The following is a 117374-nucleotide window of genomic DNA, read 5'->3' as shown; positions in this document are numbered from 1 at the left end:
TCTGATGTAAACTGTAGTGTTTTTTAAGTCTTGATGTTCAATTCAATTCATTGCAATTTATTTGTATAGCGCTTTTAACAATGTGTCTCAAAGCAGCCGTGCATGAGTATAGAAACAGAATAAAAATGTTAACATTTAAAATGAAGTTACTATATATCTATAAAATGTGTCCCTAATGAGCAAGCCAGAGGTGACTGTGCTAAGGAAAAACTCCATGTGATGATGTGAAGAAGAAACCTTGAGAGGAACCAGACTCAGAAGGGAACCTCGTCATCGTTTGGGTGACAGGAAATAATGTCAATGTAAATAATGTCCTTTCTATAACCTTTTGTAGTCGAGTGGAATTAAACAACTGAGGAACTAACAGGTTGGTACAATTTCTGAGTTCACATCAGACCCGATATAACTAATTTCCATTTAGAATAAAACATGCAGCTATTAAACAGATAAATGGTTAGAACAAATTAATTTGTTTGCAATTATCGTGGATTCCATGGTAAAGATTTGCAAGTGCCATACATGGTGATTAAGTGTGTGTGTGTGTGTGTGTGTGTGTGTGTGTGTGTGTGTGTGTGTGTGTGTGTGTGTGTGTGTGTGTGTGTGTGTGGATATAATCTAGAAATTACCTTGTAAGGCAAAAGAGAGAAGAAATAGTGGTTCTGGAAGGACTTGTCATGAGTATTATGTTGTTGCATTGGTAGTTTCACAACTAAGGTTTATACAGTACGCAGTTTTACTGTCTTTCTTAGAAGGGAGATCATTTTATGGTTGTGTCTTCTTTCTGAAGCAGTTTGGGGTTTTAGAAAAAAAAAATGACCAAATTAGTTTTATAGCATTGGAAAATTTGCAGAAAAAACTGTTGGAACTTTACAGCTTTTGGCATAGCGAATTATCCAAAACTGACTGCAGTCATAACTTAAAAACATTATGAGCAAAATATGTCAAGCACATGTTTCTGAGCTCCCACAATTCTGAAAGTTGTCACATTACCATCAGTTTAATTTACAGTCTTTGTAAATGAACTAAATTGCAGTTTAACTTTATACAATCGAAACCACCTACAATTATTTTGCCTTCTAATCCTCCACAGTGCTGTGGAATAAGGAGGTCAGTAGTGTGTGCTTTGAGGATTTGGCCTTTTTGGGTCTTTCTGTGTTTTGTACACAAAGTGGCCTTTGATGGATTTGTATGTGCATGTCTTGTAGGCAGGGTGTCTGTCATCAGAGCTGATTAAAAACAGGAAGCAGATAGGTTAGCGATGCTTATTGGAGCATGCAGGAAGTCCACAGTTATAGAATCTTCATTCGCATGACCGCCGATGGTTGATGAAAGCTGGCACGACAACAGACACTTTTTTTTTTTTGTATTATATCCAGCAAGAGGATAGTTTGTGTGAATGGGAGTTAACTGAACTGTATGGTAATGACTGCCTTCATGTGAGCGCCCCAGTGTTTTGGAAAAATCTATTTAGAATCTTTAACATTTAAAAATGTTTTAGTGATTAAAAAAGTATTCTAAAAAAATACAATTAAAGTAATAAATATTTAGTCACAGTAGGGCTAAAGTCGAGATCAGGTGAAGATCGAGTCCAAATGAAAAGGATATTGAAACCCCAGAGTGAAGATTGAGACAAAAGATCATCTCATCCTTTTTTTTTTTTTTTTTTTTTTTAATAAGGCTAGGCCTTTGCTTCTAGTTGGCTTCATTTGTGCATTGTGACCAATGAGTCAGCTGTTTTCTAGAAGAAGGGATTACTTTTGGATATGCAAAAAGAAAAGACAAACACAAATGCTATTTTTACAAAAGGTGGCCAAGAGACCAATGTCCAAGTCACTACATAAAGCCTACATCATGTTGGTCTTTATATACAGTGACTGTGAAGTCAAATAAAAATGTAAAGACAAATAAAAAAAATAAATAAATCATCAGACAGAAGACAGATATAAAAGTTTTTAACAAAAGAGACCTTTCCTATCATTTTACACTAATTGCAATTAGTTTCTATTTAAACTTTATTAAACCCTGATCTATTTAAATCCTGTTTTCTTATAAGAGCACTCAGTGGTAATGCAAAGCTGGACTTTGGTGTTATGTTCTTGTATGATGTGCTATCATTATGTGTGACTACTCATATAACCTCATTACACACACACACACACATACAGTTGTGCATAAAAGTGTGCATACCTTGGGAAAATTTGGGATGTGTACCTTTTTTTTTTTTTTTTAGAAACATGAGTGAGGAGGCAAAACAAATGTATTTTATTTCTAATAGGACTCATGTTAATATGTAAGGCATAAAAAGGTCATAATCATCAAACAAAACATAAAAGTTTGCATACCTTTAGTTCTTTATATGGTGTATTGCCCCTTTATCATCAATGATGGCATGCAGTATTTTGTAATAATTGTGCATGAGGTCCTTAATTCTCTCAGGTGGTATAGCTGCTCATTCTTTTTAGCAAAACAGCTTATCAACAGCTGGAACCAAATGCCATGTGTGTGTCAACACGCTTGGCAAATAAACCTGATTCTGATTCTAATATTGAGGTCAGGAGACTGTGATGGCCTCCAGAACCTTTACCTTTTTCTGCTGTAGCCATTGGAGAGTCAACCTTGTCTTGTGCTTTGGATCGTCCCATGTGCAGCTTTCATACTGTAGAATGCAAATTGTCTGCCAGGATTTTCTGATAACATGCTGCATTCATCTTGCCATCGATTTTTAATAACTTCCCCGTGCCTAGGAGCTCAGACAGCCCCAAAACATAAGAGCTCCGTCACCATGCTTTACAGTGGGGATGGTGTACTTTTCACTGTAGGCCTTGTTGACTCCTCTCCAAAACATAGCGTTTATGGTTGTGACTATAAAATTACATTTTGGTCTCATCACTCTATATGACTCTGCTCCAGAAGCTGTGAGGCTTGTCTAGGTGCTGTCTTGTGTACTGAAGGTGGGCCTTTTTGTGGCATGGGGGCAGGAAAGGCATTTTCCTGACAACTTGACCATGCAGGTCACTTGTGTAAGTACCTCCTTATTGTGCTCCTTTAAACAACACCACCACTTTATTCCCAGAGCAGCCTTTATTTCTCTCAAAGTTGTTTGTATAATTCTTCTGGCAGTAGTGTGTAAAATCTTTCTTGGTCTACCTTGACTGTGGCTTACAGAAGCTCTTATTTTCTACCTCTTTATCAGAGTTTAAACAGTACTGACTGGCATTTTCAAGTGTTGAGATCTTTTTATATTATTTTCCTGCTTTATAAAGTTAAACTACCTTATCACGCAGGTCCATTGGCAGTTCCTTTGTCTCTTCCATGGTACAGCATCCAGCCAAATCAGTGCATCACCTCATTAGCCGAGAAACTCACTGAATATTTATGCCTCCCTTTAATAGCCATTTAAACCTTTGTGTGTCAACCAGTGTGTTTATTATGTGACCAAACATTCAAGGATATGTAAACTTTTGATCAGGGTTGTTTAGGTGATTTCAGTTATCATTGGGTTTTAAAAAAAGACTTCAACAACTATGTGGTAATTAATCACGAGACTACTATCTTTAAATAAGAAAAAAATCTTTTGCATTATCAGTCACATTTTCCTAATTAATGGCAATGTTTAACAATTTCTTTCAGGGTGTGCAAACTTTTGAGCACAACTTTAAATACACAGGGTTCTACATTCTGTAGGAACAGTCCTACCTTCAGTCAATCATCATAACCACTATAATAACCAACTTCATCAACAGCTTCATCGCCAATGAATTACTTTTTACTATTATTGGACATTGCAAATAATTTATATTTTAAAAAAAAAGTTTAAATTTTTTATTCTTAGCTATTGTTTACTTGGTAAACAAATCAAACATTGCTTTTAGAATTTTTAATTTTTTTTTTGTAATTGAAAAAATATTGAGCAACAGATGAACAATGAGCAATACCGTAATATCTGTCTTCTTTTTTCATGAAGTCCATAAGAAGGATGCGATTAAAGATTTTCATTCATACCTTAATGTAAAGAAAATGTAACATTATATCTTATATATCCTTCATATCCCTTTTTCATTATCAGAGAAAACAGACCCCGAGCCTTGTCCTTTACAAAAGGCCACTGTGAAGCTGAAGCCTCAAGATCAACAAGTTCTTAATTAAACCTGTAGCATAATAGGATCTAAACCTGCCGTGATCCGCGTCTGTGTCTGTGCCATGTCTTTTCCTGTGCCTGGAGAGAAAGGGCCCAGTGTCTCAAAGCTCCATGCAGATGCCGTGCACTGTAAGACTGACACCTGAGGGACAGTAGGATCTGTGTGATACTGCCACTACAAAGATACCGCAGTGGAAATCTAAGCCCATGGAGCTCCACCAGGTTTTCAGGGGCTTTATCTTCTAGAAGCCAGTTTCATCCCCAAAGGAGTCGCAAGGATCAATATGGACTTAATGTTTTCACAACAGACATGTTATTCTCAGTATATCATAATACATATTGCACACATGTTTAAGTGTGCTTGGTAAAAATGTAGCATTTATTTATATTAAGCCTCATCCGCCAAAGTTGCGTATTTGATTCTAGACTAAATGTACACAAATTCAGCAGTTTCCTTATTGCCCAATCTTCTCTGTAACTGTATAAAACAACTTGTGTGGCTGCAGTCTGTGCAAATTTGAGCATAACATTTAACAGTCTGAAAAATGCAGATTATTAATTCGCAGTTTTAATATTAGCATGTCGTTTAAATCAGAACGTGCAGGCGACATATCGGGTCATTTGTCCTTTATTGCGTAACACAAGAGATACAATAAAGTACCTACCCTGGGCCGAGCAGGGACGCTGTTCAAAGACTTTTTTATTACATAATTTCATATAAACACTAAAACATGCCAGGTGCAACTTTATTAATTTTGCTTTAATTAAATTCCTTTCAGTGATTTGTTTATATAAACTAAAAATTTGTTTTGCTCAGGATGGAAACTTGGCTTATCAATATCAATAAATAAAGCTTTAATTAAATCTTTAAACTAATCTTTAAGCTTTAAACTAATCCCAACTATTCAAGTACAAAAAATGAATAAATTCTTGCTGTCAACAGCGTTTAGAATATGTCCAACAAGTGAGAAAAGAAAACATATGATTTATGTATTTAATATACTTTTGTTTTTTTGTTGTTTTTTTTTTGACTGTATGTAAATATTAACAATGTATGTATAAGCATAAAGGGTTTACACCATCATACGGCCAGAAGTTTGTGGACACCTCAGCTACAAACCCGATTCCAAAAAAGTTGGGACACTGTACAAATTGTGAATAAATACAGAATGCAATGATGTGGAAATTTCAAATTCCAATATTTTATTCAGAATACAACATAGATGACATTTCAAATGTTTAAACTGAGAAAATGAATCATTTTAAGGGAAAAATAAGACATTTCATGGCATCAACACATCTCAAAAAAGTTGGGACAATGCCATGTTGTGGCATGGCATCGTCACTGTGTGTCATCCCCTCTTCTTTTTATTACAGTCTGCAAACGTCTGGGGACTGAGGAGACAAGTTGCTCAAGTTTAGGAATAGGAATGTTGTCTCATTCTTGTCTTATACAGGCTTCTAGTTGCTCAACTGCCTTAGGTCTTCTTTGTCGCATCTTCTTCTTTATGATGTGCGAAATGTTTTCAATGGGTGAAAGATCTGGACTGCAGGCTGGCCATTTCAGTACCCGGATCCTTCTTCTACGCACCCATGATGTTGTAATTGATGCAGTATGAGGCCTAGCATTGTCATGTTGGAAAATGCAAGGTCTTCTCTGAAAGAGACGACGTCAGGATGGGGGCATATGTTATGATTGTGTTCACCGACAATGTTTTCTGGAAGTATTCCTTAGCCCATGTTGTGATTTCCATTACAGTAGCATTCTTGTGTGTGATGCAGTGCCGTCTAAGGGCCTGAAGATGAAGGGCATCCAGTATGGTTTTCCAGCCCTGTATAATCGAAACTGTATAGTCAAAGATTAGAGAAAAAAAAAATCACCTGGTCTTTTTCCAAATTAAGGTGTGTTATAAACATATCTAAATAAGGGAAATGCAGCCTGGACTGTTGAAGTTGATCTATAAGCTGTGCTGTAATCAGAAATAAGAAGCAGAATAATTTAGCTTAATTTTATGCAACCTTTTTGTAATAAGGGATATATATACCAGAACCTTTGTGAGGTACTGATATCAGATGAAGAGGTCTGGGACACAGTCAGCAGTCCATTTCCTTCTTACTGTAATTCACCGGAGTTCTTAAACTTAAACCTTGGATCCTCATGGATCTTGAGCATAAGGCTATTAGTTCTGGTACCAAATGCTAAGCTTATTAGTTCCATTGAAGGGAAATTGCAATGATACTTTTGTGTATACAATAGCCACAATTATTGATTATACCATTGTTGTTAAAGCTATTTACATTTTCTTGAACCTCTTTGAAGCTTATGACTTCTGATTTGCATGATTAATTCATTCGGGGAAAAAAAGTGCTTCCTACTGCACTCAGTAAGCTATTAGTCATCTTTGGTACCATTTGATTGTCACACAGCAGATGAGAGACATGCGTCATCAGCCTGGTCCATCTATTAATTATTTTCCCAGAGTCATTTCCTGTGTGGTGAATAGACTGATCCCAGATGGTATAAACCTTATTGTACAGCTGCTAACAGCGAATGAATGCTTAGCTAGCAGTCTCTGTGTTTACCCCTAGGCAAGTGACAGCAGCTGACTTTACAGGTGTGTTTGAGGTAAATGTGAGCTCACTTGATGATGATGTTATTAAAATGCCATCAAAACGGCCTTGTGACCTAACATGCAGCAGTTCAGCCGTGTTTTGTCTGTCCTATGCCCAAGGATTTGATATGTTGTTATCCCTTCAGTTACACGATAGACTCTTTTTGGCTTGACATATACTATATAAAAGTCAGGTGAATTGCATCAAAGTCATTGAAAATGAACTTTTATGAACAGTTACATTGCTGGATGTTCACTGATACGAACTGAATTTTATTACACCATCTGAGGGCAGCATTCTTCAATGTTTCACTTGTGTAATGGGCAACAAGCACTGTAAATCTTTCTCTTACAACTGTGTTGACAAAATAATCTACTGCAGTTATGGATATTTAAATGGCAGACACTATTCAGATAGGGTCAACTTTGTAAGGAGCCCTGAGACTTAAGTCACTATTCTAAAATCAATCCCAGCTGTCTTGTTTCTGTTATTCTTTTTATTTTAATTTTTTTCTTGGGTATTTTTCAGTGGCATACTATGGCAGAATAACAGAATAAGATTAATGTCTTTGCCCAGGAGATTATGTAATATGTTTTGTCCATGTTAAGAAAATTTAAATGATGGTCTTGTGCAGCTAAACTGGTCAACCATATGCTTAAATTTCAGAATTTAATAGCATTCCATGAGGATGCCGGTCAGCATGATATATGCGTGTGTGTAAATGTGGTAATACTTTTATTTAAGCTGTGTAAGTACCATGCAGTCTGCCTGATGAATGTGGCAGCAGAAAGTATCTGTCTGTGGTTAGTGGATCTCAGTGGTGTGTGGGTTTTAAATCCAGACATAACCTTATTAGCTGTCATCATCTCTAATCTCTCAAGAACACTGAAAGAGATTAACATTTAGAGTCGTAAACACAGTCTTTTTGCCATATTTTTTTCCTAAGGTTTCCCCCAGACTTTTCCATACTCCTTTAGAGCTTTTCCTTTTGTTATGGCTGTTATGACTAATGCATAATATTTCAATGAACACAACGATCCGTGTGTTAAAATACCCCGTGTGTGTGTGCGTGTTTGTGCGTTTGTGTGTGTGAGTGCATGTGCGTGCATGCGTGTGTGTGCGTGTGTGAGATATTTTGACCCCTTTGATTCATGTTGCTTATAGCTACTAGCTGGTTGTGTGAGTGTAAGGAAAGAGATGGACAATGCCATTAAATCTGCTTAAAGTGTCATATAAGTAGCTCTAATCCCACTCCTCATTTCTGTGATATGATACCACAATATAAATACCTCTCCCTTAAGTATCCAGGAAGATATCAATATGTTTTCCTGCTGCCCTCACATACTGACTCAGAACTATACTGCATACTTACTGCTAAGATGAATGACTGTACTTACTGGGTTAAATATGAGTAATAGTTCCTTTGTTAGCTCTATGAAGCTTGTCGACATCTGAGGAGCAGATGATTGTGGTGGGTTGTGTATTGACATAGCTATAGCAACTAAATGGCATTGTGGAAAAGTAATGGATTTAAGAATTGGGCTTGGATTATGGATGGTTGTTTTAAAACACTAGACAGCCAGGGCCCCCCAAAACTCAGTTAAATTCAAGCATGCTTTATCACACAAGTCTTTGCTTTGTACAATATTACGAGTTATAAAAAAGTTAAGACAAAGAGTACATGGCAGCGGTCAGTCTATAAAAATAGAGGGAGATGTCATTTACAATGCTGTTGGTAGAAAGTGTCATGTCAAGTCAAGTCAAGTCAAGTCAAGAAGATCTTTTTGCAATTTCAACCAAGCTGGCGCAGTACATATTGGAATGAGACAACGTTTCTCCAGGACGATGGTGCTACATAAAACAAAGACAGAGCTACGTAGAACAACACAGCACTAAGGACTAAAGTAAGACCAGTGTACATATTGTATTTTCTATAGTACATGTGCAAAAAATACTGGAATAAACACTTAATGTAATACTATCAGTTATAGGGGGTATTGTAATGAATTGGGCAAGATAGCATGTGCAAAGACAGTGTGCAAAAACATCATTTAAACAGTTTGATATGGGTGGTGCTGTAGACATGGATGTAAAATGTGATTGTGTATTTGGTGCAGTCCATACTGTGTGTGTGTGTGTGTGTGTGTGTGTGTGTGTGTGTGTGTGTGTGTGTGTGTGTGTGTGTGTGTGTGTGTGTGTGTGTGTGTGTGAATGTGTGTGTGTGTGTGTGTGTGTGTGTGTGAGTGAATGTGTGTGTGTGTGTGTGTGTGTGTGTGTGTGTGTGTGTGTGTGTGTGTGTGTGTGTGTGTGTGTGTGTGTGTGTGTGTGTGTGTGTGTGTGTGTGTGTGTGTGTGTGTGTGTGTGCGCGAGTGTTGTCAATAATCCTCAGCTGTCAATAATGGGTAGAGAGGCACCAATGAGTTTCTTGACTGTCCTTCTAATTCACTATAGTATCTTGTGGTCCAAAACAGTACAGTCTGGACGATCACATCATCTGATGACATCTTGGTCTGGATGCATGTCTAGAAAATGAACACCTGAATTTGTGATCTGGAAGCATGATCTTTGGTAGTCTGAAGAGATCCAAGAAATCAACTTTAAATTGGTGCCAGATAGAGTGGAAGCATCAAAGCCAAAATTAGGTCCGTATAGAATAAATTGCCTGTGGGGTGTCCTTACTGACAATGTGGTTGATTTCGATTAAGAGTCTATTAGAATAACATCTTGCAGGCCCCAATAGAACAGTGAGAATGATGGAGAATGATTGCAAGTTGAGGGCTTGCCTGTATGGAGTGGGTGATTATAGCAGGTCAGACAGATATCAATTTCTGGTCTTGAAAGAGATACAAACCTAATTTCAGAGAGGGATCTCTGTCTTAGATGACATCCCCTGTAGCAAAAGGAGACAAAGTTGAGACGTTAATACAGCAAGTGGACTTGGTCACTTTTTCCTCTCTTTGCTTTTGTAACACCATAGTCACCATAATGACAGAACTTTAACAGTGAGGTAGTGATAGCATGAGAGAATCTGCAGACTTTTAGAGAGAGGCAGTGTACGGAAGTGAATGGAAGCCTCTGGACAGAGACAGGAATGTAGAGGAAGTAGTTCATCTTAATCCCTGTTGTCCTCCTTCAAGTCTGCACAGTGAGTGTACGATTAATTCAATTCAATTTACTTGTATATCGCTTTTAACAATGAACATTGTCTCAAAGCAGCTGTACAGAAGTGTAGAAGTGTTGAATAAAAATTTAAAGGTTTAAAATTAACTTACTATTTGACTAGAATAGCCGGTGCACACAAGATTATACATCGGTGGCAAGGAAAAACTGAGATGATATGAGGAAGAAGGAACCAGGCTCAGAAGGGAACCCATCCTCATTTGCCTGACACTGGACAGTAAACAATGAATATGTTAATGTCCTATTTACAACAGTATATAGTCAAGTGGAATTGTACAACAACTGAGGAACCAATAGGTCAACATAATTTCTGAGTTCATTATAGACTTAACATCAATTCCTTCCTGCCAAATGTTTCTTTAAATGTTCACCGATGAAGACCAGAGTACAAAGCATACCAACGCAATAACAGTTCAAAGATGGTCTCCAGCTATGGTTCTATCCACAACAATCATATGAGTCATGGGCTGTCCATGCTGATCCGTCCCCAGCAGAGTGCACCACCAAGCATCAAGACAACAAGCAGGGGTAGGGTGTCAGGATGGATCAGGTTTAAGGGTTATAAACAATTAAACAAGGACATTCACAGATGTCAATACCAAATGTTTGATAATGAAATAAATTGAATAATGGTCATATTGAGGTTAATTAACTATATTATAGTACATGTAATTTTAGTAAGACTTTATTAATTAATAAACCCTATGTCATTGCTGGTATGGTCAACCCAGGGTCATACTGTAGGAGAACAAATGCACCATTTTCAACAGGCTTTTTCCCCCAAATTTCCATTTTTGCCAGCCTTGATGCAGCCATGATGCTACTTACTGTAGGCAATGGATATCTCATCTCGATCCAGGCTGCTAATGAAAGGACACACAGTATGATATAATTTTAATCATTTTGGGCCTAGCTTTAATCACAAGAGGTCGTCTTCTTAGTGACCATAAAAGGGAATTTTGTGTAGACAATTTATTTTACAGTTTTCTGTCATAAGAAAAATAAGAGTAATAGTGGATATAATGAATGCCTAAATATTAAATGTTTTCAGAGGCAAATGTAGGGATTGTGTGAGTAAAGCTGAGAAAAGGAATTTGATGGAAGACTGCCAGCCTGATGGGAAGGACAGACAGGCAGCGAGTGGATTGAGGCTTAGTCCCAGTCTGGGTTCCGGTCGGAGTCTGTGAAAGCCATCGCAGTGGATTTCCAAGACCGACAGGGACATGCACACATGCTAGTGTCATCAGCCTCTTTCGTGCTGGTGGCTGTGGCCAGGCCATTTTTGCCTCTTAGACATTTTATTTATAATAGGAAGGACCAGGCCTTGGCTCTTTTCCAGTTAGTTGGGTAGACACAGGCCACATACTGCTGGGTCCAGATAAACAGTAGTAGAGTTACTAATATTTATCAAAGAACACCCATTTATGTTGGTATTAACATAAAGTAATTATTCCTTTGGTATGCATCCTTGTGTGTGCAACTGTTAAGAACATAATTTACATGGAAAACATGCATGCTTATGCCAGCAGTCAATGGGATGGTGTGATTTACTCATTTAGCAGAAACTTATCCAAAATTCAAATATATTCAAATTGTTTTATATAAAGGCTTTTGTACAAAAACAAAGCTTCTTATATATAAACCTGAGTGAACATTTGAATGTTGAACAGCGGGCAAAAGAATCCAAACATCCTAGTCATTGTGTACTGCATCAGCTATATATAGTCGGAATGGCAATAAAAAGTCTCTTGATTAGACGTGACACTCTATGCCAGTGACTCTTGATATCTGCTCCTTTACATAAGAAAAAAAGGTTTCCAACCTAGACTGAAACTGAACATAAACTGGAAGACAATTCCACAACTGTGGGGCTTTGTAAGATAAAAATCTGCCTTGCTATTGTCTTCACTGTTCACGGTACCAACAAATAACCTGTACCTTTTGATACATGTAGGTGTAGCAGATCATAAAAGCCCTAAGGTTCTCTGAGGTACTGTGGCATTGCTTTATTGTTAAATAGCAGCGTTTTACAAAGTGATGAAAAGTTCATATTTTATTGTTCTTGTTAGGACATTAATCCAACCCTTAGTCCCTTAAATGCAGCAGTCTGCATTCAACCGTGTTTAGGATACCTTTTAGGCTCTGCCATGTGTTCTAACCTTGGGTATCCTTGGGGTGTTGAGTCCACGTCTGAAAACCACTAGGACTTCACACCGAACAATGAAACACAAGAACTGATCAAAGGAGGAACCGAAGCAGGTGAAAATAATAAACACATATTAGGAAGACAACCAGTGATGATACAGTGGCAGAGACATGAAATGCACATGACCATATAAACAAAAACGGACACGAACACAAAAGCCTATGAGAGAAGACAGAGGACAATGGCTTATGCTTGGTGCTTTTATTTACTTCACAGTGAAGAATGATGGGATGCTTTCCACAAGCTGCCAGGATAACAAATTTGAATGCTAGGATAGTTTACGTCAAGGCTGCCAGATCTGAAAGTATTGTAACAACACTCTTTCTAAAGAGCATGTCTCAGGCCAGGACATCGAAGATATAATAGAACTATAAATAGTTTTACATGTCAGCAGAAAAAAAAACACTAAATATCACCTGTTTTTTTACCTTGCCATAGTTTCTTTAGATAGATTTTTCACATTCTATATCAATATATAGATTATATAATTAATAACTTACAATGAGGAACGGTGAGCCTGAAAATGCTGTACATCACAATTACAGTAACTCCTTTCCTTACTGTGAACCCTCAGATTACAGCACCCACAGTATACCCTTGTAACTGTGTGTATATCAAATGGCCCCTAATCACACTACAAGGTATATGACAATAAGAACTAAACATAGTGAGCAGTTACTTGAAGCAGTTAGCACAAAGCACTACATGAATATGGTAATATGCAGAAAAATATTGCATGGAAACTCCAGTGCAACAAGTGTCTTTTAAATATTGACTGGGGTAGCAGCAATCAGCTGGAGCAGGAGATCCATTTTCAAAACACCTCTGCCTCTTTGAGGCATGGACCAGAAGACCTCTGAAGCTGTGATGTGGGATCTGGCACCAATATGTTTGCAGCAGATCCTATAATTCCTGTAAAATTTGAGGTTGGGCCCCCATGGATCGGAGACCCTACAGATGCTCCATTTGATTTATACTTGGGGAATCCTGAGGCCAGTTCAACACCTTAAACTCATTGTCATCTTCCACAAAGCATTTCAGAACTATTTTTTAGGTGTATTATCCTGCTGCAATAGGCTACTGCCTTTAGGGTATACAGTCACCATGAAGGTGTGCACTTGGAGTGCAACAACATAGATGGTATGTGTCAAAGTAACATCCACATGAATGCCAGGACCCATGTTTTCCAGAGCATCATACTGACTATGCTGGCTTTGCTTTCTTCCCATCCTAGTGCCATCTCTTCCCCAGGTAACAACACACACCTGGTCATCCTCATTATGTAAGAGAAAACATTAATCAAACCAGGCTACTTTCTTACAGCACGCCATGGTCTAGTTCCAGTGCTCATTTGCACATCATAGGCATTGTCAGCTGTAGACAGATGTCAGCATGGGCCTTCTGACAATTTTGTAGCCCGGATGCACTGTGTGTTCTGACATTTCCCTCTCAATAATAATTTGGAATAATTTGGCAATTAACCTCTGAAGTCACCCACACATGTCACTCTCTCATGTTTTTTGTTTTTCACACCATTATGTAGAAACTCTTTCTGAAAGACCTGCTACCGATATCCATACAATGATCTAAGTCACGGAGATCACACTTTGTCTTCATTCTGATGTCTAATATGAACACTAACTAATGATTTTAAACTGAATCTGTATTTTTCATGAGTGCTTATTGACGATAATATATAATGCTATCCATAGTTTAGGCATGGTTAATCACTCAAGGTTAATTCTCTGTGTACCTCCTTTCTGTTTTAAACGTTAATTTGCAACAGGTTAGATTTTCCATCTATTCTCCTATGAGGGATGGAAAAAGTCAATGGAAAATAAAAAGGTCTCATACACATGAACACTGAAAAAACAGCGATATAACCTATCAGTTATTTTCACAACAATTGGCTGTGTCTCAGAGACACCAGAAAGGATGGATTTGTATTGAATAAGAAAGGATTTAGTAACAATTTAAGTAAAAGTGGAACACTTGTCTGGCCAACTTCTAATTAGTGATGGAATTGAATAAGAGCTTTAAAATGAAACAGCCAGGTCTTCAATCTATAACTGCACAAAATCCAGACAGGAACACATTGGACAGCGATACGAAGTCTAATTATGACCTATTTTAATGAGCTACAAAACAGATGGAATGCACAAACTACATTACAGTAAAAAAAAATAGTGCACATTTATTTGTAGCAAATTAATTAAAATTAGTTTTAAAATTAAAACATTTATCAAATAGTCCAAAATTGAAAACACAGGAGTATTTAGGAGCTTTAAATAAAAATAAAAAAGGAATAGCAATGGCAGCTTTCCTGGCTCACAGAGTGTAGAATCTACAACACAGGCTCTCCTTGTTTAAAAACAGATTTGCCTTGAATGCCACTTTTACGATCAGGCAGAGGTAGATCTGACAGCTATAAATGCGGACTATACCAGCCTGAACATGAAACAAATGCCTCGTAAAATTACCTCAATTGATTCAGATAGAGAAACAGTTTGAATCTATCATCATCTGTGTAGCAGATGAAAGGAGGGAAAGAACAAATGGTTTCTTCATTGCTTTTGTCTGCAGGCTGCTCTAACCCTCTTTTAGCTTTCTTGACATTGTGTAGACAAAGGACAGCTTCCTGGCTCGCATTACATCAAGCTCCAAAAAAAGTAAGAAACGTGGACGGTTTCCCTGACAACAGCTGCAAACATCAAACGACGCAATGCCTGAGTGGACGTAACGACCGATTCATGCGTCAAGAAACTGACCATCGTGGCAAGAATTATAACATCCTTGGAAGCTGTAGCTTGGAATGAGTCATAGTGTGTTATCAGCCCAAAAACTTTGTGCAAAAAAAAGATTTTATATTTCCGCATTTTGAATTCAGTTCCTAGCAATGTGTACTATCATTAGAAGTCTTCATATTACTGGACAATTTAATTTACATTGAATCTTTAGGGGATTTTTAATGATATATTTTCGGAATAGTCATAAACATTATTTAAAGCAATGCAAGTCAGATGTATTACATGATACAAACAACCACGATAAAGGAAAGAGCAGAATATATTAAAAAGAAGCAGTTGGTACTGAATACACAATGAAATAGGAAGCCAATGTATCTCAGAAAAATAGATTTTACATTGGCAGTTACATTATTATTGGCAATATTTGGATGCCTAGGAGTCGATATGTTAGGGCCATCTGACAGAATTTCAGTTTTCTCAGAGTAAGAGGCTTTAATTTAACATATACAGGAGGCAGCATTTCATTTGATGCATTATCAGTTTGTCTGTGACTAAATAATTCAGTAGAATTAAACAATACACAAATGCTGTCTAAGGACTGAGCTCTGTCCCAGGACAAGTCGCATGCTATTTGTCAGTAATTTGTTTTGTCTGTCATTGAGACTTAAACCATTTGAAAGCTTAACTTGTGCCAAGTGATGCTATATAAAAAAGTGTCTTTATTGTTTAAAGTAACTTTGAGATTCACAAAAATATTTCGGATTTTATTGTAAAAATAACTTTCAGTCATTATTATATCATTCAAGGGTTGTGGAGGATTCAGAGAATATTCCAAGACCACTGGGTGTGAGGTGGGAATAAGCTCTGGTCGAAGCAGTACTCATCACAGGGCAGTACTCACACATATTCACATACTCATTAACATGTAGGAGATAATCCAAATAAATGCAAAACTAAAAAAGATGAATGGATACTGTATGTAGTGGTCTATTGCATCAGTACTAGGCCTAAAGGTAAATAATATAAGAGGCACAACAGCAAACCATTTTGAATTTAATATGGACATATATTAGTGTAAGGAAATAAGAGATGTAAATATGCCGCCATGTATACACCCCATATACAACAGGGATGTTTAAAGTCTTTTCTATGTCTCTGTAAATGTGGTTGCTTAGAACTTTAAGATGATCCTCCACCATCACCTTTTGCCACTTGTAGCACACAATCTTCGAAACCAATGGCAACATCATTTCCAAGCACAAAGTCAAAAGATATTACGTGCGTAAATTTTAAGTGAATACATATACAGGGGGAATACAAAAATAAAGTTATATAATAGGGTGCTTCTCTCCGCATCTTGTATCCTTGTTTTGTCTTCACTATGCAAAATTGGACTGTGGCTGGACAAACAGAAAGCTCCCTATTGCATTAGCACCTCATTGGATTAACAGCAAAAGAGTGTTTATATTGACTAAAACCAAGCCAGGATATTTCTATTCATCTTCTTGGATGAACAAAACTTGACCCTGTTACTATTGCCTCTTTTAGTACAGGAACTTTCTTGGTCTTATAATGAGAGAAGCAGACCAAGCTCAATTTGTGCATATATGGTAATAAACATGCTTGAACACAGAAACGCCTGAATATGCACTCTGATCCTAAAGTGAAGTTTGAAATGAAAAACAGACCTGTGTCTTGTTATTCACTGTGTTTGCTTGTCGACTCTCTCTAGATGTCCTGGTATGTCCAAGTACATAGCCTAACATTGTACTGTGGGCCCTGAGCCTAATCCTGCACAGGTGGACATGTGTACGTTGTGCCAAAGGAAGCCAAATCCACCATCATAACAACAACAACAGCAGCAGCAGGACAATATCAGAGTTGGAAAAAAATAGTTGAGCTAACCATGAAAAATAACTTAATTTAATTAATTGACCCAAATCAACTGTGTTTGATAAGGTTTGCTGGAATTATAGATTTTAGATTTCTTCCTAAATTTCTATTGGATTTTTACATTTCTAATCCAGTTTTAATGATGTTTAAGACCTTATGTGAATATCTGAGGCTTTTGTAATGCAATTTGGATAAATTAGAAGCCAAACTAACTAGGACACTAAAGTTGCATGTCAAATGATTATCTAGAGTTTTAACAAGTGAAAGATGTCTGCCAAAAACAAAGAGAACACACTGTTTCCAGTGCTCACAGGCACTTTTGCTTACATCTGGTCATGTGTCTGCTCTGTTTAATAGGGCCATGTTTGATAGAAGACATGCTTTTCTTGGCCTCCAACATGGAACTTTTATTAGATGTTTCCACCAGACTGCAAGGCCGCCATAGACTTTTGTGGATAAACGAACATGGTAAATTAATTGAGATGATGATACGGTCCTGTTGCAATGGCAGTCATTGTTGCAAGAACACTGTACAAATGCTAATACAGCACCGCTTAGAGCTGGACATTATATAAAGGCATTGATCTATATTGTTCAGCATGTACACAATCCAGGTACAAAGTGTTCACATGCTGTGAACAGATTTTTTGTAGAAATTAAATGCATCTAAAGTATCCCAGGAATGATGTAAAATCTTATCAAATTTCAGCAAAGTAACATATGGGTTGTTGCACAATGTGTGATTATTATTATTATTATTCCTCTTTACAAGATGCAGGCAAGATGTAGTAACCTGCTGTGAAAACCTTCTCCACACAAAGTCCAGACAGGAAGAGAAGCATGAACTGCAGTAACTATTTGATGGTGAAACAATCTATAATGGTCATTTCATTGACAAGAAATATTAGCTACGGTGCCTTATAGTACACAAAAAGAACTGGACTAATGTTCCCCTCTGAAAATACTGGGCCAAATATGTATTTATTTATTTAATTATTTATATATGTATTTAATTCTTTAATTCATTCATTAATTATTTACTTATTTCCGTATTTATTTATGTAATTAATTAATTAATTAATTACGCATTTCATTCATTCATTCATTCATTCATTCATTCATTCATTCATTCATTACATATATTTCTAGACCTTTGGGTTTCTTAACAATCAATGAATATGGTCTCAGCTTTAATTTCCTGATAGTTACATCTAGATGTTTTCAATTATTTAGAATACAGCAGCTTCGGTGAATGAACACCCAATTTTTAGATGAGCAAAATACACCACGCTGGTGACCCACTGACATCACATAAATGCTGCATTCTTCTTTTTTTCAGGCTTGTTCAGAAGCAGCGGCTTCTTTTAGTTGTTGTTGTTTCTTTTTTGGTTTTGGGAATGTTTGATTAGGTTAAGGGCTGGTGATTGACTTGGCCAGTCTTAACCTTTCCACTTTTTCCTCTGTTGCTGTGTTGGCATTGTGTTTTGGATCATTGTCTTGCTGGATGATGAAGTTCCTCCTGATATAATTATCAGACAGGATGTTTCTGTCTGCCACCATCATGAGTTGCATCATAAATAAAATGGGTGTTTCTATACCATGCAAGTCCGAGCCATGACACAACCACCATCATGCTTGACCAGTGAGCTTGTATATGTTGGATCCTGAGCTGATATGTCTATGACCTTCTCTACAATCTTTGTTCGAGAACCTTTTCCAGAACTCATCTCTGTATTTCATCGTGAATTCCAATTTGGCCTTATTGCTGATGAGTAGTTTGCATCTTGTATGTTGTATTTCTGCTCTCAGAGTCTTCTTAGAATGGTAAATTCTGATACCTTCACCCTGCCAGTATGGAAGTTGCTGGTGATGTCACTGGCTATATTTTTGGGGGGTTTTCTTTACAGCTCTCACAATGTTTTTGTCATCATCAACTGTTGTTTCTAATGGCTGATCTATGCAATGACTGCTTGTTAGAATACTAGTGGATTCTTGCTTTTCCATGACATTCCTTATTGTTGTATCATTGCTTGTGTAACGGCTCGGTTTTCCCAGCATCACAATGGTTTGCTTTTCTCTCATGTTTATCCTTTTTACCAACAAATACAATCTTCATTGATGAAAACCAGGGCTCAAACAAAGAGTAAACACTCAGAGCTAATTGATCACTTGAAAAATGGGTGTTTAAATGAAAGATGCCACATTCCAAGTTGTTTAAAAAAAGTCAAGTTGTAAATATCAGGTAATGAAAGCTGACATTCTGATCTAGATTCATTTTTATCTCAGTGAATTCTCCTAGTTGTTCTGTATATAATCCTAGAAACTCGATAAAAAGCATTCATTCAAGAAACTTCAGTAGCTGAGGACAAGAATGCATTTACTAACTACTATGTTTTAGAGACATAAATGGATTTTATGCTCATCTGCATGTTCTGGACTAACTTGGTCAAGCTGTTCCCCTGCACCGTTATTTCAACATTGAATACTTGACACAACGTATGTTTTGCGAATATCTGTGATTCTTCTTAGAGTTGTCTAAATGCATAATTTAATTTAATTTAATATAATTAAATTTTTAAAAAAATAATGCATGCTGTAGCTGTCCAAATATTTATCAAAAAAAAAAAAAAAAAAAAAAGATAAAATGTTCCTACTTAATTCATGTATTAAGAATTCAGAGTTCAATATATCCACAATTATTTAATTCTCTGATGTATCTTCAGATTCTGACCTGTTTATTGAAGCACACCAGACTCATCCCTTCATTCCTTTTCACTTTCTGGGCTGACGTAGGTCAAAGAAACGAAAGGACACACAATTACAAGCAGGTGCTTGGAGTCCATGACCAACGCGCTGTGTCATTTAAACCTTATCTTGAAAGCCAAGGCAAAGTTAGAGCTCGAGTTTTTTCCTCTCATCATCTGTTTGTGCAGCTGGACAGTATTCACTATGAAGTATTTCATCTCGAGTCTCTCTCTCTCTCTCTCTCTCTCTCTCTCTCTCTCTCTCTCTCAGTATTCTGAGCTATTACATTTGTCGTCAGATCCATGTAGGTTATTAGATGGTGGCACGGTATCTCATCTTCTAACCTTAAGGTGTGGCTATGAGTTTTAAAAGTGAAAATGCTTTTTCCCCCAATTATAAGATTAGGATTTTAAGTTCTCCACACATTCTGGTGTATTCAGTACAATTCAAAACTCTTGTCTCAATGGCACCCAGGCTCTGTGTGGTAGCCTAGTGGTCTAGGTGTTGGACTACTGATAGGAAGGGTGTTAGTTTGAATCCCAGGTCACACCAAGCTAACACTACTGGGTACAAGGCCCTTAACCCTGATTTGTTCAGTTGTATAAAAATGAGTGCAATTCGCTCTTGGATAAGGGCATCTGCCCTTAAAAACAAACTGGTACAACAGATACTCCCTGCAGATAAAACCAGTATTGACATACAACAAAGAAAAAGCCATATTTTGGAGTGGTAGGGTGTAACCATTTAATTCAGTTGCAACTTGCTGACTTTACAAAACATCATTCAGCAAATCTGTCTTGGCATAAGGACCACCAAAAAGGTACAAAACAATAAAGGTACATTTGTCATTATCAAAATAAACACAAGCACACATATTAAACCAATAATATAGCACTTCAAAAAATATTTTCGATCACTAGCTACATTATAAGTCTACCAGCATTCTGTCTACAAAATGGTATGAATTCATATCAATGTATGTTTTAGCCATTAAAATATACTACAGATTTAATATCCAAGGCACAAGATACGAAAAAAGTAATAAACAAAGAGTAAATACCATTAAGACATTGTCACAAAAGCAGACACTACAAGGCTCAAGTCAAATAACAATTCATACTCACATTGCTATAAGAAATGTACAAAATTTCACTTAGGTGACTTGTATTATTTATGCAGGATCAGAAAGAGTATGATGACCATCAAAACATCAAGTTTTCTCTCTGTTGAAACATTTCAGACACAGAAGTTTGAATATTTTACATAAAAACTTTAGTTCCACACACATCCAAAACATCCAACAAATAAAATCAACCCATGCTATGTTAATTTTGCTCTTATTTTGTTTAGACCGGGACAACATGCAGATACCACAAAAAGAAAGCAGATACAGAAGGCAATACTGTGTTGGAAAATGCATCACTATGAACACTCAGACTAGACACTGGCGTTTGAACCTACCACAAAAGTCCTGGTGAGATAGAGGAAGCAGGGTTTTACTGAATGTATTTAGTCAGTATACTGACCACCATCAAGATGCCATCAAACACCGCATCCTATTTAGTAACACGCTTTTATTTTTTTTGTTACTTTCATTTCTTGTAAATGAAGTGCACTGCATGAATAAAAAGGATCTGGTGTTTAAAAAAAAAGGGCTTTAAAAATTCCTTCAAAATAAATCGAATTGCTTGAAAATGTCCTGCTAATTATTTGTCTGTTTATTTAACTGTTTATTAGCCTTGACAAAACAATATAAACATTTACAATAATAATAATGATCACATTTTAGCCACATTTGGAAAAATGGGTTTTATCTAAAAGCTGGATATTGCACAATGCATGCAATGCATACGATTGGTTTATTGAGAACGTCACATGGAGCAGCTTTTGGCCAAATGATTGCCTTGTGCAATGTCAAATATAAAGGGGAGGAAAAACTACGGTGTGTTTGCTAATGACCGAATTGAGCATGTGCTACATACAGCTTTCACAATTTTGTCATGTCTCACAGATTGTACTGAAACGATATTAGTTGACTACAGTCATGGAGAAAAATGTCATCTATGACATCTACAGTCGTTGGGGAAAGGAATCATCACCTTTCTTCCATTTTTCTCAACGTCTATCATGTATTGAAATTCTTATAAGAAATGCTTATTCTAATGGTTTCTAGGTGTGAGGCACAGCTGTCCAAATCTAGCAGCATGACATACAGTAGAAACTAAATTAGAGGCTTTGTTGAGATAGTGGGTGATTATCTTCTCTCTTACTTCCTTACCCCAACTACAATTCAACGCTGAAAAATCCTGTGTAAAAATCACAACAAATTCAGGATAATTTACTCAGTTAGAAAGGAGACACCACCAAGGATGGATCCCTTAAATGGAGTCTAAGCTTATGTTTTAGAAATGAGACTAAACAGCACATTGTACTGGACTGCTTCTGCTGCAGAAGAATGAAGATGAAATAGTAGCACGGTCTTTCACATTTCAGCTTTTTAGCCTCAAAAGTTCAGGCTGCAGTGTGCTACAGTTAAGCTGCTCTGCTTTATGAGACTAAACAAATTGCTTCAAAGGGACGAAAAAACAAAACAAAACCAAAAAAAAAAACTTTCCCTACTCTTCGTCTAGCACGATCCAGCTTGACTGAATAAGGCGAAGGTGTAATCATCTCACAGCTTTTGACTCATACACAATATTCTTTGACATATGGCCTCATAGAGGGTCAACATTTAGTTGATAAAGCTTCAGGGGAAGAAAAAAATAAAATAAAATCAATTACAGAACAGTTAAAAACAATGTTTAAACATTTCAAGTTTACAATGTCTGAATTTCAGAATAAATGACTTGTTAAAACAACCACTACATATAACCTTATGTTCCTATATAAAGCAACTGAAAAGAAGAACATTCCTATAAAGAACTTTTCCGGACTACATATGAAGCTTTGAAAAAGTCAACTATAATAAGTATTCCAACTTGCATTCTCCACGCAGAGTCCAGTGTTCACTTTATTTCTTTAGCATTATACTGTTTCAGGCCACAAGATCTGTAAAATACATACACAAATTCCAAAAGAATTAAATGGAATGCTTCTCATTCGATTGTAATTGACACAAGAGCTTTCTTTTGATTCTGTCCCTCGCCATCTTTCTCCCTTTCCTCTTGCTCCGGCTCTGGTAACGAGGTGACAGCATTTTTAGCCTCCTCCCCTGTTGTTCCGTCCTCACTCCCATGGCCAGCTCTAGAGCCTGGTGAATTCTGGGCAATGCAGGCAGAGGGTCGGGAGTCATGGTTCATGGTTGAGGAGACCTGGGAGATGACTGGAGTTTGTACAGAAGAAGAGGAGGAGGAGGTGGCGGCGGCGACGTCAAAGGCTTGTTCGGTCATCTCAAAATGGGCCAGGTTCTCCTCCTCTTCCTCCTGCATGTGGCTCAAGTAGTCTGGGAGGAGGAACTCACTGGGGGAACAGAGCACAGAAGGTTAAATACTGATGACAAAAATGACACTGTAGATCAAATTCATTGCAATTTTAAAGCCTAATTTTGGATAATCGCTAGCAGACAGGTAACAGGCCATCAGAGAAGATTTATCAAGCATTTTCATCAGCCATCATCTGCTTTTAGAGGTTAGCAGGGTTCATATTAGCACAGATTCCCCAAAGTATCTCAACCTTTTTGTTAAAACCAGGGGAATTATTAGTATGATGTTCCGCACCACAATGTTTGTGGTTCCCTTATATGCAGATGCGGAACTGATACATATATATATATATATATATATATATATATATTTTTTTTTTTACCAGTTCTATGCAGAACGAGATTTATAATCCCTTCTAAAAGTATTGGAGCAGCAAGGATGTGGCTGCTTGGCCTTTTTTCCCCCTCATCTATAAATTGAAGATATTTGCATTTACAATCAACAAATGAATATGAAACGAATCCGAATTTCATTTTTCATTTCCTGTTATTTGCAACTAGAACTAGATGTGTTGAATGCATGTGTTATTAAGGAGCAGAAATAGAGACCAGACCAAAAATGCAAGCCATTCATTAGCACTAAGAATCAGCAAGTCAGCTTGTAATTCACATTGAAATACAGAGACGAGCCACTAAAGTACTGAAACCAAAATTAACCTCTAATAAAGTGACAGAAGGGGAAAAGTGCAGAAAGGAGAAAGATGTAATTTGCTCATAAATAAAGCAACAAGCTCATTTCTCTTTCAAACACCTTGAAGGTAGTGTCATGACTTGGGCCTGTAAGGCTGCTTCTGCAACGCCAATCTTTATTGATGATGGAACTCATAGTAGCAGCAGAAAGACGTTAGAAACATTTTGTCTGTCAGTTTACAGAGAAATGCCTCCAATCAGCTCTCTCATGCATTAAGAACAATGACCCGAAACACACCACCAACACAAATTAGAACTTCATCAGGAAAAACAGTGGAAGATTTTAGACAGGGAAAGTCAATCATCAGACCTTAACCCAAATGAGCATGCATTGTATGAGTGAAGGGATCTAAAATGATTGAAATAAGCTGTAAAATGCAGCAGTTTGGTGACGTGAGCGTGTATCGTTTGATATAGTTATTGCCAGCAATGGAGACACACCCAAATATGTAGCATTGTTTACTATATGTACTACACTTTTGCACCTAAATCCTGGGTGGTAAGCCACCAAAGGTTACGCGTTATATGATGCTAAACACATCTAGGTGTAAAAATCAGGAAATGAAAGCTGAAATGCTGAACTATTATCTCAGATTGGTCATTTTATCTGAGGCTCAAGCGTCTTCGGTGCATAGCAAAAACAAAAGAATTGGCCTTGCCGTTCCACTAATTTTAGATGGGCTTGTACATCTAGCAGGTACAGAACACAGAAAATAAATTGATTTGGATTAATGAACTTTGTGATTAGGCCATCCTTAAAAATATTCTTGTTTGCTGTAACCCGACCGACCTGTCAATTTAGGACAGACTCAATTTTTTTTGCTTTAAGTCCGACCGACTTGCCGGTTGTAAATTTGCGTCAAGACCGACCTTTTTTTAAAACTTAAACAACTAATACAAAAGCAATTAAATAATATTAACAGATTCCGGCACCATAATACATCTAAAAAATTCATTAAAACAGCTCGACACCGCTTTAACTTGGCATGAAGTTCTGAAAAAACTGTGTCCCGCATCAAAATAAGGTTTGCAGACCCAGTCAGTGACGTCACGATATGCTAATTTGTTTAAAGCCATACCTACGTAATCACCATCACCAAAATTGTACTTTTTTTTTATTGAAACGTGAAAAAAATATAAACCTACCTACTGACCCTTTTTTTTTTTTTACTGTTACTGCAAACCAAAATATTTTTAAGGATGGCCATATATAAAGTGACAATGCATTTATAGAAGGTAATAAGGCAAGATAGGAGCAGAAAGTCTCAATCCATGTGTGATCTAAACCCAGCGTGAGATGGTGACAAATTTGATCAAGATGAAATGCTATGGCATCTTAAACAGAGTACATTCTGGTGTTATACAGAAAGATAAATGCTCCACCTTTGATGTGTATTTCATGTTGAAGCCATAATATTGTGTAGATCCCCTTGTACTACCAACCATCTGACACCAAGACATTAGCAGATTGTTTATATCCTGCAAGTTGTGAAGTGGGCCTCCATGGTTTGGACCACTGTTTGTCCACCACATTCCTTGCATGATTGAATTGAGAAATGTCATTTGGAGGCGATTCCGACACAATTTTTGCAGTGTAGCAGGGTACGATATCCTGCTGAACAACGTCACTGCGATTAGGGAATACCACGGTCATGAAGGTGTGTAATTGGAGTGCAACAATGTCTAGGTAGGTGGCACTTGTCAAAGTAACATCCACATGAATGCGAGAAACAAGACGGCTTGCCTTCTTCCTGTAGTCCATCCTGGTATAATTTCCTAACCAGGTCAGTGATGCACACAAACCCCAGACTGTCTACATTATGTCAAAGATTCAGACCGGCTTATTTTGCTGACTCAAGCGCCCATTGTAGGTGCTTTCTGTAGTGTACAAGCGTCAGCACGGATATTCTACCTGGTCTGTGGCTACTGGGCAACATGAAAGGCAAGCTGGGATGCGTGTTCTGCCACCTTTCAGTCTGTCTGAAAGCATCATTGAGCCATGGGCACTCATGACCCGGTCACTTGTTGTCTTTCCCTGTATCAATTAATGGTAGGTACCAACAAGTGCATACTGGGACAACAACACCGCAAAAGACCTTCTGTTTTGGAGAAGCACAAAGTTATCTCGCCATCACTATTTGGCCTTTACCAAAGCGACTAAGATCATTCAGCTTGCCCATTTTTCCTGCCTCCCACACCTCAACTTTGGGAACTGACTTTCATTTGCTTTCTAATGTGTGTCTGTGGCTTTAATGGCTGATTGGTGTAAATTGTCCTAGTATGCTTTGCTCATGTTAAATGAGTGTTGGAAGCAGTATAAACAGTTAGTCCCTGACCAGCCTCACTTTTTCTTTCTCTTGAAGTTAATAATACGAAAAATGCACAATGTCATGTTACTGATAAACCAGAAAGCGCATCGATCATCGGTCCTGAAATGTCTTCCTTGGCAGAAAACTTACTAGCAGTTACAATGTGCTGACACCCACAAATCCTTCTATAAATGCTAAATTCACTAAACATCTCTTTATGGAAAGTTCAACATATCAATGGCTATAGGTTTTTGGTTAAAAATAATGCATCTTTTAAAGAGTGTGGTCTCCGTTGTTTGAAAAATGCTTCAGAAAACTGAGTCAGGCCGACAAACAAAACAAATACAATACAAACGTGTAGCCAATGAGCAGAAAGGGGCGGGTCTTGTCAATGCGCATGTGTGACATTAGCAGAAAGCAGTTATAACATTGACATGGAGGATAAAAACAAAGAAAGAACGCGAAGAAAGGCTTACGATAAGGCAAGAAGTAGGACCGTGTTAATATAGGATCAGCTTTCCAGTGCTGAGGAGAACTGAAGGAGCGAGAATTTGGCGCAGATGTTCACAGATGTTACACAAATAACACCTCTTTTCTATCGTAGTAATGTAGAGAGGCAGCTACAACCACGTTTTGTGTAGTAATAGCGTTTAGCTCAGGAGTTATTGACTCGGGAAACTCCAATCTGTGAATATGCGGCCGACTTTACCTAAGACACAGAGGCGCTTTTCTCCTTCTCGATAGGTGAGTAAAGTTGGTTTTGCTTTGTTACACAGAACTAATATATGCCGTCCTTTTCATGATTATGCTTGTGTGTCATTTTTGCTTGTTTGTTTATCTGCAACCGTATTGTTCTTCTCTTCAGCTATGATACAGGCACATTTCTTTCCATTAGTTGCGTATGTATGTGTGGGCGGAGCTATCGATACAGGGGTGGGACCCATTTGGGTTAGGGGCGTGTTTGTTTTAGTGATTTTATATGTCGACATTGGCTTTCAAACAACGGAGACCCTACCTTTTAATACATTAATTCGTAATCATATATTATGTAGATCTTATATTAAGATATATATTTAATATATTATATTACAATTTTATTTTTTGCTAAAAATACAATTTGTATATGAGGAGGAGAGCAAGGAAACATTAGGGCACTTTATGCTACAGGTTTGGTTTTATTCCCCTATACTATACATGTAAATATTGTCTAAGTATTTCAGCTGCGATCTTGTGGTAAAATTTTATCTTAATTATGTTGCTTCGTAGAAGCCAACATTCTGTTTTCCTATAGACAAAAAATTATCAAGAGTAACTCCTCCTAGTACTTTCGAGCCACATGCATCAAATTCGGATATGTTATAGACCCTGGTCTGAAGTTTGTTGCTATTATATTTGTAAGCGATCCGAGTACCGGTACTTCTGGTCGCAAATTGGCCTTTTTTCCCCATAGACTCCCATTATAAACTTTGGAGGTTTATAACTCGGCAAGATTTCGAACTATCTACACCTTTCGGGTGATACTCTGAACAAAGTTTTAAACTGGTGTACCGACTGGCCTTTCGGTTGTTCCGCAGCCCCGCCACCAAAATATGCAAAATCAAAAAACTTTTTACAACCAGAACAAGACATTTCTAATAACTATAACAAGATCACTACAGCATTTTGTCCCTGCTATCCTAACATCGCTAAGAAATCCAATTTGCTGTTAAGGATTCAAATCCCCTGCTCTCTGCCTTTCCGCTTGATGGACTGGTACGAGGTAGTCGGTGGCTGGCTCTCGTTATCTCAACAGAAAAACATGCCCCTCAACACAAATTGCAGCCATACTCTCTGCCAGCATTCGCTCTCTCTTCGGATGCCTTTGGTTCATATCTTGAAAGAGTGCCAAATTATTGCCTCATTCTTTCAGGCTTGTTCAGCTCTAACGTTGTTTATTTGCGCTGGAATACACACAGATAGGACAGGGAGAGAATGATGGCGAGAGAGGAATGGGTGACGAAATAGTAGATGTTTGTGGTTTAGGAACTGAGGACTCAACATTTCCATGAACCTAATGAGGATGCTAGATCAGGATTAATAGACCGGTTGTAATGAGTGGTCTTTTCTTAGGCCACCACTAAGCTCTGAAGAATTAGTTTACAATAGTTGTCCGTGTACATTCTCTCTTTCACACCCTTGTATGTAACCAAGTGTGCAAAACCAAGCCCTTCAAATATGGTACGGTTTTCTTCCTTACTCCAGTGCTGCCCTTTACAGTGACTCGTTTCCTAATAAAGCCCATATTTAAGAACCTTTCACAACCACCATCTGGAAATACAAGACATAACTGTTTCATTATATCAGTTTTATAAATAGAGATCTGCAATAGGAAATGAGGTGGACAACTACGCCTGAAAAGCACAACCGATTTTGTTTCGGACACCATTTTTTGGGACGCGCACGACACAAGACGAAGTCGTGATGGCCTTCAAAAGGTAAGCGTGTATATGGAATAATCGGGAAAATCAAAAGAATAAAATGCAAAAAACGTGTGCCATGTCGCAGAGCAAAAACAAAATCACAAACCCGATGAGCAGCGCTTATCTTCGTCAAAAAAAAGAAAAAAGGAGTGACTGCAGAATAATTAAGGAGAGTGAAAAGGAACAAACCGCTTTTCCACTTCAAATACTGGGACTTTATACAGGAAAGATGAAATTGTTCATCTCTGTGTGTACCAATCTTCTTTCAGTCTTATGACATAGCGCCTAAATCATAGCCATTTTGAATCCTCGTGACTAGCTACGCCTGCATTGGTGTTTCTGTTCGCACAGACATTTCTAATTACGTTACTCCTCCTCACCTGGTCTGGAAGTAGTTTGCTAGCTCTGATGCCTCATGGTTCAGACTCCTCAGGTGTACGATTAAATTGCCGGAGTTGGTAAACATGGCGCCGCACGTTTTGCACTCGTAAATCCGAGGCTTGCGGATGATGTGGCGGGACACCCTCATGTGGTGCTTATATTCACCGAAGGATGTGAATGTGGCGCTACAGATCTGGCACCGGAAACAGCGTTTACCTTCATGCTTCAGACGGTGCATCTTTAGGGAGTAGGCCCGTGTGAACTTTTTCCCACAGCGGTCGCACTGGAACGGCTTAATGCCTGTCGAGCAAACGGTCAGCAGTCACAAGAAAGCCCACAGATTCATATTTTGACAGTTACCAAACCAAGCTTTTATCCGCATTATTCATGTATGCACTGTAGCAGTTCTCCTCTAAAGAAGACGACAATACCGGCAAAGAAATGGAGTAAGGCAGAACACGTTAAAAAAATACTTCATTTTTGTTTCCTTTAAATAAATTAGATTGAAAAACAGCCCTAAAGGGGATTGGGGCCAAAAGCGAACCAAGCATTTTCTAGGAGATGAAATGATCCTGAAAGTAAGATAAGAGCTGAGGCTCTTGCTCTCACCTGAGTGGATGAGCATGTGCTGCTTAAGGTTCTGGATTCGAGTAAAACGGACTCCGCATGTGGGGCACTGGAACGGCCGCTCGGGCCCATTATGTCCCGGGCGTGTGGAAGGGCTGATGTACAGGTGGTAAGGGTACTGGACATTTTCCAGCCTACAGGACAGTAAAGAAAGAGAGGAAAGCGAGAAAAGGGAAAGAAAAAAAAAAAAAAAAAAAAGAAAAAAACACAGGACACCACAGAAACGAGGAGTGGTGAGAACAATGAGCATAGTCGGACAAGTGTTTGTGATACAAGAACATTGGAGATAAAGGATTAAAAATATGCTTTCATTAGTTAAAAGATCAAGCTAAACTCCTTAAACAAGATGCTGCCACACAGGTTTACATATGGTGTGCAGGTCTAATGAAGAATCTATTAATAATGACTAAAGGGTTATTGGCAAATCGTTTGAATTGGCAACTTGACAGTGTTTTTTACCGAAACTGTCTACTTCCAAATTTCCACATATTGCAGCTCAGAGAGGTTTCAGACCAACACATCACAAGTTTACTCAGGCAGATCAAATTATCCTATAAAAATAAAAAAAGTCCATTTTCAGAGCGACACAGCTGTGCTTCTTTTCTTCTCCCTTTTGTTTTGCACCACGACACTCCGCTATTCCCCCTGTGTCTCTACAATGTTCAGGAGCCAAGAACTTTCCAGACAGCTAGCCAACTAGCTTCTGGTCCTTTGGCAACAAATCTTGCCAAAGTCTAATAGCCACGACAACACTGCATAAGCCACCTCTACTTAGAAATAAGTAGATGATGGAGACGGAAAAGGATGAAAAATTGTAGACGTCTAAGGTTTGTTTTTTTTAAAGAAAATTGTAAAAGTGCGACATTGTAAAATGATACTTTTTAAAAACACTGCGATCCTGAAAAGCAGCTGTACCTTTCGTCCTCCTCCATGTGGCCAGTGGTGTTTGGGGTGCCCTGGATGGACTGGAGGCCCTCAGTCACCCCCTCATCCATGGAGCCTATGAAAGCACAGTCACTTGTTTTTATTTCTTCTATGATAAAATAAGTAAAACTAAATAAAAAGGAAAAGACCGCAAAATGCAGACAAATAAGTAAAGGCAAAGGTTTAAAGACCTAAATCAATGAATCATTTAGCATCGTGAGACTCATTTCAAAAGAAGCTTTAGACAAAAATTAGGCAACCAATTTTCGTTTAAGTGATATAATCTTGGTTTCATCTCAATTTGTAACCCCAATGCTGCTCAATGATAACGATAATGAAGTGGATTTGGTCGGCGTCACATTTTTGCAATGATCAGCAACAAAATCAAGAGAACAAACACAAAAGATATACAATCCCTTTCAACATGCCAACGATCTTTCCTATTGTTTCATTTTTCATTTACAAACTTTAATCAAAACAAAAATATGTCAACAGATTGAAATATACTGATAAAAATGATCAGCTTAATCAGTCGTCACTTATGAAATCAAGGTTTACTGACCCTGACACAGAAGGAGTGCTTGTGAGTACACTTTTAAACAAATCCTTATAAGCAGGCCAATTATATGAAAAGACAAGGAGTCACCAAAAGTATCCTACCTATGGATGAAGACTGAGGGCTAATGAGCAGATCCTCCTGGGTGTGCTCACTGCCAGGCACAGTTTGCTGGTCGGTCAGTGAGCTGTGTGAGGCGCTGACTGGCTGTGATGCCTCTTCGTGTGCCTCTTCATCGCTTAGCCGCTCCACCTTCACTTGCACATCCTCCTCTTCCTCCTCTACCACAGCTGTCCCACCCACACTCAGTGCCCGAGGGCCCTCGCAGGACAAGTACTCCACCAGTGCCCGACTGCCTCCGTCTTGTCCGGATGCTCCGCTAGACTCCAGCAACCCCTCAGGAAGTTTGGCCTTTTCTGAACTAAAGCGGCGGTCTACACCAAATGGATATGTCCAAGAAAAAGCGAGGGAAGATTCCAAGGTCTGAGCAGAGCTCTCTGGGAAGGAAGACGATGAAGGCGAAGGATTTGGGACTTGTGGTGAGGAAGAGGAGGTCGGTTGCGGGCTGGCGAAGCCTTTGCGTTTGCGACGTGATTCACGGCACACAGGCACAGGCCGCTCAGGTGCGCTGCATTCTGAAGATACGGGAGAGGGTGATAGGGCATCCAGTGGCGTCAAAGTGCAAGTCGTGGCACCTTCTGGAGCTTCCTGTGGCCGGTGAAGAGTGGAAGTGTTATTGGAAGCTGGGGACGAGTTCCACAAGATGCTAGACTTCATGAATTCCGAGCAGGTGTTGGCCACTGCAAACATCTGCATGTAGCTGGCTGCAGCTAGGACATCGATGATGTTTTCTGTGCTGATAGACAGTGTGGATGTGTAAGCATATTCCAGCAGTGGTGCGAAGCCTGCTACGGTAACATGGTGAAGATCCAGAACCGCCTTATTGTCCTCCGTGCTGGACTCATCATCACTTGGTTTCCCAGAGAGCTTAGCTTTGAGGAAGTCGCTGCAACAAGCCAGCACCACCTTGTGGGCAGAGAATAGCTGGCCCTGAACACGGATAGTAACATCGCAGAAGTGGCCTTCGCTGCGCAACGCATTGAGCTTGTCCAACAGCTCTTGGCTATGACTGGCTGAATTGTGGGTAAACGTCTTCACTCCCATCTTCATCACCGATTAAGGATGGATTTCCTTAGAGATAGAAAGAGATGTAAATAAATCGGTTTATTTAAGATACTAAATAAATGCCAGCTGCCAAATATTACTTCACTGAAAAGAAATCAATGGCAACAACAATGCCAATTTTCTTTATTTACAAGATAAATACTACAATGTCCCAGAACATTCTATCTGAGCTTGACCTTACCCACAGCTTTATGTTTTAAATCAAAACCTCATCTCACTAAATTCTTTCCAAACCCGACACCTCTCAGAGTGCTGTTTTAGCTCTTTTCACTCAACGGGGCAACAACACAATACGCCACGTGCGACTAACATGTGCCAGTTCTTAAAGTTCATTCAAATAATTATTTAAGTTAATAAAATGACCAGGAATTCTAATGCATTGGAAAAAGAGGAGGGACAACAGACTATAAACACCTAATATAAGATTATAACATGAGCCAAGCAAGACACATTTTGGAAAAAAACAACAACAAATGTCTGAACACACCGACAAGTCTGAAGAGCCATCTTACAATCTAGCAATAACAAGCATATCCTAGAGAGAGAAAAACGAGAGAGAGGGAGGGCGAGGGAGATTTACAGTGCCCTCAAACTGGAATGTGTATGACGCTAAGGGAAAACACGGACCCTCTACCATGACTAGGTTTTGTGGAATGTGCAACATGGAGATTCTGTAATTGTATAAATAAACTGTAGAATAGTGATATTAATTATCTGTTTAGTATCACTGAGTCAGATGACCATCTGACATGCTAATATTTGTGTGCAGAAAGATATGTAGTAGCCTAGTATATAAAGAATGCCTGATTCTGAGGGGGGAAACTAATAGATATTGTGTACATAAATTCTAAATCGTAATGATATAAATGTAAAGTTTTCCTACATTACAGATAATTAAAGGTATATAACAGTGTGGATCAGGTGCACTGAATGCTGTTATGGGAACGATTCTAAAGTATATGTTATGTTATGAATGTTTTAGTTGATTGGCGATTCACCTTGCTTGTACATCCAGAATACAACTGGTCTTAAAGCCCACTTTAATTCCAACTCTGAATGTTTTGCACAACCTATTGAGAGGTTGACAATATTGGGTCAGTATCAGTTAATGGTATATATTCATTGCTGTGAGATTTGTATCAGATTTCATAACGATATCAAACCAAGTTGTTTTACTAAACCACAAATGAGATTATTTTACAAAGACAGACAACCGGCTAACACACATGTACTAGTAAATACCACAGATTGGCCATAAATTAAATAGAAACCAGTGATGGGTTGGAGTGACATTACTACTAAGAAGTTATCCTGAAGTGTTTTCTTCTAAAACTGCAGAAAGTTGCAAACAATTACTTATATTACTGAATGTCATGTCTTTTAGCTGTTTATAGTTATATTCAATGCTGTAAACATTAAAAACAGCTATAAACAGTCACTTTCTCTCTTTTTTCATTACTTGTGTAGGTACAAAAACACCAATTGTGTGAAGTATCTGCTTTGGCGAGGTCTCATAGATGAGCTATTATACTAGAAATAATTACAGATCAGAACAAGTGCGGTAACAGAAATGTTAATTACAGGCAGCAGTTCTGTTAAAGCTGCTGTTATAGAAAATGGACCAAAATCTGTGGACCGATCAGATTCAACATTTCACCAGTGGCACTAGGGGGGTATAAGGCACCATCATCAGATATACAGATGGCAACAGGTGGCCTAAACTGCCTTACTGGTCCAAACCCCTTAAAATATCACTAGAATCAATACAGTGTGCTAATAAATCCATGCTTGTTTACGTATTTTAATACGACATCTATTGTGTAATAGTGAGAAGATCACAGTGAGAAGTTGACAAAATAACACATTACTCTTTTATCATGACCTGTACAGGATGGTTTATTAAGACATGACAAATAAGACACGGGCCAATTAAGCAAAGCATTTACAAATGACAGAAATGTGCTAAAATCAGAGCTCTTAAATTCCTAACTTGTGAACTGAGCTCTTGTGAGAAAGGCCTGCTTAGGGAAAGTTGAAGGGGCGTGGCTCTGTGCGCGAGCTGCTTTTGTTTATGCGCTGATCCTGAACAGTAAACTTGCCTCTAGACAAAACAGCACGCGCTTCACTCAGAGCAACGAGCGGATCTGGTTTTCAAAGCTCGTTTGCGAATATTTATTATTTCTAGCACCTCCCAATTTCGTAGTTTATTTAATCCTCGCTTAAGGCGACGCTTAGACAAAAAATAAAACTACTTCATTCCTATAAAAATTCACCAGGAATTATTTTAAATTCCTATAAAATAACCAAGCTCTTGTGTGTTAATTTACTGGTAAGTGTCTCACGAAATATAACGTAAAAGTGGTACATGCATCAAAAATCTCCTTTAACTAACTAACTAGCCAGCTGGCTAACTCATTAGCTTGCTAGGCTAGTAGCGTTGTGTGACGCCGACCAGTAATAGTCGTATTTCTTTTCACGGCCCAGCAACGACTCGTGACGTGCAGGATATACCAACGTCTAATTTACTCACCTTTTAAACGAAAGCAGCGTAAACACGATGGTTTATCAAAAAAATACAAAAAAAAAATGTTACGTTAGCATGAAGCTAACCAGCGAGCTATCCATGTTAGCACGAGCTCGCTAGTTCCTCGGTGGTAACATTGCGGTTTCAACAGGAGTTCTCTCCTTTTTTCCTTCAGGGAAAATGTCACATTCCTGTACGTCGTAACTAACTGCTATAACTTGTACCGAGAAAAGTCTTTGGAAATGTACCCTGTATACAAATCGTTACGTATTGGAGCTGCAGCTCCTTTTCTGGGCCAGTTGATGTTTACATCTTCAATCCCAGCATGCCTTTCGCGTAGCCCTCAGGATATCTACTTTGACTGACGAGCCCAAAAGGCTCTGGCTAACTTCCAGGTAGCTCCTGTTTGAACTGCACAACCTTGGATGTGAAACCATGTTTTACTTTCATTTAATCCTAATTTGATGTATGTAGACAGGGAAACATTCAGTCGACGTTTTCACCAGTAAAGGACATCTGAACAGAGCAAAGTGTGTGCTAATAAAACAAAGATATTTTTTTACTGAGCATGGTCTGGTTTTATTTCAGCATAACACCAAATAAAACAACATACTGAACATGTTCAGACACATTTAATGAATTATTTCAGTTCATATCAGATATATAGGACAGACAACAGCAACAAGGAATAAAACACAAGTGGGTGTTTTAAGTTAGAAAAAAAATAAATACCTTAAAAAGGAAGCTATAACAATAGCATCATAAAGACCTTCACTGAAGGGATAGATAGAATGCTTTAGTTTCAGATCTACATAATTTCAGAATATCATATTCAGAATGAATGCAAATCTTGGGACTAACACGTTGAAAAAGGAGTTTTATGCAGTCGTTTTTTTTTTTTTTAAGTTTTTTTTTTAGTTTTTTTTTTTGGGGTCAGTCCAGAGAGAGGAAAACTTTTAAGAAATATCACTTGTGCATGAGTGTTATAGTGAATATCAACACAGCTGTGATCGAGCTGAAAGTAATCACAGTCGTGCTGATATTCGGTACAACAGCACAATTGTGATATTGCTTTTATGCAACAGTTCTATAAACAAGCAATTCATATTGAGTAACTGACATTTCAGGCAAAATATGGCCAAATATTTTATTTTTGTTACGTCAACGAAAATTGTTCACCAGGAAGCCACAGCTGGATAAACTGCTGCATGTCAACGTGAAACTTACAGCCCGTAGTAACAGGTTTAGTTAACAAACGATTGCTAGAATACACACAGTGCAATGTACCACTGCTGTTGAACTCCAATCAAACTGTTGTATAATTTAATTTAATACATACTGTCTATCCTTGACTTTATTACTGGTTTAATACACTATATTTTAGCTCACAGATTTAGAACCTATTTTTACAGATTTAGATTTTTTTTCTTTTATTCAGTTGAGCAGTCTCTTTGCTCTACACTACTTCATAAGACTAGTCTCGGATTTTCCTTTTCTACTTATACAAAATACTTTTCTCAAGAGGGATTCGCATTTATGTATACGTTCGTATGTTTTGTGTAACAGTATAGTGATATAAAACACAGTGAAAGGTGGCATTAGAAAAGATCAATGCCGTATCTTAACACGGTTGTTTACAACAGTATGATGGCTTGGCTATATTAAAAAAAGAAAAAAAACAATTTATTGTCTACATTGAGCCAGTTATCCGTTACAAACTACAAAGCAGCTCGATAATTTGAAAAGAAAGCAGACAAACGTTAAAAGCAGATACTAAGACATTAAATGCCCTCACTATTCAACAGCTCTCACATTGGCCTATATAATGTTTGTTTATCCCTATGTGGCTTAGGACTGTACTAAATTCCAGTGTTGAAATGCATAAATCTGAAATATTTTTCATAATATTATCATAATACCCAGCATTAAATTATGAGAAGTGTTAACAAATAATAAACACTTTTTTATAGAATACAAACTGACAAATAAATTAAACATGTGCATAAGCATGTGTATGAAGAATTACTGTATCTACTAAAAAGGCAGATGGATTTGAACTAAGCCTAAAGAGAGGAACACTCCGACTTGTTAAGTCGATATGTTCATGTCTCAGGTAGCTTGACATTTCCACTCAGTTAAATAATATATCAGTCTGATGTGTTCTGAAATGCATTAAAAACGGAGGTATTTGACCAGTATTATCTGAATAAAATTCAGCAGGTTTTTGCAAAAGTAACATTCCATTGTAGTAAAAGTTTAAAACAGAATCCTTTCCTTTAGTATTACAACATTCTTATGGTTTGAGGTAGATCTCAGTGGGGCAGGAAAATGTGTTAAATAGTGTTTAAATGTTTAAAATATAAAATAGAATACAAATAAGAATGAGAATTAATCATATAGATGAAACCTCAGGTATAATGCCGTTATTAGGCTTGACAGGTGATTTCTGTACCCATTTTGTATGGTACAAATTCTTTTGAAGCATGGTCAGCTTCCTGTTTAAAAGGAAGACTGTTGAGTTAATAGCTCTCTCTCTCATCCATTACCTGCCCTGTGGATCTTAAACCTCTGCCAACACTTGACCCTTTTCTTTGTTGCAGGGATCATTCTGTTTTAGCAGTCCTGGTAAAAGCAATCTGAAGAAACCGGCTCTGGCCTCTTATCTGGGTTGCACTTCCCAGGCTCCACAGTCTTGCCCGTGTAGTCTATGCACAGTACACTGCGCTGCCGCTCACCGGTGCCGCAAGTCCGAGAGCAGGCTGACCATTGTCCCATCTGCCATAGAGGACAGGGCATGTCACCACACGGTCGGATGTCGGTTGGCCGCAGTTCAATGTTGCATGAGAACGACAGGGATCCTGTTCTGTCCTGACACTCAACACTCCTCCTGGACCAGCCGGCACCACAGCTCTTTGAGCACTCGGACCATTCACCCAGGACCCATTCGGCTCCCCCGAATGGCTGGATGACATGTGGTAAAAGGCTCCTCTCTGCATCTGGCTTGCTGAAGGGAAGGTCACGAGGCAGGTAGAAGGTGTATTTAACCCTGGGAGGTGAGGTGTCACCTACTGTTGACAGCAGCTGGATGGTGATGGTTTGCTGGAGTACATGGAAGCTGAGAAGCCGCTCCAGGGTAGTGGAGGAGCCACTGTATCGAAGGACAGCACCACGTACTGAAATGTCCTGTTCAGCGGTGGACACTGAATAATTCCCATTTAGAATGTAGGTTTCATCCTCTGCCTTTACTGCCAGGTAATTACCATCATGCTTGATGCCATGGTGGCTACGCTGCTTGACATCGATGTTGGTGGCCCCAGCAGGAATGGTAATTATATCATTGTATCCAAAGCTGTAAAAATATTATACATTTTGTAAAAGAACTTCATACCAGTACCAAGATAAATCATGACAGAACTTTTTACACCTTTTCCAATGTGAAATTACAACATATATAAATAAATAGATCTGCTTGGCACATTTACAATTAGTACTATTTTTACTTTTTAATTAAAGAATTACTAAACCTTTCAGAATTGGTCTCATCAAAACATCGCACATTTTGTCTCATGGTTTGGGTTGATATATATAACCCTCTCCTGATTGACAGTCTGATGAAACCAAGAAGAGAATGTGAAGAGAATCCCATAGTAAAAGCTGATCTTTATTTGGGGCTAATAAGAATAATTTCAGCTGTAGGATGATTACTGTTGAACATGAGATTTGAACTTGAACATAGCCACATCCCTAATCATAAAACTGGTGCTCAGGTACGCGATCCGATTAATTGATCCGATTAACGTAAAAGTGGAACATGTGATCCGATTAATTGATCCGATTAACTTTTTTATATTTTGTATTTTTCTGTAAAAATATTTCTGGTTGGTTTTCATTTCATTTTTATATGATGTCATTTCACATTATGGGTGGAAAAAGATGGCATTTTATAGATGTGTAGACTTGATTATCTATCGAATGTGTTCGAATCTTGCAATATTTGAAGAGATTTTCCACACTTACATAGCTTTGTTTAGAGTGCCACTAATTTTTCTGCAACTTGCCCCATCTCCACCACAGACACCACACTTGTCCAGCTTACGATTGGAGCCTATGATGTGGTCACAGCCAGCCTTGATGCATTGTCCCTGGACGCAAATAGACGTGGTATCTGGACCACAGGCTGTACCATCCACAACCTGATCAACAACAGATGCCTTTAAGTGTTCACACTTAAAAATACAAAAAACAAACAACTGCAATCTGTGCAATATCACTATTACGGAAATAGAGTACTAGACTCTATTAGTTTGACAGAGTGCAAAAATATCATCGATGCTTTAGAAAGAAAGGAATCACAAGAAAGATTCAGATGTAAAGTTTTGGTCAATGTTTTTCATGTATTAAAACATTTAAAAAATGTAATCAATATTAATGACAAATCTACACCTTGGCTTCAAAGACTTTAAATTCATTGCTGTGTTTGGCTCTGCAGAAAAGTTTGCATCGATCCCTGGGTGAAACACCAGCATACTTTGGGATCCACTGCTTTATTTTGCCATGCATGTCCAAGTAACGATCACTGTTGTATTTCTCACACTGTTCCTCTCTGAAGCTCTTACCTGTCGAATTAAAAAGCCTATTAATAAGCCAATAAACCCCAAACAAAATATATAATATAGTACCTCAAAGCATTTCTACATTTTTTTTTTCAAGAGAGTAGGAGTATTGTGTTTATAAAATGCTACCATGATTTTCTGGGCAGGTCTGAATGTTGCAGGATTGGTATTTTACTCTCTGACCCACGCAGTAGGATCCTCCATTTTGTGGCACTGGATCTGTGCACTCACGACGAGAAAACTCAACACCACCGCCGCAGGTCCGAGAGCATGGACCCCAGGTACCCCACGGACCCCAGCTACCATTGACTGGTTCCTGAAACACGAGAAAATAAATAATGCATCTGGGAAGCTATAATTAGGTAAGTGACATGTGAAAAGCTTAGTCATCAACTTTACATGCCTGTCTATTGACATCTACACTTACTGTCCATTTTATTAGGAACACACATATATATTTACATTTACAGCATTTAGCATATGCCCTTATCCAGAGCATATTACATTTTATCTCATGTTTATACAACTGAGCAATTGAGGGTTAAGGGCCTTGCTCAGGGGCCCAGCAGTGGCAGCTTGGTGGACGTAGGAATCGGACTCACAACCTTCCAATTGGTAGGCCAACACCTTAAGCACTATGCTACCACATCCCTTTTCTCTATCTCTCTGGCTCCAGGATTATCTGTCAGTCATGAACCAGATTTTAAGTAGTTTGACTATTTTTGAGAAAGTTCTTAGAAAGCCCCAGAAGGGCTCCAATGGCAGCAGTCGGACTTCTAAAATTGAAAAGTCTGACTCATTGTCCAAACACCTAAACGTCATGCTAGATATATCTGACTGGGCAAACTGTGATCTTAATTTGATGTAGCATTTGAAATCAGTAAAAGAGCTTGTGGTGCCTTTACAGACACTGAAGAATCAGAGTAGTAATAACAATACAGTTACAAAACGACAGCATTGTCATATAGGGATTTGTGTCTACAAGCCAATAATTTAGCAATTACTAGAATTTTTGTTCAGTTGAATCAAAATGAGTCGTATACAAGTTAGGCTCATGTTGCACATACCTCCTCTTGTTTTTCTGCCAATATGCTTGAGAGACACACACCCCTATGGCAGCTCCAGTCTTCACCACAGGGTGTGCCATCGGCCCAGGGAAGGCTCCCGTTACGGGTAGTGCACTGTATTTTGCCCTCCTCACGACACCATAACTGGATGCACGCTTGGTCCTCTGGGGCATTTGGGCAGCGGGAAAACTCCTCCCCGAATGCTTGCTGGCACTGACGGTCCAGACCAAACACGTAGCCCAGCGGCTCATCCTTTAAGGGAATAGTCTGGTCTGGCATGTCCAGTAAACAGTCACCTAAAGACAGAAAGTACACACACACACACACACACACACACACACACACAATATGAACACTTAAAAAATTTATACTGATGTCTCAATAAACTACACATGCCATTATACACAAAGCAGAAGACTTAATTTTACGGTTCAGCTGGTCTGTTCTTTTATCCACCATTCACTGAAATCACAGCGGCACTAGCATCTGTAAGTTAGGTTCGCTGAAACGTCTTAATCGGAGTAAACAGGTGTGCAGAATTGTAGCTTGAGGGAAGTATTTTCATGATGTGCGTCAAAATGGTCTCAGCTGGAAATTTCCATGGTGTAACCTATAATGATGCAGCTCCAGGTGAACGTACGTCAGCCGATTACACAGCTCTAAATAACACAATTCCATCATATCTCACGTATATCTCATATATAATCAAATGCTATTTTCTAGAGGGTTTAAACTGCCAGTCTCTGTACTTGTACTTGGATTCTTCAGTAAACTCGGCTCTTTTCACCAGTCATTTTACAGCTCGTATAAATAATACAATTTTACAAATTTAAAGCTTGCCGTTTTATTAGTGTTCTTTGTACCTGTGGTGACACCAAGTTCAGTAGAAGCAGCCTGTTCCTGCCAATAGCAGCGTTTGAGTGCAGGAAAACAGCTATTAAAGCTAGAATGTGTGAGTCACCGAGGATGACACAAGGAAGCGGAGCTCAGACTGAAATTCGGACAGATAAATCAATCTCGGGCAAAAATATGTTAGCTATTTTTTAATGCGCTGATCTCTTTTTCTAGCAATGTGGGAATGCTAGACTGGAGTACGAGGTACTCCTTTAGGAGATTGTACAGACAGTAAACATGGGAAACCTTGAAAAGATTCCTGCAACAATATCAGACATGCCTGGCATGTGTCTGTCACCTGACTACATTACACTGTGGTGAGGGCAAAAAAAAAAAACACCCAGAGAGAAAGAAATGAAAAAAGAGGGCATAGTGAACATAGGTGGTTAGTTTTTACATTCTCAGCAAAATTACACAGTGTGGTTTTTCAGGTCTGTTATTAGTGGTAAGGGAGCAAGTAAAGGCAGAATAGACGTATGAAAAAAAGTGTGATTAAACTTGTAAAACAGAGACCTCCATTTTATAGATTTCCACTGCGCTGCTTGTTTTGTGTGGCAGGTTTCCTTTAACTAAATAATGACAACTTCAGGTTTTGGGAGCTACCCTCAGGTTTAGGAGAACGGTCTTGAAATGGTTACTGCATGATAGTGTTTTTTGGTCCGGATCCAATAAAGGAGCCATATCATTTTAAAATAGACCTATTTTTCACACATACTTAGAACGCTGTTTCTCAGTCCACTTAAATAATCTAGCATTTTACTATACCATAAAAAAACAGAAATTGCTCATAGCGTTCTAACCCCTTAACGGTCACCCTATTAAAGATGTATTCATCAAGTAAAAACAGAGTCATATCTCTGTATCTCTTCAATATCCCCCTTTCAAACATAAATCATTCCCCAGTGTGCATTTCCAATTCTAAATTGTCATGTTTTTGGTCCATTACTTTCTTCCAATTATGTCACAGCAGTCTATTTTCCTTTTCTTCACTCCTGTAACTTTCATTGTTTTCAGTTAGCGTATTAGCACAAGCTGCATTTAGACATGCAAAGACCAAAAAAAAAAAATTGAGACTAATTTGTTTTGCATAATGCTTATCTACACTGGCTGAAGTCTGTGAAATTGTATGTAAATATGATGAGATCAGTATGAGGTCATACCGTGCCCATTGTCGAAGAACTCTGTGATGTAAAGAGCACTACATGGTGACCAGGGAAGTGTCTCATTGAGGTGGACAAAGAAGGGAGCCATTAAGTGGTGTCCATCGATTTCACCAAAGAATTTCTCACAGGTTTTGGAGTCATCGTGTGGCATGCTTAGTACATGGCCTAGGAGGAGACAAAGAGAAGAGAAACAGTTTATGTCTAAGTTTTGTGACACTGCGATGTATGAATATGGATTTTTTTGTATGAATTTTAAAGCAGCAATCTGTGTCCGAGGCATATCTCACAACCACATAAACTGCCTGTTTAGCACAGCTCCTACTGAAACCGCCTGTTGTTTGGAAATACGTTTTTTTTATGCGCACATAATTATCTCAGACATACTTACTGGGAACTTAAATCCAACAGCTTTGCAATTAAGGTGATCTAATGGAATAAAAATATTCCCTTAAGCCATTACAGCTTGGTCATTCTGTAATGGTGCAAATATGATCATGGAAACTGTTCAAGTGAAGCTGAGACTGTTAGAGACACGTTAATGAATGGCTAAGTCTAAATTTGGGCCGTCCACTCTGGTCCAGACACTCAGCGGGCGTGAGATGTCAGACGGAGGCATGGGGTGGAATTTGGTGGCATTTGTGTGTGTGCATGTGTCTGTATGTATGTGACCTGTACCGAGCTCATGTGACACAGTGAAGGCTGCCTGAAGGCCGTTGTCCTCAATGACTGAACAGCTTCTTTTGGGGTCACACATGGTTCCCACATCAGCTACACCAAGGGTGTCACAATGCTGATGTCCACATATATCCTGGAAGGGCAAACCAAAAGCACAAATAAAGAGACAGAGTGGATACGTTATTCAAAAGGAAGATGGACAGGTTAAGAAACAACCAGAGGATTGAAAAGAAACATGCTGGAGAAAGAGGAGAGGAGGGACAGATTTCAAACACTGATATCCAGACATCGCTCCATTAGTTCCAGACAGACCTTTTCCCCCCAAGTAGGCTCTTGCCAGCAAAACATATTTGTCAGTGTTTCCATCGTAAAATGAAGCAAATACATTGGCAGACTAAAAAGACCGAGGGAGGATATTTAACTGTGTGATGGCTGGTCTGCAGTCTTCCAAAACCAGGTCCTATCTCACACGTGTGCCCCCAGTGACTTGAGCAACCTTGCCCGTTAAGGAGGACTCCGCAGAAAAAGTAAAAGTAGGGACAGCTTTGAATCTGCTAGACATCTGGCACATGCAACTGAGTCAAATGTGAATTCTGTTGTTTTTAACAACAGGGTGTCTGGCCAAACATCAGCTTTAGGTTCAGCTATTGTGCTAGTAACCTTCTGTACTTGGCAGAAGTAAAGTCTCACTCATGCTACATTATTTTGACCTAAGAAAGGGGTGTCTGATGAGCCATGTGGTCAAAATTCTGCAAAATATTTTCCTGTATTTGAGTATCTTAGCGATCATATGATTGCAATTAATAAAATGTTTAGGATGAGTGCAGCTATCCATTGTTTATGATACATTTGTTTAGTATCACAATACTACTAATAATGCTGCTATTTATTGTCCCTCCTAACATATAATGTACTTGTGATAAATTAGTCCACAGCATTACTGCCTACCAGATAAAGAGAGTAATCGAGGAATTAGGGCAGTATGGTGGCACAGAGGCTAGTGCTTCACAGCACCAGGGTCACCATTTCTGTGGACCTTGGATTCTCACAGTCTCCATGTTGGCTTTCTCAGAGTTCTCTAGTTTTTTTCATACAACTCAAATGCATGCCTGTTTTATGCCAAGTCATGCCGGGTTTATCAGCTACTCTAAATTGTGAATGTGTGTGCAGGGTATTCTGGTGGGCTGGCTAGGATAAAGTGGTTACTGAAGATTAATGAATTGACACATCATTGACATTTGGGTAAATACACAATATGGGTTCATGTTAAAGTGAAAAACCTTTCAAACTAATATTTCACATGTGGCACATTTAAAAAAAGAGAGAATGGCTCACCTCCCTAGTGAACAAGATGGCTGTGTCGTAGTGCTCAGGGTGGCGTGGACTCGCTGGGTTAAAGAGCTGTTGCCAGTTGCAGAAGTTGCGTAGGGCCATTCCGCCATTTCTGGACACTCCGGGTCCAACATCCTCATCCTCCACCACCAACATCTTGACCACTACTAGATTCACTGCGTTCTTAATGCTAGGGTGGCCGAACAGTTTTGCAGCCATCCCCATTACGGTTAACAGGTAGTGCTACAGAGAAAAAGCAGAAAATGATAATAGTTCAGTTACAATTTAGTTTTTTGAAGGTTCAAGTAATGTACAGCTGATCAGTATCAGTACAGCCACTAAAATCTACAAGCCTCTTGAAGTCAAATATTTAGATATAACTCATCTGTTTTTTGTTTTTTTTTCTGTCAATAAAATGGGTGGAAATGGCTCAAAAACAAACTCCTCTTGGCTTCCCCTCTCTTCCAGATGGTGCTGTATCTAACTCCAGTCTCTAATGCCAGCATTTTTATTTCATAGGTATCTTGAGTTTTTGTGTTTCTTTATCATATCACAGCAGATCTCACATTTAACAATAACACAGTTTAAGAGACTGATTCTGACAAGAATCTGAAATGAGAAGCATTGTTATTGAGCATGTTCTTTTTGTGTCCATGTGGGATTCCTCCAGGTTCTCCAGTTTCCTTCCACCTACCTAAAACATGCTGGTAGATTTATTGGCTATGCTAAATTGCTCTGGCTGTGAATTAATGAGTGAATGTGTGTGCAAGGCACAGCTGAATAGCTTTGCATCCTTTTTGTATTCCTAATACATTGTCTGTGTTCCTGAGATGTGAGGCTCCCCACAACCCTGAGCAGAATATAACATACTAAAGATAAAGCGATTTGAGAATGTTTTCCCAATATAACCCATTCACTGTTGGGAATGATTGAATGACAACAAGGTGACCCTCCAATTATCATGTAACGTAATCATGTAATGTTCTTAATGTTATCTCTTAAGGGAAACTAAGGGCACCATATAAGCAATTATTTTTATCCAGCAATCATCTTAAGTTGTCTGCACACTATTTGGAAGTATCAACAGCCTACTTTGAAAAGAATTCTTCCCTGCATCCTCTGTTTACAGGGAGACATAATGACGGTAAAAAACACTATCAACAAAACTAGAAGCATGGTAAACATTTGTGATCACATACTTTGTGTGCAAAGTCTGAGATGATAAACAAGAGTGGATCGTGTGGTCACAGCAGTTTCAGTAAACAGTCAGGGAACGAGCATTAGACCTGGCACAAAGCGGATGAGCAGGACAAGTTGACTTTTATTCCCCAGACTGGAGGGTTATAATGGTTCTAAAACTATAGTGTGTGGTAGAAGTGTGCATTCGGGATTGTAACACTGTGCCACTCAAATTATAATAATAAAAAAAAAACATATGGGCAAACGGATATGAAACTCACAGGACAAGCACATTAATGTGGAAGTGTTTTAGTTACGGTATGCTGTTTGTGATATGTATCATAGGTTCTGCCCGGTTTCCACGCGCGAGCTTCGTCTCCATTACGCATTGCCCTTTGCTTCCGCCCACGCGGAACGAATCGTTTCTTGGAATCTGTGTCATTTCTCAGTTGAAACGGAAAACATGAAGACGTGTTTATTGTTAATACGACTTTTAAACAGAATTTTACGGTAACGGTTCACATATGCGCAGCCCACGGCACTATTTTTTCCGTCAAGCGACTTAATCCAACTTAAAATCAGTGTTAATATTACATGGATTACACCAGTTTAATGCTTTAACAGTAGCTGATAAAAGGAAGGCGTCTTAGCGCAGCTGGGTGCAGGTTATTATGTTATTAAACGATTTATTATTAGAAAAGAACTGCTACATTACCTTGATCTCATCTCCATAGAAACGCGTCATGGAAGCGTCCGCCACCACCAGGGTCTCGATGAACCGGGCTGCTGACACGAATCTCCGTTCACGTTTTTGCTCTTTTTGTTCATATTCTGTAGTCTGCATCACGTAACTGTTATCCTCTTCCTCTGCCTCGACCCCGGGCTTTCTGGAGAACACGCGCCTTTTAACTACGTGAGGCTGAGAGAAAGTGCTCCTGGCGTCTCCATTACGCGCACCGACCGGTTCAATGAAGTATTCTTGACCGCGCGTTACGAAAGTTCCCCGGATGCCACGACAGAGACTGACGGAGACCAGCGACTCCTCGTCCTTATTTACTGTTCCCGTGTGGAAACAGCTCCTGAGATCGTGCTCGCTGTCTCTGGGATCAGGCAGTACATCCTCTAGGACGCGTTCATGCCCGGAGACGTTCGTAACAGCCGAGAGATGTTTCACCTTTACGCGCTGAACGTGTAACGTAGGAGCCATGAAACTGTCATCCGGCTTCAGGTACAGCATGAAAACCTGCCCGAACGCCTTAATCTGGAAAACCTCCCAGTTCTCTTGTCCCCAGAAGCCATTTCTCCTTAAAGAAACTTTGACCGGTCTTGTCTCAGTCTCGTCCAAATCCACACTATTGCATTTCAGATGTCCAGCGAACAAAACAGTGGCCAAGATGAAATGTGTGGTGAAAATCATGGTTACTGGTGACACAAATACTGTCAGACAAAATACCAAAACTTAATCCTCTACTTACGTTCAAATAGAAATACAAAATCAGAAGATTTGAACAAAATCAGAAGATTTGAACAAAATCAGGTAATTGCACGTGATAAATCTAACAGAAATCACCGGTTCGAGTTAAAACAAACTGCCCGTGTCCATTCACACAAAAGACTAAAGCGACACTTTGGAACATGAGGTCGCTATTGAGGAAAACGCTGTTCGACTTGTGCACTCAGTGTGCGTGCGCGTCCTTGTCGGTGGTATTTATACACGCGCAATCTTATTGAACTTGCGCGGTTTATTTCCGATACTCTCGCGGTCCGTGAGTGCGCCGATCCAATGGGGACTCCCGGCCACGCCCACTTTTGAACAGTGCAATGCTACCTATTATTACCCGACTGCACACACACTCACTCACTCACACACTCACACACACACACACACACACACACACACACACACACACACACACACACACACACACTCTGGTGCGTGGAATGTTTTACCCCAGTGATAGTGTTTCCCGACTGAAATGTTTCCCGCAAATTAGGCTATTTTTAATCATAATGGGCTGGAAAAAAATGGCCTTGGACCAAAATATATTATTTGGCACAGTTACAGCTCAGACGAGTTTATAGTGGTGCGAATGACTGGCTGTAAGACAGTGCACACAGTCTGGCACTCACAGCTACTCATCCCTGGAATGAAGGTGATTTAAACAACAGTTTGAACAGTACAAAGTTTACTGCAGGTTAGGCTATGAAAGAAAGAAAGAAAGAAAGAAAGAAAGAAAGAAAGAAAGAAAGAAAGAAAGAAAGAAAGAAAACACATGCAAATTAAATAATTGATCAAATTAATTAATTATTGTTATTAATAAAATGCCTGCCTATGAGAGTATAAAATAACAAACTGCTTCAACAGACTGCAGTTAAAATGAGAGGATGCATGAAAACAAAATAGATTTGGCACGGAGTTTAGGATGAACCCTGGGAGTCTGGGAAGCAACGCACTTTACTTTGTAAACATTTGGATTACGATTATCTAAGGATTATAACACGTCCAGTAGGCGGCGCCACTGCACCATTTTTACTGTGGCTTTCTGCTTTGGTACGCTTCTTACTAAATAAATGGTAAAACATTCTAAATTAATTAAATGAACAAAACAAGCAAAGTAAATACTGTTGTGTTTTGGCAAAAAGAAAAAAGCAAAACAGGCTCATTTGCCTGTCAGACAATAACAACAAAAGATCACTGATATCCATTGTCATTAAAGCATCAGGAAACCTTCAGATCAAGATCTAACTCGGGTTTGTTCACCACCAGATGGCACATTTGTATAACAGAGACTCTACATGCACAAGATTCAGCATATTTTTTTCTTGGTTGCATTGTGAACAGATGCATAAAATTCAGTTACATCTAGAAGTTGTAATCAACATGTGGAACAGGGTTTTTGAAGCCGTTTTCAAAACAGTTTGTATAGTTAAGGGTTCATGGCCCCTTACAGTATATAAGGATTCTAGATTCTTAGTAATAAGGTTAAAAAGAACCTTAAGCTATTCTACTAGATTAACAATCAAGGTCTGACCTTTTATTATGAGTGTCATTTTGCTTGAAAATGATGTCTGTATTTTGTTTCTGTACGGTGACATGTTGCTCATTTTCCCAGAATGAATGACTAATTTGTTGTTCTTGTTGTCACAAGCACTCAGCCATTGTAATAAGAGTTTGTGAACCATCTGAAGTTTTATACACAACAGTCTACACAAGGTTAACACTAAATAGATGGCATGCTGGTGCAGTGGGGAACATTGCTGACTCAGGACCAGACTCCCAGGGTTGATACTAAGCTTGGGTTACTTTCTGTGTGGAGATTTCTTGATTGATCTTCCAACGTCCATGTTTGTTTTCTCCAAACTCTGCAGCATTTCTGCAGCATTTATTCCACCTATCATTCTAGTAGATTGATTTGCTAGGATAAATTGCTCCTAGTTATGGATGTGTGTGTGCAATTTGGCCTGCAGACTGGCAGTCCATGCAAAGTGTATTCCTTCCTCATTCCCAGTGTTCCCAGGATCGGCTCTGGTTCATCTGCAAACCTGACCAGCTTAAAGTAGTTCCTGAAAGGGAGTTTGTGAGTAAAGTTCAAAGCTGGAGAAGTTGATCACAATATGCATATGTTCAAGTGTTCAAGTGTCCTATTAGACAAAACAAATTCTCTGACTATTTCCAAACCCTATCTAAAAAACATATTAATAAGATATCTTATATGATGAAGAAAAATAAAAATCCATTTATATATCACACAGACAGTAAAAACAAATGACAAGGGATGGAGCACACATACACTAACCAATTGACTAACACATACCAACCACTAACGTTTCAGCCAGTCATGTGGCAGCCATGCAATGCATTTAAACAAACAAACAGATAAATAAATCATTCAAATGCAGAACAAGAGCTTCAGTTCATTTTCACAAGTGTGATCTCTGGGACTTTGATCATAGTATAGATATTGGTACCAGAAGGGCTAATTTGTTTTTTTCATAAACCTTTAACATGCAAATATCTAGAGTTTGCACAGAATGGTGTGAAAAAAACAACAAAACACAAAACAAATCAAAAGCCATAAAAAAAAAACCCAAAAAGGCAACCAGCACAGCCTCACTAAAACCGTACAGCTGAAGACTGGAAAAAGGCCAGTTTACTTGAGTCTGTGCCCATGATAGCTTCATATTCTTGTTGGCTTCCAAGAGTGGAGCCTGATGTTTTCTGCTGTTGTACCTCATCCACTGCATGTTTCAATATCAAAATAATGTACAAGCTTATATAACAGCCGCCAAAACTCATTTAAAACATTCTGATGAAAAAAAAAAAAAACCTAATATAAATAATACTGCAACCTTAGATCACATTGTGCCATGCTAAATTGTATGTATATAATATAGAATATCCATATATGGTGTGACATTTATTTTACTTACTAGTGTGGTAGAATGATGTTTGGCATGTTTCAAGTGTATAGTAAGGTTAACTTTATTCTCACCACTTTCCACATGGCTGCAAGAGCGCGCGAACAAGCGAAGTGGGAGGGAAGCCGCATCATTACTCACGGGTTGCGCGTTACAGTGGTGTCGCGAGCAGAGAGCTGTAGCCAATCAGCGCAACCGAAGACCTTCCTCAAAAGCTCCGGTGACAGGGACTCGCTGTTTACACATGACCTGCGCGCATAAAGCCGGCGCACGCGGAAGGACGCTTGCGCATCCAGGCTAAAGAAGGGAATGGATCGAACGCTCGCAAGCAACATTTTAGTTCGTCTAAGTTATTCGGATTATTCTTGAAAGCCCCGATTAAAAAAAAAAAACTTTAAGTGGTTCATTTCCCCCATACATATTGCGTCCTGTCCATCCTGCCCATCCGAAGACATCTTCTAGCATTTTGCATGCAGTCATGGTTTTATTCAAAAGGGTTGTGCTTTTTGTGAACGTTTTACTTGTGAGTTGCAAACTTGCGCGCTCTATGCAGAGTCAGCTGTGCGAACCTGTCAGGGTGGATAATCATGACTATGCAAATAACAACTTCGTCGGCTCTGAAATGAGCGCACCGCCGAAAAAAGAGGCTTTCCAAATAAGTGCGTTTGGGCAGGATTTTGTGCTCGACTTGCACATGGATTCTAGCTTCATCGCACCCACGTTTTCCACGTTGGGCATGCCACTTAGCTCCGAGCGCGCGGACCTGCGGCGCTGTTTCTACGCTGGCACCGTGAATTCGGATCCACTCTCTTACGCGGCTCTCAGCCTGTGCGACGGCCTGCGTGGCGCGTTTGGCTACGACGGCTGGGAGTATTTTGTCAGTCCTGCAACTGACGATCCAGTGTCTTTGGGTGCGCGCCGGAGCGTGGAGAGCGCGCATCTACTGCGGCGACGCGCCAACGCCGAGCTTGGACTCAACGGCACGGCGCGATGTGGAGTGGACGGTAGCCCAACTCCAGACGTTGCACGCTTTCTGGAAAAGTTTAAACGCTCTGAAGAAGCCAATGCAGGTGATAAAACCACCGTACAGAGGAGTCGGCTCAAGCGATTCGCATCGGTGCCCCGGTACGTGGAGACGCTTGTAGTGGCTGACGAATCCATGGCCAATTTCCACGGTGATGATCTGAGGCATTACGTGCTTACACTCATGGCAGTCGCCTCTCGACTCTACAAACATCCAAGCATTATGAACCCCATTAACATCGTGGTGGTCAAGTTCCTGGTGATTACCGACGAGGATAAAGGGCCCAAGGTAACCAGTAACGCAGCCATGACCTTGCGCAATTTCTGCACGTGGCAAAAGAGGATGAACAAGAACAGCGACAAGCATCCGGAGTATTGGGACACCGCCATCCTGTTCACCAAAGAGGTGAGGCAAATCTTTTGACATCAGTACTGAACGGATACTAGCAGTCATGTCAGTTGGTGTGTAATCATTTTGTGAATTACTTCCTATATGTGACTTAATATTACCTTTGAACTATTCTTTAAGTGTATGCATCATATTGAGTGAAAAACTCCAACAAATTATCTAGTTTGAGTCCATCTAGTTTCAGACAAGAAAGAAACATCAAAACTAAATCCAGTCTGATCAAGTGAGTATTTTCTCTGTTGCACAATGTTGTACAAGGTACAAATGAACACAAACACCAGCCTAATCTCCTGTCCTCATGGGTCAAACTTTAGATTAATGACATTCTATTAAGGGTCACTTATCAACGCAGGTTAGTACCCCTGTTGGGAACTGACTGTTGAACCGGTTGTACATCTTTAGGGATACAAAATAGCAATATATCATGTGTTAGAACTGAATATACTTTATATTATGCATGCTGCACTTTTCAGACGTGTACAGGACAGCCATTAAGCATATCTTCATATGGCTGCTCATTCATATCTATGCATGTTTGCATGCACAGCAGTGTTCAAGACGTCAGTCTCTTCAGTTTGTATTTTTAAGCAAACACATGCTTTGCACTGATTCACCCTTAACAAACCCAAACTGAAGTCAGCATTCAGTGTCAGCTGTTGCTCAGGAACGCCCACATGTGCAGGCACTCAGCCAGTCCTTCACACCAAAGTTTTTCCCCTAACTGAGTGCCTGAGTCACACGTGGCCTGAGCAAGGAAGGAACTATCTGCACTTGGGCTCTGACAGCAAAGTGTCAGAGCCCAAGTGCAGATAGTTCCTTCCTTCATTTTTGTATTAGTGGCACTCATTGCTATCTGAAGACAAAGCCATTTTTGTCTCAAGAAATCTTTTTTTGGTCCATAAAGGAGAGAGACACTACTGATTAGTAGTGTGAGCTTATGTATATAAACATGGATCCAAAGTTCAGTGGATATTCTAGCTAGTTCATGCTTTCAAATCTGTACAATCTGGTTAGACATTACTCCACGAACGACTTAAACAGAAATTGACGAGAGCCAAGATTTGGCTCCTCTGAGAACTCCAACATGCAATCTGATACACTGCACTTTTCACACACTAGTTAATGCCTTATGTCATTCCTGTGACGTTAAAGGAAAACCTATGTTATAACTTTTTCATTTACATTTTCATAATTTTCTCCACATAGAAATCAAGACTTTATATTAAAGTGTAAATATATTGATCATAATACAGTCAACCAAATAAGTTCCTGGCTTATTGACTTTGTACAAGTAGGGCAATCTGGCTTTTGTATAAAAAATAAGAAGAAATGTCCTTTCTAGGGGATCATCTTGTAACCACACTTCCAGCTGGGAACGATCTGATACCTCCTCTCCTATGTCTCCTTTGCCCACTCACCCATCTCCTTACAAAAAGCCTGTTTTCCATTACCTAAGAGCAAGAGAGAGGAAGAGAGACCCCTAAATCCCACCTTGTCAAGGCCCACCTGCTGTAGAAGCCCTTTCCAGCTGCAGCATGGGGAAAGTCACTCTCTGGGGCTCTGCAACATTTCTTCCGTTATTCCCATTTTTCCACCAGCACTTTTAGAACAACATCCTTTCTCAGATTCGTCTACGCTCTTCAGCCAGTGTAGTGTGTGATTTCTTTCATTGGCCATTTGCAAGCACTGCAACTTCTACATAACTTAGTAAAAGTGCATTTTAACAGGTTAAAACGAACTGTGACAATTTCTGTCTGTAGCTACCACTTGGATCCATTTAAGACATGAGCGAAGGGAGGTGAGTGTATCTGGAATAAAGGCCTCTGATCATTCCCAGCTGGGACTGTGGTTAAGGGAGAATCTAACACAGCACTGCTCACTATTCCTGCTTGGTGATCCCTGTTCTGTAGGGTGGGATCTCTTCAGAAACAGTATAGTGATAACTGCTACAGAAAATGGATGCTTTTTTTCAATTTGTTCAACAATTCACACTTAAGTCATTTCTCCAAGTGCATCTAGTGCCGAGATAAACGCATATTTATAAAGTTTGTAAAAGTTCTGAGTGCTGAATAATTAGCACAGTGTAAACAAAGCTTTGCTGGCACATTGAAACACTTTCACAGAACACACTTTCTTTTAGATTTGCCAGCATTCTTCATATAATCTATTACTAGTATTGTATAATAAGGGGGATTTCCAGAGAGATTCTTTGACCCTTTTGGAGCATGATGTAAAAAAACATGGGGAATATGTCATCTTACCATTTCAGTGGTGACTCACAACAGATTTATTAAGCTCCAGAACCCATTTAAGTAGAAGGCAATGAGCTCAGAGGACTCAATTTATGTCATATTTGCAGGAGTATGTTCCTGTTTAAGCAGACTTTTTATTAGCATTAGAGTAATGGGGCATTATTTGGATGTGTGTTCAGGCAGATGCAAGTGCACTGTGTACCGTTCAAAAAACTGTGACCAAAAACCAAGAACCATAAACCTGAACTGTGACTATAAGCCGTAATGGCATCATCTGTGTGGTAAGTAGGGTGGGAGATGGTTCTTGGTAGGTCCAGATCCACCAAAAAAATGTCCTGAGTGTGCCCATGGTCTCTCAACATTTGCCATTTGCTTGTGGATCAACACCATGGTGCTCCCACATCAAGCATTTCTCCTCCTAGAGTGCTTCTTGAATGGTAAATAATTCACTTGCACTAAATTAGGTCAGGCAAGAAAAGAATCATCCCTTCTCTTCAGCAGTAGTGGTGATAGCGAGCTCTCACCAGATCCTTTAGAGAAGTGGTGTAGGGAGGGTGGCATTAAAGAACCACAAGAATTCAACTGACCTCAGCTTAGCGTTACTCACTGGCCCTTAACCACTCAGGTTAAAGGAGCATTCACCCACAACTTGTTGCATAAACTTTTCATGTTAACTTGAGCACATCCTGTTAAACCTAGACAGGCATCCACTTCTAAATAGGATGGTGTATATATAGTTTATTTTATGAGCGTAATACGTCATCAAGCACTTGTCTGCTGTGAAAGTGAACATTTCATTACTGGGTAGCCTGAAACTGTCATATTTCTCCATGGCACTGACAGCTCCCCTAACCACACACCACCGCAAGGCATCATATTCTTTAGTAATCGAATTAAGTTCCCATTTTGAACTGTTTTGTGTATACTTGTTACTAGGCTCAATGTGACTCATTTAGACATGAATTTAGAATTGAAGGAAATACTCAGCCATGGGCAGAAGAAAAAATACGGGAAGTGCAGAGGCACTTACACCCTTCCTTCTAAGGATGTCTAGCCATGATTTTACCCATTAAGGGATTTCATGGCATCATAAGCTGACAATTATAACCTAATAAATTCAAGAATTTAATCTAAACCCTCATTTCCAAAAGATTTATTGAAATGTAACCATAAAGTCCAGTTTGCCATATAGCTCTTAATTGTTTCAGCACTGTTGGTGTACTAAAATAGTAGTAATATCTACTATACCACATCTATTGTGTAGGTATGCAACTTCTACATAACTTCCCAAAGCCATTAGACACTGATTTTCAGAAGGAATCTTTGATTTCGTTAATAGCTAACGGTGCTAAAGGTGCTAACGGTGCTAACAGTGCAGCTCCTCACCATTCACACATGAAGAAGCAGAACGAAATACTGGGTTACAGTTACAAAACATACACTTGTTACATAAAAAGGAAAAAAGGGCTTTTCTTATTTCCTTCCTTAAGTCTTCTCTGTCCTGATATTTTGGTAATAACCGTCCTCCCTCTCACATAGCCACATATGGCTTGGTTTTCAGCGGTCAACAACTGCAGGCCACAAACAGTTTGTCACACTGATTTGGGATTTCCCTCCTTAATGACTGACCATACCTTAAAATTGCTAATCCAGCAACATATCAGCACTCATGTGAAACAAATCTCTGTCTATCTTTAATTTAGAGCATGCTGTGCATTTCTCTGGATAAAGACTTCTACTGTTTTCAGATGCATCGTTGATAATACTAACTTTTTATCTAGTCTACATTATTATGTATCAAATGTTCTTTTCCTTGAAGTTTGGGAATAATCAGTGTGGTACAGTGACTATAGAAAATACAAATGTGTTATAAAATTTGTGGTAGCAAAATACTGTATAGGTCAGCTGAAAACGTCTTTTCCTTGGCCTACAGCACTGCATTTTATTGCAAGTGTTACCTCATGTAGCCCTGAAACTCAAGAGAATCTTTAACTGTGCATCTGGAATATCTCTTGTTTTAATCATAAGCACTTAAGAGATTCCACGAACAAATGCATGCCATTTTTAAGATTATTTTGGTCATTGCATCAGCAATGCTATGCTACTCATGTATCAAGGATGACCCTTTTGGTAGTCTCATCGTTTTAGTGAATCCTGTGCATGACCTTGGGGTCCTTCTGCAGACTGGGATGCAAGATTACATTACTTATGTGTTTGTGATTATTCACTTGTATACAACAGTTAAGTGTGGTTTATTTTCATTAGTTCTGCAGAATTCCAAAATTTCTATATTTCCGACTTCTCACTTGCGGCCACTCACCCTGCTGGCTCGTGTCTGCGGCAAATCACAGCTGTGCCGACATTCAGCATAACCACATGAGTGCAACTTCAATATCGTTTCAATTTCTAACCGTTTGGTCACAAGTCACAAGAAGACAGTAATTTAACTTGAATTGTGTAATTTAACTTTGAGACCCCCCCCCCTAATGTTTTTCTTTAAGCATTGTTTTATTCACCTGTAACATTCTAAAGAAAATAAGTTCCATTTTAAATGTGACAAAATGTGCAGATTTAAAAAAAACCTTCCACTGGAAGATCTCTGAACATACTCTCACCAGCCACTATTAGGAACACCGTACTAATACTGGGTAGGATTGTCGTTTGTTATCAGAACAACCTCTTTTGTTCATGACATGAATTGCACAAGGTGCTGGAAGCATCATATGAGATTCTGGTTCGTGTTCAGGTTCTTCTGTTATATCATATCCCAAAACAGCAAAGCATCTTAGTACATTAAACTTTTAGCAAAGAACAGGAATATGGGGCTACAATGGGTACAGGCTCACTAAAACTGGACAGGTGCAGATTGGATATGTTTCCTTTCCATTATTATTATGATATTTTCTAGAACCTGACTTTTAGATATACAAACAGTCTTCTAATTATCCACGCTCAAGGTTTCGATCTAATTTCTCAATTCGATTTGATTCTCATTATGTGATGCAGGATCTGTGTGGAGCTTCCACGTGTGACACTCTGGGCATGGCAGATGTTGGCACAATGTGTGACCCAAAAAGGAGCTGCTCAGTGATCGAAGATGATGGCTTGCCATCTGCATTTACCACTGCTCACGAGCTTGGTTAGTATACATGCCTACTTTCTACAAACATGTGCTGAATATCCAAAGAACAAGTAGGCTCATCTATAAGTTTATGGCTCATCTGTAGATATTTGAGAAACAGCCAAGGTAAGATGATGAGCTCTATTTCGAAGTTGCTTGTTTTCATGCAAGAAGCTCCAACTCTGGTTTCGGTACAGTTTACAAGGCCAGTTGAGGAAACGAAGGAGAGTCACTAGATGTGCTGGAGGTACTAGAGGCAGCATGATTCACATAACTGTGATTGCTGACATGATAATTACTTGAGAGCAGCAATGTTACAGAAAAAAAAACAAGAACTGCTTTATTCGAGGTTTCCAGATAATTCAGGAAAAGGAACGCAAAATTCTCCTTTTTGTTTTTTTTACAGGCCATGTATTCAACATGCCCCATGATAATGTGAAGGCATGTGAGGATGTATTCGGAAAGCTTCAGGACAATCATATGATGTCACCGACACTGATCCGGATAAACCGCACCAGCCCATGGTCACCATGCAGTGCTGCAATCATAACAGACTTCCTGGACAGTGGACACGGTAAGTCAGATCAGCACAGGATATCTGTCCATATATCTATTTACAGAAACATTTATAGACCTCTGTAGTAGTGTTCCTGGACATAAATGCAAACTATATAATGATATGGGATTTTAAGCCTGAGATTTAAACTTTCAGCCATCAGATGAAAGGGGAATTTGGATGTTGCTATTGATGAACCAAACCTTCTGTAATTAGTCCTGATATACATGTGTTTATAAAAGCTACATACATGTCAGTACCCATTTAACATATTCAGTGAATTTAAGTATACAGGAATAACTAGAGTTTGGGACATTTGGCTTATTGGACATTTGCTAAAGTTAGAAATCATTGAGACTGGTGTTTACCATAAAACCATGTATACAGTAAAAAAAAGACAATCCAAAGTTCACGTCCTTCTAGCTATTTGCAGCCATGCTTACATTAATAGTGATGGATGATGTTTACATTAATCTACACGTTCCAAATTGGTAAAGTGCACATACTCGTATCATAGTGAAATATACATTAAAGTGTTCCTTAATGCATACAACATGTGGTCAGGGCTGCATATGTATGCCATGCTAACCAAAGCTAAATCTGCCTCTGGGGAAATGGCAGTTGATGTTCCACAAAGTCGTTGAAGTGTTTTACAGGCAGACATCCAGACCACTTCACTGAGATTAGACAGGCTTTAGAACACACAACCCAGTGTGGTCTGGCTGTCATATGATTATAGGTAAAACAAGATTCTGTGTTCAGACAGATGTTTGGGTCAGATTTCACTCCCGTAATGGCAAAAAACCTTTATATGACATAAGTGTACAGGTTTCTGATGTCAGCAATGCATGTTAGAAAAAGAACTAATAAAAAACAAATTGTATTAGTTTTAGTTTTTATTAATTGTATAATTTATTCATTGCAGGATATCCTTCACACACTTTCAAACCCAGGAGTATATTAAGAGGGAATATGTACTGTAGCTCCCTCCTTCCAAAAACATGGCAGGATCTGGAATGGCTATGCTAAATTGTCCCAGGGTGTGAATGAGTGTGAATATGTGTGCATAGTGTCTTTTACAGACTACGAGACTCTCTGCATAAACCTCGATTCGAACAGGATATAATGCCGACTGAAGATGAACAAATAAATAAAAAAAATGTCATGGTGCAAAGACAAATACACAGTTAATATCATAAGCACAAAATAAGATCTAAGGTCAAGGTGATATCGTGTGTGGATGTGAAATATTCTTTTGACTAGGCAGAGAGAAACAGCATTGTAAAAAACAGTTCAATGTGGCGTTCGTGGCCAAGAACAAGCAGCACAGATGATGAAAAAAATGAGAGGATTTAATCCTTTCCTTTTTTTTTAAATTCTGTTAAAATAAATCTTCCCTGTTAACAAAGTAACAAACAGACCTCTTATTAAGAAGCATATAAACCAAGTAAATTAGGTGACATTTTAATAATAATATACAGTCATATGATTTTGTATGTATGTTGCAATATGTTATGCTGATGTTTAGTCTCCGATCGCATGAGTTTCCTCAAAGAGGCAGATGACACTGTCGAGTACACACACACACACACACACACACACACACACACACACACACACACACACACACACACACACACACTCTACAAGTATAGAAAGGAAAAATACAAACAGTGGTGAAGTGTTTGTGTACTTTACTGATTAGACAGTTTACAATTGGAGCTTTGGGTTCCCCAGACTCTCACAGACTAATACATCTCTCAGACTTCATCATTTAAACAAACACATACAGATGTGATGAATCTAAAAATGAGTCAAACAAAACTTAAAGTTCTATGTCATTTGGTCAAACTTCTCTCTCAGATAATATCAACACCGTTAGTGAATAATGCCTGGTATGAACAAAAAAAATCACAAGGATGTTTATGTTAATTGGGGGCTTATACAACATATCCGGAGCTACACTTATTTCCCATTAAATGTTGAGAGGACAAAGTGATATTTTTAATAAACTTTAGAATTCTGACATCTGATATGTGTGACATGCCTTAATAGAATTTTCCATCCTAAAGTTTACTTTGATTAAAAAATCAAAAGAACAACGAGAAATAAAACATGAAGTTTATGGAACTCAACAGGCCAGATAACGTTTCCAGAAATCATCCCTGACACCATGTTGTCATTAAAACCTACAGGTGATTGCTTATTGGATCAGCCTGAGAAACCCTTGACGCTACCTGACGTTCTTCCTGGAGCGTCATATGGTCTAGAGAAGCAGTGTGAACTGTCATTTGGAACTGGTTCGAAGCCATGTCCACTAATGCAGGCGCCCTGTCAGCGGCTGTGGTGTACAGGAAAGACCCATGGTCAGCCTGTATGTCAGACACGCCACTTTCCCTGGGCAGATGGCACAGCGTGTGGCGAGGGCTTGCTGTGTATGCGCGGGGTTTGCATAGAGACACACGAGGTCACCAGGCCAAAGGTGAGTCAAGCGACAACACACAGACATATACAGTACACACAGTAATGCACTGTACACAGTATATAAACATAGTAATGCATTGTATACTGTACATCAACCCACTAATGCACTGCATACTACACATAACCCACAACATAAAGTTTCTTCAGGGTTTGGTCATGATAAGCTACCAGATCAGCTTCACTATGCCTTGGAATAAATTCTACAAATCTGAAACTGTAAGCTTGGGACAAAAAAAAACTTTTTTCTCAAAAGCTATTTCCTCTATTAGTCCAAAATCTACCATACTGTAGGTGTTCAACTGGTGGCTAACATATGACTGCCATTATTTACATCTCAGTAAATCTTTCAGTGAGCTCTCGTGCCCTTGCAATTTAGCCAAATAGTTAGTTTGCAGACATCATGTAATAGATAAGAGATGGGAAAGAGTGGGAAAGCTAGATTAAAAAGTGATGGAACCTGATAGAGTCTAAATTGGGAGAAGATAAGAAAAAGGATCTAAAGAACATGTTACAATGGATGATCCAAAAAAGGATGTGGTAAAATAGCGAGTTGACATATTATGCATACACTATATGGCCAAAAGTTTATTAAAGATGCCCTGCCACACGTATTTCATTACTTTTGTGGTGATGTCTGAAGTTTACCATGGACTCTGTAACATTTTTTGTGGAAAGAAATGCCTTGGTTACCTTGTTTCAAGCCATTCTACTTTGGTATAGAAAGCCTGCAGGAAGAATCAGCTCGATTTGCGCCAGTTCTCAATAATATTCAAATGAGCTATGCTGCTTGGCTCCGATTGGCTAGGATATGAGAGCATGACTATTCATTCACCCAGCGCAATAAGTAGCCTAGGCTAGAGGAACTTTGTTTACAATCACCTTGAATTGTGGCAGAATGGCTTCTTCAGGTATATTAACGTTCAGCCATCCTTGCTGTATAGGAAACTCACTGAGCTACACGATTTCTGGGGGCGCGGTCTCAAGTGGGAGAGCTCATGAATAGTAATGAGCTCAATCATTACGATGTCACTCTGAGCAGCTTTTCTAATCGACCTGATTTCTCCCCTTATTTCTTTTAAGTGGCTAGAACTGACCGGGGAGGTAACAGTTCATTTTCACTCCCCGACACAACACAAACACATATGGACCTAACACATATCAAAAAATACAAGTAAAAACAGTTTTGTGTGGAAGGGCACCTTTAAAACCTGACGCTCAGATGTCAGTCAGACTTAACGTTTAGTCCCTCCATTTTTTTGGGAGAGATTTTAGTGGGAATTTTTGTCCATTCAGCCACAAGACCATTAATGAGGCCAAGTACTAATGTCAGTGAAAAGGCCTGGGGCACAGTAAATGTTTCAGTTCATTCCAATGGCTTTCAGTGAGGTTGAGGTTGAGTTCTTCCGCTCCAACATTAGCAAATCATGACTTGGAATGGGGAATTGTCTTGCAGAAATAGATTAGTTCCAGTGAAGAGAAACTGTAATTCTACAGTATCCAAAGACATTTTAGAAAATTGTGTGATTGTGTCAAAATTGTGTGAACTTTTTTGGGAGGAACTACATATACTGTAGGTGTCATGGTCATGTGTCAACATATCTTGGACACATGGCCATATAGTGTATTTGAAGGAGAATCATGCTGATGTAAAAAAAAATGTGATCTCAGCCGAAAAAAAAAGGACTTTGCTTGCTCTCACGTGTTAAGCAGCAGAAACAGCTGTATGTTTCTCCCACTAACATAACAATCTTATCATATGGTGTATATGTTGAAGATTTCATACACCTTATGATCACACTTTATACTTTGTATGGTACGGTTTAGTCATTCTTTACATACAGGCTAAATGCACTTTTATGGGCATCATTTATGATGCAAAGCAACACTTCTTATCTTACACCCCATTCTGATCAACTGAAAGATTTGACTCTCTCTCTCTCTCTCTCTCTCTCTCTCTCTCTCTCTCTCTCTCTCTCTCTCTCTCTCTCTCTCTCTCATCTCGTTCCCTAGGTGGATGGAAAGTGGGGTAAATGGGGGACATTTGGGCCTTGCTCCAGAACATGTGGTGGTGGAGTGCAGCTGGCAAAGAGAGAGTGCAATAATCCGGTTCCAGACAATGGGGGCAAATACTGCCAAGGAGTAAGGGTGAAGTACCGGTCCTGCAACCTCACACCATGCCCAGACACAGGCAAGCACTTTTTAATGCATCTCAAGCAGCTTTAAATCTACTCAATATATTTTATTTATGTCTTTCGATTGACAAAAATGTACCTGTCCAGCAATAAATTCCATTTGTGTTTTCTTTGCTTTGAATTTTCCCAGTCATGATCAGTGGCCTGGTAACAGACATGATTATTGTTTACCTTTTGTGACAAGATGTTCAAAATAAATTATATATAGTAGACCCTGGGTTTTAATTTAAGATAACCGAATAGCACTTAGGAACTGCCATTTGTTTGGTTTTGAGGAACAACTATATCTTTTCTTTTCTTACATGTTTTTGACACAGGGAAGAGTTACAGAGAGGAGCAGTGTGAGGCTTTCAATGGCTTCAGTCTGAACACCAACCGCCTGGCACCCTATGTGGTGTGGGTCCCAAAGTACTCAGGCGTCTCTCCTAAAGACCAGTGTAAACTGATATGCAGGGCAAATGGCACAGGCTACTTCTACGTCCTTGCTCCCAAGGTGAGAAATACAGGCTTATTATTAATTTCATTCTTAACATTCCCTGGTTTACATGGTAAAAAACCTGGAAGCATTAAATAGATGAATTACATTGTATGTGGGTGGAAGATCCAAAAGAAACCACATCTGTGTTTCATTGTAGATGTTTTGAAGGACAATGATTTCATGGCTCTGGAATTCAAAACTTTTCTCTTATGTGTTTGAAATGTTTTTTTTTTTTTGTTGTTTTTTTATTTTTTTTTAATTTACATATAAAACTCTATTTTTGTAAGAAAGCATTGAAATAATTAGTACAGGAATATTTTGTAAATGTAGATAAGTGACAGAAAACATTGCCTGGGGTGAATGGTGAAGGTTATGACCGTCCCATGATTGCCTTGTGTTTCTCATAGCTGTCAGGGTGGATGGGGAAAAAAGAATTAGGGAAAAGATAGTAAGAGACAAGAGGTTAATCTGGGGGTGAGATACAGAGGTGTGGCTTGAGCCTCCACAGAATCATGAGGCATAGCAGGACTAGGCAGTTACTCTCTCACAAACATAAACCACAAAATACAGCACCCGAGAAAGAATGCAGAAAATAAGTCATTTATTAAAGTAAACGCTGTGTTCCGTGTTCCGTTACTGATCCTTATAGATTTAGAAACTGTATAATCAGCATTATACTGTACTGTATAGTCACCCTCAATAAGCACAGTCTTTTCTGCTGTTTATTGGTAGGTTGTAGATGGGACTCCATGTTCTCCTGATTCTTCAGGAGTCTGTGTTCAGGGCAAATGTAGCAAAGCAGGCTGTGATGGTAAACTTGGCTCCAGCAAGAAGTTTGACAAGTGTGGCGTCTGTGGAGGAGACAATAAGAGCTGCAAGAAGATATCTGGCCTCTTCACGAAACCCATGTAAGTTCCCGTAAAGAAGCATTTAAAGTTATCTTTGTAGCCTGATATTCCCTAGAAGTCAAATGTCATATGGTAATGTATGTCAAAAAATGTTGGTTTTCAGGAGTCCAGATCATGAACATGCCTTCACATGTTTCTGTCATAATTTACAACAAACATTGATACTATTTTAGAAAGGAACGTTTATAAAATACAGGCAAAACTAAAAGTCCTAAATGAAATTGTGGTACAAAACAAAGACAAATCACATTCCTACATATTAGATTTATCTTCATTTCCTAATTTCTCAGCAATCTAAAGAGAGCTAATAGTGTGTAAAAATCAGCAGTTGTGTTAAAACCCTAACCTTATTTTCTTCCACATTTTTCTCTTAGTCACGGCTACAATTTTGTTGTCATATTGCCAGTGGGTGCATCCAATATTGACATCCGCCAGCGTGGCTATAAGGGAATGGTAAATGATGACAACTACTTGGCTGTCAAGAACAGCCGAGGCGAGTACCTTCTTAATGGTAACTACGTAGTGTCAGCAGTGGAGCGGGACATCCTAGTGCGTGGCAGCCTCTTGCGCTACAGCGGCACCAGTGGCCAATCAGAGACACTTACAGCTGTAAGACCACTGGGGGAATCTCTAACAGTAGAGGTGCTGTCTGTGGGCCACTTAACACCTCCACGCATCCGCTATTCCTTCTATATCAAACGAGAATCCAAGGAGGACAAGGTGTTAAAGAAGGAGGGCAGGACTCTGGCTGAAAACAGCATTCTCATTGAGGAGGGAGAACTTGGCAAAGAAGCTGATCCCCTCAATAAAAAGATCCCCCCTCCCTACGTCAAGGAGGCTCCACCTCCTGGGAAGTGGGTGGCTACTGGGTGGGACGGGTGCTCAGTGACCTGTGGAAATGGTCTCCAGAGGAGATTGGTACAATGTCTAAGAGGAGATGGAACTCCTGGATCGGACTGTGATCCAGTCAAAAGGCCCAGCGCGTTACGGTCTTGTGGTGATCCATGCCCAGTATGGCATATAGGTGACTGGTCCCCCTGTTCCAAGACCTGTGGCAAAGGCTTCAAACGACGGCCACTCCGCTGTGCCACAGAGATGGGTATGGTGCTTCCCAGGGATCACTGCGGGAGCATTAAAAAGCCACAAGAGCTAGACTTTTGTTCGTTAAAACCCTGCCAATGATTCCTTTTCCCACAGTACTTTACCTTTCATGTTATCTCCTTTCATGGACTTTTCACTTTGATAAATGATATACTCAACAAACGAAGAACAGTTAAAAGTTAAACGATCTGGAACTTTATTTGTTCTGGTGCATCTTGTGTTTTTTTTTTTTGTCTTGCCTGCAAAAGGGAAGAGACATGAAGAAAAAAACTGTTATAAAACAGAGAGAAACAATAATATGTACAACAATATCGCCATATAGGCTAACTTAAATGGCGATCATCTTTTGGGCTTAAACATTCCACAGAGTTAAAAAAGTAGCACAGAAATCGCCCTTGTACTGCATGTCCTCCTTAGATCCCTCTTGTGTTAATGCCTCACAAGGTTTCAGAGTGTCTGGAGAGAGACTGAGTTCAAGTTTCATCTAGAGTATGGTTTACTTCTTTGATCATTTACCGTTATGATTTGAAAACATGAATTATTTCTGTTGTCTATTTAAATATTTCTGGCATAAAAAAACATTGAGAGAATGCCAGAGCACTGGAGCAGCAGAAAATTGTTGATTCTATCCAAGCCCTTATTTTGTTCTGTCAATTCATAGCTATTTCTTAGTGACTAGAACTTTCAAGCCTTTTAAAGTAAGGTATGGGATCACCAAATGGTGATAGACATAAGGAAAAGCTAAAGAAAATATTCCAACTGAATCGGTTATATCTCAATATTAGCATATTAACCTTTCTCCTAAATCTCAAAATTAGGTCATCTATTTTTCTATAGTTTAGGGTGAGACAATTAGTGTCCAGGACCATAATGTCCAGCTCTGTTCATTCTTCAAACTGTGCCTCCAAGACAGTTTTTTTTTTTTTTCTCATTTAGTCAACATCTCATTTGTTTTTATTTTATCCTCTCTTTCCAGTGAGACAGAGGTGTAGCTGCTATAATCAAGCCCTGTCTGGTACAGTAACTAAGTTATTATTATAGCAAAGACTTTCGATGGCTTATGCCACAAGGCACACTTTTGTGCCGGATGCCAACCTGGTAAACTGTTTTTTTGTACACAGTGTAAATTCACGTAATGCATAATACAGTGAAAAGATAACAAGATGCGTGTGAGGTTCTTTGGAGTGACCATATTGTCCATCTAAAAGATGGCTCCTATGAGACTTGGAATGTTTTATCCATTTTTTTTTTTCTTTTGCACTTTAGTACAGCAAAAGAGTTCAACGTCCTGCATGGGCTGCCTTGTATACCATGTATACATCCATCTAGCTGTGCACAAATAAATCCTGTAAATACCTTTCTATTTTATGTATTTTTTTACGCTGGCATTTTGAATTGTCATGACTTTAAGGTATTTATTCCAAATAAAACATGTACTAACGAGATGCTTTATCACGCTGCTTCCTGTGTGTTTTCTCCTGTGTGAAATATATTTTAAGACTTACCTCATGGGCTCAAAACCAGAAGCTATTACTAGGTGATGAGTCTTCAGCTTAACATCTTGACACAATTGTATGGTGGCTTTTCTTACACCAAGAACAATAGATTATATGCCATGTGCTGGGAAAAACTCACATCACAATTTCATGACTTTTAAGGGTCCCTTTGTGGGACACAATGTGCTTTCTCTGTATCATTTTCCATTTAGTTTCCTTCAGCATTCCCATGAATCAGGAACTGAGACTGTTCAAAGGCTACTCCTTGACTGGAAGGAAAGAGGAAGGGAGGGAGTGATGGAAAGTGAGAGAAAGATCATGTGGACCGAATTTCAAGCCATAGAATGCAGCCACTCTTTGCTCCCTATCCCATGCCTTATAAGGCATTGAGACTTCATTAGGGTATATATAGCCATTGGGCCAAAAAAAAAAACAAAAAAACAGTGTTAAGCCTGAACATTATGTGTAGTGGAACATTATTGGATTGGAAGTATTACTTATCCACCAAAAGCACTGTAATATCAGTTGCCAAAAATGTTTTATATCAGCAAACTTACTCAAGATTGGATTGAAATATTGGAAAAAATACAGCTAGAGCAGATGCTGGATTTCTTTCTCTCAACCGTATCTGCGATTTTCTTTGCTTTTCACATGCTATCATACTTCCTGAGTGCTTTTTATTGCTAGCACTAACAGTAATCTGTGTTTGATATCTTTAAACTGATATCAATAAACTGCAGATATTCTCTGTGAACCATTCATTCACTCATCTTCAGTGACCTCTTTATCCAAGTGAGGGTCAGAATGGATCCAGGGACACTGGATGTGTGACAGAAAAACACCCTAAATGGGATGCTAGTCCAGTGTAAATACCCAATCTGAAACCAGGAACAACACATAAACTGTAACCCAAGTTCAGGTTCCAACTTGCTGTGCGGCAGCAATGCTACCCAATGCATGCGAAAAGACTGTTGAAAACAAGACCCATGTAAAATATAGATCCTCACGGAACACATTTTCAAACCTGTATCTAGTTTTAGAGGCTAAACGTATAGTGCTAGCGTTACAAACCAGATAAGTCATAGCTTCAAGTCAGGTAAGTCATTTACATCGGTGATCTCATCTGTGGGCTACCTCGGGAAGATGAAGGGTAGGGTTAGTGGTGCTCTTTACCCCAATTTTTTGCCTCACTTCTTCCTCATAACATCCCTTTCTTTCTTTATTTCCCTGCCATGTTACTCATATCCTGAATGTGAAACAAGGGAAAATGGCCAATGTGTTTGCCAGGGAAGACAGGATAGAAGGGTGGGTGTTGGTGGTGGTGTGTGGAGGCACGGCAGAGGATCACTAGGGGGAATAAAGAGGAAATACAAGCTCACTCTTCTTGGTTTGTGCCATATTTCCTCTTTCACCATTATCTGTAAGACATATATCTTTTAATCCTCCTAGATTTTAAGGGTTACTGTACAAAAAGTGGAAAGAGCTCTGTCAAACGACAAAAGAATAACCACTCAAAGGTTGGACTAAAAGATCAGATGCAGAAGTAGTCTATACTCCCAACCAGTTAAGACCACCATATTCTACTACATGAGAGAAATAACAATATGCTAAAGAAGGAACACATAACACATTACATTTTGGGTAACAAGTACTGTACACCTCCATATACCAAATTCAGTTTGGCCGTCCTCAAGAGAGTTCAAATTTTGTCTATGTAACACCACAAACTATTGATCTGTACCCAATATATATATAACCTCCAGCCACTGGAGCAGTTAGCAGAGATAGAGCAATGGTAAACATTAAAATATGGTGAACATTGAGAGTGTGTTTCTATTCTTTATTGAAAGTGAACCAGGGCATTTAACAAAGAGTGCTACATGTGGGTACCCTTTGGGTGGCCAAACCCTGATGACATTTTTGTGTCATTTTGTCTCACTTTTATTGTAACCCTATCTCTTTATAAAGCACATGGAGCATAAAAGCTTACTAATGAAGTTCAAATCTCTGGTCCAGTAATCCTGGGTTCCTAATGGCAATATTTGGTACAATTTGATTTGGAAAATTGCACCATGCACAGGGGAAGAAGGCTTGACGCAAAGGAGCCGGAAGTCTTACGAGTTCACTTGACTCACTTGATTACTTAATTGGTGGAAAGGTATGACTCACATATATAGGAAATGCCTCACCGTTCCCCCAAAAACACTTGATATGGTAATTTCCTTTATTTAAAACTTTTCTTTCTTGTATTCTTTATATTATGTGCTATTCTGATGAGGAATTTCCCATTGGGTTCTTTGATTTGACTGTGCATATATAAATTACATTGTAAAAGGTTTTAAAAGTGTATGCGGAGAATACGCTTCTTTGCCATGTGGTTTATGATGGCACACACATGAAGCTTTACCTGGAGGGAGGCTTTAGAAAAATAAACTCACAAACCCAAAAGGAGAATTATTCCCATCCAATAAAGTAACCTCAACACAAACTGAAACAATTCAGCAGGCACCACAAAGTCCAACTCAGTTTCTCTGGCTTCTACTCTGTTCTTGGGTTTTCCAGATTTATGTTTTCTTTTGGCCCAGCAACATGGCTGACCTGCAGGAAAATCCCTCGGCACAGAGTCACAACCTCACTTTGAAATTTTACATGTGTGGTCCACAAGAAAAGGAAAACAACACAAAGCCAAAAACTGGTGTACTGTACCATACACAACATCCAAACATGTCTACATCTGGTTCTGAATTATTGTGCAAAATAATAAGATATGGATGCCTCAGAAGTTCCACAACAAAGGTGGCCTGCAAATGGAAGGTGGTCTACAAAAAATGGTTTTGATGCAATACATGTATTTAGGGAAATTAGTTTAAATACACAATTCGGGTCAAATTGTTTCAAGGTACTATTTTTGATGTTTGGTGCTTGCAAAAGTGTGCATACATTCTGCCTAGATGGCCATGATGAAAATCTTAGTGGAAATACTAAAACATCAGCAGTGTTTTTCATTTACCAGGCATGGTTTCAATGAGCTTCTTGGTTCATGGCTGACTGGTACTATAATTATTTTCTGTTCTGCGAGTGTTTATGACCATGGCTTATGCCAAAGATGTGTTTAGGAAAAGTACACTCCATTTACAATTAGACTACGGTTTGTCACATAGTTTTTGTAATTCTGTTTCTGCTTTGTATATTCCCATAATAACATGTTAGCATTGGCAGTTTGTTAAATGAAGCAGATATAATAATTTACTATGGAGTCTCTATAATCATCAACCTGTATTAACGGCACTAGGCTTGGTTTTACTGTCTATGTGGTTTACTAAAGAATATAAAACTTGTGCAGTGTTTTGTAACATGCTAAAATTTTGAAAGAAAATGTTTGTCAAAACTACGAAGGTAAGATTTCTTGTTCATGTTGTTCAACATATTAATGTTACATCAAGTGCCAAATCCGACATCATAGAGTATGACTTTGGACTTTCTATTGAATTTCGTGAGTAGCCGTAGTATTGTAATAATGCATGACATAATAACAGAGAACTGACAGCTTTCCAGTGTACTACTAATATACATTTCAACTAATACCACAAAAAGAACATTATGTAAAACAACAGCCACTTAAACACCATGGTTTATTGCAAGTTGTTCTTTTCCATCAACAACAGCATGTTCTGTCCTGTTTCATTTTTAGTTGTACTCTAGTGTGTGGTATCCATAACACCATGATAATAACATCATGCGTCAAAGCCATGCTTGATAACTATGTGTGCAAGATGTGTGCTTTTTTTTTTACACGTCTGCTCAAAATTCTTACAAATCTTCATTGGTAATTATTCGAAGATTTCCTTTGGTCATTAATCAATAAAGATTAAAAAAAAAAAAGATATTATGTAGAAAAAAATGACCATTGATGTGCAATATTAAATTCAAATTCAAATTTATTTGTACAGTGCTTTTAACAATGGACAATTGTCTCAAAGCAGCTTTACAGAACATTAACATAAAACAAAAAGTTAATTTAATGATTAATACAATACAAAAATTCAAGATTAATATTAGATATATTTAAATGTGTTTGTATTTATTCCCATTTCCCTTTACTTTTTCTTTACAGGAAACAAGGGAAAACATGTACAGTGTTCAGTAAAGGTCCAAGATAGCAAATAATCCACACATACACATATGCTGATGTTCACTGCTTCACTACAGGAGATAACTAAAGTAAGCCAGGGCTTACTTAGAGATTTGAAGTTCTATGTGTTTTTATGAATGGTGTTGTTTTACATCTTAAATCTAGTTTACTCACTCAGTCTGCTCTGGAAAAAGCTTAGTAAAGAAAGATTAGTGTCAGGCAGGTCAGGGAAAGAAGGATGAGGATAATGTTACACTTTAACAAGACTACTGAGAATAACAGGGTAGGTGAAATTGGTCAGTGTCCACAGAATACAGAGAGAGAGAGAGAGAGAGAGAGAGAGAGAGAGAGAGAGAGAGAGAGAGAGAGAGAGAGAGAGAGAGAGAGAGAGAGAGAGAGAGAGAGAGAGAGAGAGAGAGATTGGTGTACATGATAGAATGAATACTATCCATATTAGGAGTTAAAGTGGCACTGAAGAAACACACAGCTTGACGCTATCATCTGCCAACAGCTGGGTGGCTCTGGTGCTCCTCCGCATGGGTTCCCAACCATTTTTGTCAGCTGTTTCAAACCAAATTGTTTTCTGTTCTTCTCAAGTTCAAATCAAAACAAACCTATCAATAAATCCCATGTTATTGTGCCATGATTCTTTTCACTTTATAATATGTTCTTTTTTATTTTTATTTTTTTTTACTTAGTCTCATTTATCAAGCTGTACACAAGCAGTTAAATTTGTAAATCTCGAAGTTGTATACAGTAAAATGAGGACAGCCAGTGGCACTGCATTCAAATTGCAGCACTTAATTAGAGATGTATAGTAAGTGACCGATAAGTGAGTGATCTGGTATGTCTCCAGGCGACAATGTGCTGTATACTCCCTAGTATGCTGAGGACCTTCCACTTCCTGCTTTACAGAGATGTTGCAAGGGAGTTCGTGGGTTGCTGGCCTCTTGGCTGAAAAGAAAAAAATCAGTATAATGTGCTTGAAGTTATGATAAAAAAAAAAACACAACCTTTGACACTTTTTCATTGTAACTTTGAACAAATGTTTTAAACTCATGGTATCTTAAGTATGTAACCTAGTGAGCCAGTATTAATGCATTCAATGCTAGAGATTTAAGCAATTATGTACGTCGCACTATATAAGGGCATCTGCCAAATGCTGTAAATGTAAATGTAAATGCAATGGGTTACACCACATGTTGCATCCGCAAAACTATGAGCAATGTAGATGACCCCATGCACCTCTCACACAAAATCTTCACCTTCCTGCTGTCTGGATAAAAGGCACAGAAGCACCCAGGCCCTCACAATAGGACTGTGTAATAGTTTCTTCCCCCAAGCCATCACACTCAATACACAGAGACTGGACTGACATTACCCTACATCATTGGACTCCCTTAGTAATTTTTGCTTATTATTTAGTAACTACATTGAAACTAACAAGAAAGCTACATGATTAATGAATGTGTTAACATTTTGGCAAAATTGAACCATTATAAGTCAAATCACGTAAGGCAGAGAAAAGTGCTATATTTCAAATGCTTAACATTGCTGGTCTCACAAAACATCTGCGATGCCACCACAATTCCCTAGGGGTTTGTGAACCCACAGTTGGAAACCAAAACATGTTGTAGAAGGACTTAAGTATATGGAAGGAGTCATCAGCTGGTAGATCATGGTCTAGATGGAGATTCAGCCAAGCACAGTATTACAATGGACCATACCAAGTACTTGAAAAAATACTACAGAAATTCTAATCAACTTCTAGATAATAAATGGTAGTAATTCTCTAAACATAAGCTGTTCTGTAGTTTTCGGTCTCTTGCAGTTATCTGATGCCACTGTGTTAGACAATAGTGAAGTGAAGTGACGTGACATACAGCTAAGTATGGTGACCCATACTCAGAATTCGTTCTCTGCATTTAACCCATCCAAAGTAGTGAACACACACACACCGTGAACACACACAGCAGTGAACACACACACACACCGTGAACACACACCCCGAGCAATGGGCAGCTATTTATGCTGCGGCACCCGGGGAGCAGTTGGGGGGGTTCGGTGCCTTGCTCAGGGGCACCTCAGTAGTGGTATTGCCGGCCCGACACTCGAACCCACAACCTTAGGGTTAGGAGTCAAACTCTCTAATCATTAGGCCACGACTTCCAGGAAAGGTACTGTAGGAAAGCTACCTTGAAAAGGAAGAGTGTTCACTGAGTTTTAGCTAACATTTTTAATCTAATTAGTAAGCCAAAAACATTAAAAAAAAATAAATAAGATTGTTAAAACAGACTGTTTAAAGGCAAATGTGTAAAGAATGTATTAGTCATTTTTTGGACCTCTTACCATTACACCCATATGCGGATCTTCCTCAAACTGTTGCTTCACTGGAACTAAAATACACAAATCTGTTCCAGCATGACAAAACACCCTGTGCACAAAGTGAACCCATGAAGGCAGGGTTTGCCAAGGAGAACTTGAGTGTCCTGAACAGAGCCATGACCTAAACCTCACTGAACACCTTTGGGATGAATATTGACCTTGCCTGATATCAGATCCTGACCTCACTAATGCTCTGGTGGCTGAATGCTCAAAAGTCTCCAAAATCTAGTGAGTGCATTTAAATAGACGTAAAGAGTGGATTTGTAAATTAAGTGAGACAATTAAAATTGAATTGAATAGAACTGAACTTAAATTGAATTGTGAACTACTTATTGTTTATTATTTATAGTCATAACCAAATCAATCTGGTTAATTGATTATGTGGACCTTTTTTAAACAAGTACTATATGAAACTGAACCCATTTTAGCTCAATAAATATTCAATAAGACTTGTTTACCATTTGTGCATAGCAATAACAAGAACAGAATGCGTCTTAGACAAAGCTAGAGAGAAACCATGTAAAAGTTTTGATCTTAGCTCTCACCTGCAGTTACATACAAAGGTGAGCCTAAAAACATCTCAACATTTTACAGTAAATACGATTCAGAATAAGACACAATGTCATATGATCAATAAACATCCCAAATAAACTGTCATTAATATGCATATTTGTGTTTATAGATTCGGCACATGCTACCCCTCAGCCATTAAAAGCCATTAAATGTTGATTAAATGTCTTTCAGCTGTGTCAGTTTGCAAGCTTGCGTTTGGGGTTTTTCCGTGGATCACATCTCTCTCTGCAGATTGTGGGTTGAGACAGAAAAGCTTTGGCCACATCAGTCCACAAAGCCTGAAATTTTATTACCAAGGGGAAAAAAAAAATCTTGAAGGAGAATAGAGATGTTTTTTGGGGGATGTGGGTTGGGTATATACAGTATCCTTTAACTGTATCAATACTCATATAAACAGCAGAGCTGCACTGATCCAAGATTTAAAGAATATTATCAATGCCTTATACAGACTGTCAGTTCTAAAATCTATATGTAATAAAACAAATACCCAAAATGAAAAAGGAATGCAGGGAGATTTAAGCATAAAAAAGATGAACAGAGATGTTATGGAAATTCCTTCTCAAACCAGCTATCTAATTATAAGAATTAATGCTAGGTTGTCTACAAGTAAGTGTCCTTGAAGTCAGATTTTCAAGAACATCATAAATCAAGATGAAGAATGAATTAATGTAAGCCTGCTGTACAAACATCAAAAAGCTGTGGAAAATATACTACTCGTTTCCATCTCGATCAGACCAACAAGGAGCATGAAATGAAAAATTAACAACCAGAAAGATCACAATAACACAATCCTAATTCATGTAGAAAATAAAAAGTCAATATTATAAATAAATGAATGTAGATATATTTAACAGCATATTCATTCATTCATTCATTCATTCATTCATTCATTCATTCATTCATTCATTCATTCATTCATTTGTCTTAATTAGCCACTTTATTCTGGCCAAAACATTACAGATCATAAACTTGGATTTTTTTAAAAATGTGCTTGAAGTCGGATTTGTTTAGAGGAAAGAATCAGATGTGCTGCTTAAACGATATTTACCAATATTTTAAAATATTGTATCCCTATTTTTTTGAGTTTTTATCTTTAATATGATGTTTTATTTTTAAACATTTTGAAACACAAATTTTGAACTGTGTCGTACTGTAGTTTCTTAGTTTCTTTAGTTTATACTCTTTCTTTAATAATAATAAAAATACAATCAAATGCAAACCCTAGGTAAATTATCTTGTTATGTATCTGTCCGTATCTGCACCTACCTTATAGCTAACCTCCCTGGTCTCTACCATATATTTGGGTGGTGGATCATTCCCAGAACTGCAGCGACATGACAGTCATTGACAGTCATTGTCATTGACATGACATTGTTGCACAGGTATAAATGTGTGAGTTATAGCTACTGTACACCAACATAATGGATTATGGTTTAGTATACTGTAGGTCTCTTTTTTTAGACGTATTATTTAATGTTCTTCTTTGATAAAGGGGCCTATAGCAGTACACAACATAACTGCTCGGCCTGATAAAATACCTCCATGTCATCGATGATTCTGTGGTGGTCTTTTCAACTGATGAATATCAAATGACATCAATTAAAATAACCAAAAAATTCCTGCTATGTTGCCAATCCACACATATTCAAAACACATGTTGTCATCTGTGTATATTTTCATCCTCCATTCATCTTAATGTGTGTTTAATCAAGTAGTGTAATGCACAATTTATTACTTCTGAATGGAGCACAAGACAATCAGGAGGCACTAAACAAATTCTGACTGAATGACAGGAGAGAAGAGTAAGCAAGGACAATATAATTATTTTTAAGGGCACTTCTCATAAAAAACAAACGGGGAAACAAAGAAACATTTAATACAGGATATATCAGCATTAAAAACACTAAAAACATCAGGAAATCCTTCGTTGTATGAAACTAAAAAAACAGAGGCTTGGTAAGCAAAACTATTAATCATTTGTTAGGACACCGAGTCTCTCATGTTGCGCCAAAGAACTCACAGGCTTTATTTGCATAGAATTTTCTTGGCTAGAGATATTATTGTTTCCAGATGACTATAGATGTAAATAAACCATTTGACTTTACTTTTACAAAGAAATGTTTTTTACAATGTTCAGTTTATGCTTGGTCATCTAAGCCAAAGGGGTGGACTGTGCTCCATCACACATACTAGCCTGCGGTATGGAAAGTTAATGAACCCTGTGACTTGTAAACAGCAAATTGGACTGTATAGGTGCATCCAGCTCTTTTCTGTTAAAATATAAAATGAGTTGAACAGTTGAGAAAAATAAAATCAGGACGTAACTCGTAACACTACACAATCGTATCTTCAATATAGTTTGTAACATTTTTTCATTTTTTTATTTTCTACCGCTTATCCGAACAACTCGGGTCACGGGGAGCCTGTGCCTATCTCAGGCATCATCGGGCATCAAGGCAGGATACACCCTTTACGAAGTGCCAACCCATCGCAGGGCACACACACACACTCTCATTCACTCACGCAATCACACACTACGGACAATTTTCCAGAGATACCAATCAACCTACCATGCATGTCTTTGGACCAGGGGAGGAAACCGGAGTACCCGGAGGAAACCCCCGAGGCACGGGGAGAACATGCAAACTCCACACACACAAGGCGGAGGTGGGATTCGAAACCCCAACCCTGGAGGTGTGAGGCGAACGTGCTAACCACTAAGCCACTGTGCCCTGTAAAATGATTTAAAAATGGAAAAGTTATGATTATGTAGGAATTCATACCTGTTGCTAGTGAACAACATTATGAAGACCATGATGGAATCAAAACAAATAAACATCCTTTTATTCAATAATTATAAATATATAACATCCCACAGAACACCATTAAATCTACTATTAAAAATGGGTACCACTCCACTACATAGAGGAGGTTATCCATCAAAAGCAAAAGACTTGGTTTGAAGGGCATTAGTCAGAGGAGTAACCAAGAGAACAGGATAATGTTTAAAATCATTCTACCACCAATATGCTTCACTGTGGGAATCATGTTCTCAGGGAGATGAGCAGTGTTGGATTTCCACTAAACATTGCACTCTGTTCAAAGGCCAAACCGTTTTGGTGCCATCAGACCAGAGAACCTTTTCCCACATGTTCGCTGAGTCTCCAATCTACTTTTTTCTGGCAATTTCAAAATGGAATTTCATATGACTCACCACCCTTCCATAAAACCCAGCTTTGTGGAGTGTTCACGTTATGGTTATGTGAACAGCTTCACAAATCTGAGCTGTGGATATCTCCGTCTCCTACAAAGTTACTCTTCACCCCTTGGTTGTTCCTCTATTCCTCCAGTAAGTTGGAAGGCCTTATCTAGACAGAGGTTTATCATTTTCTTTCCAATTTTTTTTTATTAGATTGAATGCTTCTCTGTTGGATGTTCAAAGTTTGCATATTTTTTAGAATCACACTCTAATATTTATCCAGAACTTTGTCCCAGACTTTTTTTTGTCTATGTCTGTCCTATAACAATCTCTGAGTCTTTCCATATTAAAATTGCACATAGGAGGATGCCATTCAAATGTGACTTCTGATGGTAACTTGCACAAGAACTAAATTTAGAGGAATCATATCAATGATGGTGAATACTCATACGAGTTAAGATTAAGGCTGTGATTGAACAGTCATTGCATTTTAGTGTGCCACAACTGCAACACACTTCACCATGCAATGCAATGCTGGCTCAAAGACAATATTTAATTCTTATATTCAGCTAATTCTTTTACTGTTATTATTGCTCATAAATGAATATTGAAATGGAAACCATGAAATGCAATGCAGTGGTGCAGTGTAGATTGCTTTTAATGATGGGTCACATTCTCTTTATTCTTACCAAAGCAATGCACTGCTGATTGTTTTCCATAAAACATCTTAAGCAAAGCAATGAAAGCTTTGCATTTCTGTGAAACATGTTTTCTGCACATAACTGATAAAAAAAAACTGATACTGGTTGTGTATTGTGTTTCCCATTTTATCACTAATGTTATTGCTTTTCATGTTGGCATACTCACTCTAGATTTTATTGTGGACTATGATATCATGTTCTGTCCATTGGACCTCCCAAAATCTTTGTAGCAGAAGATAAAATGTGGGTTCTTCCCTATTACATCCATTTGCTGAAATCCCTTTAGCCTTGTAAGTGCATAGCTGGATTATTGTCTGTTGTATCACATTTCAACTAGTTCTAAATCAGTGATTACATAAAATATGATATGGTTTAACTTATTATAGACTAAATTATTATGAAAAGCAATAGTGATGTTAACATAAATATTAAAAATGAAGCCAAGATTGAACTTCATTATCTTGTATGTAAAAGGAACAACCATAATACTAGCTATATGGTCTGATTGCATTCAATCTCACCTCATTTGGCTGATAAGACCTTGGCAGAGTCTGCTACTAAAGAACGGAAAAGACTTCGGGCAGTAAATTTGAGTCAGATTCACGTCTTATTCTGAGATGTATAGCCAAAAGCAGGTAATAATTTTAAATGCATCTGACAGCTTTGAATTCCAGCTAGTGTAAATATAACTGAGCAAATAACTGATTGCTGCATTTCATATAAGCAAAAAGGTGTTAAAGCGCCATGTAGAACATGTAGCCATTTTAACATTAGAGCAAAACAAGTAAAGGCAGTAAATCAGTTAGACACATGGAACTCATCCAGCTAAAAGAGAGAAAGTCATATTTAGGACACACCCCACCCTGTTCGGGTTTAACCTTAAACATTCCCTTGTGAACTTGCATGAAAACGTCTTTTAAACCCAAACAACCTCACTGTAACGATCAAAATCTAAAATTACATGGCCTCCCCTCTTTAAGTAAACCAACACCCAGTGCTTAGTGTCTTCCAGCTGTTCTCTTACCACAGATTCATCATTTAAAGCAAGCAAGAAGAAGCCAAGCTATATCTAACAGTTAAATTAGCACTTTTACCCAGTAATGGTGCAACAAAGAGATCGAGTGCTTGAGGCTGAATTTACACACGCAGATGAATGAATGTTGAATGAATTTGATCTTTTGAAAAAAAAAAAGTACCGGAATGCAAAGTGAGGTGAGTGTGATGCTATTCGAATGAAGGTTATCCAAATAAAGTTAAATGGAGTTTAAACAAACAAAAAGCATGAAAGTGACTTTAACCTTCAAATGATTACCATTTCATACAAATTTTTAAATATGAATTATTTGTTTGTTTGTGAATATGACATGAAACCACATTTGAGTAGCTAAATAGACTGATCAATTATTAACAGTGTTTATTCAGTTATAGATTTGAGCCCCATAAGAGCTAATTCAACATTGTTGGTGTTATTTCAAAACTAGAAATTTTAAAAAGACGGTATAAAGTTATTACAAATCGGCTAGTGTGGCACAGCAGAAACTTTTCACACTGTTCTTATTGCCAGGAGATTGTAGATTTGAATCCCAGTGATAGTACAGGCTGCGAGTGGTATTACTGTCTTGCCTGTCAATTAGAGACACAATAATGTCTATAATCAGGGCTGTCAAGTGTCACGCATTGAGAGTGACAGTCACGCATTTGGGTCTTTTGTCACGTTCTCCCGCCACACATCGTATTTCTCACGCAGAAAAACATTTTGACTATTTATCATATATTTAATAAGCCGCAGCGCCCAAAATGTATCAGTCCGCACCGCTGTCTCTATGGAACCGGGCAGGAATCAAGTGCGCCTTCCCTGGAGTTCTTAGTCGAGCCTGACACTTATCAGCCAATCAAAAAAAGAGGCTACACAATAGCCAATCAGAAAATAGCACTATCTGGGTAAGATTTAACGCAACAACCAATGAAAAAAAAAACATATTCATTAGAGAGGGTATTTTCGATCTATGGACGGGACAATGTCCTCAATCATGACCCTAAAAATGGCTGGGCTTGAGCCGAACTCTTTTATATGGGAGCATCATTACTAACGATAAAGTAGTCCAAAAAGGCAACAAACACGGTCAGTGATCCTTAGCAAACACAACAAAAGGGTTGGGGTGGGGATGGGGGTGATGTGGGGTGGGGGGTGGACGGTCTGGATATGTCACGCTTGCCTGTCTTCAAAACATGAGAGCCCTGGTCTATATATTTATATAAAATCATTCATAAATTTGTAGCATAATTACTATTTACCATATTATATGTGGTTCTTCTAAAAAGGTACTATTCCAAAACAGAATTCTTAGCAGTTCAGTTTGCACAGTGCATTAATGACCGCTCAAAAGTACACTTCTGCCCATTTGTAGCAGGTGTTCTAGAAAAGCCTTTATAAAAATATATTTAAAACATTACTTTTAATAATTTAAATCATAAAACAACAGCTATTGAGGAAATGATGTTTTGGAAACATGAAAAATATTCTCAGTTTTATCAAAACCATCTGTGGACTTTCAAAACCTTCACCTCCCTGATTGTAAACTTCAATTATAGTCAGCCATAAATGATCAGTAAATCCCTGTCCCTGCTGCCTATAATGTGACCATGTTGCTCTGTAGGGTTTAGTCCAGTAAGCACATGATTGGCACTAAGTTCCGGATCATTCTATAAATTTCGAACATAACACTACAGCTAATCTTCTTAATGCCTCGCTTTTGTGCCAAAAGGAAAGAATGTTATGCCATTACTGCCTTGTGTTGTAGTTATGTTTCAATTTATTACACACACACACACACACAACTGTTTTGCAATAGTTTTAGGATGAAATAAGCCTAGCATTCTTGGATGGTCTCAAATACTGATGTGTGTTTTGAACCAACATGTTTGTGTTCCTTTCCCCTTTTAGAACAGCCAACTTATGTAAGAGCATCCAGTATGGCTATCACGGCTCCCTTCAGGAACGTAGCCAATTCATCACTGCTTTATGACAATGAAGAGGATTCAGGCCAACATTCAAACAAATACTGGAAGCTTTGAAGGTGGTTCGGTGACGCAGTGGGTAGTGTTGCCGCCTAACAGTTCCTGGCTCCTGAGTTGGGTGACTGTCTATCTGAATTTCACATTATCACCCACTGTTCTTGTGGATTTCATCCAGGTTCTCCAGTTTCCTAACATCTCCCAAATAATTGCCAGTAAGTGGAAGGACAAGGATAAAAGGTGTAAATATGTATGTACATGGTGTCCCAACCAGCGTGTATTCCCACCTCACCTAAAGCGGTTATGGAAAAAGTGAGTGAAGTGAATGGAAGCTTTGAATACTCCATATGTATCACAAATGTGTTCCTGGCAGCATGCACCCAACGCCCTGTCTCCACTGATTACTGACACCTGCGTCCTATCAGCAAATCCAATCACGAACTCTTTAAATAGACCAAAGACCGGGCCTGCCTTTGGTGTCGCTGGGAGGACATGCACTTTACCATGTGCTTACATTTTCACCATAACAGACATCTTAGCAATGCCTAGTTTGTTATACTTCGTACTAGTTATGCCAGTAGTTCAGTTTGTCTAGTTCTCATTTTACCTCCTATTATTTCATTAATATTCTGATCTTGGTTTTCTTTGATTTTCATTTCCACATTTTCCTATGAACTAACATGTCTACAGATTCTGCAACGATAAATCGACACAATATGTAAACACTTTTATACTGACACTGATGTCTTTTCTAATAATAAATAGAATATGCTAAATAATCAACATATATAGCATGTCGTGGACCAATATGTGGACCAATACTATCACTCATTTCCTTTTTCTTTTTAAGGCTGAGAAATGGTCTTCTTTATCCTCACTCATAAATTCTGGTTCTATCTAAAAGATTCCCTTGTTGTTTCGAAGACATTTGTGAGATTTACCTCCATTGGGTCCAGTGTCTGTCCATGGTCTTTGTTTAACCTCAAACAGCTCCACCGATGGCTGACAAGGGAATATCCTTTTAATGTGCCAGAAACACCTCAGCTTACGCCTCTTAATACAAATGAGCTTCAGTTCCACATTGTGGTTCTCTTTGATTGGGCTCCTTTACCGTATCAAGAAGAGTAAACCTTCATTTCAACCTCATTTCAGCTGCTTGTACTGGTGACCTTATTATTTCAATCACAAAGTAAGTGATAAAATAAAGTGATACTTAAGTTTATTAATGAAGTTGATTAGAAGTTAATGTTAAATAAGGCAGTAAATTATTTGTTTAGGAATGGCAACTTAACTTTTAATTGGCCAGTAGTGTTAATCTCTCTACCATACCTCTTCCCAAATGTTTACCCATAATCCTGCAGAAGTGGTGAAAACAGTCAGTAGTCAAGTTTACACTAACACCGGAATGACAGGAATGCAGTTAGATCTTGGTCTTCTAAGAAGGCAGAGATATTATATGGTACAATGAACAACATGCTCTGGCTTTCCTCAAATCCCTGCCACTTCTTCCTGTTGCCCTTTGCTCTTAAGTTCTTAGAAACTCCTGAGTAGGCCTCCTGATAGTACAGTTGGACCTTTGAAGAAAGTACAGCTCAGGGGTGGTTTTCATTAAACCAAACTCCTCAGGAGCAAATACTGGTTTCTAATAAAAGGTCACAGTGATTTGTCACACCGTTATCAGGCTTGCGAACAAAAAGGCTCACGACAACGTACTGTACAGGTTTTTCGTAAAACCACATGGATCAGAAGGATGAAGGTAGGAAAACAGTGTTGAAAATTTTGTGCAGAAGGTGCAGGCAGCTTTGTTATGCCTTTTCCAGGAAGCATATGTATGCCAGTTAAAAAAAGCATAGGTTGTAATAAATAAATAAGTAGTTAATGGTTAAACAAGGTTAAAATATATATTTTTAAAATGTCAAGTTTTGTTTAGTTTCTAAACTGTTACTTTCAGAGTATTTTCAGACATTTTCTAGAAAAATTGATTTGATTAAGCAGGGTTTTGCTTATTTTCATCTATTATTTTCTCTTACAACCAGATGCTGTGGGGACAATGAGAGAGTGAGAGAGAGAGAGAGAGAGAGAGAGAGAGAGAGAGAGAGAGAGAGCATGTGCCAAAAAAGGGAGAGAAGCACAAAGCGAGATGCTAGTGGGCTAACGGAGCAGTTGTGATGTGAAAAATCTGAAGTTAGTTAACTTAAAATGTTGTAAATACTCAGGTTTTTTCTTCTGGAGGCTCCCTTGTTACTACAGCGAGAGGAATGGAGCAACGTTGTATTGTTTCTGTTGTATTGTTACTGGAGACAAGTAAAAAATTCATGGATAGTGAATTTCAGACGGATGAAAAGTTCGTTGGATAAACTCCAAACATGGAGTAAGTTACAAAACAAATTTTTTGTTGTTGTTTCTTCGTGGGTGAATTTTTGGTCTCAACAACCTCAAGCATCGAATCAGGCCTACAAAGTTTGTCTGTTTAATATAATCTGACTGTTATTTTTGTACATTATTTTTGTAAAAAACAAAAGACAATTAAGCTATTTTGTGTGTACTTTGGGTTGACACCAAAATATCCCAAAACGGCGTAGATTGAGAATATTTGTGCTTGAATGTGAAATAGTGTGGTTAGGATATTAGTTCGGGGATCGTGATCGTGATCATGAGCATCATGATCCTAACCAGGTTAAAGATTATAAATGGATGAATGAATGAATGAATGAATGAATGAATGAATGAATGAATGAATGAACGTATACATTGATTTGCAGCAAAGCACTAAAGACCTTTGTCTCCCAACTAACCCATGAAAAGGAAAGGATACAGCACTAGGTAACAATTTGTAACATTTTACTGTATAATTAGCATATAATGCAAAGGCAACAAATAGTCTTCTATGATAAATGTATTCTGTCCTCTGTCTCTTTCTTACATAAATGATCTAACTATGTACATGATGGTGGGAGAAGACAGGGCAAGTTAAAAGAATCTAAGGGGTTAGAAAATGTGAGAAGAAATTCAAAAGGAAATGGTCAAGAGAAAACAAAAAAAAAATGACAAAGAAAGGTGACCCTTTTAATGGGGACAACAAATATATTACAAATACTTCAAAGTTATCACTTTCCCTAACACTTTTAATAAAGTCTTCAAAACATTCTTCTTATATCTGTATCACAAATACATGTTCAATATTTCTTTCATAAAGAGACAAAAACTCATTTATATCCTGAATTTAAATATTTCTATAAATCTGCTTTGTGACAATGTTTATTGTTAAAAGTGCTACACAAATAAAATGAACTCAATTAAATTAAAATGAGAATTAAAATGATTTAATGAAACTGGAAGGTAATGGGAACTTATCCACTGTCTATAAATTGACTGTATAAATATAAGAATCTGTTGACAAGGGCCTAACTGTGTAATTAATTCGTTATAATGTTTGAAACAGTGATCTTGTGCTTTATGATGTTTTCCTTGTTATGGGTTTATGGCACTTTTGGAGCTCCGAATTCTCATAAGACGACACAGAGGACTGGCTTTGGATTATGCCTTAAGTGGATTTGGCATTTATTTCTGTGCCATACCGAGAGCTTATTTCCATGTAAATTACAGTTAAAAGGAATATGCTACTTTCCAAGATACCCACAGCCATGTGGGATCAATTATGTGTGTACACTGAGTAGTACATATTAATGATGGATATGGATAGCGGACAAGTTGCCCATAAGACTAAGCATTTTAGACTTGTTTTCAGAAACAAAAGAATTACATAGACAAATCAATCTGAATAAAAAAGAGAAAGGAAAAAAAATTGACCAAGTAAATTAATTAATTAATTAATGTATTTGTTTGTTTATTTTTTGCAGCTTTTTACAGTATTTCTAAGCTATTGAGTATGGCTGCTGGACAACAATTTAAATAAACAACAAACATTTATCTTTTAATATTACTGCATCCTTCTTGCTTTGCTGTACACAAACCTGTTCCTTACAAATAATGGCAAAGCAGTGCTATTTTCTAAGTGACAACCGCACGGTCTGCTTTAATAGACGGCTTCACTTACGGTTTATGAAAACAAAAATAGACACCCTACGGCCTTGTGGACTTAGATAACAGAAAACTGAGGACTCCAAGGACTCCATTTGGACCAGGGCCTAAAATCGCTAACCACTTGTTTATAAAAGCACAGGCATCCCTCTAGGCTGCATGTTACCCCTCCTGTGTTTGTTAGACACTAATGACTGCTGTTGCAGTGACCCAGGGGTCAAATTGTTGACATTTGCTGGTTCATGACAGGTTTTATCTGCAACAATGATAAATATCTACTGCAGAGGGGTAATTTATATATTGCCATGATGGCAAAATGGGTTGGGTCAACTTGGGTTTAGGTTTCCACAGATCACTTTACAAGAAGGTCAACATTTGAAAGTGAATACAATCCCTAACTCAGATTCTTTTCATAAACTGAACTCTTGCTGACATTGAGTTTCCTTAGAACCTCACTTACTGTTTTGTTACTGTCCCAGGGTCCTCACTTACTGTACAAAAGTGTATATTCATCCCCAGGAAGGACAAGTAGGAGGTTCTTAACAGGTTCCTGTCACCATCTTTACCAAACTGCCTTTACCATGATGGTCCAAAGACATTGAGGCCAGCAGAACACTTCTTCTCTGGACCCTTATCCTCTTTCTTTTCTTGGTATGTATCAAATTAGCTTCTAACTATAACATATGTATACACTGCCCAGCTACTTTTATAGGAACTCATGCACACCTGTTCCTTCACAGCAGGATCCACTTCTGTCAGCCAAGAACAGGTTCAGTGATCCCTCGTTTATCGCGGTTAATGGGGACTGGAACCCCTCGCGATAGGTGAAAATCCACGAAGTAGGATTTGCCCTAAGTTTGACATTTTCACTGATGGTCATCATCTTCCTCTTCCTCTTGGGCTCACTAGAGGAATCTTTCGCAGGGGCACGGTGCTTAGGAGGCATTCTAAGGGCTTAACAAAAAGTTAATTTCGAACACAATACGCGAGACACAGTTGACAGCGTGAACGAGAGTGGCGAGATACAAGTGAAGAAGCTGGGAGAGGATGCGATAATGCGCAGCCAATCAGCTCAGATCTCGTGCCGGGAACCAATCATGTGCCTTGTCTGATTGTCCTTGGGTATGTACAAAGCCTCTGAGAGAGTTTCTCTCTTTGTCTGGCATCCTGGGAAACCGTTTTTATTTTTATTTTTCGATGAATATTTTTGAAAAATCAGCGATGCACTGAGGCCGCGAAACTTGAACCGTGAAACTTGAACCGCGAAACTTGAACCGCAAAGTGGCGAGGGATTACTGTATTAAGCACTAAAATTGTCATAAATGTCACGTTACAGTATATGTTAACTTAAAGTACCAGAGGGACAATACTCTTCTTCTTCCTCCCCTTAATTACATACATGTCAAAGATACATTTTAATAATATTTTACACAACATAACAACTTACCTGAACCAATGCCCTTTCTATGGTTTATCCCAAAATTCCTGTCCATGCTGTTCCACTTTTCCACATTTGTTTACATAGAATGAATCAATTAAACCATGACCTATTGAAAATCCCAATAAAGTCCCATAAATAGCAAGGATGTCAAACAAGGACAAATGCTTCTGAATGGAAAATGCTCTGATGTTAAATGTGCATAATGCAGAAAGAGAGGCAGAGTGGGATGTAAATCGAAGATGAGAAAATCAGAGAATTGTGAAGAGTAATGTGGAAACAATGTCTGTGACGACAGCACGCCTGGATCCGAACTATGGAGAGCTGCTGCATTGTACACATTAAATCACAAATGAAACAAACGCACTGTTGGATATGTCAATTTTGAAATGGAACACAATGTTATTTTATTCTCATAACGTCAGGCAATACTTTGAGTCATTTGTATGACTCAATTTTGGCTTCTTGGACTCAACTAATTTAGTTATTTTGTTTGATTACACATTAAGCTACATTTTGATGGAGTGAGTTATTAAACACTGACAGGAAAACATTATTAAATCCACAATTTTGCAGTGCAAACTAGGACATTTTGAGAGTTTAGGTAAATTGCTTAATAACATTTTTCCACCTCTGACACATGGACTTGACCAGACCGTTCCCAAATGCTGTTTCATGTAAGATTGTTTGCCTTGCGGAGATTGCAGGTGCCTGTTGTAATACTATACGGTTCTTTCTCATGGGAACTTTTTCTGGAAGATTAGTGATGCTACATGGAACACATTAACTAACTGCTTCATCATGCTTAGGACATTCCATGACCTCACTGTCTCACTGTATCATCACCTGGGATAGATTAGTTACAAGCATAAAATAATGGTACTTTCAAAAGCTGTGAACGTAGAAGTTTTCATCTCCAAGTATGACCAAGTATGGCCCAGTAGTACATAAATATATATAATTCTCTTCTTTTAATCAATAGCAAGTCAGATATGTGGCTCGGAAACATTACAGATATGTCTAAAAGAAATTGTGACCACATGTGTACAGGCAATATTGTGGCCCAAATTTCATCTGTTTAAAGCACTCTTTTTCTTCGTTGAGCAACTTTTTTCCAGCCCTGTCACCACAACATTTTCAGCTTTCCCAGCTTGATTTGCAAATACATTTAATTGAAGAGTTCCCAACAAATGTGCTCCTTTAGACTTTTATTATATGCAAGTTCTTCTTTCTCATGACTTCTTATTTATCCACAGACTGTTGTATTGTCCATAGATAGAGATGAGGTTTAAGAAAGTTGGAATGTTGCTACATCTCACTTTTCAAGGTAAAAGCCTCTTTTAAGTATATTATCTGTAACTAAATGCCATTCATGACTGGTCAGTGAATTCTGATATTTTTCATGAACAGTAGTAATACCTATTAAGTCCTTAAGGGAAACCACTACTCTACATCTGAGCTTTATCAATTCAGCTAAATCTTATTGATGCTACTATCAACAGGAAGTCAAACAGCATTGTGGGCAATGTAGGAAATGTTCATATAGACCAACACGGTCATGGTGAAAACCTACAAAATTCAATCCAAAATAAATAAAACTTAAAATAAAAGATTCTACTGAATTTCACACAACATGTGAGGGTTTTAGGCTTTATTTTTCTTTTAAAACTAACTATTTGTCTTTAACAGTTTAACCGTCACAGCATCAATTAAAAAACCCGAAACGGTACATTGACCTCACATACTGTTGATTTGGTCCATATTTCATGCTACTTGTAGCATTTCAAGACCTACCACACAATACTGCAATCAATGAGTCCTATAAACTGGCACCTGTACTGAGTGTATGTGTTACAGATGGCTATCCTGTCACTGGAATGCCTCAAGCCACGCTGCATTAAACTGTGACGTGCGGTGTGATTATTTTCTTTAGCTAGTGGATGATGTATATGCACGTGTGCTTAAAGGATTGTGTAAGAGAAAGAAAGAATATGTCTGTATATAGAAGTCCGTTTTTGCTCTATATTATGTCTGGGTGTTGCATAGGGGTACATGCATGTGCAAAAACATGAGCATACCTGTAGAACATGCCATAGGGATTACATGATACAGCAAAATGTGCGTAAGCCCAATCAGTTCAGTTTGTGATCAGATACTGGCTGTCAAAATGTCCTGCGCCTTCACTTTATCAAAACAGAGCAAAGCAGTTACACACTTTGTACATATGACAGCAGACAAGCCTTTAAAAAATGACCTAAGAATATGGCATCAATAACAAGAATTTTAGCTGTCAGGATGCACAGAGTATAGCATAAACAGATATCAATCACTGAGATCTCATATCTCCACTTATTTATGAGCTGAGCATTAACAACGGCTCTTCGCCTGTATCTCAATGATTTTATGCACTGCAATGCACTGAGTGTGTGTGCCATGCTATAGTCTGGCATTCAAAAGTTTCCTGGGATAGGCTTCAGTTTTCCTGAAACAGTAGGATAAGCAGTGTAGAGAATGGATGGATGGATGGATGGATGGATGGATGGATGGATGGATGGATAGATGGATGGATGGATGGATGGATGGATGGATGGATGGATAGATACTGTACAGTATACTGTAGATCTCCCTGCTCTCCATTGTTCTTTTTATCTTATTAAGTTGTTCTTATCAAGGTGACCAGTGGCTATATATACTGTACACACACTATAAATAAGTATATAACTATTATATACTAACCCTGAGCCTGTGTGAAGGATAATCGACCAGTGGAGAGCAGGGAGAACTACAGTATACTGTATCTATCCATCCATCCATCCATCCATCCATCCATCCATCCATCCATCCATCCATCCATCCATCCATCCATCCATCCGTCCATTCTCTACAATGCTTATCCTGCTTATCCTACACAAAAGAATTCATGGCAAAACATCAGCTATTTTTTGTTACATTGGAAAAAAGTTGCCTTGTGACTAAATAATAGCTTTTGCAATGATGAATAATGAAATGATGAAGGGAATCTTTTTCTACTAGTTTATGTTCTTCACCCAGGCCAAGTTTCATGCTATACTTGCTACTGATAAAAAACACACATGATGTTTATTAACTTTCCACTTAATTTTAAGGTTCTTGTTTTTAAAAATTATGAAATTAATTATTAGAGTCTTTTAAAGAGATTTTTGGTCATCTTGAGTTCCACAGCCATGCCTGAATCTGCTGCGGTTCCATTTCTGAATTGATTGAAGCAAATCTGATTGATGGCGTGCACCATCTGCAGAGGAAGTACATTTTTTTTCTCCAGTACAGTAAATCCCTTTTTGTCATATCTCTGTGAATATTTGATTTGCTATAGGAAAATGACTGGCTTACTCTTTAACCAGGTTTTGTCTTTAACAATTAGATATGCTATACATCCAAAAGCATGTCAACACCTAACAATCACACCCATATGTCCTTGGTGAACATCCCATTCCAAAACCATGGGCATTAACGGTGAATATCTGACCCTTTTTCTGGATAAAACGATCCCACTCTTTTTTGAAAGTTTTCCACTAGATTTTGGAATTTTGGACCGCAATTCAATCACAAATGTTTTAGTGATGTCATGCCAGAGAGCCTCGGGTGCACTTGGCATTTCAGTTTATCCCAACAGTGTTTAGGTCAGGGCCATGTGCAAGCCACTCAAGTTCTTTCACACTATTCTTGAGAAACCATGACTTTAAGCTCCTTGTTTGTGCACAGAGACAATGTCGTGCGAACAGGATTGGGCCAAGATGCATCTTACCAGTGAATGATACTATCCATCTTCATTCATGACTCAGTTAATATAGAACCTAGGATTTTCTTTACATCTTCTTAGCTTCAGCTGACTGCTTGTAAATCATCCATGGTATCCAACTATTTGCAAAGTATCAAACAGGAAAGGGGTGTTAAGGAATTTCCAACACATTAGATGTGCCATGGAACACTGTAAAGGCTATCAACCACAAACAGAGAAAAGGGAGCACCACAGGATTTTTCCAAGAACAGGACATCCCTTCAAATTTATAATAGAACAAGACAAAACTTATCAGGGAGGCTGCCAAGAGACCACTGGTAACATTAAAGGAGCTGCAGTAATGTCTGACAAGTACTGATTACTCTGCAGATGTAATAACAAGCTCTCATATTCTTCACATGTCTAGGCTATGGGGTAGGGTGGCTAGAAGGAAGCCCTTCTCATAGAAAACATCAAAGCTTAAATAAATCATCCCAAACCTTGTTGCATGTATAATATATAATAATTCCACAAGTTAACACCAAAAGAACACCAGACCCAATGTAGCATGGTGGTGGCAGCATCGTACATTATGGCTGACTTTTTTCAGTCAGAACCTTTTTCTATGATTTATTGTTTTTTAATCACACTGGAGGTAATCATAAATAGTTTTAAAAACCTGTTGATTCTAGTCAAAAACATCATGTGTCTGCTAGTAAGCTGAAGATGTAAAGTTATTTCACTTGTCACAAAGACAATAAACCCAAAGCATTCAACAAAGAATAGCTTTGAAATGAAGATCAATGTTTTTTTTTTTTTAAAAAAAGACCTAGCTAGAGTCCAGACTTGAATCCAACCAAAGATTTGAGTGGTGACCTGACTTGGCTATACACAGTCCATGCTCATACTATTTGATGGATAACATTATAATGTTTTCACAAGGAAGAGTTTGAAAATATAGCAAAGTCAAAATGTTCCAGGCTGATAGACTCTAACCCAAAAATAACATGGTGTAATAACTGCTTAGGGGTGTGCATACATATGCATGTAAGTTATTGTAAGTTTTTTTTCTTTCTCTCCCCCGTTTTTTTAATTTTTTTATGTTGTAATTTTACATTGAGGGTGGAAAAAGTTGACATGACACGATTGATCTTGTTTTCATTATGAGTTTTTATAGCTATTGAATTTACTACATATGAATGAATGAAGACTACAACTATATCACTGAACTCTTCATTTATCCTGTTAACTTCATTTCCGACAACTTCCCAAATGATAGAATACATCAAGCTTGCATGACCTTTGTTATGCTGTATCCCAGACCCTGATACACACCCCATTGTCAGATGTCCTTTTTGCCACCCTTCATAAAATCCCAAATAGTGCACCTCGTATGTTTACTGTAGTCGTATGTATCCTTTAAATGAATATGTTTAAGCATATCTGTTTATAGTGAATAAAGTTATATTCATTTCAATTTAAAATTATAAAATTTGTATTCACTTACTGTATATGCCCAATCACTCACCTTATAGTCCAAATGGTCTGAGCAACTGAAACATTACTACTCCTGGTGTACATCTGACAGCGTGTCATTTACAGTACCACAGCTGATTAAATGTGAGTTCACCACTGTTGTAGTATTACTACCAGATGGATGGCATCATGGCATGTACATCAGACCATTACAACTGCATACATTACACAATACTCTGCTCTCTTGCGTGACAAGCTGACACACCCAGTATCCCACACTAATAATGTACTCAAGCCTCTGTAACCATGTGCACAACATCTGTTATATGCGTGAAGAATGAGGAAAACACGTACTTTAACCCTGTTGCTTTGTCATAAATTCCCCCGAAAGAAATGATTTTTATTTCTTATCAGTCTTGTTCTATGGACCAGAGCTAAGGTGAGCTGTATCATTCAGCACAAATTAAACAAGTATTAAGTATTCTCATTTTTTTTTAAATAAAGTGATCAATCCCATACTTTTATATGTACTCTATGACCCCTATCAAAAGTGCTTATCAAGAATGATTTTCTAATGCTAATTGCTGCTTATACAAATCAGTTTTCTGATAATATTTTGAAAAATACACTTGTGAAATGACTTTAAGTCAAAGTGTAAATTTAATTTGGTATGGAAGGCAAAATTATCATGCGTTTCATATTCTTCAATGTTCTTTGAGTGCTTGTTAGACAAATTGTGGTTATACTCCTTCACAACCCCAAAGCTTTCCTATAGCAAATTAATTTGTTGCACAATTTAAAATAAAAAAAATAAAAAATAGAATAAAATTTAAGCACACACTTTCCCAACAAGGTCAATGTAAGGTGAAGAGGAAAGTAAAAAAGTATAGTAGCAAAATTTGTCATGATGAAGTACCATAAAAACATCAACGTGAGTGTAGCCAAATTACACATTATTTAAATGATTTAAGGTGGATTCAAATGATGGTTTTAGAATGCATGATTTGGGAAATTTAACAGCCACTGAGTTCTTTACATAACTGAAAGAGTTGAGGTCACCAAAGGGAACGGATCTTTGCTATTCACAGACATTTACAGCCAGATGTTTCTATGCAGCCAACACACAGGAATACCTCTACTATACACTCCCTCCAAGCTGGCACACACTCATACACAGCACAATGAGAAAAGGAGAGAAATAAAGTTTCTTTAGAGTCATAAATTTTGATGCTTTAGCACAATAATGCACAATGCTCCAAGCCAAAAAAAAACTATAGGGGATTTTGGCAGGTCTATTTGGCTCTTTGCACTAACTTGCTTTGTTTTTGTTGAGGAAATGGATAAGAGGCAAGGTGTGAACACACTAATTCTCTGGCTTTATGACAGCGCCAATAACCCACTTGTATTAATAGGCCGAGGGGTTGGCTGGCTTTGCAATTGCTCTAAAAGTAGGCCTATGTACGTTTTATGCCCTTAAGTAACATTTTTCTCATTACTTAGAGATTCGCCTTGGTCCTTTTTTTCCAGAGCACTCACATGTAATTGCTCAAAGAAGTCCAGTACCAGGACTTTTAACAGGCTAAATGAAATGGAGCTCTTTGGTGAATAGCTAACAGATAATATTGGCACTTGCAGTGAACCTCTGCTTTAAGTAAGAGAGCATCCAACCAGCTAATAAACCAAACATTTCAGAGAAAGACTCAGTGTTATAATAACATAGCCAAGACAGAATGCCTTCAACTCCAATAAGGTTAAAATGCAACACTAAGGTAAAAGGCTTTGAAGTGTGTCTTACCCTGTTCTTCCAAACCAGATGCTAACAGTGGAACTTTATATGGTAATTTGCTTTTTTCTACCTCCATAGTGTACAGTTATAGGCTTGTTTAGGCACTCAGATACCATAACGTTAATATTAACTGCATGAGGTTTTTATGAGCACCAGGATGGGTTTTTGTCATTGAACGCTTAAAAAAGAGATTGTTTAAGAATCAGCTTTAACAAGGCCTAGTTAGTAAAAGAAAAAGCAGGTAGACTATGCAACACATCAGTCAGGATGAACTGCCTGATCTTTGCTGTCTGTTTGTCTCTTTCTCTCATTTAGTTTAGTGCAGCCCTGCTCTCAGTGACTCACCATGATATGATTCTGCCAACAGTCAGCTATCTGTCTATTTTGTTTAGAACTGGTTTAAAACATTTATGAGCCTTCAGACAACAATAGAGAATGACATTTTGAGGTTGTGGTATATGCAGACATACAAACAAAAGTTCCCTACTTATAATTACATTTAATTTGTGGTCAGTCTTCATGTCTCCTGCCACCTGCTCAAGTCATTAGTGACCTGCCAGATTGGCTCCATATGTTCAGATGCACTGCTGCACAGCAAGGACTCTTGCAGAAGCTTGCGAAAGTGATATAACTTTTAAAAGCTAGGTGCTACAGTGGATTTGGAATCATTTGGAAATCAATAATCAAATCAAATTTTATTTGTCACATACACATACATACAGAGTACGGAATGCAGTGAAATGCTTTTTGCATCTGTCCGGTATTCAAACATAAGGAATGCAATTAGGGATTAAAAAATAACCAAAAGGAGGTAGATAAATAAAAAAGTATAAACTATATAAAAAAAACCCAATATAAAATATGAAAATATAAGTGAAAAATAAAGTAGATACATAAATATACATAAATGCGTCTGTTTTTAATTATTGTCCTTAAAGTGTCCATATGCAGTATGGTGTGTATAAGGTGTATAAAGTGTCACTGTGCTGAATTAAATTTACAGTCAAGAGTTAAAGTGTCATAGTCCAAAAAAAGGTGTGCAGAAAAACAGCGAAGGAGAGAAGTCCAGTACTAGATCCAGATCCTGGGTGTTTCCTGGTTTAAGCTCCGAATGTCCTGTGGGAAGAAGCTTCTCCTCATTATCTCTGTGTTTGCTTTCAAGGAGCGGAAGCGTATCCCTGAACACAACAAGGAAAAGAGTCCATTTTTGGGATGGCTGAGGTCCTTTACAATCTTCCTGGCCCTGGTCCGGCACCGCGTGCTGTAGATGTCCTGCAGGTCAGGGAGCTCTAGGTCAGGGAGCTCGGTGTGGATGACCAATAATGATATAGGTCATGTACTCTAAAGGTTTGAAAAGTAGTGCTGATTGATTGGATATGATATACCACATAAATGTAAATGTAAGGATATGAAACATTAATGTATAACACTGTAACAATTGGAAGTTACATTATAGTCGGTCATGCAATTGCTCCATAGATTTCTATGGAGATGAATACACATGCAGACTGACTCACACACACACACACACACACACACACAGAGGTCCAGCACGATGACTCACAGCGTGGTGTGTGGGTGCTACAGTATATGTGGAGTCAGCATGGCTGAACTAAAAACACTGCATTGCATCCACCCCAAACTTCCCTAACTTCACTTCCAATCCCAATCACATGCCTTCCAGAGGTACGATCATTCAAACTTCCCCCTCCTTAACTCATGACTGACCTTGTAGTCCTGTTCTCAGCTAAAAACACACACCCTTTCCCACCCTCTGAACACAATACAACAGCTGAGAGCAACAGTAAGTGGTTCTGACTTCCACCTACAACAAAGTGGCTCCAGCTCCCAATGGAAATCTCTCTAATGGGAAGCGAGACACAATGGCGCTTAATGCCACTGGTTTATTTAGAAAGCCACTTTTTTTCTTATGACTGAGCATGTCAGGCAATTTGTGTGTATATGTGTGAGTGCACAAGAGCACAGTAGCCAGATTGAAGTGCATTCAATCATTTAATATATTAAATAAAAGAGTGTGTCAAAAGCAATAATAAGAAACAGACCGATGCTCACAATGCGTACATAGCCATTGATATGTATTACGAGTGACTGACATTTTTTGGAGCATGTTGGACACCGTCTGCTTGCTGATGTGGCCCTTCAGGAAAACGGCCAATGCGTTATGAAAGTGGCTGAACAATCATTGGGTGTTGCTTGGAAGTGGAAGTCTGGTTCTTGTCTTGGTAAGAGCAGCACTACAATATATCACTGGTGGCCTACTTTATGGACTTTATATGAGAAACACGCTGAAGTAATTTTAGTATAAGTATAATGCTGGTTTTAGTCTTATAAATCACAGATAACTATCAAAGCCAGATTTTTGTGTTTTTAAGCTTATTACATTTAACTTATTAAAATGTTTTGTATTGTATTTGTGGACAAAATGGGACCAGTAACTAGAAACTAACCTAGGAAATATTTGTACCAAAAAAAAAAACTTTTCCCATCATAACAGTGGTCATTCATTTTCAGCTGGATCAAACAGCTTCATGATAAATAAGTAGACATTCTCAACAACAAAAACTCTTGCACCACCACGTACAGCATTTCCCACTTTTTTTGACATTCAGACGTAAGAATCTCTCCCACACTCTCTTTAATAATAAACAGTCAGCCTGGCTTTACTGGAAAAGAGCTGTTGCTGCAATCTCCACCTCATATTTTCATGTAATCCATCATATTCATGACTACCTGCTAGATCTTAGTTGCAGTTTCACTGCACTCGTGTGGAAATGATGTGATCTTTCCATAAGGACAGGAAATTATAGGCTCTATTTTTGGTTCTAAGAACATGTTTCGTCAAGGTGGTAGCCAGTGCCATTGTGAATATGCACCTTTTCGCACGATTAAATATACACCCTACTGGAACAGAAAACACATTGTATCATTGTAATCGTATTTTAAGGTGTCATTATCAAAAGCACATTTGATCAATCAGCTGATCTGTCATTACTGGTTGAAAAGAAGCTATTTAGACAGCTAATTGGGCAAGTGTACAATTTCAACCTAAGGATATGTGTGCAGGAAAGTAATTACAGTAGCTAGATGAGTGACTAGACTAGACTAGACTAGACTAGCTAGGCAGATCTAAGCTTTAAGATGCCACTTTGATGCTCTGTACCAATTGTCTGTCATGTTAAATATATGTAAATGCTGCTACTGTCTATGGAAAAGTCTTTGCTAATAATGCATCTAAAAACATTGAATCTATTTAACTAGCTAATGGACCGATCATGCTACTGAATCCCTGAAAGCAAAGGCTAAATTAGCTAGCAAGCAAGCCAGAATTACTGTACCTTTTTATGTATTTTTGTTAATAATATCGCTTATAATATAGGCGGTGTTTACTTCAGAATAGTGCACTAGGTTTATTATAATAAGTGTTTAAATAATTTTTTTCCCAGGTGTGAAACATCTTTGGATTAGTTGTGTCAATTCTAAACATTCACAAAGACTTATTTGATCATGCTATTAATGTTACATGCATTAATTCAGCCTTGGGATGTGCTAGAATATATACATATTTGCCAAAGATTATGAGGAAGTACTCACATCCCTGGGAAAGGCATGTCTGTGTGTAGCTATAGTCTTTATATTCTTCTGATAATGTCTTTAATGAACATAACATATTGTGTATGCACATTTTGATTTTCATTTGTTTAATCAGCATAGCAGTGGTATGAGAACCCATGTGAGCATATAAAAAAGAGAACAAGTACAGAGGAAGAAAAGAAGATGACCAAATACTAAGTCTTGTGGGACACCAGTGCAGAGTCTCGTGGAGCAGATGTTGAGCACCACCATGTCAGCAGATATCAATGACCATCCAAGTAGGATGCAAACCATTGCCATGCCAGTTAATTGAATCTATGTCTACATCAACAAAATGCTAGGGACAGTGTAGAGGTAGAACAGGACTGCATTTGAGCAACACTGTCTTTAAATAAACCCCCAAAATATTGATTCTGTTGGTGATTACAGCTTGGTTTTGAGTGGCAGGTCTGGTCATTTGCTACTATAAGACGCTGTGAAGAACTTTAGCCAGGAACATCATTCAGCAGAGTGAAGTGCAGGTGCAGCTGTGTGGGCTGATAAATGTCAGTGGCCAAGCAACACAAAAATTATAGAGCAAACTGTTCAAGAGACCCCTTTATTGTACTTAAGAAAGACTGTGGTTCAATGCTAGGGTGTATATTTATACAGTAAATGTGTTCACCAGGCAAAACTAATTTTAACTGAACTGCTTGATGAGAAGACCACAATTCAATGAAATAGTTCACATCATTATTCATCACAGATATAATGTATTTGATGGGAATCAGCATACTTTTGTAGATTATCCCATTAACCCAAAGGCAAGTGGGAATCAAGGAATTTTAGATAAATATAAATCTCATTTGTGTGTCATCAGGTTTTCTCTGTGAACAAAAATCATCAGAAGTTTGAACATCGGTAACCTTTTCCTCAATGAGGCAACGAATAAGAGCTTAATGAAGATCAGTCAGCAAATGTGTACTTGTCAGCATAGCCTGAAAAAAGTGCCAACTCTGCTTCTTCTAGTCCTGCCATGGAAAAAAGACAACATTAAGCTGACAGAGCACAAAATAAATGTTTTTGTTCCTCTCCTTTGATGAAACACTTGGATGGAATTCAGTCTGGTCATTCGAATAAAAAACATTTAATTAAATTCTCTGCTGAAGATTAAAACTGAGGAAAGATGACGTGGAACACAAATAAATGGAAGAATAAAGACAGAGGGGATAGAGATCCCACCGGATAACAACACAGGGAGACAGACGAATGAGTAGATCAACTGATAAGTCAAGCAATATATTATTTTTTAAAACACACACCATCTTTCTGATGAAGCCTGAACACTATGTTAAGCTAAAACATTATTTCCACTATAGAAAATAAAATGCTAGGACTTCTTTAATGATATTTAAAGAAGATATTTATTTAATATTTGATATTTAAAGATTGTTTAAAGAGGTTTTCCCTTGTATAGGGCAATTGGTCCTCAGTATCGTTAATTAACAGCTTAGTATCTTCTGGTGTAGTTCCTGCTGAATTTAAACATGCAGTAGTACAACCATATATTAAGAAACCTGGTCTAGATCACTTGGTACTTACTAACTTTTGGCCTATCTCCAGACTCCCTTTCTTTCTAAGGTCCTAGAAAGATTTGTCTACACACAACCGAAATCATTTCTGGATGAAAATGACATCCTGGAGGTTTTCCAGTCTGTCATTTTCCAGTCTGTCAAAAAAAAATGCATAGCACAGAGTCAGCTTGTTAAGGGTTTTTAATGACATCCTCATTGCGGCTGATACTGGTGATTTTGTGACCCTTGTCCTGCTGGACCTAACAGCTGCATTTTAAAATCTCGTCTAGGTCAACTCGTGGGTGTCAGTGGCCCTGTTTCAGAGTTCAGTTCCTACTGTACTTAACAAACAGAACTTTTTATGTGGGTCTAGGTGGTCTAGAATCCTCCACTGCTTGCTTGACCTATGGGGTTCCACAGGGCTCAGTTCTGGGGCCATTACTCTTTTCACTTTATCTGCTTTCCCTGGGAACCATCCTTAGACACCATGGGATTTCCTTCCACTCTTATGCAGATGATACCCAAATCTCTTCGTCGCACATCTCCTTTCATGTCTTGTTGACTCTAAACCTTGGATGGCAGTGAATTTTCTCCATTTTAATAATAAGAAGACTGGGGTGAGGCTGTTTGGCCCACGTGGCTCCTGTAAGTTTCTTCCTGTTGACCTGGGTCCTTTGGCATCCTATGTTAGACCCGTGGTGTCTAATTTAGGCTATAAAATGGATGTTGATCTTAAATCGGATAGCCAAATTAGTGCAGTGGTGAAGTCCAGCGTTTTTCACCTAAGGCACCTGGCAAAAATAAAACCTTTTGTTTTTCATTTGAGACGGTAATCCATGACTTTATTACATCTCAACTGGATTACTGTAGGGCACTCTATATTTGTCTTAGCCAATCTTCTCTGTCTTGCGCTGCTGTGCGTCTTTTGACTGTTGCAAGGAAATAACACCATATAACACCGCTTCTCTTGCTGCCGTTGTATTATGGGGTTCAGTTTAAAGTGTTATTATTTGTTTTTAAGTCTTTAAATTGTGAGACCCCTACATATCTTACTAAACTGCTTCATCCTACAATTCTGCCAGTTGGCATAGGTCACCTGATCAAATGCTTCTTGAAACCAAACGGTCAAAGAGGAAGCTTAGAGGAGGCTGAGCCTTCTCTGTTTCGGCTCCTAGGTTATGGAACAACTTGCCCCTGCATATCAGACAGGCACCCACTGTTTTCTTGTTTAAAAACCGGTTGAAAACGGATTTCTATTCCCTGGTTTTTGTTTAATTCCGAATTATTGCTGTCATTATTTTATTTTGTTACTGTTTAATTATTTTATTATCTGTATTTTATGATGTACAGCACTTTCTGTTCAGCTTTGGCTGTTTAAAAAGTGCTTTATAAAAAAAGTATTCTTATTCTTCTTCTTCTTCTTCTTCTTCTTCTTATTATTATTATTATTAGTAGTAGTAGTAGTAGTAGTATAACCAAAAATAAAGTAATAAGCACTAATTTTAATGCAGCTATAAATAATATTATTACTATAACACTTTTTTATGAATATAAGTACCAGTATAAACATTTAAACAGGTTATTTAGGATCATTGCAAAGGAAGAGCTAAGAGAAAGAAGGATACACTTGTTTGGATGGTAAAACTGTGAGCCATGAGCTTGCTATTCATTAACGATGCCTGTGGGTTATACAACCCAGAGGACACAAGCCAATTAATTATTTGGTTTCTGGCCTCCAGCTTTGGCAGGCAAGCCTGCCTAAAAAGATACTTAGGTTTTTTCTGGCTTTTTTTTATAGCTATAGTCATATAACAGAGGGACACCCTGTCAGGCACTTTTCAATTAAGGGATGTCCATAAAATATTTTTCATAGCCATTTCATGACAAATGTCACACATCAAAAAGTAAAGCAGCCAGAAACTCACACATGGTGTGTAGCTCTAGTTATCCAGAATCCAGAGAGACTACACAGTCGTCTGGTGGCCCAATGGATGTCCTGCGTTTCATTAGCACTTGCATTTGATGATCGTATAAGCTTTGGACTCAAAATCTTTCCAGGACCTGATAAGAGAACATCTTAAACCAGAGGAATCTGTTTGTGCATTTATTAAACCTAGAACATTATGTCAGAATGTATCACTCACAAAAAAATAAAAATCCTTTCATGCCACAAATCAAATGTTCCAGTGTCATTTCAGAGAAGAGCAAAAGTGTTTCATGTCTCCTCCAGATAAAAGATTCTTAGCAATATCTTTTTCTTTGTTTTGTTTTGGTGGATAAATAACAAGCCTTATCTCTTGGAACAGTCCACCTGTAACAGTGAGGTCTCAGGGAAGTTGCATAGAGCCAAATGCGGAGCTTTATTTGGCTTTCATCAAAGTCAACATATCCATTGCTATGGTCAGGAAACAAGCAGAGAGCTAAATGAAGCAGGGGAAAACACAATACCACGAAGAATACAGGACCAGACTAGAGAAAAGAGATTAGAAATGCTGTAAAGGAACTCAAGTCTTTGAAAGTATAACCAGAAGGATATGACATCACCATTTCCAGCAAAGCTATGGATCAAATGGCTCTTAAACTGCCATTTGAATATGATTGATAATTACAAAATATTAATATATAAAGAGTTAGAATAGTGAAACAAATCCTTATTACTCCATAAAAAGTAATTATCTGTGGGTCCAGATCTTTTTTCCTCTTATAATCACATTTTTTTGTTTGTTTGTTTGTTTAATTTGTTTGATGCTTAGTAATTTTAATGTAGTTATTGAATAATGACAGAGGCTCATGATTATAATGTTTATATAGGTTATCTATTGACGACATTCTGTCATCCAGCATATAATCTAGCGGCTCATTTTAAATATTAGATATGTCTTTGTTGAACTGTCTTGGATACAGGATATGCAAAAAGAGCAAATATCTCTAATAGCTAATAGCTCAGGGTTGCCAGGTTTCAACAAAATGTCCAACCCGATTACATCACCACAGCCAATCAAAAGACCTAAGACTAGCCAAAATAAGTAGGACATTGGAAAAGGGCTATATTCTTCTATTTGTTTGTATAAAACTGTAATGCACAGTCTACACTATATACACACAATCTACACTCTATAATCATTCATTTTCTCTACTAAACATGGCAATATATCTTATATTTACATTATTTGGCAGATGCTCTTATCCAGTGCGACTTACATTACACTGTACCTTATTTTTAAACAGCTGAGCAATTGAGGGTTAATGGTCTTGCTCAGGGGTCCAACAGTGGCAGCTTGGTGGTTCTGGGATCAAACTCATAACCTTCCGATTGGTAGACCAAAGCCGTAACCACTAGGCTACCACATGCCCACATCTAACAATAGACACATATCTGTATATTTTTGGATTTTTTTCTGATTACTTGCTAAGAGTAACTTCAGTACTTCTCAAATTTAAGCAAGGAAGAAGGCAAAGCAAGAAAATAATACAGGTGATAAGATAAAAAAGACTTGACTGATAACACACAGAGTACTATGGCAAACTGCATATCGTAACAGTATAGTAATTATGTGTTACAAGGGCTGCACAGCTGGAATTGTATGTAATCCACCCCTACCCCCCCTCCACACACACACACACACACACACACACACACACACACACACACACACACACACACACACACACACACACACACACACACACACACGTCTATGTTTAGTCCTTTCAAGTCAGACCAAAGTGTTGGAGAGTGTATAGGGTTTCATATAGAGTGGAGCAGAGAAAAGAGGGTGGGAGGCAGACCCAGAACAGTCCAACTCAAAACACATCAATATGATGTCCTCTTCAAAGTCGCTCGCACACACACGGAACTGCTTTATGATTCACCAAGTACTGGGGAAAAAAAAACAAAAAAAAACAAAGTCGGTCCGAACCCTGAGCTCATCCTTCCAGACACAGACCCTCTTTGGATGTGACAGATTTTTCTGAATTGCAAAAAATAATGACATTTTGCAGCTCTGTTCTGGAGATCTGTTCATCTTTTACTGGCTATATGCATCATTGTTTGAAGCAGAGACAATCATGGGTCAGTGTGATTATGGATCAGTACAAATAGGCATACAGAAGGCACTTCATCTGCCTGACAGGCCCCATGTTCCAGGTCAGCCTAACTCGTAAGCAGTTTACTAATCGGATCAACTTTCTCACGGCAGAAGCCACAAAAGCACAGCTGCTTCGGGGAGATGCGAAAGCCCATAAGAAGGAAAGAAAAAATCATTACGCAATGTGTCAGCACTGTTCACAGCCTCCATTTTACCTCCTGTCTAAGATAACAGACTGATGAAGGCAGACAGCAGACTAACTGTCTGGTGTCAGTAGTAACATTTTAGCCTGCCACACAGTGCATCTGAATAATTTCACTTGCAGCATAAGTGGACAGGCAAAACAAGAGAAGATGGTTTCATTTAATTGCACAGAAGAATAAAACATCAAATGCGTGTAATGTTATTAGGAAACACACTCTTTTCATTACTTTTTTCCCCACCTACCTTTATCCTTGTCCCTAAGCACACACGCGCACAGCGCTCCCTGCCACATTCTCCTTCCAACAGCATGCTCTCTGATGATGTCATCCTTTCAATCACTACCAGATTGGGCTTTGGCTGGGCCAAAGAGTGAACCTCAAAGGGAACAGAACATGCATATGTGATGGGCCGTTACTTTCTTCTTGTCAGGCTGCACTTAAAGGGTCCACAGGCAATTCATAACACATATATACCTTTTCCATCCCCCAAACGCATACATACATATATATCTATACATACAGTACATACATACATACATACATACATACATACATACATACATACATACATATATATTTATCTTGCTGCAACCCACTAGTAGTCGATTCAGTCTGCATTTATGCCAAGACCAACATGAATGTTAGCACATTCATTCTCGATCATACCCCGAGGCCTAGTTTGAGTTCAAGACAACCAACATATTTACAGCTATTACACTATTTCTATTATTGGTATCCTGGCAGAGAATACACAGAATTAATTCCATAAAATAAACATTACAACAGAATTCAAATAGAAGGAAAATATTTTATCCTCACAGCTTTGTTACAATAAAAGCATCAAAAAGTTTCGGTGTTTGAACTTCTACAGTTTCTCTATAGTTTGAACTTCTATAGTTTGACCAAATATGAGAGCATTTAACATAAACAGACTGATGGTTGTTAACCTATATGATTCAGTTTATGGATACAATGCCTCCATACAAAACACAATGCAGATCATTAAGGAATCATTTAACACAATCAGCAGGTCTGCAGTTCAGACGTCTGGAAGTGTTGAAACCGTTCCAGAAATTGCATGCATGAGTATGTTGTTGCAATGCACAGTGACAAAGTGCAACGAACCACAAAGGTCACCATGCCTATAATAACAAGCTGTTTATTATATGATGACTATACAAAAAAAACCTAATTATAAAATATTGCTTATCAAGTGCTTTTTTTAACATTGATTATTCTAACAAAAGTTGCTCATATTTCTGAAGTTGACTGTAATTTCTTTCTTTCTTTACTCTCACTCTCCGGCTGCATGCCAGAAAAGTATAGCCCTCTTAAAAGGGAAAAAGCATCTGGACCTTTTCAAACACTCCCTCAGCCCCCTAATACTAATCAGAGCCATTAAGCTAAAAGCTCTGTGACAGAAAAGCTGAACTTTGAGGTTGCTTAAGAAACGTATGGGAAAAGGGTAGAATTATGCCATCTGGCATCTGACTACCCTGATGTAACATGAGCATCCAGAGAATGGTGATTGTACTAATTGTATTTCAGTCGGTCAGGCCAAATTCCCACACTAGCACAGCTGTAGGATTTATCACAGTGTAAATTTTCAGCATCCATTGTTACAATGAGATTTAGCTGCATTTTGAAATTACATACTGTACTGGTAAATTATCTCCTGGGTGTCAGTAAGTAAAGACTCTTGTGATTGCATAGGCTTTAAAGGGTATTACTGCTGAATGACACATTATATCTTGTATATACTGTATGTCCACAAAGTACCAAAGCATGCATGCCATCCTTTAAAAGGTATGTAATGCATATAACAGTGATTATATCACTACATGAAGTTCTGGCTAAGCAATTTTCTTCCAGAACTAGCGGAAAGTGTTCATTTCCTAACGATTTCCTAATAGCAAAGTCATCACCTCGTAAATGTAAGTCCTGTTTGTAATTTATTGAAGCCATCTTTACTACTGCCTTTTACTGAGAATCACAAATGAAAAAAAAGCATTACTTTTCTCTTATAAAGACAAACCTATGCTGTTTTCTTGCAAAGTTGTGTATTACTCAGAGGCTGAGAATTACTTACGGTTAGATATTGTTCCTGGTTGGGGGTAAAGAGTCACTCAACTTCACCACAGAACACACGGGAGGATGTGATGATACAACATTTAGTCTGTAGAATCTGTGCAGGAGGTGGCCATAGTGCATGGCAAATCTTGACTTGTTTTCACCACTTCAAAGCACTACCAGTTATAAACTAGCAATCAGATCCTAGTATGTTGATATATGTAGATATGCATCTATCAGAAGGACAGTGTTCTCGGTATTCACTAATCAGGTGTTATTGACTTCACATGCTTTATTTGTAGAAGAGGAAATCTGTACATCACCACACATTTACACATCTACTGCAGTCATTATATAAAGTTGTAGTTTACCAGAACTCTCTAAAGTATATTAATACATCAGGTATTCTATCTGTTAGATTAGATGGAAGGTAAAGCTTTGGTTTTGCAACGTGTACCTTGATGTTAGCTTGCAGCACATAGTACATCAGTCCAAAGCAGTTGGAGCACTGGCCAAATCTACCGATTAAACCTCAGTGGGGCTTGGGAGTATACAAAAGTAGACAAAACAAGTGTTAAGACTTGCAAAAGTTCACGACAGGTTAAAATGTATGGCTTGATATAATTATGTTGCTTCAATCAAAAAATGTTATGTTCCTGAGTCTGAGCTGAAAATCAGTAATTGGTACTAAATTAACATCGCCTGGGGTTAATGTTATACACTTTCAATGGGCACTTGCTTTTAAACCAGAAGACTTCAGGACAGAAAATGTGAACTTGCATGTTTCTTTGTTTTTAAATTTAATATGATGTACTGTAAATAAGACAAACATCTCATCCTTTGTGAATAACATTGTGCAAATCTCATGTTAATTCCACTATAAGAGCATTAACTTAACTCTGAATACAGACTCTTGGACACTGCTGCTTAGCAGAATGGAAAAGAGGTTGCGAATGATAAGGTGACAACTTTGTTATTAATAAATGAGTAATTAATAAATATATTAATTTCTAATACATTAATAACTTTGTTATTAATATATTAGAAAATGAAATCATGGGAAAAAACTTTTGGCTGCAGAGGGAAGTACACTAAAAAGAAGAATTAGCCTTAGGAGGAGACGTGGATATTTGATTACATCAATTACTTTTGTTCCTGTATGTAAACAAATTGGGAGTGTTAATCGATTCAACAAGGAATCCTTTACATTCACTTACAGGTCTGCTGGTTTCCCTAAATGCTCCTCTATATAAGAGTGCATTCACCTCCTGAGGCTGATGAATTGACCACTTTCCCTAACGACTATTAACAGGGCCTGCTGTTTTCATAGCCTTTTACTTGCCCTGCCTCATGCCGCATTGAGAGGATTACAAGGTCTCAAACTCAACATTGTTTTTAAGTCCTCATTAAGAAAGTTAATGACCTACAGCACTGTTTTAGTTTACTAAGCAGATTGGTGGTTTGACCACCAAGTGCTGAACTGCAAAGTCATGAGGTTGCATCCCAAACAGGAAATTGCAATTGTCTGCTTAAGGGAGAGTCTTAAAAATTAATTATTTCTATAGTAGTATATTGGAAACTAACAAGAGATCCTTCAAGAATACAAAGCTGTACAAGTTCCAACCTTTTACAGTGAAGTGGCTGATATAAGTACCCAGTGACTTTACAATCTAAAATGGAACAAAACACATAATATGCAGCTACTATAAAATTCAAAATACAAAATACATAAAATGCAGCTATAGAATTGACATACCATGATTTCCCCTGTCTGTGTACAGCCTGAGTACGATTCTCCGTACACATAAAAGGCTCCAGTTAAAGCTTTAAAAGTTTAAAGCTCTGGATTGTTGATCAGAAGGAAGGGGGTTCATGCCCTAGCACTGGCAATCTGCAATTGTTAAGCCCACAACACTATCTTCTCCAGGGGTGCTGTATCATGTCTGACCCAGTGCTCTGACCCCAATATACTAAGCTGGGATATGTGAAGAAAAGCATTATACTGTGCTGTGATGAACATGTAAAATATAGGCTGCTTCTTCAAGTAAGGTATATAAAATTCACGTCTAAAATATCTCCCATCAGCTCTCCATACAAACTCTAATTCCCAGAATCCTCTTCAGCTTTTAACCATTTCTTCTTCAAACCCCATTTCCCAAAACACCACTACAAACACCAAATGTTTAGTCACATGACTCATACCAACAGTTACAGTATCAAAAATTCTATACTGTATTCGCATTGAACACAATCGTCGTCTCTGTTATATAACCAGAAGTGATTATTTTAATTTCTATTTGATTAATTTAATTTCTATTCAATTAATTTCATTTCTTTCCATTTTAAAATAACCTTTTATATTTTTCATAGACCTTATAGTAAGCGTTCGATTATCATTTAAACTAGGCCATTACAGAAGATTTACCAAGGTGTTCAGTTTAAATCCTGACGTTGGTAAATGGACTAATAATTATTATAACAATTTCTTATTAGCGTGGCAATGCTTCTTGTTAGGTTGGTATTAGACACCCTTTAGCTCTTTTCCTGGTTGTAACACATTATCTTCTTGGGTAGTTCTAAAATATCGTTCCATCATCCCGCATGAGGGTTTTTTGGCCATTTCAGTAATCATTTTCATACTCGAAAATGAAAACATGCATCTGTTTGATGTCTTTTCGCAAATATAGGACGTTCAGGGGTCATGTGAAAAGTTTAGAAACTTTTCATGCGATCCCAATGATACCGGTATTCAAAATAAAATCGTAATTGTACCAAAATTGCTTTCACCTTGCTTCCATTCAGTTGCTTTGAACATGTGTGAAAATTCGAATCAGATCTGAAAGCTCTGTACAGACCCCTTTCTCTGGAGCTGCTAAACCTTCTTGACTTTTCTGCTGCTTCAGCCAAATTGTTTCTAAGCCTTCCTTCCACCTGTGAAAATATTCTAATGACATCATTCATGACAAGACAAGACATAAAAAAAAAAAAAATAAAAAAAAAGATATGCTTTTTGATAGTTTTGCATTTTAGGGAATGATGAAGTCTACTGAAAGTAAAGTACCATAAAAGGAAGGGCTTTACTCACAGTATGGCTTCTGAGTGAGAATAATTTTTCTGCGTCGTGCCTTCATAGTGTTATACATCTTTCTGATCCTTTTGTGCAGATCTCTGGATTCCATCAGATGACAAGTGAAAGCTCTCTTGTTTGGAAGTTTTGTTAGATTAGTAGCAGACTACAGCAACAAAGTTGTCAAGGATGATGCAAGCATTAGCCACTTGTATCAACGTTATAAAAGAAATTTAAATCACAGGGCTATAGCTTTATTTATGACTCAGTATGTTTGCTAAAACTGTTTGTTTTTAATCCTCAAGATGTTCTAAGGCTGAGACGTCTCGATGCGGAGGTGAAGCAAATTCCAGCATTTTGCTTTCACAACAAAGCATATGCGAAAGCTTTTCAATATGCTCTGACATGTTTATACTTTTTGGCTGCCACATCTTATGAAAACTTGGTAATGGCTTCATCCTCCCTTTGGGCTTGATAACATCCAGTCATCAGTTCCAAAAAGGGAGTTAATGTAGTTTTGTAGAGTTCAGCAGTTTCAAATACTGACATGCATGTGCATACTGTAAAGACTATGTGACAGAGTCTAAGTATTTCCAGTGCGAGCTTTACAGCTGACAACTCATTGTAAAATAAACAATTAAATAAAAATTTCAAGTCAACTGCCAAACAATTATTGTTTGTCTCTTCAACTGACAGATTTATAAGAATTACCTGTAGCAAAGGGAAAATCAAACTAAAGCAAAAGGGCAAATATTTGTAGAAAATACTTGGGCATGATTTTTTGGCAGGACTGCAGATTGTTTGATGTTTTCTATATAAGCTGTCCAGATATCTGGATGAGGTATTGGTGTTTTTTTTTTTTTTTTTTTTTTTTTAAAGTCCAGAAAATTCAAAACTGTACTTCTATGTGTTTGAATGGATGTTTGGCTTTTCTTATGCATTAGGGAAAAATTTCCATCATTAATGGAGTTATTGTTTATAGAATTAAAAATGGTGAGATTCATATGAAAAAGAAATAAATCATATGTCACGGATTTCACATTTTACACTCAACCCAGTGAAACGTTTGCGAGACGTGAGACTTTGGATATGTGTTAAACCTCGCTCTTCCCCACCACCATCTCAAAACACCAACAGGTGAAATATCTATCTGGAAAAATACTATTCATCCATATAAGTTTTTTTTTTAATGCCAATCCACCTTTTCATATTTCAAACAACAGTTCATATTCACTGATAAGCATCTTCAAAACACACAAAAGGTTCTTGTGATCTTTTCAGGACAAATGCCAATATTAGGAAATCTAAAGCCGGGTCTCAGAGAGCTGTGTTGAAACACTCGCCTCTCATTTGTTATGCTTTGACAAAAGAAACATTCTTGGGAAAGGGATTATTGTTTTCAGGAAAAAAAAAAACACTACGTAAAGCAAGTGCATGCTTTAAGCCATCCTTTCAAAAAAAGAAATTCTCACACAGGACCTCTAAGATGTCCTCAGACCTGATAATATTGCAAATTCTCCAGAACATTTGTGCTGGTGATGAAGGACTGCAGACATTTTCATCATAAATCTTTTGTCTCAACAATCCAGGGTGTGATAAAGGGTCTGATAAAGAACACCATGTTCAGGCTCTGTCTTCATAAAACTTGACAATTCATGGCAAAACTTTTCATACCTCTGACACACTGACACAAAGCTAAAAAGGACACAAATCAGTGATTCCAAAGTTTCACACTGTAGTCAGTTTTGTATACAAGGCTTTCATATTTTTGTGTTTGAAGCGAAGCTAGTTTGTTCCATTTGACTTGACGGAGTAAGTGCTGCACACTGAAAAACATGGACGGGTAACACCATTCTTCCTTTTACTGTTTTACTCTCATCTAATTCGCCGCACAACTACAATGCTCATATTGTTCACGTCGTCTGTTAAAAAAGACCCAGGAGGGTGCTAATCATATGAGAGTTATATAAACTTAACCACATGGATCATCCCCTCAGATAGTTTGTGCTATCATACTTAAGTTTCAGAGAACTCCATTCACCTCACCACCCTTTTAAAGTCAGTATCAAATTTTAGTCCATCAGCTCCCAGAAGCATGTACAATGGGATTTTGTTTTTCATTTCAACTTCAGTTGCCAAGAATGTACAAACACTATTCCAAGTTATAATTGACTCAGGGAGATGTTGCCACAAGATTTGTCATAGCTCTGTTTGGTAAATGGGGGGGAACAAACCTGGTCGATCCAATGCTGAATAATACAAAGTGAATGGTGTTCCATGTGGGCAATGGTGACATTTAACCTATGACCTTGCAACTAAGCTGAAAATCAAACCAAAAATAATGGTGTCTAATAACAGTCTCACATTACAGCTGCAATATTCTATTATATTCTTCAACTGCCTTTAAATTAATATATATATATTGTCACGGTGTGACACGGTGAGACAAAGGCGAGTGAGGATCCAAATGCAGTTTAGAGGTTTTTACTAAACAAAACACAAACAAACCGGCAGGCAACGCGGAACAAACAGGAAACGGGAACATGGACATGCACACACCAACACCAAAAACGACCAACAACATTGAAGTGAACAGACAGAGTATATATGGAGAACGAGAACCAATCACAAAACAGAGACAGACAAGGACTAAGACAAAACACCTGGGGAAGAGAATGAATGTAATTAGTGTCCATGGTAACAGATAAGTGGGCGGGGTCAACAATTAACATCAGGGAGAGACGGCAGACAGAAACAAGGGGAAAACACAGACAGACACATTACATATATATATATTTATATATATATATATATATATATATATATATATATATATATATATATATATATATATATATATATATATATATATACAGTATATACAATCAGTGGCAGCATCTTCATGAGATTTCACAATGTATTCTGTTTATGTTAATACTCTCACTCTACATAATCCAATCTAGTAATAAAATCTTGTTTACATGAAGCAATGCTTAATTCAGCATAAGCAATGAAATTAGGTTTCGTTGAGAAACATAATATTTTTATGTAAACTATATGTAAAATTTGTTCTTAAATCAGACTTCCCGTATAGTCCTTGTGTTTTTTTTTTTGTTTTGTTTTTTTTTCAGTGTATTAAGTTGTGCACACCGCGTAAATGGAAATTGAACACACTTTTTATCCAATAGCATGGCAAAAAAACAAAATACACAGATAGTGGCTGACCTGAAAAATACTAAATAATAAAAAAGAAATTAAAAAAGGAACGATTGCTATATGCAGCAACAACTGGTTGTGACTGGTGGTCCAGGGTTTCTTGTAAAGAACAGGAATTATGCTAAGTAGCAGGATATTTTAGCCCCAGGTCAGGTGACCTCTTTCAGAAGGTTAAATATGAATCTTTCAACATAAATTGAAACCCTTCTTCAAGAATCTTCAACCTTGGTAGACATACTAAGGCTCAGTGGTTTACCACCAAATATTTATTCTTGGGCTGCTAAATCATGTTAACATAAAACAAAGATGCTTCAAAATACCACTCATACCACACAGTTTATGAAAATTATCAATGCATTTTTAATTCTTCACATTTTCAATAAGGATGTCAACAATTCTGCTATTGCTTTTAAAATGGCAGTAACACAAAACACATCACAAGTGTGAAAGAAGCATATATTTATGGTTTACATCTAGATATTAAATAGTTATGTACCTGGGAGAGAAATGGTGCTGACAAGCTAATCTAGAAAGAGTCAGTAGAATGCTGAACCTTTACCTATCAAAGAAGAGAAGGCCATAATACAAATGTAAAGGCCAGAATTCCTCCTTGAAAGTGTCGACAAGATGCCTTGGAGTGGTGAGGAATGTGTGTGTGTGTGTGTGTGTGTGTGTGTGTGTGTGTGTGTGTGTGTGTGTGTGTGTGTGTGTGTGTGTGTGTGTGTGTGTGTGTGTTGCTCTACATTTCACCAATGGGTACACATCTATCATCAGTATCTCAGACTCCAGGCCAAATCTGTCTTATCCCTGCGGAAGTGTTCGGATAAAACTGACAATTTGTGTTTGTACAATGCGATCCAGAGCACTGAGTGTGATAATTGCAGAGCTTTGTGATTGTGGATTCTCCCATTCTTTAAAAATCTAATACTTTTTCTGTATGATCTATTAAATGACAGCAGTCAAGCAATCAAGAAAACATTAAATAAACCAAAGTAAGTTATGTCTTTCTTCTTCGTCTTCTTCTGCTTATTATTATTATTATTATTTTTTTTTTTTTTTAAAGATACTGTAAATGGTAGTTATGTTAAGTAAACCCTGAGCTTGGGCATTTACAGTGTGAGTAAAGAACATCTTTAACTAAACGGGTGGTGAGCTTTTTGTGAGCAAAACATACAATCTAAAAAAAAATGCTTGGATTCTGTGAACCAGCCAAAATGAACCTTGGAAATCATTTCAAAAGATACGTTTTGTTGATATTTGCTTGACTGCTGCCAGAATCCAGGTTTTTTTTTTTTTTGGTAATAATAATTTTATAATAAAAATATTTTATTAATAATAATAATAATAATAATAATAATAATAATAATAATAATAATAATAATAGGTACTGTAACTTTTCTCTCCTACAACTGTACAGTAATAATTCATAATTCAAGTCTTAATATCGCGTGTCACCCAGAAAAAGATGGATTCCCTTTTGAGTGTGGTTCCCCTCGAGGATTCTTCCTCATGTCATATCATTTTGGATTTTCATTAACACTGCTGCCTCTGGCTTGTTCATCTACAGATGGACTTCTTTGAAGCTGCTTTGTGAAAATGTGTATTATTAAAATGTGCAAATGAACATATTCGAAGTTGACTTTTGGATTTTTTTCTTCATGTAATCCCATGTTGTCCCTCAGTGGAAACTTTTTATGCATCAAATAATAAGTATTGAAAGGAACATCTGTTAGGAATCTGTCATCCATATATTGCTGCATGAATGTTCCTGCTTATAAAATAGCGCTTGATTCAGCACATTCTATTGTTCTGTTATATATATATATATATATATATATATATATATATATATATATATATATATATATATATATATATATATATATATTGCCAAACTGTAAACTGCACTTAATGAAGATACAAGAAAGTAACGCACGGATATAAAATCATAAATTTAACTTTGCTATTTTGAGTCATCATTCATTTTTGTGCCTGCTGTAATGCTACACTTATAGCTCTTTATACTGAAGGAACAATATTGATATGTTTAATGAATTTAATTTCAGGATAAAAGGCTGTGGTTAGATTTGTTTTATTTAGTTCTTCATGTATAACTCAGTAACAGTGATGTCATGAGATGACTGACTTTTTCACTCTGAAAGAGTTGGAGAAGGAGAGGATTGGGAGCTTTGTGTAGGCCCCATGTCCGATCAAATCAATGTTAAGTTCAAATTTTGATAGTTTTTTTTTTTTTTTGTCTTTCAAAAAAATTACTTGGCAGTCATTTTGAACTTTGCTGAGTTTGGAGTTTGTTTAATATTTGTAATCACACACACACACACACACACACACACACACACACACACACACACACACACACACACACACACACACACACACACACACACACACACACACACATTCTCTCAGGCTTGGAAATGGGTCCGCAATCTGAGCAATTACAACGTTTTGTGAGATCCAAAAACATCATGTGTATACTGCTGAGAAATAGCTGCTCATGGACATTTGACCATAAAAGACAAGAAAACTTATTTCAATCTTACAGTCAAAAACAGGGCTGTAAATAGCAATTCTGGCTCCCTAGTTAGCATTTGAACACAAAGCTAATGTAAATATCCAGGTTTTAGTCAGTGGAGATTTTAATTATATGGACTTCATGCTTCTTTTTCTACTACTTTTGGCTTTTCTTGTTAGGGGTCGCCACAACAAATCATCTGTTTCAACCTAACTCCATCCTCAGCATCCTCTACTCTCACACCAATTACCTTCACGTCCTCTTTCAACACATCCATATATCTCCTCTTTGGCCTTCATCTTGACCTCTTTCCCGGAAGCTCCATCTCAAACATCCTTCTACCAATATAACCATCTCCCTCCTCTGTACATGTCCAAACGGTCTCAATCTAGCCTCTCTGACCTTGTCCTCAAAACAGCCGACCTGAGCTGTCCCTCTGATGTGCTCGTTCCTAATCCTGTCCATCCTTGTCAACATCCTCATCTCTGCTACCTCCATTTCTGCCTCATGTCTTTTCCTCACTGCTACAGTCCTAGACTTCATGCATCCATAACATATAATGCACATATTTACTTCCAGTAAAAAGATTAATGCACATATTTGCTTCCAGGAAATACAGTACACCATTGGATGTTCATTATGCACACGGAGCACAGAATAGCATGCACAGAACCGTCATGCATTTCAATTGAATTATAACTGATTAATAAGGCAGAGTTAAATAATAAACACAATATCCTGTCATCGTTTCTTTTCTTTTAACTTTTGCTAGACCACATTGATTTATACATTCCCATTAAAGATGCTTTTAGAAAAATTGCTTTAGCTTTTCTTATTTTATATCCAAATTTAGATTCATGAAAAATGCACAGTTCTCCATGTCCATTGATGATGTCACTAACACTCCTGTAGCAAGTATTTCTTCGAGTACAACTACGAAGTGGAATGTAACATGGGGAGCACAGATGATCGTGTTGATACACACAGCGAAATGTCCCAGTGTGAAATATACCACATATAGGCACTCTTGGAATGTTGCCTGACCAATCAAGTTAGCAGAGCGGAACTAACTCTCGTATACAGTAAGTGTAATAAAGTCACAGAGGCATGATGCATGAGCATATTTGTGGTTCTATCATATGGAGGAACACAGAGTTAGATTTCCTTTGAATCAAGTGAAGATATTTCCTTCCAGAGCACAAAGTCCTCACCTTATGACCATGATCTCATATCTGCAATCTATAAAAGGGACCTCTTATACATCATGCTTGTCCTCTGGCTATTCTATCTAACCAAGTCCACTTAGTCATAGAAGCATGGTTACCTGCTGCTCTACTTCCTTTCTTTCCGGACCACCAGAGCAGCTTCCTTGGGAACTTTTGGAGGCTGTGCGTCAAATATATTACAAGGGTTAGTAACATCCTGATGTTGTACTTTGCCAGACAATAACAGGCAACACTCATATAGTTCCCAGACCACACTTTGGTGAGATTAAGAAGTTCATTTAAACTCAAGTTAAATACTGTCACATACACTTTTGGTGTAATTAACAAAAGAGACACTTCAAGCAAAAAAAAAAGTGGTTTATAGTGTAAGATATGAGGTTTCTAAACACTTTACATCTTTGTGGAAAAACTGTCATGGAGCCATCCTCTGTTCAGCCAAAATAGGACTATCAGCAACAATGGATGTTTTTTTTTTAATTCCCATGCACAACAGTGCTAGAAGTTATACAGCAAGCATACAGCCATATGATTTGAACAAATGTAAACAATCAGAATTATAGTCTATGGTTATAAGTCTGCCATATTTGTTTACTATCAATATATTCAAATTTCCTTTATGTTAACTGTATTTGAAAAACCTGGTTATACTTCATGATTCATGTACTATTTCTATTGCCTAAATTTCAGAGCTGGTAAAAAATTTCCAATTCTGCAACTGTGTAAGCTGTTTACGTCACTCCTTGGTCAGGCCAACCAAAGGAAGATGATGAATAGGTAGCAGAATTTCCATAACCTTTAAGGTGTGCTGTTGTGCTTGTTGCTATCGGTAATATGCCGCACTTAAGAAAGGGCTAAATGGCTAACTGTCTATTACAGAGGTATAGAATAACAAAGAAATCTGAGGACTGATTATTTCCATTTTCCAATTGCATCCTTGCATGGCATTCTTGCCATTCTAGATTGTAAGGAAAAGTCAATAATTTTATTAACAAGCTTCGATTTAATTATATTAAGATTAGTTACATATAATGTATGTGGGCTGAATTTCATTAAAAATAATTCAAAATCCTTTTAGTCCTTTAGGAACAGTCTATTCAAGATGTCCAGCCAACATGGTAATACGGAATTAATGATGAATATTTACTGTTGGTCAGCAGTCACTGTGGAACAGACTTTTGTGTAGCACAAGGAAAAAGGTTATATTTAATGTCACCTTAACCTTCACAATTTCTTAAAAGAGCAATGCTTAAACAATTAGCAAACACATATAAAGTGTAATTATGAAGAAACTCAACACTGGTTTAAAAAAGAAAGCAAGAATTTTCTTTCTCCAGAGCTCACTCACTCACTCACTCATTTTCTACCGCTTATCCGAACTACCTCGGGTCACGGGGAGCCTGTGCCTATCTCAGGCGTCATCGGGCATCGAGGCAGGATACACCCTGGACGGAGTGCCAACCCATCGCAGGGCACACACAATCTCATTCTTCTCCAGAGCTCTAAAAAAAAAATTCTGAAATGAAAAACATATAATTATAACAATTTATCAGTTTAATCCATTCATTAATAATGCTGGAATTATAGGAAAGATGAATTTTTTTGTTCATTTAATTTGATTAAATTTAGTAAGAGATTGAAGTTCATAAGAAATTTCTTCAAAGCCTTAAAAGAACAAACATCCCTAGTGGCTACAGTAATGTCATCTAATACTTCCAAACTGACTCAATCCAGGCTTTCAAGGGGATTACATTTAATAAATTTGTTTATTAATCTTGGACGGATTGCCCATGGCATGTTGTTGTCAGAGCCTCTGAGCTCAATAATTTTATGGCATGTCAGGTCAAGGGAGACAAATAGAGCTGAAGAGACAGTGAGGGAAAGCAGTTGTTATCAGGCACTGACTGTGTTCCTCCACCCAGGAGGGCTCAGAAAGCCTCCTCCATGCGTTCTGCTTGGGAAATCAGAACAAGACACTGACTGGGGTTTAATATCCATCTGGGTGAGAGATGCTTGTCTTCATCGGTTTTAAAAAATGCAAGCCAAACTCGTTTATTTAGTGTTCTTAGTGTCAAATAACAAATGAATTCTCCTTATCTTGTGCATCCATGTTTTTGGATTAGCAAACACTAAGCCAAAAATAATGTACATGTCGATTATTGATTTTGGTAGACTACTTGTCTGTACACACATAATCAGTTTTTATCAGACTTGCAGTTTACAGAGCTTTTTATAATCTTGAATCTTTTGCAAAAGTTGGCGGCACTCCTAGAGCTCTGTATAGAACAGGCTCATATTAAAGATATATTGTTCCTAAGATTCAGGTCATGCCTATTTATGGTCCTTCTTTCACTAAAGTATTTCTTGTTACATCCCAGCAATTATCTGTTGCCCAAAAGATACAGATTAGGAAAGCTATTACACTGCCACTGTAATAACAACAATAACCTTGATGCATAGCAAACTTTTTGTCCATGTTCTGATGACAAGTTAAATCTAGAATATTTACTGAAAGAAAGGTGCGACTTTTCCAGATGTTTATGAATCCTTGGCACAATTCTTAGTTGATTAATAATTGTAATGAGCAAAAAGAATGATGTGCAATAACCAGAAATATCTAACATCCAATGAAAGGCCAATCAGATTGTATACACTATCTATATAGTTTAACAATCTATAGTCTATGAACTGAGGTTAATTATAATATCACTCTTGCGATCTCTAACTTTGTTAATCAAAACAAATAAAACCACCTAGTTCACTGGACCTATGAAAAATGATCCAAGACAAAGTTTTAATAAAATATGACCTGCAGATTTATCCCTTCTTTCAAAAGCTATTAAACACTATATTAGATTTATCTCATGGGAAGCTAGGAGAAATTGTATATTCCCTGAATGAGGATTGTTGAGGTTTTCCAGCAGTGCAAAGGCCACACATACTTTGGCCATCTCCTGACATAGCCTGAAGGGATGAATACAAAGAACGGCAACAGTCGATCCTATTTGTGCAGATGAGAGTAATTTACTGTTTAAACTATGCTTTCATTGGCTTGACCTTGAGAGAACATTGCACACACCAGCCCAGCCAAAGACAACAGAATATATGGCTGGGAGACTGGGCAGTTTCCTACATGCTTGTTTCTGAGAACATGCAAAACTGCCTAGAGAGAATGAAAAGAAACGTATTTGTGGACTCTTCATCAATCCCACATTAAAATAAAATTCATATCAACTGTGTGATTGAGAATGACAGTAAATACTCTTGCAAAATAAATTATATT

General features: G+C 38.0%; 3 protein-coding genes and 1 long non-coding RNA gene across 5 annotated transcripts; 1 reads left to right on the top strand and 3 right to left on the bottom strand.

Moving 5' to 3' along the window:
• Positions 1-20252: 20252 nt before the first annotated feature.
• Positions 20253-35075, bottom strand: zbtb44 (zinc finger and BTB domain containing 44). 2 transcript variants are annotated; one of them, XM_027165416.2, is made up of 6 exons: positions 34665-35075; positions 31054-32140; positions 30385-30469; positions 29452-29603; positions 28842-29142; positions 20253-22981 (listed from the first exon to the last, which is right to left on the bottom strand). In XM_027165416.2, exons 2-6 carry the CDS (start codon positions 32117-32119, stop codon positions 22618-22620), a joined length of 1968 nt encoding a protein of 655 aa, XP_027021217.1. In that variant the 5' UTR covers positions 32120-32140; positions 34665-35075; the 3' UTR covers positions 20253-22617. The 2 variants fall into 2 exon arrangements, with proteins under 2 accessions (XP_027021217.1, XP_027021218.1); XM_027165417.2 differs by having other exon boundaries at positions 22731-22981; positions 29059-29142.
• Positions 35076-36319: 1244 nt separating this feature from the next.
• On the bottom strand, positions 36320-47455 carry adamts8a (ADAM metallopeptidase with thrombospondin type 1 motif, 8a). Its single transcript, XM_027165414.2, has 9 exons — positions 46297-47455; positions 44406-44645; positions 43071-43203; positions 42393-42560; positions 40339-40634; positions 39401-39587; positions 39102-39274; positions 38676-38851; positions 36320-38007 (listed from the first exon to the last, which is right to left on the bottom strand). Exons 1-9 carry the CDS (start codon positions 46996-46998, stop codon positions 37272-37274), a joined length of 2811 nt encoding a protein of 936 aa, XP_027021215.1. The 5' UTR covers positions 46999-47455; the 3' UTR covers positions 36320-37271.
• Positions 47456-50165: 2710 nt separating this feature from the next.
• adamts15a (ADAM metallopeptidase with thrombospondin type 1 motif, 15a) lies at positions 50166-65976 on the top strand. Its single transcript, XM_027165546.2, has 8 exons — positions 50166-51429; positions 56691-56823; positions 57212-57379; positions 59557-59843; positions 61856-62033; positions 62355-62530; positions 63248-63423; positions 63798-65976. The coding sequence occupies exons 1-8, from the start codon at positions 50479-50481 to the stop codon at positions 64603-64605; spliced, it is 2877 nt and encodes a 958-aa protein (XP_027021347.1). The 5' UTR covers positions 50166-50478; the 3' UTR covers positions 64606-65976.
• Positions 65977-70105: 4129 nt separating this feature from the next.
• LOC125140290 lies at positions 70106-104138 on the bottom strand. The gene is made up of 3 exons (XR_007139580.1): positions 104069-104138; positions 102224-102355; positions 70106-71106 (listed from the first exon to the last, which is right to left on the bottom strand). It is a non-coding gene; the product is annotated as an uncharacterized LOC125140290 (long non-coding RNA).
• Positions 104139-117374: the final 13236 nt, after the last annotated feature.

This window comes from Tachysurus fulvidraco, chromosome 26, assembly GCF_022655615.1.
Source record: "Tachysurus fulvidraco isolate hzauxx_2018 chromosome 26, HZAU_PFXX_2.0, whole genome shotgun sequence".
Taxonomy (NCBI): Eukaryota; Metazoa; Chordata; class Actinopteri; order Siluriformes; family Bagridae; genus Tachysurus; species Tachysurus fulvidraco.
This window is presented reverse-complemented; position numbering and strand designations above follow the sequence as displayed.

What these genes read in the sequence shown, in the direction of transcription:
- zbtb44 (XM_027165416.2), bottom strand. Translation starts at nt 32,119, where the DNA reads ATGAAGATGGGAGTGAAGACGTTTACCCACAATTCAGCCAGTCATAGC. An exon ending in CCCTCAGTCTTCATCCATAG is followed by an intron (nt 30,470 to 31,053) that starts GTAGGATACTTT and finishes GTGCTTTCATAG; the next exon opens with GCTCCATGGATGAGGGGGTG. An exon ending in GCAAACTACTTCCAGACCAG is followed by an intron (nt 22,982 to 28,841) that starts GTGAGGAGGAGT and finishes CTGTTCCCCCAG; the next exon opens with TGAGTTCCTCCTCCCAGACT.
- adamts8a (XM_027165414.2), bottom strand. Translation starts at nt 46,998, where the DNA reads ATGATTTTCACCACACATTTCATCTTGGCCACTGTTTTGTTCGCTGGA. An exon ending in TCTATGGAGATGAGATCAAG is followed by an intron (nt 44,646 to 46,296) that starts GTAATGTAGCAG and finishes TTTTCTCTGTAG; the next exon opens with CACTACCTGTTAACCGTAAT. An exon ending in GGCACTCTAAACAAAGCTAT is followed by an intron (nt 38,008 to 38,675) that starts GTAAGTGTGGAA and finishes ATATTTTTACAG; the next exon opens with CTTTGGATACAATGATATAA.
- adamts15a (XM_027165546.2), top strand. Translation starts at nt 50,479, where the DNA reads ATGGTTTTATTCAAAAGGGTTGTGCTTTTTGTGAACGTTTTACTTGTG. An exon ending in ACGAGGTCACCAGGCCAAAG is followed by an intron (nt 59,844 to 61,855) that starts GTGAGTCAAGCG and finishes CTCGTTCCCTAG; the next exon opens with GTGGATGGAAAGTGGGGTAA. An exon ending in CACACCATGCCCAGACACAG is followed by an intron (nt 62,034 to 62,354) that starts GCAAGCACTTTT and finishes TTTTTGACACAG; the next exon opens with GGAAGAGTTACAGAGAGGAG.